The following is a 138,380-nucleotide window of genomic DNA, read 5'->3' as shown; positions in this document are numbered from 1 at the left end:
CAGCCCCCTGGTACCAGCCCTGGGCTCCCCACACCCAGCTCTGCCAGCACCCCTCAGTCCCGACCCGCAGCCCCCTGGTACCAGCCCTGAGCTCCCCACACCCAGCTCTGCCAGCGCCCCTCAGTCCCAGCCCGCAGCCCCCTACTGTTCCATCACAGCCCTCTTCCAGTGGCATGTCATCATTGTATGCCCCCCCCCCCAGGGCCAGCTCTGCCCATGGGACGATTCCATCTGGCCCCCCAAATGCACAAACAAAATGGCGTCATCCGCACAGCGTGACCTCACACACACTGTCTAGGCCAGGTCACACCACCTGGAGGACGCCCGTTTGTAGAAGACATTGGTGTCCTCCGCACAGGGCGACCTCGGACAGTCTGTGCGTGTGAGGGCACACTGTGTGGGGGACGCCGTTCTGCATACCCCTACCATCTTCGAAGCAGACCTTGCCTGTTGTGGTGTGCTAGATTGTACAAAGATTTAATGCGCGTCCCTTGGCTGCGCTGGGAGAGGCCTTCCCCGATGTATGCCCTGCTGGTTGGAGGCCAACCACCTTCCTTTCCTAGAAGGAGAAACATATGAAGAGCTGCAACTGGGTGTGATGTCAGCCCTGCCTCCTCGTCCAGCGGGACCTTGGGGTTCAACCACAGTTCGGGCGTGGGGGTCAGGAGCTGGGTTAGCTTCTCTTCCTGCCTCTGCCATGGAGTCACCGCATGGCTGTAGGCGATAGGGTGACCAGAAGACAGCAAGTGTGAAAAATCAGGACAGGGGGTGGGGGGTAATAGGAGCCTATATAAGAAAAAGACCCCAAAATCAGGACTGTCCCTATAAAATCGGGACATTTGGTCACCCTAGTAGGCGACCATGTCCCCTCCAAGTGCCTCAGTTGGGCCTAGGAAGTGAGGACGATGGTCCTTCAGGGGCTTGATCTGCTGTTTATTCGGTGCATTGAGAAGGCTCTGCAGGGATGGACCTGGGGAAATACAGGCGTGTTGATAACAGGCAACCGGGCTTTCTGCCCAGTGCCACGGCTCTGGGTTGGATCAGCCAAACAGCACCGAATCAATAGAGTGCAATGAAATGGTTCCTGGCACACACAGGCCAGGAGGCCTTTGCCTGTGGCTCTGTCCTAGAGCATGCAGGGGGGCGCCCACCAAGAGGGACAGCCCAAGCTGAATCAAAGCCAATGTCCATCCACTCTGAGCCCATGAGATTGAGGCCATCTGAAGAGCTAGGGGCCCAGCCCAGTGCTCTGGGACAGCCCCCCAGCAGCGGATAAGGGGAGCAGGGGGAGTGCTGCTGGGGAGCCCAGCCGGCCGCACACATGAGGACACCAGGCAGAGCAGTAGGTGGATCCCCAAGACCAAGTTGGAAAGCAGGGGGGAGAGGCCGAGGGGTCATCGCTGCGGGGGATGAGGATGGGTTGCCTTGTTAGTGTGTGTGATGTAGCCGGAGCAGGTGATCCATAGTGCTGAGCTCCTCTGGGAGGCCATGCAACCCAAACCCTACATCCTCCGCAGCTCTGTCACTGCTCCCGGGGGGGGAAGGGTACGCAAAGAGCCGTGTATGGCTGGCCCTGCTAGCTAGCGCCCCCGGCTCAGTGCACCCTGCTCCATTTGTCCAGAAGACTCAGGAGTTGCATTTCAGCCAGGATCTGCCACTGGGTTTACTGGCCTTTCACCCTGGCCACTGCTCCCACTGCCTGTTCTCATGCTAAGGGGCAAGGACGCATGTTGTCCGGCTGCATTAAACAGCTGGCGCTGAAGATTTAGAAGCCGAAGGCATTCAGCTGGGAATCCCAGCCGGGCCTGGCAACTTTAGTCTTCGCTACATTTCTGAGTTCTCTCCTCCATCGCCTGGTTTGCCTTTTTTGGCCAAAGATTCCTGGAGCTGATTAGGGCCCGTCCAGCCCTGCTGGTACCAAGATCTATGAACGGTCCGAGGCGTCCGCCCGCCTCTAACTACTCCGAACGGATCTCGCTGTCTCGTCTGGGGAGAGGGCCCTGCTTGTTGGCTTATCAGCTGCGTTTCCTGGCTGGTTGACCCACGGGGTGAAGGATCATGTCCTCTCCGGGAAGGAACTAGCCCTTTTCTGTCTCCTGGGGGGTTTGGGTACAGAGCTCTCGCTCACAGCTGTTGGTAGCTAGGCAGGCGGCTGATTCTTTGCTCTGAGCTCACAGGATCCCACGCGGCTTGCTCATCCTCAGGCCTCCCACATGGGAACTTGCAGGGGCGTGAGACTGAAGGCTGGTATCTGAGCCTCCCTTAAGTCCCGCTGTGGGTAGGGCTGCCAAGGAGTTGGAAGCATTGTTGTGGTACAGCGCCATCTGGTGCCCCCGCAGGAGAAGTGGCAAAGCTAAGGATGAAAGGCCAGCCCGAAAGATACTGTAATGAATCGGAGGCCACCCACGATTCCACAGCTGTTCTGGTGCACCCTAGGGCAGTAGCCGGGAAAGACTCCCAGCCTGCTGCTCCATCAACACAGGCGGTGGGAGGCTGTGGCGCCCGGTAGAAAGAGCACTGCCCGGAGACTCAGGAGACCTGGGCTCTGCAGCGGGGTGACTTCTGGCAAGTCACTACACTTCCCTGTGCCTTGGTTTCCCCATCTGTAAAATGAGGATACCAGTAGTGCCCACCTTTGTAAAGTGCTTTGAGTTCTACTGAGGAAAAGCTGGATAAGAGTTAGGGGGTATTATTATTACTATTTTTATTATTTGCAGTACTGGGGTTAGGATGTATAGTTGGGAGTTCTGGGCTCCTTCCAGCAGGGGGCAGTGGTGCGCACACACCCATATGACAATATTCTGGCCATTGCATCTAACTGCAAATTTACAAAGAGTAAAGCACTAAAAAAAAGGGGTGTCTTAGAATAAAGATGAATGCAACATAAAACCGGGACAGAGCGGGGCACAGAAAGCAGATCCAGTTAATATGGGCAAGAAGCTGGGGGTCTCAGCTCCCTTTTCAGACCCGTAGCCTGGGGCTGTTACACTCTGGGAATGTACAGACAGCTCTTTGTGGGTGACCATGGGCCAGCAGGGACTGTTACACCCATTCCTGTTGCTCCAAAAACGTGAGGTCAATTTGTCCCGATTTTTAAAAAGATCATCGCACTTTAGCGGGCGTTGGAAAGTTCCCGCTCTCTTGTGCATTCCACTGGATGCTCCAGGCTCATGCCCCTACCCTTCATTACCCACCCGGCCGCTTGCTAGGACAGATGAGCCGCTATCTCTGACAGACGCACCATCACAGCTCGCAGCTCTGGGGACAGGGAAGCAGGCGGTGGTGTTAGAATAACCCCTGGCTGGAGATTGCCACCTGGGAATTCTGCTCTCGGCATTGGTTCACACGTCCCCCTGCTTTCCATGAGATCACAGAGCCTGAACGAGGGACATATCCTGGACAGGATGAAAGGGAGATGCTGGGAGTGTAATCCCAGCCAGCTCCTGCGCTCCTCGGCCACACCAGAGTCCCCCGAAGAGGGAGACGGACTGTAAAAGGCTGGGCCCTGGTACTGTTTTTTTGGGTCATCACCTTTTTTCTGCCACAGGCCATTGACCCACAGAAAAAATCAATCGCGGGCCACTCACCCACCCGAGGGGCACAGAGGCTTGGGGCTGGATGAAATTAACCAACAGGCCTGATCCGGTCTGCAGGCCGTAGGTTCCCCACCCCTGGTGTAAAGGGATTCACCCACTGCAGGAGCACCGCCTTGTGGCCAGGCATGGCATAGCAGCTCTAGCCCCATATGGCGCCCCCTACCAACGGTTGTGCCATGGTCTCTTGTCCCACAATTTGGCCCTCAGGCCAGGTCACAGTTTAGTCCACCCCTTCCAGGGGAACAGAGCATCCCACACAGCTGTGGTCCAATGACCTACAGCAGGTCTTCCCGTTGTCTTTGGGCTTCATGGTCCTCACACCCGTTACCTCAGTGGGATTCATCCCACCTTCCTCGGTGCCTGGTAGAGGAACCCAGCCCTCCCTCTGCTCTGGGTTCCAGCCAGGGACCCTGTGTCTGGCAGTCAAGGTCTGCTCCCTCAGACGGCTTGCTGCCTCCCTGGACCGCTTCCTCCCTCTTCTATCGCCCAGAGAGTGACTGCTGTGTCTCTTGCTGCAGCCTCTTTCTGCTACAAACTCCCTGGTTTTATAATTACCATCCAGCCCCTCCCCGGCTGGGTTTCATTATCAGTGAAGCCTGGCTTCTTTCTCTTCGTCAGATGCTGCCAGGTATCTCAGGCCCACATGAACCCCTCCAGGGCCTGTGTGGGGTACACACCCCGTCACCCTCTGTCCTGCACTCACTTAGGCAAGTCACTTAACCTCTCAGTGACTCAGCCCCCCAATCTGTAAAGTGGGGATGATCCTTCCTTTGACTTGTCTATTTGGATGGTAAGCTCTGTGAAGCAGGGGCTTTCTCTTGCTTTGTGTCTGGGCAGCACCCAGCAAATGGGGCCCCTGGTCCCAAATTTGGCTCGGAGCCGCAGATACTACATAAAACTACTGATAAGGAGTGATAGAGACGTCGCTCCGAAATTTACGCTCTTTCTGGATTGGCTTTTGGACACCCCACTCTCTAGTCCTTCGTCACGACTAGCGCTGGTCGGGAACTTGCCGATGAAACTTTTTGTGGTGGAAAATGCTGAGTCATCAAAACCGAAACCGTTCAGGGAACAGGGTCAGGGTTGAGGCTTTTTTTTTTTTTGTTTGAAAAAGTTTTGAGAACAATAGTTTTGAAATGTTTTGTTTTGGCACCATTGGAACAAAAAAACTCCAGTTTGCCATTTCCAACCAGCTTTTTGTTTAGAAAGTTACGCTAATTATAGTAAAAAAAAGTCAGAAAATTAATCAATGGCCAGACTGAAAATAAAACGTTTTGTTTGACCTGAACTGATTTATTGTGATGATGATGATGATGATGATGATGGTTGTTGTTTTGCAAAAAAAATCTGAGATTTCAACTTTTTGTTCCAATTCGGGACGGGAAATTTTTTAGATATCTCAAAAAACATTGTGGGACTGGAAAACTGTTTCCCACCCTGCTCTAATCCTGAGTCCAAACAATTCGACTGCCCTCCCTGGACTTGCTCCAGCTTGTCTCACAAACAAGCTCTTTGCTTTTTTCCCTGGTTCTTCTAGTCCCACCTCTCTCTGGGCCCTTTCCCATTCACTGCAGCAGGGCAAAACTCCATCTCCACCCTGCATCCTGGTCCCTGGTGTTCATAGATTCATAGCATTTAAGGCCAGAAGGGGCCATTAGAGCATTTAGTCTGACCTTCTGTATAACGCCGACCATTACATTGCACCCACGTAGCCCTGTCTTGAGCCCAATAACGTGTGTTTGGCTAAAACGTCTTCCAGAAAGAGATGGAGACTCCACCACTTCCCTTGGAAGCTTGATCCAAATGTTAATCACCCTCACTGGTAAAAATTGGTGCCTTATTTCTAATTTGAATTTGTCTGGCTTCAGCTTCCAGACGTTGCTTCTTGTTGTGCCTTTCTCTGCTAGCTTAAAGAGCCCTCAGCTTCCTGGAGGTCTTCGTGCCTTGACCATCGTTGGTAAGAACGCTGTGGCTTGACTTGACCGGGTGGCACATGCCAAATAAATAAATAGTATCCAGTGTTTTCTCCCTGTGTACGCACTTCTATACTGTGATCAAGCCACCTCTCAATCTCCTTTTTGTAGACTAAACAGATTGAGTTCTCTACGTCTCTCATTGCATGGTATTTTCTCTGGCGTTGGAATAATTTTTGTGACTCTTTCCTGCACCCTCTAGTCACCATGTGGACATCAGAACCGGAGGCAGTATTCCAGTATCGATCTCACCCATGCCCTGAACAGAGGTAAACTCACCTCCCTGCTCACTACGCCCCTGTTTATACATCCACGGGTCACAGCTCCCCTGTTTTGCTACAGCGTCCCTCAGGTGCAAGAGAGCCTTCCGCGCAGCTGCTGGCATCTGGACCCGCCAGCCTCCGTGCCCAGCCTCATGGACTCTCCATCTCATCTCAGATCATGGTCCCTCAGCTGGGTGTTAGAGATTTCCCCTTTCCGTCTCCTGTGATTGGATACGAAGCTCCATACAGTGCTTGGAGGATGGAAAATGCTGTTCACATGACACTGGGCGGGGGGTGGGGGACGACGACATCGCCCTTCATTTATTTCCAGGGTTATTTTTCTACAAACACCCATAAAAATAAAAATCCCTGATCCCCAGCCAGCCTCTGTGTTTGCTCTGCTTCTGCCGGTAGCCGGCGAGCCTCCAGTGGGAGGCCAAGATCGGCCGGGCACCGCCTGTGGGAGAAGCCCAATATGGCTCGCTCTCCAAACCATCCTCTCCCAGCGCCGCCCCTCCCCACCAGGCTGGGATTAGGGTTGTGCTGGCGAGGTGGAGGGGACTGCCGTGGGCGGTCAGTGCCCCCTCGACGGGCAAGGAGCAGGAGGCAGCGGTGGCAGAGGAGCAGGACACTGGCCTATGATTCTCCCCCCAAAAAAATTTGGACCATGGGTGGGTCGCAAAAAGAGAGAAAGTGCAGTTGGTGGGTTGCCTTAGTAAAACGTTTGGAAACTATGATCATCTGACGTCGATACACTGTTGCAATTCATGTTCTAGTCTGCAGCTGCTGTCAGGCATGGACATGAATGGCTTATGTTTAGGGCTTCTGATTTTTTGTTTTAACCAATAAAACACCCATAGAACACTCCCTGACAGAGCCTTTTAAAAAAAATCCATTTATCCAATAAACACCAGAAATGGTTACTTGGACCTAAGGGCTTGTCTACATGGACAGTAGTGCAGACCACGGGGGTGTGATTTCTAAAGCGCACTAACATGTTGCGCGTAAATTGGTCCATGTAGACCCTGTTGGTGCGCACTAAAGGTTCCCTAGTGCACTTCAGCACGGCGCGGTTTGAAACAGTTTTACATTAAAAACACATGAGTGAAATTTACCAAGACATGACTCATCACGGTATATACTACTGCAATGAATAACGGACATAAATCGCAGTAATCTATACAAAGAGAAAGCCCCGAAGGACCCCGACTTTTGGACAACTACATAACACTCAAAAATTGCTAAAAAATAAACTCCAAAACCTGAAACAAAGAAACCCTGAAAAGCCAAAGCCCTAATTATGTTCCAGCTTTACAAAGATCGGGTTCTCTGTTGGGCAGATGTCTTACCTGGGGATCTCCAGACCCACACGGTATTTTGTAAATGGGGAAGGAGAGGTTTAGAGTTGGGAAAATCAGCTTACCCCTAACTACAGCATGGCTCCCATGGAACAAGGCTAGTAACAATGGGGTTGTGCCTGTGGTTGCCTTAACAGATGCTTAAACCCCCTTACGCTCCATGGCAGGCTTCCCTCTGTCTAATCTCCCGCCTCCACTTCCTGTGTTCATCTAATACAACCCTCTTCTTCGTCTCACTTTTGGTGCAAGAGTCTTCTCCTTTTGCAGCTCTGGAAATAACTTCTCCTATCATTCGCCCCATGTTGATGTCTCTAGCTTGTTTCAAATCTCAGCGGAAAATAGCACAGGAAACATACAGAGAGCTCATAAGACAGTTACATTTTCCGTAACTGGTGTTCTTCGAGATGTGTTGCTCATGTCCATTCCATATTAGGTGTGGTGCTTGCCACATGCACCGGTGCTGGAAGTTTTTCCCTCAGCAGTATCCGTAGGGGACCGGCTCTGGCGCCCTCTGGAGTGGCACCCGCATGGCACGGTATAAGGGACACCGCCGGCTCCCCCCACCCTCAGTCCCTTCATGCCGGAAACTCCGACCGTGGGGAAGGAGGGTGGGTCGTGGAATGAACATGAGCAACACATCTCAAAGAACACCAGTTACGGAACAGGTAACTGTCTTTTCTTCTTCGACTGCTTGCTCATGTCCTTTCCATATTAGGTGACTCCCAAGCAGTACCCCTGGAGGTGGGTACGAGTTCATGGACATGTAGATTGCAGCACAGCTCTGCTGAACCCAGCGTTGTCCCTGGCCTGCTGAATGATGGCATAATGAGCGGTAAACGTGTGGACGGAACCCCCGCCAGGTCGTAACAGGTCCTTATGCACGAGATGATCCAACTGGAAATCCTCTGCGAAGACACCGGAAGTCCCTTCATCCCATCTGCTGTAGCGATGAAGAGCTGAGTTGATGTAACAAAAGGCTTGGTACCTTCTAAGGGTACGTCTATACTTACCTCCGGGTTCGGCGGTAAGCAATCAATCTTCTGGGATCGATTTATCGCGTCTTGTCTAGACACGATAAATCGATCCCGGAAGTGCTCGCCGTCGACACCGGTACTCCTGCTCCGCAAGAGGAGTACGCGGAGTCGACGGGGGAGCCTACCTGCCGCGTGTGGACCCACGGTAAGTACCTTGTAGTTCGAACTAAGATACTTTGACTTCAGCTACGTTATTCACGTAGCTGAAGTTGCGTATCTTAGTTCGAACTGGGGGGTTAGTGTGGACCAGCCCTAAGTAGAAAGCCAAGGCCCTCCAGACGTCCAGGGTGTGAAGACACCTCTCTTCAGTGGTCTTGTGCGGTTTGGGACAGAACACCGGGAGGAAGATGTCCTGGTTCATATGGAAGGTGGAGACCACCTTCAGCAGGAAGGCCGGGTGGGGCCACAGCTGAACCTTGTCTTTGTAGAAGACCGTGTATGGTGGTTCTGAGGTCAAGGCTTTAATTTCCGAGACCCATCTCTCCGATGTCACCGCCATCAGGAACGCGACCTTCCATGACAGGTGGGAAAAGGAGCAGGAATCCAGCGGCTCAAAGGGCAGGCCGGTGAGCATAGAGAGGACCAAGTTAAAATCCCACTGCGGGACAGGAGCCCGTACCTGCGGGAAGAGTCTCTCGAGCCCTCTCAAGAATCCAACCATCATGTCATGTGAAAACACCGTCTGTCCTTGGATCAGCAGGTGAAAAGCGGAGATGGCGGCGAGACGCATTCTAATGGAAGAGTGTGCCAGGCCCTGGTTCCTCAAATGGAGCAGGTAGTCCAGCCTGTATGGAGGAATGCGAGGGAGAGGTGCCTGGGCCAAGCAATTCAGATGCCTCCTGACCAGCTTCCTGGCACTGCATTATCTCTGGCCACCCAGCGAGTATGAATGACATGTCCCCCTCCATCCCCCAACTCCCTCCAGATCAGGCGGTCCCAGGGAACTGGGCCTTTAAGGGGTTCAGGTGTCATTTCCCCATCGGCTCCCTTGATCACACGACAGAGCAGGTGACGGAGAGCCAGGCTGCTGGGGATATAAGAGGCAGCAGGATGTGCAGGAGCCAGCAAAGGGCCAGAGCCGAGGTGACCGGAGGCCCTGGGGAGCCAGAGGAGACACCTGCCCAGCAGCAGGCACTGTAGCGAGTGGCCTGGTGGAGCAGGGCGGGCTTGGGGTTAGGCAGGGCGGCTGCCCATGTTATGGAGCACCAGGGCTGGGGTCCACCGCAGAGAGAGGGCAGGGGTCCCTCCTATGATGCCATCTGCAGAGGGGATGGCTGCACCAGTGCAGGGAGCTGTGATGGGCATCTTAGCTTTTGTGGGACTCTCCTTTTGCCCCGGACTGGGGGGCCAATCACCAGCAAGTCCCAAATCCTCTGTCCAGCCAGAGGAGAAATGGAGGCAGCAGGTGCACCCTGCTGCCAGCCCAGGTACGCTGTTATTCTGTGCTCATGGGAGGCCAGGCATTTCCCCAGGGCTGCATTTCACCCCAGCTCCGGCCTCCTTGCCGTGCCAGTGCCGCGTGAGCAACCGGAGGGGAGGCAAGAGTTGCAAAGCAGGCACTGAATGTAACGTGCCCTCAGGCTACCTGTGCACCTTTTGTTTGCCTGAATCAGATAATTAACTTCATTAAGAAGGCTCAATTGACCCAGCGGAGTGTGAGCCGACAGAACAGATCCAGGGCATCCGGCCAGGAGGAAGGCCGATTTCGCTTTCCAAGGAGTTGAATGAGCTCCCAGCTTTCCCAGCAGTCAGGGATAGACGGTCCGGCCAGAAACATGGCCAGCAATGCGAGATACAGCGTGAGCGGCGTGCTAGCAGCGCCTGGCTGGCTGGATAGACAGAGTGGGAGAGGGAAGGGAGAACTCGGGTGGATCTAGCTATTCTCCGCTTTGCTAGTGACAAGGGGCTGGTTTGACTTCCTTCACTGGGATGTCCCTTCCCCTCCAAGCCAGCCGGACCCCGCCCCCATTCATCAGTATGGGAAGGACAAGGTGATGGCTGATGAATCTCAAACCCCTCTCCCCCCCCAGTTGAAAACATCTGGCCTAAGGACCTGGGAGCATGAGCTTTGCACAGTTCCAGGCTCAGTGACTCGACTCCAATCCGAGGGTGGCTTAATCTTCATCTCCATTCAGCCCACAGACCCTGGGCTAGATTCCCCACCAGTGGGGCCTCTTCCTGCTTATGGCTTTGACGTTAGGAATGCCGGTCTGTCCTGGAAAACTCTACAGGCACCTGGGGATCCAGCGGGTCTCTTACATCACAAGCACCAAGCAAAGGATTCTTAGCCCAGCTGGTTAAGAAAATGGCGTTAGCCCTTAGGTAACTCGAAGGGCCAATGTTCTGTTAGGAGAAAAGGCCTTTCTGTTAAAGACCCAACCATCTGGCTTTGATTGCTCCCAATGCCCACTTCAAAGAGGCTTCAGGAAATAGATAGGGAGGATGAGGCTTGATATGTGTAAACAAACACGCAGACCCTAATTTAGGAGGGGGGGAAGAAAGCTTTTAGGCCTCTTCTTTCAGAGAAAAGAAGCTCAGAGATTTGCAGGCAGGGTTGCCAGGCGTCCAGTTTTCGGCCGGAACGCCCAGTAGAAAAGGAACCCTGGTGGGGCTCTGGTCGGGACCGCCGAGGCTTGCTATGTGAAAGGGGTCACCAGTACAAAAGTTTGAGACCCACTGGTCTAGGAGCTGCAGGGACCTGGGAGCCGCCGTAAGCGCCACCAGGACCCTGCACCCCGAACCCGCTCCTGCATCTCAACCCCCTGCCCCAACCGAGTCCCCTCCCACACCCAAACTCTCTCACAGAGCCCATACCACTCACCCCCCAAGCCCCCTCCTGCACCCCAAACACCTCATCCCTGGCCCCACCCCAGAGCCCGCAACCCCAGCCAGAGCCCTCACACACCCCTCCCGCACCCCAACCCCCTACCCCAGCCCGGAGCCCTCTCCCGCACCCTGAACCCCTCATTTCTGGCCTCACCCAGAGCCTGCACCCCCAGCCCAGAGCCCATACCACTCCCGCATCCCAAACCCCTCATCCCCGGCCCCACCCCAGAGCCCACACCCCCAGCCGGAGCCCTCACCCCCCCCCGCACCTGAACCCCCTGCCCCAGTCGGGTGAAAGTGAGTGAGGGTGGGGGAGAGCGAGTGACGGAAGGAGGGGGGATGGAGCGAGCAGGGGGTGGGGCCTCAGAGAAGGGGCAGGGCAGAGGTGGGGCCTCAGGGAAGGGGCGGGGCAGGACTGGGGTGTTCGGTTTTGTGCGATGAGAAAGTTGGCAACCCTATTTGCAGGTCGCTGTGCCACCTGCCTTGCCGGCCCTCAACCCCTCGTCAGGGCGCAGAGCCACTGCCAGGTTTGGGCAGGAGCCGGCGCCCTGCTGGAATTGGCAGCTGGACGCATGTTAACCCTTTTGGCGCCTCGGGTACATTTCAAACCTCAACTCCCAGCCCTCGGCGGCCTCTCCCTCCCTCCACCGCTTCCTGTTTTGACTCTGCCGCCTTTGGTTTGCTTTCCGTGCCCAGCACTGGCTGCTCGGTGTAACAAGCTCACCAGCCAGCAATACCTGTCAGGAGCAGCTCCAAACCCCCAGCTCCCACTAACCAGTCACCCCCCACGTGTGGCCTCCAGGCGGGTCGCCTAACCCCAGCCCCATGCTTGGCACCCTGCCCTGGGCTTCTGAAGAAAGGAGGGCTCCTAACAGCTGGCCTGCGGGAAGGGTGTCGCCTCCCTGGCAGAAGTGTAAGGGCCAGCGTCTGATTGGGAGCAATTAGCAGGAGAGTAATTTACTGTCCGCTGGGATTCTTCAGAGCAGCTGCTGCGGAGCCCTCCCGCACCCACAGTTCCTGGACAGGCTGGGCCCTGGCCTGAGCGGATCCGGACACCAGTTGTACCAGCCAGTGCAGGGACACGCCCGCTCTTAGCATCTCCAAATCAGCCCATGTTTTATAAGGAAACTGGAGAGTAACATTTGCTGGCTGTGGGGAACGGGCCACGTGGGACGGAGGCATGGCTGGGGTGCAGGTGGGGGAGGCTTTGACCCACACATTAGCCAGCCTCTGAATCAGGGCTGGCCCTTCCCTTCTGGGAAGCAAAGCCTTCAGCCCCTGTAGTGCTAGGCTCCTTCCCGTGGCCATGGTCACCCCAGGGGGTGCCTAAGTCTGGCTGGGGAGCACAGACTGTGACCCACCCCCGGCTCTATCGTTGGGCTTTGGCCCTGCACCCACACATCTGTTAGAGGTGCTGTGTGAGCTGGGGCTACAGCGGGAAGCTGCTTCGCTCCACCAAACGCAGGGGGATCTTGGGCAGCAATGCGCTCACCCTTCCCCATTGGTCCCCAAGACCTTGCCCTGCACCCCTCCCTATGGGCTGGTCTGCTCTGGTTCATGTCCATCCCCAACCCTTCCATCTCTGTCCTCAGAATCCAGTTGTCCAGCATCTAAAGGCCAAGGGAATTCCCATTACACAGCAGTTAGCTCTGATCTCTGGCCCGCTGAGGCCCTGCCCAGCTCTCCAGAGCTTTTCTTAAAGGCTGTGTTTTCTCTAAGCAGCCCAGTCTGCCCTTTCAGTCGCGTCTCCCCCTGCACTGTTTGTGTGCTAAAGAGGAAGCCAAAACCAGTGGGCTTTGATCAAGGTGCCGCTCGTCATGGGTCCCTCTGATAGTATAAATAGACACTGTGGTGACAGGTGCTTCAGAAATGCAGCTAGAAGGCGAGATTAAAATCAAAGTATGACGCCAGGGAAGAGAGCAACGCTGGCAAATGAGCTGAAGGGACAGACCGGCCAGTGCTGGCCTGTTCGTCCATGCACTGGGGGATGTTCTACACTTCAGCCGTCTCTCTCCACCTCAGGGTCAAAGGCACTTGACAGCTGCGATGGGGCTGGTGACGCACCTGCCATCAGGGCCTTGCGGAGCTCGGCTGCTAGCCACCCACGGGCACAAACTATTCCTGCTCTTGCAGCCCCAGCGCCTTTGGCAGAAAGCGAAGGCTGCAGCACTCAGAGGCCCCACTCAGGAGGCCTTTGGTCGCGGGCAGCGTGGGGTAGCACTGAGCCAGCCTTTCGCAGCCATTGGTGCCCGTCGGGGGATCTACGCCCCCACCAAGCAACTTAAAACAATGCAGCAGCATCCCTCTAATTGGGGTGTGTGTGTGACAGATCAGTTATCAAAGCGTCTCTCACTTGCAGTCCTTGGTGAAGAACCAGCAGGCGGTCTCTCTCGGGTGGCTCGTACTACCCATGTCAAATGCATTCTGACTAGGGCTCAAGCGATTAAAAAAATTAATCGCGATTAATCGCACTGTTAAACAACGATAGAATATCATTTATTTAAATATTTTTGGATGTTTTCTACATTTTCAAATATATTGATTTCAATTAACACAGAATACAAAGTGTACAGTGCTCACTTTCTATTTATTTTTATTACAAATATTTGCACTGTAAAAAGCAAAAGAAATAGTATATTTCAATTCACCTTATACAAGTACTGTAGTGCAATCTCTTTATCATGAAAGTTGAACTTACAAATGTAGAATTATGTACCAAAAAAATGGCATGCGAAAATAAAACAATGTAAAACTTTAGAACCTACAAGTCCACTCAATCAGCCAGATGCTCCGACAAACAAGTTTGGTTACAATTTGCAGGAGATAATGCTGACCATGTCTTGTTTACAATGTCACCTGAAAGTGAGAACAGGTGCTCTCATGGCACTGTTGTAGCCGGCATCACAAGATATTTACGTGCCAGATGCGCTAAAGATTCATATGTCCCTTCATGCTTCAATCACCATTCCAGAGGACATGCGTCCATGCTAATGACGGGTTCTGCTCAATAACAATCCAAAGCAGAGCGGACCGACACATGTTCATTTTCATCATCTGAGTCAGATGACATCAGCAGAAGATTGATTTTCTTTTTTGGTGGTTCGGGTTCTGTAGTTTCCGCATCGAAGTGTTGCTCTTTTATGACATCTGAAAGCATTCTCCACACCTCGTCCCTCTCAGATTTTGGAAGGCACTTCAGATTCTTAAACCTTGGGTCAAGTGCTTTATCTATCCTTAGAACTCTCACATTGGTACTGTCTGCGTTTTGTCAAATCTGCTGTGAAAGTGTTCTTAAAACGAACATGTGCTGGGTCATCATCCGACACTGCTATAACATGAAATATATGGCAGAATGAGGGTAAAACAGAGCAGGAGACATACAATTCTCTCCCCCAAGGAGTTTAATCACAAATTTAATTAATGCGTTGTTTTTTTAACAAGCATCATCAGCATGGAAACATGTGCTCTGGAATGGTGGCCAAAGCATGAAGGGGCATAAGAATGTTTAGCATATCTGGCATGTAAATACCTTGCAACACCGGCTACAAAAGTGCCATGCGAACGTCTGTTCTCACTTTCAGGTGATATTGTAAATAAGAAGCAGACAGCAGTATTTCCCGTAAATGTAAACAAACTTGTTTGTTTTAGCAATTGGCTGAACAAGAAGTAGGACTGAGTGGACTTGTAGGCTCTAAAGTTTTGTTTTGTTTTTGAGTGCAGTTATGTAACAAAAAAAACCCCTACATTCGTAAGTTACACTTTAACGATAAAGAGATTGTACTACAGTACTTGTATGAGGTGAATTGAAAAATACTATTTCTTTTGTTTATCATTTTTATGGTGCAAATATTTGTAATAAAAAATAATAATATAAAGTGAGCACTGTGCATTTTGTATTCTGTGTTGTAATTGAAATCAATATATTTGAAAATGTAGAAAAACATCCAAAAATATTTAATAAATTTCAATTGGTATTCTATTGTTTAACAGTGTGGTTAATCACAATTAATTTTTTTAATCATAGTTAATTATTTTGAGTTAATCGCGTGAGTTAACTGTGATTAATCAACAGCCCTAATTCTGACCCGAGTCCATGTGGGTTGGAAGCAGGATGTGGTATTGTTGATTTAATCTATATTCTTGCCATCTCCAGAAAGACTTGTGAGCATCACCCTCCAGGATGTGTCACTTACTGGCCTAACAAGAATCTTTTATGATAATCCGCAGTTGAGAGGACATCCTGGCAGCTGGTCCAGTGACTGGAGAACCAGAGCTAAGAAAGGAGCGACCATCCCAGACTGAACGAGACTAGTCTGGGGGGGAAAGCATAGGACTGGATGTCAGGATCTTTGCTCTCTACCAATCACCACCACAGAAGTGCCACGTGATCAATTTCTCTTGCTGGAAAATGGGCCCGGCATGCGAACTGGTTGTGAGGCTCCGTCAGTTAACATTTCTCTAAGCTCCTGCCAGCTGTTCCCACCCCAGAGCGCCCGCCCGACTGCTACAATTGCTTGGATTCAGACCAAGGTGAGTCACATCTGCAACAGCAGATCCTGCCGGAGGCAAGAACGGGGACAAGACCAGCTGATCTGCTTGGATCTGGGCCAGCGTTCCACCCAGAGGTTCTGAAAGTGCCTGGCACATTTGTACCCAGGCCCTGAGCAGCTAAGATCTTGAGGGGAGACGCTGGTATACAAAGATGCCTAAAGATGCAGCTAGGGACCTAGTGGGGGTTATGAAAGCACCTAAACAGGTTATGCACATAGGTATTTAGGTGCCCAATGCCCATTGATTTCAAGGCACCTGAGGATCCAGATCACAACTCCTGTTGAGACAGTCTGGCTACAGTTCTCCATGCTGCGCCGGTCTCAGCGCCTGATTGGATTAGGAATGTGCTCGCGTTGCGGCTACACCCAAACCGCACTCAAACGCCAGGGGGTGCCAGATACAGCTGCTGGTGATCATTCCATCGCAGCGCACCTCACGCTGTGCTCTAGAGACCATGTGGCCTTTTCTTGGTGGATTACAGCACACTGGTATTTGACACACAAAACCCTGTCTGCTCTGAGGCTTGCAGAGGCTCGCCACCTCCCTCCCACACAGTTGAGCTCAAGCGTGAGCCTCATGCCTAGTTTGTATGGCTCAGGAAAGGGCCATTGGATCCTGCTTGCTGCCAGACCTCACATTGGATGTGCTGAAAGGCTCGGCTCTTGGCTGGGGGTTTTGCAGCTGGGTGAGAGGAGGAGTTTGGTTGGACACATTTTTTTTTTTTTTTTTTTTCTTTAAATATTTTTTTTTAAAAAAAACCCAACACCTTGCGGTAAGTGCCCCCCCAGAAGGCTCACTAGTGGGCACTGTTTACAGCAGAATACACAAATGGGGGTTTACCCTCACTGATCCTTGTTGTACAGAGTACCAGGAAAGAACGCGCTGTTGTGAGCTATTTTCCATCGTACCACAAGAGGGCAGCAGTAACACACACAGCACAAAAACAGCTGGCTTTCAGTCGGTGCAAGGACACTGGGTTAATTGTCATTTTAATGCCCAGCCCAGACCGAAGGCAGAAGCATCATGGCGTGTGCAATTAAACGAGAATGCATCAGAACATGGGGAGTGCCAACGCCTGCATTTTCCAGAGAAACCTGGCTCGCAGCCGGCAGGGCACTGCTGACCTTGCTGTAGGTGAGGGTGCAGCCATTCCACACTTGACTGGAAAGGGGTGAAGAAGATTCCAGGCTGAAGCCTTTTCGAGCTCTGAAAGGGGGTCCCTGGGTGATAATGTGATAGAGCCTCGCCCCCAGCCTGGCATGACGTCCGACTCTCGGACCAGGAGGAGTTTAAGACCAGGCTTGTGCTTAGTGGCCATTTACTGATGGACAGCCCTCCCCATCACATCAACCCTCCAGCCCGACTGGCCTGCTTGCGAGCAGTCGCCGACCGCTTTGATTCCAAAGCTGAAGAGCTTACATTGCTCCCGGAAGGCAGGGATCTAGCTTCTGTCCGACGCTAGCAAAGGACCCAGCATCAAAATTCCTAATGACGCCAGTGGGACCTTTCCCTTTAACATGGCCATGCCCAGCCTAAACCAGGAAGACAGTTTTGCAGTATGAGTTGAAGCTCAAACTCAGCCTTTAGCGGAGAGGGAGTCGGCTTCCCCGAGAAGTGCTGCCCCTGAAACGCGGGTAGGCTTGAGGTAGCGTGGTATGCAGAGGGCTTGGACCACCACCACCTGTTGGTAGCTAAAGCACAGGTTTCAGTCGTGGGGCTCACAACCTTCCCCTTCCTATGTTGCTAAGTAGGAGGGGTCCTGGCTAGATGGACAGGGGGAAGAGGATGAGAACCCCTGTGCTAGAAGCTTGGCTCCAGGGCTGTCAATGAAGCATCCTTCACCAGCATTACACTCCCCTAGAAACCGTGCCATGCACACCGGTGCAAGTTAATTACATTACTCCGGTACCCCGAGTCCCCAGCCGAGATTGGGGCCCCATTGTGTTGGGTGCCATCTACCTGCCTAGTCCCTGCCCCAAAGAGCTTCACCAGGGCACGGCGCAGTACAGTGGCATAATCACTGCCTCAGGCAGGCGACAGAGTCACCTTGGTTAAGATGGAGAAGCTGAAGGCCTTATACATCCTGGGCAAGCTACTCCTAGGCAATTGCACCATACAGTACGCTGTATTGGCGGCAGTGCAGGCTTAGAGGGCGCCATGCTTGGCCAGCAGCCCTGTGCCGCTGGAGCCTTGTCTAATCAGCCTCTATTTCACACCGAACGAAACGCACCTCAGTTACAGAGAAACGAAGTCAAACCGTCAGGCCTACCTCCCCACCTCCTTGTCTTGCTGCATTTCCTGCGTGGGCGTCACGGAAACCTCGACCACAGGGACAGCTCACATGCAAGCGCATGCTAGCACCTGATGCCAGTGGGACGCTATTTAAAAGCTGCCATCATAGCAACAGGTTGGAACAGGGGCAATTCTCCACGGAGGTAATCACACATAAAGACTGTTTCAATAGGAGCAAGCATAGGCTCAAGAGTGTGAAGACGAATATCCCAGGTATTACAGGCCCCGCAAACTGAGAGGCTTTTTTAAAAATCATGTGCATTCCTATTTGATTAATCTGAAAAATGCTCCCTGCTACTAGGTTGTAGCTTGTCTTGTTGACAAGAAGCTGCCTCTGCAGCGTGTCACTGGCTAACTCTGCCTGAACTCCCAGCTGGAGGCATAGTGGTAAACATCACAATATAGCTCCATGTAAACACTGAAGTGGGCTAAACCTGTTTACAAGGAGGACAGTTGTAAGCAGCAGCGTGCTGTAATTTTACCTGGGATACGCGGGGTATTTTCGGTTTGAAAATGGGAGGCCGTGCTATAAAGCTGGGTAATTTACATGCGACTTACCTAGAGCCTTCGGACTCTGCTGGCTTTGGGGCATGTGTGCCTGAACTCGGACCCTGCACCAGGCTGCGAGCCTGCTTGGCACAGGCTTTACATTTCATTGGTTAAAGTGACTCTCCTTCCAATTTGCAAACTGCTACCAAATGGAGATTCCCACCCCCAACCCTGCACATATCCCCACCTCTCCTCTCCCAATCCCCCACTGCATGATTCTCGGGGCTTGTCTACACGGTGATTTCGTGTACAGCAAGCCAAAGTGTGAATCTACAGCGCAGAAGCATGTGGGTCATGTGGACCCAACTATCGCACACTGGCAGTTTCATAGTGTGCTTTGACATACTAGTGTTTCAAACAGTCGTGGTCCCCTCCTAAGGGATGGCCTAGTTGGGGAATGCTGCTGGGAATGCCCTGCCCCATAGGTCCAGCAGGCTCCAACACATTTGGAGGAAGCTGCTGCTGGGGATAATGCACTTTCTTCTCCCAGATTAACAATTTCAGGAGCTGAAATGATGCATTTCTCTTATTCCCTATCATTTTCTTATGAATCAGTCCCCATTCACAGGATGGTTTGACCTCACAATCCTCCTAGTTAAGTTCATCAATATCCACTAATCATAAAACTGCCAGTGATATCTGAGAGCAGAAACTGAAGGCACAGGCTGTGCAAGATTTAAGATTACTAAGGGAATGAAGATGGCTAATGATAAGAAATGTAACAAGAGCTGTGAGTGAGTGTATGTATGTTTGGAAAAGCCCTTTGCAGCAGAACTGTGGGGCGGTAGATAGGCCCACACTGAGGAGGAAGGAAGGCCCCAGAGAGGCCCAGTGTGTGGGGCAAGCCCTGCCCCTGTCAATCATGGATGGTAGAGAGGAGGCCTTTAAAAAGAAGGAAATGGCCGCAGACAGCTGTGGGGAAGATCACCCTGAGTAGGAAATGGATGGAGTGATTCCTTAGGCCACAGGTGGAGCTCCCAGCCAGAAGCTCTCCACCCAGACTCTACAGGGAATGCAGCAGATTCCCAGGGTAAGCCCCACAGAGAGAGCCCCATTCAGCCACCCAGCCAGGACTCCTTGAAAACTGCTATACAGACAGCCCTGAAGTAAGAAAGTACGGTTGGCCTCTTTCCCTTTCAGTTGGCTCTGGGAAGTTATTCTTGGGTGTGCTGGGACATTTAACTTCCTTTTGATCCCCATCAGAAGAGACTTAAGAAGGCCCACAAAGGGCAGGGTCCCCCTTGCAAGAAATAAGAAAGTGAGGCCTGTGTATAAGCCACCTAGTGGAAGTAACTGGCTGTGGCCAGGGTCTCCTGTAGCCTGGGAGAAAAGCTTAAGGCCACTCTCTTACACGCCCCCATATACCATCAAAGCTGGGCGCACATTAGCACTTGATGTTAGCCACTGTCGCCCAAACAGAGCCCCCAGTACAGCACTGCAGTCTCTAGTAAACTCAAGAAAGTGGTCATAGCTAACGCCTCTCTTCCTGGAGTTTGTGGACATGGTGGACTATGTTAAGTGCTAGTCTATTCAGTACAACCCCCATTTTCCAGATGGTTTTGGACATACCCAATGGAGTTTGGATAAACTAACGTCTGTGCATTGCTGCCCAGGGAACTAGTAAGCTTAGGTTAACCACTGGTTGAATGAACAGGGACAATCCTGGAGTGGGGAATCGGAAGGAAGCCCTGGTCATCAGCTATAGTTTTCACCTTATTTGGAGGAAGCCTTGAGGAGCAAAGAGTCCAGCAAGAACTTAGTATGGCAGCGCTGACAAGACCTTTGTTCTGCTGCCGTTGGCTTGCTGACAATGGGCTTGCAAGCTGCAGTCTGTCACTGAGTCACATTTTTAAAATAAGGGGGGAAAAACACAGCTGAAAGTGTTTCCATTCTTTGGACGGTACGAATGTTTTAATTCAGAAATTTGCTTTAATTACATTATGTAATATCAGAATATTTTACAAGTTTAGGGTATGAGAATGTATAGACCACTACACAGAAATCCAGAGAAAGCATAAAAACTAACCATGGGAAAGGAAAAGGTTAACTTAATCCAAAACAAAGTGCTGAGAGAAGGTGCAAGTGGAAATGAGTGATTACGTACCAAGATCCAGAGAAGTACAAAGGATGAAACTAACATAATTTACAGTGTTGGTTCTGCACAACCATTTTTTGCCCATTTTTACAGAGTCTTTATTTCCCCCCATCACTGAGCTGATGGTTGCGTCTCTCAGGGTTGGGTTTGGTCGGAGGGGAAAACCAAATAACTGATGGGCAAACGTCACAACCCCCGGTGAGCTGGTCCCCAGGCTCACACCTACAGGAAGTGTCTTCCACTGGATAGGCAAGGGGTTCTGCACCAAGAACTGTACGGAGGAAAACTAAAAACAGCCCCCAAAAGCCCCCTTATCTCAAACGTAGAAAAGTCTCACTCTGGAAGTGCTTACAAGGAGGTCATCATCGAAGAACTTGGTTTCTATAATAACGTTACCACTGTGGAGGAAAATTAAAAGGAAAGGAAGGAGATATTAGACAAAAGCAATTACAGAATACTGCTGCAAACCGTGCTCTTGCTGGCTTGAGCTAACTCCCTGTCCCCACAATACCCGCTGCCTTTTATTTAAGAATATTTATTGTAAGAATGGAATAATGCAAAGGGAAGCCGCACTGTGACCCGATGACATCAGCAACGGACTAGAATGGAGGGCTGTTCTTTACAAAGTGCTATCAGCCTTATTTTCCCCAGACAATGAGAGACTTGCCCACTGCATTCCTACAGAGAGCTGCTCCCCCGTGTAAAGATGAACAGTTTCTGTTCACTGGGTGGAATGTCACACTGGCTGTGTCACAGGGCAGAGCAGGGGAGGGGATGTATACGATACCCATGAATGATTAACTTCTGCACGATGTTTTTGAAGTCATGGGTAAAGTAGTAGCGTGGCTGGTCACCTTGTGTTACTCATTCTCTACTGGCGGACATGAAAAGCAGCCCCACACATCCTACTCTATTATTCCTCTCCAGGTCCCCATATGCCCTCTAGCACTGGGGGGACCTACCTCAACCAAGGATGTCATTCTCCCAAGAAATGCTTAAAAGCGAGTGCCTGTCCATGAGTGTCTTGTCTGAACCGCAGTGGAAAGATCTAGTGTCCCACGTGGAACATAGATTTGGGGTCTGACTGCACACTGTGCTGGTCCGAGGTGGTTGTATGTGTTCTGTATACTAAAGCAGAGGCATAATATACTAATGCTGGGTGTGCTGTAGAGTGAGAGATGCTGCTACTCATCGGCGTACCCAATGCAGTGAGGCGGTGATGGTCGGCAGGAGCTGAGATGCAGCTGCTCTGCCAGCCCCACTGGCAGGAGGAGGGGATCGAGTCTACTCACCCAACCCCAGAGAGGGTTGGGTTGTTTTCAGACCTGACCCAACACTTGAAGTCGGGTCCAGCTGGGTTTGGCTCAGGTCAGGTTTCAAGGCTCTAATTTTAGGAGGCCTTTGGAAAGTGGAATGGAGAACTGAGAGGCCTAGTAAGATTGGTGAATTTGGAACCTACAGAGAACTGGGGGCTGGAAAATGCTCATGTACCCTTGCCACCCTCAATAGGGCTCAGTCCTGAAAACTTTCTGCTTCCTGGGGTGGGGAGACTTGTGTCTCATCAAATGAGCTTTTGTCTTTATTTTGCAGTCTGGCTTCCCCGGTGCTCACTGGGAGCTGGGGTTGCTTGCAGTGCCCACAAAAAGGGCTCCCAGGTAGCACTGCTCTAACCACTTCACTTACTGTTCCCTCTTCAGAAGCTTTCCTCTTTCTGAAAAGCGCTGTCAAAGACTTTTGTGACATCAAAGATGGTGGCTTCAACCACAGCTCCCTCACTGTATGTCTAGTTTCCATCAGGGCAGGGAGGGAGCAAGGGGAAGTTTGAGAAGAAGGATCTTCTAGGAGCACACCAATCTTGGTGTGACCAGCTTCCCGCTATCTGCCTAAACTTGGCAAGATGATTCCGACATCCTCCTGTCTCTGCTGGCGACAGACAGAGAGAAATGTTTTGCCAGCACATATCTAGCCTGGGGACAGCTCCTATAGGGATGGTGGCCTTTTTCAGGGATTATTGCTTGCCAGGGTCTGCCTCTAGGCTTCTCTTCCCATCAAACCTCCCATTCAAAGTGATGCCCTGGTACTCACTAGCCTGATCCAAGTCCATGAATTGCTGATCTCCTCGGACGCCAACGTGTAAGGAGTCAATTAGAGGGCTTTCATTTTGTTCACGTGCTATTTTGCATAACTAAGCTATTTTATATCCAAAAGAGGATAAAATATTTGAAGCTTGGCAAAAGTATACAGTGTTAAAACAAGCACCAGAAGCCAACTTCAGGTCACAGAGGTCCCCTGGGTGACACCACCTGAATAATGCCTGCAGGGATCTCAGAGCAAGAACCAATCAGTGACAGCTGGCTTTATGGGAATGCACTGAGTCGCTGCTTAGCCTGGATGTTGAGTGCATTAGAACAGAATTTTTAAAACTCCTTCACAGTCACCTTTAAAGGCAGCTCCAGTATTTAACATAGAATCAATTCCAGTTTCTCAAAAGTCTTAGCAGCTCTGTTAAAGCAAATTAGGCCTATGGGAAAGAGGAAAATGGGGAAGTCCCTCAAGAGCTGGCAGTATGAAACGTGACAAAGTCAGTATCAACTCCCCTCCTCTTTCACATTTTGAACAATCCTCCAATTTTACTCATCTGCACCCACGGAAATGCCAAGCACTGCTTCCCCCCCAGCGCGCTCAGATTCTCTAACCCCAAGCAACTCACGTTAAAACATTAGCTGGCATCATCTGTGATTCTGGCGCTGCCTCTATCAAGGACTGCCAAGTGTTTGTGGAGTTAGGGATCACAAAGCCGAATTCAAAGAACCATTCTGTGAAGTGAAAAAGAGATCCAAAAGCTTTTTAAGAAAACCACATTGGTCCTATTGCTCTTTACTGGACTGCACACCCAACTCCTAAAGCTGTTAGTAACTGACACACCTCATGCTCTGCCAGCAGTTTGTATGTAAATTCAGAGGGAAATGCTATGTAAAAACTAGGATTGTACAACTCAACCTGCACTAAACATCCTTCCTGCCTCCACTATGCCCTTGAGGAGCAGATCAGAAGAGCAACGGCACAGTCATGCCACTTTTCTTGTGATTAACTCAGCAGACATTGGGCCAAGTTAGATTTCTTTAGAGTGTTCTAAATCCTCCCCCTCTTCAAAAACTTTCCCATGTAAGGACAGCTCAAAGTAGGGGCATAATTAATAAAACAAGGCAGCGAGGTTCGGTACTCTTATACCCCCTAGATTAAGTGTAATATTACAACAAGGCATACTAGATCTTGCTGTTACAAGGTCACAGGTACAAGTCGTGCTTGCATAAGGGTTAATACGCTTATGAAATGGTCACTTTAATGCTCTGGCCCATTAGGTCTGACTAGCACTCCACCTCCACATTACTCTTAAAAATTAAAACAATGTTCAGCCCATCTCATTACCCTCAATCCCAGCCATTTTACAAAGTATCAGTTCACCACATTCTAGTACAGCTGTCCACAGAATGGAGCGATACCTTCTAGACACTGCCCTTTGAAATAAACTTTCTGTTCCAGTCGGAATTTTTCCATTTGTTCTGCTGAGGAGAAGTTTAGCTCCCGAGAGACGGCTTTGCATTTCAGGATTTTCTTAGGAACTCGAGCTGTGGAAGTAAATCAGACAACCATTACTCTGACAAATAATAAAACAAACCCTGCGCTATTATGCTACCCTCTGAAATGCTAACCCAATGCAGAGGCTCTGAGCACAGTTCAGGCCAAAAAGGCAACTAAAAATACGAGTCCCATTTTACAGACGTGGACACTAAGGCACAGATAGCTTTAACCTAATCCCTTGCCTGGAATCTCACAGCAAGACTGTGGCAGAGCCAGAAAAATACCCAGGTCTCTTGACTCCTCATTCCTGGTAATGTACTACTGAAGCCACGTTACCTCAGGCTAAAATGTGACCTGCAACATTACAAATTACTTTAGAAAATGTGCTAAACGTGGCAAGTAGGCAGAGGGCTACTCTGCACATTAAATAGTACCCTTTCCCCCTTCAGCTCTCCTTTTCAGGCTCTGTATCCTGATCAAACCCCAAACTGCCATTTCCCAACCCAGCAAGTGCTTTTCTGGAGATTTCACATGGACCCTGGGAGCCATTCTGTAAGTGCACAGGAAGTGTCTGGTTCCCAAAATACCTACCCCAGGACAATAAAACTGTACATTTTTAGAGACAAAATGGATCTGGCATGCCCATGTGGGTATGACACTGCCAGCAAATGGCAAACTGTAGCTGATTTTGTAAGATCTGTAGGGGAAGAAGAGGAAGTCTGGGAGCATCAGTTATTGTGCTGAAATGTCACAGTAACAAGGAAAAAGGGCATATTCAGTACACTGACATGCTACCAAGCCCTTCACTCTTAAGTGGTGTGATTATATATCCTTACAGTGTACTAGAAAGTGTTTTCATGCAAATTTCTATTTTATGAGCAGAACTGCTCCTAAACAGAAAGCCTATCAAAATGTCCACGAGCAGACGGCAAGCTGCTGTTTAATAACAGGAAAAGCCCATCAAACCCATCTAATGTACAATAGTTTAATGGCCTGGGACTTTGATACGATGCTGATCTAGAGAGCTACAGGGGATCATGATACAAGCTACCACTTTGTCCCAGGGAGGAGCACCGATCCCATGATTTAAAAAACAGAGCCACAATGGAGCTGCTTGAAGTTTTACCCCCCTAATCCACTAATAGTTTTAAGCTATTTTCATTGCCTAACACCAACATCCACCTCTGTTCCTCACAAGTCCACACTGCAGCCGATTGTGAATATGGCCTGCCCATTTGATGATATAGTACCTCATTAAACCATTGTGCATTGTATTTATTTGGGTCTTAAGACATATGGTGTTTTGCTGTTAATGACTGTAAATGTCTTAAAATTACTCAATCTGTATTTTGCACAACTGACCTTTGGAATCTTTTGCTATAGATCTGACTCTTTATGTTCACCAGGACCAGACTGTGACTTGCTATGACAAAACAACAGCTGTAATAATATTAGTACTACACACTTCTGACACAGGATAGTCTGAAAGACATTGGAGACACTGTTTTAATTAAGTCCCAGTTTACCTGTGAAGTAGGCAAATATTATCGTGGTTTTATACAACGGGGAAATCTAAGGTGCAGAGAGGCGATAGGACTTGCCCAAGTGACACAGCTGGGAATAGCACTCACGAGTCCCAACCTTCTCTTCTATCCACAAGAAAAAACACTCCACCCTGTAGTCTCCAGACCTACACAGAGCCAGGAAAGTGTAACAGTCTGTCTAGATACAGTGAAGGAAGAAGATTCAGAAGCTACCAGTGCCTCTGGGGAGAAGTTGTAAGAGGAAGTCAGAGAACAATGGGAACAAATGCCTCAGGATTTACATTTTCTGCTTCCTGCACCCATGTCTTACTCCTCCCTCGGCTGCTATTAGCTACTCTCGTCTCTTTCGTGCCCCTTTCTTGCCTTCACACAATATTACACAGTGGCAAAGCAGCACTACCCCATAGTTTAAGCAATGAAGCACCAGGCTGCAGAATTACCTTATTTTTTTTAAATCTGTGTCTCAATTATTTTACTACAGTTGTATTTAAAATTGCTGGAACCTTTCCCTTCACAGCAGACATCTGAATAAACCCTGTTCTACAGAGTTCTGATGTATTGTTAAATATTTCCTTGGTTTCAGAACCAGGCCCATGTGTTCAGTTGTGTTTGTAATGATGGCATTTCCAGTTTTTTGCTAGGTGTGCGATACTAGCAGAGTATGTCACTAGGTATGTTAACAGGACTGCAGCTATTTGCTGCTAAAAAGCACTGGAGTGAGACCAGGAGAGACTTGTCAGGCCCAAGTGGATGAGCTCAGAAGAGGCCAGATTAATGTTTTAACACAGTGCTTCTCTTATCTAACTCTGCATTTCAATTCAGACTCTCAACCTTCCCATTACAGCTTCAGGCCTCTCTTGAGCAGAGACTGTCATGCCCAACTGTGCACTGTTTGTGTGAAGTGGAAGAGTGTCCATGGGGGACCTGATTAGGAGTAGCAAGTCCATTTCATTTGTGACCCAATCTAGCTTTGAAACCAAATCTCTGTAGCTGAAAGACAAGAATTAACCCTGTGTCCTACCCAGTCCTGTACTGCATTAAACAGCTCCAATTTTCCATCCCCTCTACCCTGACAGCGTTACTACTTAAACAAAATCATTACAAAGGAATAATGTAAGAGTTGGATCCTGCTGCCACTCTCTGGTGCCACGTGCCTGCTGCCCTTGCATGATAGGAGATTTTATAATTCACAGGGAGATGAATGCCCTAGAATCACCAAGCAGGATTCAGCCCTTGTCATTTAAGCAAAAATTCATAAGTAACGCTGAAGTAAACGGATGACCAAGGTCACTCCACTCTTCATAGACCATTTGCATGGTGCTCACATTATCAGAAAAGCCTTGTGTGTGAATTCGCTGAGGCCATGCTGTTCTATACATAGCCAGTGTGACAAACAGTCTATATTGCGGTAAGCCTGCTTTCAATTACTATCCCTTTCCGACACGTTTCCACACTAGCATGGGATATTAGATATCAAAGCAGAGTAATGGACAATGGAATACTTTGCTAGGCCTCTAGGAACAGATACCAAAGGCAGAAAGGGAAGAGAAGCCACAGACAGAAGTGGAGAGCACAGAAGTGTCCCATTTCCACTTCAGCATTAAATTCTCCCAATGCTTTGGAGAAAGTAAGTAATGGTCAAGTTGACAGAGGGCCAACAGTATGCACGTTTCCCCATATAGCTCTCCCACTGTGCCTCAGCCATGATCAATATGACTACTAGCCCAGTCCTAGTCACACTGTGTGGTAAGCCTTATTTTTTTTTAATGGATGAAGAGGAAAAGTGTGACAATCAGGTGTGCAGAAGTAAATTAACCCATTGAGCTCCTTGTATTCAGTCTTAACATCTCTCCTTTGCCTGCAGCTGACCCACCTGCTCCTTGTGCTGTAGAATCAAAGTCCAAGCAAACGGTCTATCCTTCAAAAGCGGCGCCATGCTGACTGCAGTCAGGCCCCGTAGATACGGTATTACCCAACCCAACAGGGAGGCCATACCTTACCTTCATGCTCCACTCCAGGTACAGACAGATCTTCTGTTCCTTGCCAGAGGATTTTCCCCGTCTCTGCATCCCGAAGGTTCATCCAATTTCTGATTGGGAGGTGATTAAGGAAAACGAACTGTGCTTTTAGACTCTGTGCCCATCAGTCTTTGCCTAGCACTGAAATAGGCTACTCGGAATTAAGCAGGAGTTATACTAAAACCTTACTTTGACATGCCATGTATTTGGAGCTACGGCATCAAGGAGGGGTGACGTCCTTCTCATGGTTTAAAAACAAACCAACATTAGACCAGAGTCAACAAGCAAAGGGCATCCACTCCTTAAGTTTTTCCTTAAAACTGATGCTCTTTGGCCTGGTTGACTATATTCTACTTATGTCTATTGGATCAGGCAGACATCACCGTACTGCAGGGAAGCAAGCACCAGCATTAGCATCTATAGCAGATAATTCTATAATACAATTCCTCATCACCATTCCCCCACCTCTCAAGAGGAATGGGAAAAGGAGAAACATAAGAGAAACACACCCCACATGTCACTAGAGAAAGAATGTTGGATCAATTTTCCTGATCTGCAGAGTGGGGTAAAGAGCGTTGTTCTAACATTTTTGGCACAAGTAACTCTCATATTAACCGAAATTCTCTAAGAACCGCACAGCCCTGGTGGAGTTTCCCTGAAAAACAAGAGCTAAACACACCTAGTAAGAGTGAGTAGGCGGTAAGTTTGTAAGTGTTATGTACCAGACTTCTAATGGTATGGATTGATGTAATACTCATGAAAGTTATATAGGAGTGTGGAATACAGACACTTTCAAAGGCACAAATAGCAATTAACCTAAGTGTCATTTGTGCTGTTGAAAAGCTTTCCCATAGCGTATGCTGTGCACACACCCATGCTCTGGAATTGGGAATCTGCAAAGCCATTTTGGATAGTCAATATTGTATACCCTGATGAATAGGGTTATAGCCTTCAAAAAGGCTGAAGCAGACTTGCCATATTCCCAAAACCACAGTCCCTGCTGCCACAGCTGATCATAGGGGCACTTATGAAGTCACCAGCATTTACATGCTGAAGTACTGGCGCATAGCAGGACCTCTGCCCTTTATAAGATAGCTGCAGCGTGAACCTGTGGAAAAACAGGAGAAAATGCCATTATGACTTTTGCAGCATCCTCTCTAGGTACTGGTTAGTGTATGTCAGTGTCCATTATGCACTTGGCACTTTCCAGGCATCCCCTGCCATGCAAAGCTTGCGTTCTAAGACAGCGGTTTGGGGAAAGAATAATAATTAATCAGGTTATTTATACAAGTCAAAGCTATTCACTGGAGCAGCACAGCAGAGCTGGGTCTTTAGGAGCGAGCCAGAGGGGGCCTTGTGGATGAACTCAGAGGTTATGCTAAGTACAAAGGCCTGCCTGGAAGAAGGTGATTGTGCGAGGAGCTGACAAACTGGCAGATGAGGGTGGGAAAAATTGGAGGAGAGTTGGGCTGGGGGGGGCAACGTGAAGCTTGACAAGGGAGGATAAGTAGGGTCGGGCAGAGTTACATGCATGTATTTATTTCAGTTTCTAATGTATTTAATCTCTAGGCAGACTCACAAAACTCTTAATCTCTATATTGCTTAGTGCCAGTACTGAAAGTACTCAAGGTGTTTCTGGAGCCTGGGGGAGAAAACACATGCTTTAGCAGCTTTTATTTTACTTAGTGATGTTTGTTTGTTTGAAAATTGTGAATGTGGAGGAGGGATGAAATTGGGTTAACATTTCTAATAATTTTTAAATATAAAACTTCCAACAGACAACCGTAAACAGAGCTAGAGAAGAGAGATTTGCTTAGATAGTTGTGTGCAATCCAGACACCTATAAACCAGAGGATCACCATGAATGACACCATACTCCTCTATTTTAAGTTATTTCTATGACCCAATTACCACAGTATCTGAGCATCTCACAAGCTTTAACGTAGTTATCTTTACAACACACCTGTGAGGTAGGGGGGTGCAGATTTTTAAAGGTATTTAGGCTGTTGCTCCACTCAGCATTGCAAAGCCTATGTGACTTAGGAGCCTAATTTTATTTTCACAACAGAGTTACGCACTTGAAAGAAAATCCTGAGTGGAACAACTATAGCCTCATAACTCAATTACTGGCACGAACACAACAGATGGATGAATGTGACATTATTACTCTAAGCACAGGGTTATGGGGCTGTACTGACCTTCTATTTCTAGTCAGTAAAAATACACTGTAGGCATAAAGGACAGAGGTTGACAGTCTAAAAAAGATTTCTCTCTAGTTGAAATCCAAAGTAACTGGTCATGTAAATTATGCCTGCATATTGGACACTGCAATCTATTTTGACATTAAAGGTGTTAGACTTCCAGGCTGTGTCCTTGTCAAATTTTGTTCTATATTGATGTTCCAGTGTCATGGGAAAGCTGTGTGCGATTGTCTCCTCTGTGCTTTGTATTCCGTCAACTTAAAGATCAATTAGGAGTAAAAAGCTTAACACTAGATCCTGGCTGTCCTGAGTTTGTAGGTCAGCAATTCATGCAATAATTCCTAGCAGATACCTTGTATTTCAAAAATCTAGGCTTAAATTGCAGTACCAAATGAATGCGGCTAAAGAACTCCTAGCCATGATGGATTTATGTGTAAACTCGGCACAAGCTCTTGTAGACGTCTATGAATGAAAAAATAAATTTAAAAATCAACCTGGCCATAGTTACGAACGCAAAACAGGGTTTAAAAAAACCCCTAAACAAACGAATGGCACCAGCTACCCTTTATACACTCAAGCATATTTTAACAGACCATAATACACTAGCCATTTTACAATTTCCCCCCCCAAGAAGCTAAGCATTATTAAAAAGGAAAAATAATCTATCTTCACATACATACAAAAGATCATCTTGAACTGGACAAAGTCCCTCAAATTCAGATTTTTAATTAAAATTTTGTATTTTTCTTGAACAATCACCAGAGAAATGGGAAAATTGTTTCCTAACTCAAAATTTTAGTTCATTTACAGAGATGACTCTAATGGGCTAAAAGGCACTGGTTAGGGAATACCCAGCAAAGCAGCAGCTACACTGCTGACCTAGTTAGGAGCTTATCGTACTATTTCTGTCATCTTGCATGGAAAGCTTGGTACTAGGACATGCCCCATAGTGAAGAAAATGGAGGCCATGAACCAAACCCACATGTGCTGTTATCTCCTAATGTGTTTAATTGGTTTAAGATTCTTTCATCCCAGCAGGAGAGATATAGTTACTAAAAATAAAAACGCTCCATCTTCTGAACAGCAGTTGGGACTTGCAGGCAGGATCAGGAGGGCATTTGAAGTATCATTAAGTAGAAAAAGTACATTAATATGGGTTTAACACAATCATTCTTCTTGAAGAAAGCCTGTCTCAGAAGTTTGAGAAGGAAACTTGAAGGTGCAAGTTAAAGAGAAGATACAGCCCAGTGAATTATGGCCTCATGAAGCTTAGACAACAAGGAGTAACAATAGTGTATCTGTAATCTGGTTTCTACATGCAACATCAAAAAGCATAAGATCCCTTACCAACACTGAGTTTTCATGCTTCTGTTATTTCCTATGGGATTTAAGACTCAATATGTCAAAGCACCTTCAATCCTGGAGGCAGGGAACGATTAGGCAGAACAGCAGACGGGAGAACTGTTGATCTATTTATATTCCACCACCTACCAGGTCAGCAAAGTCTTATATAAAAGCTGGAATTTAACTTGCTTTATAGACACTTGACAAATTAGCTTCCTTACAGACATACTTTGCTCAACCTGATAAAGAGAAATAAGATGTGCATTTCCAAACGCAAGTTATGTTGTCTTGACCATCTCTGATCTATCAAGAGGAATGTTTCTTTTTATTTTTGTATCTGTCAAAGACACCATTTTTCTTCACAAAGTCAGGATGTACTGATTCCTATTTAGACCTGGCATGGCATCCTGCTAATTAAGGATGGCATTGAAGGAGGAAGAATTCAGGAGGAATGATTCATTTATAGTAGGATGTGGCGAAAGAAACCATGCCTCTATCTACCTTGCTATTGTTTGTACCCTATAATATTTTCCTCCAGTGCACCTTTAACTCTATTTTGACTACCTCAAAGGCTGTGGCAGCCAAATTGCTGTCATGTCTTCCATGAATGCCTAGGTCTTTTAGTTTCAGCCTGTGCCATCTTGACTGTTCTTGACCCTCTAGGAATTTTTGTACCCTTCATTATCTTTCATAATGAAAGAACCTAGTTTTTGTAACCACTTTTTGCAGGTAATCTTTCATCCTCTTCCCCAGCTTCTCATTATCAATACGATATAGCATTCAAAAGCTGTGCACAACACATCAGGTATGATCAGGGTGTCAACAAGTACACAGAAATAAGGAGTATCCTAGAGAATAGTTGACAAAATAGAGTGTGAAGCCAAAATGCTTCTACATTAGATTTGTGTAAGCAACCCCCTTCCCCAAAAACAAGCTTGTGTTCTAAACCACCTAACTCGATTTTATCATGTTGCCTACAGTAGAAAGTATAAACAACCAGATATTCATGGCATGGATCAGCATATTAGTTTAGAGGACAACAGTTCAGTTCCGTAGTAAATAGGAATGTTTAGTAGCCTATTTATATCAGATATAGATTTACCAGGTAGAACATTTTTATACTAGATTTTTCCTTTATAGCATTTGATTTTTAAGTAGGTAGCCCTTTGGGGCTTAGAAACACAGGAGATGGTCTGAAGGCTATTGGATTAAAGATTAGTGCACCCAAATGGCCTGAGGCTTTCCCTCCATTCCAGTCACTCACCCTGTAACCTCTCCAGTGCACCTGCTGTTACAGCCCCTAGGCCGCAGTTCAGCAAAGTACTTAAGGTACGTCCTACCCTGCAACAGGAGATGTGAGTGCAGCATGTCTAGATACACCCATGGTATTTTTGATCTAACTAGCCTGAATAACAATAGCAGTGAAGCCACAGCAGCATGGGTGTACAAGCCCGTCCAGGACCCTGGTTATGTACTCTAGTGGCTAGCCCACGCTGGCGCCTGTGCTGCCATGGCTTCACTGTTATTGCTGTTGGAGCTAGCTAAATTAAAGCTAATTCGGCCATCTCCACACACGCTGCAGTCACACCTCCAATTGCACTGCCGACATACCCTTAAGTTGTATCACGGCCATAAAGTCCACTCTGCTTGTACATAAAAGAACACTGATGTCTTGAAGGTTTTATAAGCAGTAGCTACAGGCTCTGGCAGTGTGTGTATGGAACAGGACCTTCTTCATAGTCAAAGACTAAAATTCAGTGTAAAACCATATTTGAAGGAACTGGAAGAACGTGAATTCTTTTGTCCATACAGTTTGTCTGGTAATAAGTGCTGCAACAGATACACAAACTGATAGCTATTGCTCACATGTTATCATAACCTTTGGGTATTTAAGGAATCCACAGAACACTGTCACCTCCACTTACTACCAGGCAACATCATGCTCTCTGGGCTTCAGATTAACAAAAAAGGATGTTTGTATATGCATTACAAGTGTACATAGCATTTTAAACTCCGCTGTTATAAAGCCAGTTTTTGTAAGGGGTGAAGGACAAGCAGTAAGTCTTTAAGACAACAATCACTGCACTCATCCAAGGTACTATAAACCATAGAGGTGATCTATTAAATCCCTAAATGGGAAGAAACCAATTAGGCCTTCACAGCACCTCTGACGTACTCTAGTATTAGCTGTGAAGGAAGCTGCTCTTAAGCTTCCTGTACAGAACAAATCAATTGTGCAACTGCAGTCAGAGAGACCCAAATATTAACATGAACCATAAGATAGGATACCGCAGAAATCCTCCCCCAACCAACAGTCATTTCACAGTAATTAGGTAATCAAGGGGATATATTTAACAGCTCGCGGCAACGAAACAAAATCCTAGAGTGCGTGTCACATTTTAACCAATACCAACTGCTTAGTATCGTTCCTACTATTTTTCTTGTCTTTGTTTTTACATATCCCCTTATATCATTACCAGTAGTTGCTAAGTATATGATCTCATGTTCGCCACAACATGCTTTCATCTTACGTCATACAATCCTCAATTCAGCTGGAGAGTTCTTGGACTGCACTTGGTAAAACACCAACTGATATTACTGAAATAATAAGTCAACACTACATAGGTTCAGTTTAATAGAATACTGTGTTAACAGTAACCACTTAAAAGTAATATAGAAGTTAATATAGCTGCTTTATCTCTACTGTAAAGCAAAATCCAGGTCAGATTTTACCACCCTACTATGCAGGAAGTCTGGTCTTGTGGTTAAAGCACAGGACTAGGACACAGGCGCAGTAAATTATATTCATGGCTCTGTCGCACATTTCCTGTGTGACCTCAGACAAGTCACTTACACCTTGTGTCAGATCACCATCTGTAGGGCCTCAATGAGTTACTTCCCTACCAAGGGAATGTTGCAAGGATAAATCCACTAATATTTTTGTGGTGCTTGGGTATTATGGAGACCATAGAAAACTATAATACCTAAAAGCCAACACAGGGTAACTTGTAATCAGTTCAGTTGCAAAGTGCCACACAAGCTGTAAAAAATACAGAAGCCATCTACTTGGCATATTTTGTTAATGCAGTAAAATCATGTCTAGCTTCTGCCAGTAAGGAATTAGAGTGCCAGGGCTTAACTGGTGTAACAGCTGTGTCCAACATACAACCTAGGATTCCAGCAAAGGATTCCAACTATCATTCACCATTTTTACAGCTAAAACGACAGAATCAGCAATCCTGTTGATGTCAACTAATGGAATTTGGGCATGGAGCCAACTTTTGGTTTTCCCTAATTTTCCTTCTAGTCAGTTCTACTGTCTGAAAAAATTCATAGTTAAATCTTTCCAAGCTACTGGGAAACAGTAAATATTTCATATTTGGTCAGAATTTGGGACACCTGCAATACCACATTTATACTGCAGACTAAGAACTCTTAAGCCATGAAAAGGGGATGGGCGTTTAAAGGTTGTGGGGGAGATCATTTTTAAGCCACTTCCAGGTACTGTATATTGTAAAATAGGCCAAGCTTCAGTTTCACTAGCTTTTTCTCTTCTCCATAAGCTGAATGGGGAACAAGTTTTGGAAGGATTGGGCTTTTGAGGCAAGAAGGATTGGGCTTTTGAGGCAAGAGTTACATACCAAATGAGGAGAAGCTAAAGGTCATCAAGTTATTGTGTTTATGGGGCACTAAGCAAACAAAATAAATTCCATGGGGCTCAGTATCACAGCTTGAAAAACTTAGTTAAAGGAGAAACAAGATGACATTGTTTTAATATATTTACTTACCTGTCTGAATGAAACTAAGTTGGCATCTCAGAGGCTAACCCTCTTGCATTATTATTTTGTGGAAAGTTTTAAACAAATTCCAGGCCTCAGCAATTTTAGTCACTACCAAGCAGTAGAAAATAATCTTGGCATCTGCAAACGGCCTTTGATTTCTTCAGACAAAAGCAACAATTTGTGACATCCCTTGGTAGTTCTTCTCTGCAGCTGATGAGAAGGCTTTCTTGTTATCAGTATGTACCAGCAAAAGTTCAGCCAACTAACAGTCCCAACAGAGCAAGAGGTGCTGTGCACTTCTGCTGTAAACACTTCTAAGCCCAATCTAAAAAGACTCCAGAGTTGAGCATTTGAATTGCCATGCAAGAAAAACGAAAATGAAAAATACAAAACACTTGTGGTTTATGGTTATAACTATTGTTTAAAGGGAGAATAAATTATCATACCAAACTCCCACAAAAATCTTTAGCTTACAGCAGGTGCTAGTGACAGATGGAGCCAGTTGCCTTGTATAGCAGCTCTGAGGAAATGGTTTGTTCGCTACTATTAGGAATTTGTTTTGTTCCCATGAGAAACAGACATAGTAAAAGTGGTTCATGGAACCAGACTACAGTGCCAGGGAATAAAAACAAGATGAAACAATACAGTCCTTTTATGTTGGCTTTCCGGTGCCTATGTTTGTTAGGTTTCTTTCTGTGGCTCTTGTGAACTGGTGTGCCAGAATTTTTTTGTGCCAGTCCCCCAGCAGGAAAAGTTGCAAGTGATCACATCCGGACATCACTGTATTCTAGCCAGTAAAACAATTATTAGTTTAGAAAAACCCAACGTTGTTTACAGGACCATTACAGAAGCATAAATTGCATGAACGAAATGACTTTCTCTTTTTAATTTGACAATATGCAATTCCTGCCCATCCTGCCTACATTTAAATTGATCTTTATAATTAGCATGCCAGAAAAGCTTCAACTCATGCTAAGAAACCTTTGAATATGACCATAATTAATGTAGTTAATAATGCTCTGAAGTTTGCAGAAACAGCAGGGGAGTCAATGGGAGTGATGTGTGCATCCAAGGGAAGAACTTGGCCTTTAAAATCCAGAGGACTTGATCAGAACATAATTTTAAAGTGTAAGAACAGCTATAGGAACAGAAGTGAATGCCGCTACAGAGCAAACTAATGGATAATAAGTATACACGAGTAATTGAAAAGCCAATTGAAGCACAAAACACTGGGATTGCCTCAAAATAAAAAGACAAATGGAAGATCTTCCTTCACATGAAAAAGATTCCAGAGACCCTCCCCATAGATTTAGTGGATGAGCTCTATCTATATATGCCAGAGTATTTTGAGAAACCATTCCCATTCCAACAGATATCATAGTGAAGGGCTTGATGTAAGAACCCCATCTGAAGAGAGAACCCCTGGCAAGTCAAATCACGTTCAGATGGAAAATTATTTTAAATAGACGTTTAAAAATCCCAAGAAGTTCTGAGACAAATTGTGTGTTAGATTCTGCACCGCTGCTCCTTCATTTAAGTACACCTATCTGTCTCCTGAAATCTAGCACACAGTTTGGTGCAGTAGCACAGATTGCTGCTATCATGCTACAGAGCTGGTGCCAGTGGCTTTCTTCACGTCATGTTTCTCTTGCTTTTGGTGGTTTCCATTCACTAATTTTTTTTTAAAGGAGGTGGGGGGTTGGATTTTTGATTCATTGCCAAGCATCACTAGAAAAAGAGTGGAGAGCACAAAGGGAAAGAAATAGGATGACTGGTTTCCAGAATGTGACATTATTGGATTAAAATATGACCATACAAATCATTATTGCTACCACTGTTATATAATTGCAACGAATCTTATACAAAGTGGTCAAGTAAGGGGTCAATAGAAAGGGTTAAGCAGCTTGCAGACTAATTGACCCAGATTCAACCTTTAGGGACATATTGATAGATAATGTTTGTGTTTGTTTACATATATATTGTTAGAGATTAACAATGTAAAGAAACGGTGCCTGTCTATGCTGTATTTTGTTAATTCAGAGTGTGATGTTATTGACATAAACTGTGACAGTATAGATCATTGTTGCAACCAAGGTGTGACATTATTGACATAAACTGTGATTGTCTAGATCATTGTTGCAACCAGGGTCCTATGGTTGCACCAGTTCTTATACAGAGGAGGCCAAGTGGGGTGTCTAAGGAAAGGTTGTAGTTTGCTGGTTATGATTATGCTGTCTGTATGTGTGTATCATTTTTGTATTTGAAGTTATGAATATTGGCTATGTACTTGTTTGATTCTAAGTAGCTTCAGTGAAGCATTTGGTCAGCTTCTTAAGAAAGGACTATTCTCAGTAAGTGTCCGATCAAGAAACACTTAAATGACAATGGACTTTGGGAGACGCCAATCCACATCTGAGCTTTCCTAGGAACGTTCAAACTAACATGTAAACAATGGCATCAGCCTGCAAAAAGCTGAATCATCCATACACATGTGACTTCCCCAGGTGCTACAGACTCCATCTTGTTGTTGTGATTTTGCACAGGAGAACAAATGGGTTTCCGCACACAAGAGAGAAAATATAAGAGGTCTTGGAAACGCCTCCATTTTGTCTTCAGCTGGCTCAAAAGATAGTCTCTCCACCCCAAAGAGATGCCTGAACTGGAACAAAAGACAGTAACTACGGGGGTGTGAGTGACTGCTGGACCCCGACTAAGAAGGAGTCTAGTCTGTGAAAGAAGCTTATTGGAGCATCTCTGAGGGTGAGATTTACCTGCATTTAGTCTCCTACTGTATTAGGCTTAGACTTGCATGTTTTTGTTTTATTTTGCTTGGTATTTTACTTTGTTCTGTCTGTTATTACTTGAAACCACTTAAATCCTACTTTTTATACTTAATACAATCACTTTTTGCTTATTACTTGACCCAGAGTAAGTAATTAATTCCTGGGGGAGCAAACAGCTGTGCATATCTCTCTATCAGTGTTATAAAGGGCGAACAATTTTATGAGTTTACCCTGTATACGCTTTATACAGAGTAAAACGGATTTATTTGGGGTTTGGAGCCCATTGGGAACTGGGTATCTGGGTGCTGGAGACAGGAGCACTTCTCAAGCTGTTTTCAGTTTAGCCTGCAACTTTGGGGGGACGTGGTTCAGACCTGGGTCTGTGTTTGCAGCAGGCTAGCGTGTCTGGCTCAACAAGACAGGGTACTGAAGTCCTAAGCTGCCAGGGAAAACGGGCTCAGAGGTAGTCTCAGCACATCAGGTAGCAGTCCCAAGGGGGATTCTGTGACCCAACCAGTCACACAGAGATCAAAAGGAAATATTAACATGTAAACAAACTGTAAACAGTGATATCACTGTATTCATCTCTTTGAAATGTATAGCAAATCACCTGCGAATGGTGGAAAACACCACCAATTGCCTTATGTTAATCCCTGTAGCTAATTACCGGTGATGCTTAGGAAATAGGTCTACTTCAAAGTCTCCATGATTGCCTATTGTTCGGACTCCGAGCTATCAAAAGAAGTCCTGGAACTGTATAAAAGCCCTTGGGTCCTGATCCTTTTTATCTCAGATCTGCTTGATGCTTCATGCAGGGGAAACCTAAGTCCTAAAAGTGGGATCTCCAGCCCTATCTGGATCACCCTGAATATGAACATTGGACTATAACCTAGGGACTAATTCTGAAAGAACTCTTTGCAACTACAAAGCTCACCATCTCTACTATGAATCTGATCTCAGAACTGCATTCACGTCTGTATGTATACTGATCTTTTAACCAATACCCTGTCTCTTCTTTTTTAATAGATTTTAGTTTAGTTGTTAAGAATTGGCTGCGAGCGTGTATTTGAGTAAGATCTGGAATATCCATTAACCTGGGAGGGAATGTGTCCGATCCTTTGGGATTGGTAGAACTTTCTTATATGATGAATAAGATTTTCAGTAATCCTCATCATATTTGACTTGGGTGTCTGGGCGGAGGCCTAAGGCTGGGTTGCTTTAAGGGAACTGTGTTGTTGGCTTCTGGGTAACCAGTAAGGTATTATAGAAGCTTTTTTGTGCTGGTTTGGTAAATCTAAGTATTGGAATATCCACCGGCTTTGGAGATTGTCTGCCCCACTCTTTGCTGTTCACCCTAATTGAGTAACTACAGCCTGGCTCCCTGGGACTCCAGTCACACAGAATAAGAATTATTTTTCACTTGGTCTAAAGTGGCACATAAGCAGAACAAAATGTGACTTGTCAGCGCCAACAGTAGCAAAATGTTTCTAACTAGAAAAGTGAGCAAACCCTACCAAGCACATCCATAACCTAGTATTCTTGTATTCACACAGCCCTTACCTAAAAAGTCATACAAAAACATGACATTGTTTGTTCCTCAACTCAGTTTGTTAATCAAAACGGAGTTGTCATACTAAAGTGTTTAGTTTCTCTTTTAGGAGTTTTTCTTTTAAAGTTTATGACATACAAACATTTTACGAAACCTAGATTTAGTCAGACTCTTCAACAAAATCTATAAGTTGGCCATGTTTCACATCATTTTTAGAGGTTTTTGTTTATTTGTAACAAGTGTCCGCAGGCAAATGGAAATAGGTTTCCCCAGCCTAAGAACAAAAGGAGATGCCCTTGGAGCTCAGCTATCAATATATAAATTTTAAAAACACACAATGGCTTCCTTCCACATAAGGCATACATCATAAGTGGTAAAAGGGAATGCATTCTGAACGAGTGAGGTCACAACACCTGTCCAAATATACTCCTTAGACTAGCTGCCCTCAACACTGTCAGCTCCAGGAACAGTAGTACTAGCTTTGCCAAATGTGGTTAGCTGTTAGTCTTTCTCCTTCTAAATTTAGGGTAGATAACTATGACAGATCACTTACTGAATGACCATTCAGGGCCTCTTGCAGAGACCCACCCAGAGTCCATTCAGTACAGAATAACTGAAGCCCATTTTAGAGATTAAATTTCTAAAAGGGACTCTTAAGAGCTGAACCAACATAAATATCATCCATATAAATATGTCCAAATAGTCTCATATTATCTTCACTTCCTCAGCACTTGCAAACATAAGAATCTTTCAGCTCTGGGAATCCAGATTTATACCACCATCTTGACACTAAACACCAGTGCTGCAGCACTATTAGTCTAGGATAGTATATGCCAACTCCTGAATGTATTTGGTTAAAATACTAAAAATAGTTCATTTCTTCTAACCACGATTATGTTTCCAAGATGAATGCCAAATGACCAAAACAAGGACTTCACAAATGGAGCTGTAACCCAGCAACATTCCATTACAGAATTAACACTTCAGGAGTAGGTGCTTCCACATCAAGTTGATTCAGGAAATCCTGACTTCTGGGATCAGTGTTAATAGGCAGAGAGCAAGAAGAACTTGGAGAGAAACCAGGCTCCATTTCCTTTTTACTGCTGTCATCCAAGTTTATGTCTTGCCCCTTATTTCATTGATCTGTACTCTACAGTCAGAACCTATTGATATCAGTCTAGAACAGACAAATGCTCTGATTTAAACTGCTTTGGGACACTGCTGAAGAAAGAGGAAGTAGTCCCTCTAGCAAACAGTTTCTGTGAGGGGGTTACATCTGCTAAGAATTACTGGACATATAGTTGTAGGAAGTTACAAAGGTTTAGAAGAGAATACAAAGTGACTGACAGAAACATAACACCATCTAACTCTAGAAACCCTTGCAGTAAAAACCTGCCATTCCTTTTTCCTGCCGTGCCTAAAGAACAAACAAAACAGATCAAGGAAAGCTAGTTTATATCCAGAGCATTTTAATGTAACCAATGTAGACCTCTTGGCTTCCACCAATAACTTGTTCTATTTAATTTCCCAGTTTTATAGTCTCAATGGGACCTCTTTAATGAAGAAACCAGGTCTCCATGTTAACCACCCAACCACACACACACACACACCTTTAAAGTCTAATTCTAAATCCAAGTCTCCTGGCAGAAGAATTCCAATGATGTACAATTAAGACCTCTATTCTAATAAGAAATTTAACTGAATTAATAATTTAAACCCTCCCCTGATATTACTCTTGTAATACCTACACACAACAGGATAATGAACAAACTTTGTTTCTTTCCTTAAAAACAAAACAACAAACAAAAACCTTGATTTCCTTAGGATATTTTATGTTAGACCATGCACAGGAGCATGTACACCACAGAAGGGCTCTTTGCCTTAGTGAACAGTTTTTGTAGATTTCAATGAATATTGCCCTCTGACAGAATGATGAAATTGACACATAAGTAATCCAGAGTTTGGTCTATTTTTAAACATACTGTTACCAGATTTGATGGTATCTCTGTAAAAAATACATTGATAAAGTCTGAGAAATAGGATGACAAGAATACATTTGATGTCAGTAACCTCTCACTTTCATATTTGTGGGGGTTTAAAAACATTTGAGAAGTATAGTCCTGCCATGAGTGCAGGGGACTGGACTAGAGGACCTCTTGAGGTCCCTTGATTCTGTAGTGGGTACAAAGGGGAAAGCTTACTTCTGGCCAACAATCCTGCAGGCTCAGTTTCCACACTGCAGAGCAACTTTATGAAGCAGTTATAAACCAATTTTTTTAAATAGAAAAAACAACACTCAAGTAGAATTGTATGACTGAAATGCTGTGACAGATTCCAGACAGAACCAGAACAACCCTATGTTTATTACTATGCTTTAATTGCTTATTTTCTACCAATTCCCGCTATAGGGCAAACAAGGACGCCACAGAGGATGCAACTCCCCTGATAATGCCATCAGAACATGACCATGCAATGACAACAATACTTTAAATAATGGCTTCCTTTAGGTTTGATTTATAAATCCAAAAGGGCCATAATCTCCACAAGTACTATTTTAGTATGCTGCCATACTCGGGGCAAGAACTCTTCTGGATTCTCTGCATTTGTATTCAAAACTTCTAAGCAATCATCATACCTTTAGAGGAAGGCTAGTCATTCTACTCCCAGGAGAAAAAAAAAACAGCAATATGGTGCCATCTCAGAATGCCTATTGGCTCAACAGTATTAGGTTCTTCATACTACCCTTTCTTTGGATTGTCCCCCATGCCAAAGATAAGCTCAAAGCAGATCACATATATCAGATACAAGTACTATACAGACATCCACGTTTATGAAGCACCATGTAGATTTGTGGTGGTTTATAAATAATTAACATTAAAGAAGTTATTAGAGTAGAAAACAGTCCAACCACCCAGGTTACCACTTTCAACTGGATATTGAATGTTTAATAATGTTACTGTACCCCATCAGTTAGCAAAAGACTACACATTCTAATCCTTGGCACAGAGACACATATTCCCTCTTTCAGCAGTGCCACAGAGTGGTCTTTTTATTATATATCTGGCAAAATATCATAGCAACCGTCAGCAATGTGAGGCAGTTGCCAAAAAGGCTAATAGTGTCTGGGGTGTTCTAACTGGAGCGGTGTGTGTTAGACACAGGAGGTAACTGTCTTACTCTGCTCAGCACTGGTGAGGCCTCAGCTGAAGTACTGTGTTCAATTCTGGGCACCGCACTTGAGGAAAGATGTGGACAAATTGGAGAGAGTCCAGAGGGCAGCTACAGACACTGCTGATAAAAGGTGTAGAAAGCCTGACCTATGAGGAAAGGTTAAAAAAACCTGGGCATGGTTAGTCCTGAGAAAAGAAGGAGGAAACCTGATAAGTCGTCAAATATGTTAAGGGCTGTTATAAAGGGGATGGGGGATCAACTGTTCTCCCTATTCACTGAAGGTAGGACAAGACATAATGGGTCTAATCTGAGATCTAGATTAGATATTAGGAAAAACTAACTCTAAGGGGAGTTAAGCGCTGCAATAGATTTCCAGGGGAGGTTGTGGAATTCCCATCGTTGGAGGTTTTTAAGAACAGGTTGGATAAATACCTGTCATGGATGGTCTAGGTTTACTTGGTCCTGCCTCAGTACAGGGGCTGGATTTGATGACCTCTCAATCGCCCTTCCAACCTGACATTTCTATGATTCTGTAACCTACATGCACCATAAAAAGCATGAAGAGGCACATACAAGGAGACTTTCTAGAAGGCTGCAGTGTAAGCCCCTTAAATATCCCTCAGAGAGACGCTGTTAAGCAAGATTCCCTCCATGACAATGCTCTCATAGCAATGTGTATACTGAGGGACTAGAGAAGAGGAAGGGAAATGGTTACTCACTATAGCAACAGTCTCTTTTCCCTTGGTGAAAATTCCCCCTAGCGACACACAATACGTAGAGGAAGATATTACTTTGTCAGTGAGACAGTGGAAATCCAGGCAAGAAGATCAGTAGTTCTCTGCAGATGCTTGGCCCCAATATTGTTCACTACTGAACAAAACAAGTTTCTTGGCCATCCAGATTCTAAACCTTTAAATGTCAGCTTCAAAACCTACTCTTTGCAATCCTGCTTTAGTGCAACGATAAAATCGGGTTGCAAGTGTGACAAATGAGATGAATTCATGCTCCTTCACTCCACTTTTTGCTATTACTTACACACTGAACATGTTCTAAGGGGGCTGATCTTGAAACTAGTCCATTTCTTTTTTATCCTAGCTGATCTTAATATTACTAAGATTAATTTCCTCTTAATTTCCAGGGTTCTTGTCATCCTATGTTACCTATACGTTTTTGATGAAGAATCTTATACCTAACCTTTACCTGAGAAATCAGTCTGATAGTCTGAAACCTCCAGAAGGGGAAATTAATATGGTAATGTGATTCATCTACTTAAACAAGTAAATGATTCTACATGTGAGGCATTGATCAAAGTGCTAAAGCCTTAACACATAGCAGTGCTTCCATCAGAGGATATTTTGATTATTAATTATTATTATTATTACTAAAACAGTCTAAAAGTTTTCCTCTGGGTTTCCAACTGCAAGTTCTCCATAGTTCCTTAACACAGAAACAGATGATGGAATGTTCAATAGTTTGTATGGAAAGCTTGTTCATTACAGTGGTTGGACCTGGACTACAATGAAAGCACCTGTACTGATCTACAAGAAATGTTAGCTTGTATGTGCCTATGTACAAACTCATATTCTTGGTTTTATTTTCTGAAGTACGCCAACCTCTATAGCTTAGTTTGTAGACTAATGTCCACAACTTGCCTTCTACTTTCATGTTATGTATAGGACTCCATTAAAAAGAGAGGTTACTTGTTCAAGAGTCACCTCTGTGTCTACCACAAGTGTGAAGATGGCATCCCTGGCTGAGCAGCAGAACTGCTTTGAAAAGCCGTGTCTGTTGGGGTGTGCATGAGAAATCTTGTGCAAAGGTGACATCATTGTGCAATGGAGTTCACCCTGCCCCCAACCACCTCAGCTCCTTCTCCCTAAGGAAAGTCCTGATGTTACACAGAACTCGGAGGAAGAGGGGAAGGTGGGTGGGTGAATGTGACTGCACAGAAGCAACTCTTGAAGAACAACAATTACTGGAAAGTAACCTCTCCTTCGAGGGCCTCTGTGCATTCCCACTTGTGAGAGATTGGCAAGCAGCACTCCATCAGGAGGATGGTGGGTGCACATTTCTTAGCTAAATCTGGACTGTCGCATGGCTCTCTCAAACTGGGCAACAGAGCATGATGTTAAATCCAGAGAGTAGCGACTGGTGAAAGTGTGCACCGAACTCCAAGATGCTGCTTTGCATGGCTCCACCAGGGGAACCTGCCTAAAGCATGCCACTGATGCTGTGGTGGCTGTTGTGGAATGGGCCTTTAAAACCAGAAGATACTAGTTTCCTAGACAGGATGTACAAATGTTCTATATATCTCATAAGCCAGTGAGATTCTATTTGGTAATAGATTTACCTTGGCATCTCTCCCCATACGCTATAAGTAACCTATTTTTTTTTTTCTAAAGGGCTTGATCTTTTCCAGGTAAAACACACTCTCTTTACATATCGGGTATGGAGAAGAGTTTTCCCTAGGTGGGAATGGGGTCTGGGGAAGAACACAGGGAGGGAAGTTCAGTGAGACAGGTAAAAATATGAGACCACTTTAGGCATGAAGCTGGAATGATATCTCATAGTGACCTTCTCCTTATGGACCACAGTATAGGGTGGAATGGCCATCAATAACTTAAGCTCACTCACCTTCCTAGCAGATACAAGTGCTATGAAGAAAGTTGTTTTGATCAATAAAGTCATGAGAGGCTTGTGTCAGAAGCTCATATGGATAAGATTTAGGTCCCTAAGGCTCCCTGAGGGGGGTCAGAGGAACATATTTTCCATGCCTTTAAGGAATATGGAGACAATTTTCTTGCCTCCACTCATAAGAACTGGGAAAATGTTTCTCCCAGCTTGTTGACGTAGTTCATGGCCATGGTATGGCCATAAGCCCCGTAGTACATGAGGCTGCAAGGATGGGTAAAAGGTCTTGAGGGCTCACTGCACTGCCCTGAGATCCAGCATGCTGATATGGTGTCTGGACTCCCAGGTGTTCCATAGGCCATGTACTTGGAGGTCTAGACAATGCGCATCCCAGGTCTAGACTGGCAGAACAGGTGGCAACTGTGATGGGAAGGGAGAGCACAGGGTACCACCTAGAGGACATTGTCTCAAATCCTCCCACAAAGCCCTGGCTGGGATGATTTAGTTGGTGTTGGTCCTGCTTTGAGCAGGGGATTGGACTAGATGACCTCCTGAGGTCCCTTCCAACCCTGAGATTCTATGATTCTACCAGCAAAACTAGTGGAGCAGTCAAGGAGGGATGGTCAGTCTCCTTCGAAGGTTGTGTACATTAAAAAGCAAGATGATCCATGCAACCTCTAAAGATGGCATTAAAAAGAAATTTACAGGTATTAAACATGATGGTTTGGATTATTAAGGACTGTTCAACACTTGGAGAAAAATTGGGAGGCAATGTGGTAGTTTTACTTAAAGGAAAATCCTTATAAAAAGACTAACAAGTGCCAACGGAACAGCATTAGTCTTTCCTACCACTCTCACCCCCCATCTTCCTCGCTCTACACACCTGAAGGAGATGTCATTAAGTTAAGCAGTCTAGCAGTGATTGCCATTAGATTAGAATATCTAATCCTGGCAGTTTTATGCAGAACCAAGAAATGCCTTTATGTCATACTTAGTCATAACCTACACTGGATGGGTTCCTTGCAACATATACAATGAATGAGATACTTAATGTGAATAGTCTAGCAAACATCAAAGGCTAAACTAACTGAAGGCTCGAAAGTATTGTGCACTGGTCAGATGGTCGACTCTTTTTTCAGTATTTACAGTTGCACTTGATTGCAGTTCCATGAGACTCTTGTATATTCATACACCTCACCTGCCTTGATAAGCCTATTTTTTGTGAAATGGCAGACCGAGAGATAAGCATCTCCTTAAGATAAATTACTTCCTGTCTAATAGGAATGTGTCTGAGGTATGTCACCTCTTGGTGACCTGCTTAACTCCCAGATCTTGAGAACATACTGTTTAGTATAAATACATAATTCCTTATATATTATCTTTTACTGACCCTTGCTCAGGACCTGTCCCACAGGGTCCTAACCTGCTCCCCTTAGATCCTCCTACCAGGCTTCTTGCCTGTTTAAGCCCTATCCCAGGGCTCTCCATGGAGGATCTGCTCCCTATAGGTTTCTCTTCTTATCCCCTCTGCACTCTCTTCCCTACTGAGTTCCCTCCAGTTCTGTATAAGACCTATGTGTCTAATGATGCTTACCTAGCTCTGTCCCCTCTGGCCAGGAGGCAATCAGTCACAGGTGCACTAATTGGCACTTACTCCCATCACCTGTTGGACAAAGAGTTAAGCCCCATCACATAGCTGTTCTGAGGCCTTTCATGTCCCATTGAATATATGCTACTGAACAGGAGTTACCTGTTTACCATGTGAGTCATACAACACTGAAGTTGTTTTGTAAAAGATCAGCCATTATACCAATTTTTCTGTGTAAAAAGAGCCTGACATGGAACAAGGTTTTTGAAATCAAGAAAACTGGCCATATTGCAATATAACCTGTGGCTTAAGATACTTCTTGGGTCTTGTGTCCATAACCGTGGCACAGAGGCTGTTCTCAGGACCCTAAATGGGCCTGCTGGAGTATCAGGCTGTAGGCACTGAGAGGCCAGATGAGACTAGAACCTCAAGGGTATCTCCCTTCTAGTACAAGGAGTAAAGGTGCAGCAAATTGCACACCTGGTTACGTCCTGGGTCTCGCTCAAACACAGGAAGTACTGGATGTGGGCACCAGTCTCAAATATGATTGCTAGGCAGGAGGCACACTTATTGAAGCAATTGCAGGACTTAAGGCACAACATGGTTCTGGTGAGGGTCCAAAGACTCCAGGATCAGGGCAGCAATGTACGTTTAATTATCCTACCCTACTCTACGCAAATTATAATAAAATAATAATAAGCTAAACTAAGGGAAGATCTAGCTTGAGGACACAAGGCAAGTTCCATTCACTGCACCCCAAACAGCAAAGATACTGGAGGGACAGGGTGGGGAGGGGGGGCACACTCTCTTACACAGAGTAGGGCAATTGACATCCTCCTCCAAAGGACATGGCAGCTCTGTAGTTCAATACCAGTGGCACCAAGTCCCACAAGTATGAATACACAGATGCCCTCAAAAAAGAAGAAAATGATTTGTGGAAAGTAATACAGTGACTCAGATGGATTTTCACTTGGCTATGGAACCTTCCAATCCAGACCAGGTCAGTAATAATATAAAATCACTGCTATCTGAAGACCACTGGCTTGAAAGAAATGAGTTGCCAAGTCTTAATCCAGTTCTTAGTAGACAGGTGTTCACATCACAGAAGCCACCTCTAAAATTGGCATTAACTGCAATCTTTGTTATCAGTCTCAGCAGAGAGAGAAAGGAATGAAAGATCAAAGCCTGAACTCCTCTTGCATACCCTGATACAATAACATGGTCTATACTCTCCCTGTTCTGTGGATTGAGGACTTCAGTCTCCCAGAAATTCTTATCAGCACTGCATTCACTTTTAAGAACATTTCCCCCCCAATAACTGAATTAAGTAAGGGCTTAGCTTCATTAGGGATTTTTGCACTGGTGTAGTTACTGGTTGTTTGAACTTTGGATAAAATGCACCAATGCAAGCCCCACTTTACATTAGTGCAGAACATCTACATTGGAACTCTGCAGCAGTATGGCTATATCTGTGCAAAAATCCCTAGTGTAGACAAGCCCCATGCCTCCGACTCCAGTTTTCTAACCTGGCATGAAGACAGGGAATACACCCCAATGGCAGGATTACAATTCTACATGCTAGTTGGGAAAGTATGCCAAATGATCAGAGCCACATTGTTTCCAGGAGTGTGTGTTTTCTACAGTAAGTAATATGAACAAGTTACAGATTGAAATGAAATGCTGAAGAATACTCTAAGAACTCAGGATCTCTGTTGCTTTCACAGCAAATGCCAGTTGCATCCTTCAAGGAAAGGGCGTTGCTGCATACAATTGTTAATTAGTCCATAAGGACATTTGTTTATAACAGGAGTGAATCTAACTACTCTATGAGAAATCATATTGGCTAAGGAAAGCTCTACTGTCTTTTTCAAGACTACAGCAATGGTTAAATATCTATTCTAATATATTTGTAATCAATGGTTACCATGCCAGCAGATATTTGGTTTTGTTAAGAACAGTTTACTACAGGACTTCTAGCTTCCTTGAATTTATGCACATTTGTTTGCCCACCCATTCACCTTGAACTTCACCACACCCAGCATGTCCCCCACTGTTTCAATCAGATATGTTATTCTGTAAATAGGAACAAGACTAGAGAATGCAGGAGGTTTTGGAGAATGGGACTCAGTATCCTTGAAATATAATTAAAGAGTCACAAGTGCATTTAATCTTATTGAGATTTTACAGTAAAAGTACTTAGCCCTGGCAGTAACATTGTGCATCTAATAAACAAAATAAAAATTCAAATCAACCAGAGAAACTGCTAAGGAAAGCACTTTTATAAAGTCTACATTGACCAACAGTCCTATGCTTGCTGATACAGCACAGCAGAAAAATAAACCACCCTTTTTTGGCATTATGAATTATTCCTCTGATGTATTATCCATACGGACAGTATTGGCCTGATTTTCACTGCAGCAGTGGATGCTCAGCATCTCTAAAAGTTAGGCCAGGTGTATAGGAGGGAGAAGTGTACTTCAGACATACAGAGGACAACCATAAGAACCCTTGTGACTAAACATGTAGGCCAACAGCATCTTCATTTCAACTACCATGTTTACTACTCATAAGCCTATTCTTCATGAAGAGTGCTACCGCCAACCTAGAGTCCTTCTGACTCAGGATACAACAACGTATGCTACAGCTGGAGGACCCCTTAACTCAAAGGGCCACCCTCCAATTTAGAGTTTGAGAATGTTCGGCTCCAGATTTGAACTTCTTTCAAAAAAAGAACGCCCTAAAAGCACTATTACTTTTGTGGGATCTACAAAAAACATGACATTTTCTTATGCTTCCTCTGCTGACATAGCACAATTAGTTAATTCTCAAAGTTATGAGCAATTCTGCTGGCATTATATGATGATGCTTTTCCAGCATCATTTTTCTCATGCTGGAAAATGAGAGACAGATAAGTTATTTAACATTAAAGCAATAGGGTAGCCTAATGAAAGGACTCCACACTACAATATAAACGACTGATTCAATTCTCAATCTCTCACTGGCCAGTTTGACAAGCCTTAGAGCATCAAGGAAAGCCAGGACACCATTCTGCCTGTGGTGGGGAGGTGAAGAAGAGTCCAGGGGCCTGGTCTACACTTAAGTCTTAGGTTGACATAGCTATGGGACTCAACGGTGTGATAAAATGCATACCCTGGAGCACCATAGCTATGCTGACCTAACCCCTGGTGTAGACACAGCTACGTCGATGGAAGAATGTGTCAATTGACCTAGCTACCAAGCAGGAGGTGGAGTTCTTACAGCTACAGAAAAAACCCTTCCATCGCCACAGCTATGCCGCTATAGTGCCTGTAGTGTAAACATGGCCTTGCTGTATGAGGTCTACGAGGGAATAAAGGCAGATTTGGCAATATACTAGGGAGGGATATGACTGGCAATTGCATGAAGAAACTAACAATGCACATGGGAAGGGGACAACCAGAGAGTTCAAAGGACAAGAGGTCCATTTTACATTTATTGTACTTTTAGGATTAAAGTGATAAAGTACACAAAAGAAACACCTACATTTGCAGCTTTGTATTAGTAACTTTACAAGTTTATCACAATAAGATTTTACTGAGTCTATTATAGATGGGGAAGGTGGTTGTAGAAGAGAGTAAGTAGTTAGGGAAACAGCTTCAGCAAAACATTGAAATTGTGAGTAAATCTAATTTTCAGGTTGACTATTTTAGAGTGTGGCAACAAGGATTTACATTTGGTTCCTGCCTGATGTTATATATTAACATCTGAGGCCCCAATCCCACAATGAGCTCTGTACAGGTGGACCCATGCACCTATATGAAGCCCTGTTGACTTTAATAAGGATCTGCCTGTGATGAGGTCATTGCAGGATCAGGGCCCAAATGAATACCACCTATTGGGAATTCACACTCAAAAATTTAGCCTTAGGAGCCACTAGCTTCCAAGCCAAAATAAGTAAGCCAGGGGCACTGAAAAGCTGAAATGCAAAAGAGGCATTCAAAAGTTTATTTACAAGCAGTAATTACAGCTTTCCCTGTTAAAGAAATCTGCAGTTAAGATTGTATTAATGTTTACATTGTAGCTCCTTTCTTTCACATGCCTGTAACCTGTAAAATTCTCTTATCTGGCTGAAGTTCTACATGCTAGATAGTAATCTAGTATGGCTAGATAGTAATCTAGCATGCAGTATGAAATTCCAACTATAGTGAATTAAAATACTATTTGAGACAACAAAACAATAAAAATACTTTTAAACAGTTGATGTTAGGACATTATGGTTGTAAAGTCAAGCACTCAAAAGTTAGGAAATATCAGAATGAAGGTTGCCCATACAAACAATTCAGCCTCCTTTTGCATATGAATTATGGTACTCCTTAATTATGGGATCACATACTATTTTTTCTATAGGATGCCTGACTCATTCAATGTATTACTTGTATCAGAGGGCAAAATTGGGTCCTGTGTGTGCAATAATGTTGTCAAGTAATGGTTAGCAGGAGTGTGATGGGATGTGCATAGCCCACATTGCATCAGGGAAATCAGAGGTAATTGCCTGCAAGGGAAGCCAGACAGTTACTTTCCATTTAGGAGGAAGAATCACCTGGCCACAGGCAGGCAGGTATTTCAAAGAGGAAGAGGAAGTTGATAAGAGCTCTCTTAGACAGAAATGAGATTAGAATGTGGCTGGGAGTCTGCCAGGAGAACCTGAAGGAGGACTGGACTAACTTGCCTGCCAGAGGACTGCATCTAGGCCTGCAGATAAGACTACTTAATTCCTTGGTTTTGCTTTGTTTATGGTAAAGACTGAAAGGACCCTGATAGGGGACTTGCTGCAATAATGGGGGTGCTTGAACCTCTTCCCTGAGAAATGGGCCAGAGCCTTAAAGAGATGGGGCTTCAGTTTTCCTCTTGAGTTTTTTGTTTTATTTTGGGTACTAATACTACAGCCACAGGCCTAGCTTGCACAATGAGACTCTTGCATTTCCTTACTTGAATGTTTCAAAACTAGTGTTGGAGCTAGTGCATCATATGGGTAGACTGATATACACTCAATAATTGTGAGCTAGTTCCTTTTTCACGTCTGAGAAAACCAATCCAGGTTCAGTGTTTCTTCTACAAAGCTCAGTTTAAAGTCATTATAATAATGCAATAGAGCTCAATGCAAAAGTGTTTAATGAATTAGAAAAAGTCTGTATGGAAGAAGGAAAGCAGATAAAATCATTCCTTTCTGGAGATGTTGAATGACTATTTCCTCCCTTGAATTAGCAGTGTAAGTAACACTTCGCATGTGTCCAATGAGAATAGTACACTGTAGGTAGGGGTGCTTTCGTACAGTTAGCATAAACTAGAGACCGGGACTGTCCTTTTTTGAAAAAGGAAATCTGCCCCTCTTCTAGAATGAAGGAAACTCATTCTTCAAAAGGCCACAGACAACTTGTAGATAGTAAAAAAGGCTAAAAATATAGGAACGCTACGAGAGAGAGTTGTGGGAGAACCAGGTCTTTCGCTCTCAGAGTTCACCAGTGCCTGCTGCTAATTCCCCCACATGGTGTCAGACTCCTGTTTATGACATCACAACTGATTGCTGTGCCCACAGAGGATTATAATTTCATGTGGGAAATAAGCAACAGATGAGCACTTAAATATTTCTTTGAGACCTTGGTAGCTATGAAAAACCACATGACCACCAGTTTAGAGATTTAATAGTAGCACGCTGAGCTGCCATACAGGGAACCCCAGTTCTCCTTGTCCAGGAGGAAAGGAACACACTTGACCAGAACTGCAGAGGCAAACAAACTCATTTCTGGGAGGAGAGAACTTAAGGTGACCAGACAGCAAGTGTAAAAGATCAGGACAGGGGGTGGGAGGTAAAAGGTGCCTATATAAGAAAAAGCCCTATAAAATCGGGACATCTGGTCATCCTAAGAGAACTCCTCCAGGGGAGCCACCAGTACTGTTATTAGGTTCCAGAAGAAGCTGCATATCCCATGATGGTTAAGAACGTCAGCCTGACATGAGATGTGTCAAGAAGAAAACTAGGGCAATCTAGGATCATCTGCAATAAAAAGTAACATCCAGAAGTGCTTTCGAATTTCATTTTTAAAATGCTGATCTTTCCCTACACTGTATGTTCAGTGAAAACAATATGAATTGCAATGGAAGAGTTCCCTAAGTGTCACAAGGAAAATAACTACCTTACTGTCTTGGCTTGCAAACTATTCAGTTTGCTCCTGTACCTGTTTACACAAATGCCTTTCCACTTTGATTAGATGTATTTTGGAAAGTGTGTGGGCATTCCTGAGTCCCATGCTTATGAGGAACTATCAACAGTCCATGCAAATGCGTTAATAGAAACATTCCTCTCAGGCTAGGTCTACACTACCCGCCTGAATCGGCAGGTAGAAATCGACCTCTCGGGGATCGATTTATCGCGTCCCGTTGGGACGCGACAATCGATCCCCGAATCGACGCTCTTACTCCACCAGCAAAGGTGGGAGTAAGCGCCGTCGACGGGAAGCCGCAGAGGTCGATTTTGCCGCCGTCCCTACAGCGGGGTAAGTCGGCTGCGATATGTCGAATTCAGCTACGCTATTCGCGTAGCTGAATTTGCGTATCTTAAATCGAGCCCCCCCCGTAGTGAAGACGTAGCCTTAAAGGGAAGTAACTAACTTGACATGATTTTCCACCCACAGAATAAATCTTTGAGTCTCTCTCTCTCATGAAGTTCTTGACTGTTGTCCAACCTAGTATTTTTTTTTTAAACTTCAATGATTCATCCAAAAGAAGTATCTGAAGCTGACTGTCCATTCAATAGTTTGTCTTTAACTAGAAATTTCTGACACTGATGTGGGATGGGTTTCTTAAATCCATGCACATTTATCCTTAAGTCAGACAAGGCTTAAATCAAGTTTTCTGAAATGAAGAAGGAAGAAGAGGCAATCTATTTGAGCCTTGTACACATTAATTTGTGATTAAGGTGTAAGGACCCCCTGCAGTCTTGCACACAGAAAAATTCACAGTACTAGATACTCCGAGCCTGAATGAACGAAGATCCACACTATCATAAATTAGGTGGGTTTCATGCAGAACACCATTCACAGAGGCTGCCAGTGTTGCCCTCAGATGGGTGAGGCAAAAGGGGCAGTTTGCCCAGGCCCCACCCTGTTTGAGAGGGCCCCCAAACCAAGTGATGTTGCAACACCATTTATTGAAATTTGGCCAGGTAGCTGCTCTGTCATGACAGAGAGGCACCAGGCCAAATATTTGTGACTTCATGCGAAATTAAAGTGAGTCAGTTGTGCATACTTTATGAAAACTGTCTGGGGTACCCCTGAAAGCTGTCCTATTTACTACTACTACTACAGCTATGGAACCAACAATGTAAGTGTCTTATCCACTGCATCATCATGATCTTTAATGGGTGACGCTGTCTTGCTCAAAGTTATCTTTGCTATCATTCAATACATGGGTGTCACAAAATCGCATGCTTGAATAACTCAATAGCTTTGCATTATCCCATGTAACATTTTTCTAACAGCTTTCAGGTCAAATAAAATTAAGCAAAATTCCACTTATTCTTGCTCATTACTCTATCCTGCCCCCCCTCCTGGCATAATCATCCCTTCTGATGTCTTAGGCCTGGTCCACACTACCCCCCCACTTCGGACTAAGGTACGCAAATTCAGCTACGTTAATAACGTAGCTGAATTCGAAGTACCTTAGTCCGAACTTACCGCGGGTCCAGACGCGGCAGGAAGGCTCCCCCGTCGATGCCGCGTACTCCTCTCGCCGAGCTGGAGTACCGGCGTCGACGGCGAGCACTTCCGGGATCGATTTATCGCGTCTAAACCAGACACGATAAATCGATCCCAGAACATCGATTGCCTGCCGTCGGACCCTCCGGTAAGTGTAGACGTACCCTTAAAATCATGCATGTAGTCAACTCCTATGTTCCCCTAAGGCTGAATTAATCTGATGCTATCAATGAATTGTTTCTACATCTCCATATTCAGCCACAGCACAAAACACTTTTATTAGAGCTTTCCTACACTGAATTCTACCACTGTCATAGTGAAAACCCTTGTCTGTCAATCAAGGTTTTAAAAGTCCTGCAGTTGGAACGTTCAGCTTTGGCTCCCGCTGTCATTCTAGAGAACCTCAGTTGCTGTACATCATTTCCAAGTGAAACTGGGCATAATGTAGCCTGCCTTAAGACCATAACAAATGGTTGAGGATATTATTTACTTAACTTACAGAGGTTCCTTGAATCATTTGAGAGAACTGATTTCTGTTTTATTCCTAACAGGTACCTATTTATGGAAAAGCTACAGTGAAGCAGATGTTTGTGGTCATCACAAAGAATATAAAAGGTATTTAATTTGTGTGAAGTGATTGTATTCAATGTCAAGCATTGTAGGTGCACATGCATCACAAATGTAAACACAAGCTGCTATTTTAGTAGGATCAGTATTTAAATGTTTCAACGTGATTTTAAGTGTTTGAACAACTGACACGTGGGGAGGATTTGAGGAATCAATTCTGCTCTCAAACAACTAATTTTTTTTATACCAACCTTAGATGGAGGAAAGTGCAGAAAACTACAAAGTTCGGTATTAAAAAAACTAAGTACCAATCTTCAAGTTCTCCTTTTTTGCCTCCATATAGGAGCCCAGAAATAAGTCTTTCTATGCTAGATGTGTGTGTACGTCCATTTATACAAGGTTTTTCCAAGGTGTCTTGGCGCATCTAGGTTCAAACATTTCGCGCTTTTCTATCTCCTTCTATTGGAGGATCTTCACTCTTTACGAATATGAACTAAGCTGCAACTCCCATAAAGATATTCTCCTCACTTTCCAGGGGGAGGGGGAGAAGGGAGGAAGAAGTTAAATGACATTTCCAAAATTCACACACCGTTAAAGGAAGAGCAGATAACAGAATGCAAATCTCCTGACTTCATCATCTTTTACATGGCTAACTTGAGAAGTCAGTTTTCAGAAACAGGTAACATTCTTCATGAAACAATTCCCATTCAGAGATGTCCACATATCAAGATGCTATAAACAAGCACCACTGCAGTTAATACCTGGACATTCAATTATTCACGTAGAATAACTAGAGTGGCCAAAAACACCTGGCCTAGATCACCAGGTTATCCAGGCATTTACTGCATAAATTAGTCTTGTAAGAAGGACTTACTCAAACTTCCTAAAGCCTTTCTCTACACTTACTTACACATACTACAGGTATTTAATAAGACAGTTTTGCTACACCATCTGGGGTACTAAAAACATAGGATAAGATGAAGTTTAATCATTTACTCATTCAGTCAGACAAGTAACTTGTATGCCACTATGAAACGTTACAGGTTTTTGTTTTTGTTACAAGTTTGCAGCATCAGGGATTATCCTCTTTATAGAAGATCTCAGCTCTGCTGGATGTGACTCACTCTATCAATACAGAGGTGTACGTACACTGAAATAAAGCTGCTAGAACTAGATTCCCTAAAGTAGAAATAGTAATTATTCTTCAAACATGTACCTCCTAAGAAAACAAAACAGCAGTTCATTAAAACAATAAGCAAAACTTCAGCCTTCTCTTAAAACAAGTGTGGACTGCTAATTCAAACATTGTTACAAGTGGCAGTCTCTCCACAGTTAAGGATGCAACCAGGTTCCTTTATTTTACTATTGTATTACCATAGTACCTAGGAGCCCTACTCATGGACCAGGGCTCCACTATGCTAAGCGCTATACAAAAACAGGACAAAAAGATGGTCCCTACCATAAATCCCTCATCTAGTTCTCTAATTTTTTGGCTTTGAAAGTTTATTTAATCTGAAATCTTGAATTTAACTTGAAATCCAGGCTTTTGCAAAGTCTGAAGAAAATTCACTCTTAGCTTTTAAGTTACAGGTCACTAACTTGACATTTTAACTAACTCCTCCCATATCCCTCTAGCTCTGAAACCGCTTGTTACTAACCCTTTGTTTCCCATGCAGTTAAGTGTTCTTGATCTCATGCATCAGCTATGTGAAGAAAACAGGTTGTAGTTAAAGTTATGAGCTACTCTTGTCTTGGGCACTTCAGTGGGGGAAGAAACCACGGGGGGGTATTACGTAGGCTGAGTGCATCTTAAACAATTTCTATAAGAGGCAGATAACAGAGCTCTCTTGCAGATGGAAGAATTAGGGTTTCCTGTCATATGTTTCCTATTATGGAAGGGTAGTAGCCATTATAGTTATGGTTGCAACCAATTGCTTGTAATGCTCTCCCCACCCACTATCTCAAAACCCCTTCAAGTTCCAGTGTCTAGGATTAGTGCCATTAACTAGATCTTTTCTGAACACCTTAAACAGAGTACTTTGACTGCTTAAATTTCAAAAGGAAACTTTACTGTCCATCAAATGAAACTGCATCATCAAATTTGAAATAGACCACAACTGGCCCATTCAAGAGGCCATTTCCAAGGGGCAGAATGGTAAAAGTTAATGAAATTGCTATTAGATGGACACTAAACAACATTATGACAACTTTGGGGGGGGGGCACTGTTTCCTCTGAGCTAGCCAGGGCTAACTTTCAAAAGTGAAAGGAAACCCCTAGAATCTAGTAAAATTGCTGTTCCTGCATTCCTCATCAATATGCCTCTTGACCTATAATTGTGCAAAATGTGGACAGGTCTGTTTTCTGCGTGAGCTAGTAACAGATTATTGACAAACATTGCACAAGAAACTTTATATGAGTCTTCTAGTTCCAGCTCTGCCTAAAGTGGTAGATTTTGTACCTTAGTCAATTTATACAAGCTCTATGATGGATAAAGTTTCTGGGTCAAATCCTGGCCTCTTTGAAATCTATAGGAGTTTTGCCATTGACTCAAATGAAGCAGAATTTGGTCCTCTGCATTTAGTTAGGTACTGTGGCCTGGTGGGTCAGGCATCCGTGGTGGAACCATGATACCTGCTACTCGAGAGGCACACACACTACTTTGCTATGGGTTTTAGCACTTTTTTAAATCAATGTATGTAGTAAAGTGAGTGGTGTGTGCAGCACAGCTTTAGCTATTTATAGAATGTGCTTATCTTGTTGGGATTCATTTAATGGGGCAGAGCACCACAGAAGCCATAATTAGCTTGGCCAGCACCCCACTCTTTCCTTTAACTAGTGACCCATCTCTTTAAACTTTAGAAACTGTCTTCACTTATCTACTCAAGGTGTTTTTTACACCACTGGGAAATTCCAAACCACAATCTACTTTCAAAACTCAGTTAAGGTTGAACTGTCACTTATCACCTCCACTTACAAAGCGCAAGCAAGCGCTTAAAGGCAAGCAAACATAGTTAAAGACTTATGAGCCGTTGTCACACACCTAAACATAGAAATGCCAGCTAATTGAGTGTAACAACTTTTGAATACTGCATGAGATTAATTCTAAAACTTCAGGAAATGTTCTAGGCATCAGGGGACAAATGCCTATTAACTTTGGTGAAAATCTGAAAACCAGAAGGGGGAAATGGAGGTCTGTAATTGTCTACAGATCAAAGAAGCCATTAACACCTTTTAGCATAACCCCTCCACCTTAGCTCTGCCCATCCTCCCAATACAGTTGAACATGCTGACACCCTGAATGACTCTTTTTTTCCCCCCAAAAAAGAAATAATGATGAGAAGCATAGGGTCTCTCTGTCTCCACTTCCCCTGACATGGGGTGAGAATAGGGAACAATGATATAGGGGGAGAATACAGTCCCTGGCATGGGGGGAGGAGAGAATGGGCAGGCCCTGATATTGGGCATGGAGGCACACAAAACCCAGGGCATGGGGAAAAATGGGGACCCAGGAATAGGGAGAAGGGGGACACATGAGGGACAGAGCCCCCAAGCATGTGGTGGAGGGAAGAATGGGGAGAGGGGGAATGCAAAGCCCTTGCATGAGGGAGGGGTTACAGGGAGTCCCTGAAATCAAATCAAATAGAACAAGCACTGGTTCCATAAGTCTTGTGGAGTGCCTGCATGCTAACATATGGAACAGCCTCGAATGCAAACCCACATACATAACTTTACCCTACCCTGATAACTGTTTGTATAACACTTAGCACATGTAAATTTTTTAAAAGTAGTGCTATATGTGGAGTACCTTTGGCACTATTTGCTTGCTATTAAGGGTCTTGGGAAGTTACATTTAGGAACCTTAACTACGCTATGAAACAAAGGTAGGGTTTTTACTGTTTTGGATTAAGACATTAAGAGCAGTTTCCTACGAGCTGAACTGTGGTCCCTTAAGACAGTGGTTACCAAACTCCTTACTAAGGCAACACACCAACTGCATTTTGTCTCTTTGTGCAGCGGAGACTGTGATGGGGTGCCTGCCCCACACTGTGCTCTAAGGGGTTAATAGAACCCTTGGGAGGCTGTACAGGAGACAGCCAATCAGGGCTGGGCTGGCCCATATAAGAAGGGCTGCAGAGCAGCTTCAGTCACTCCCTGGAGCTTGAGGAGGACTAGCTGCCCTGCAGGCTGAAGACAGCAAGCACCCTGGACAGAGCGGTGCTGCAGACAGAGACCTGGGGAGCTAAAGGCAGCTCCTGGTGGGTTGCAAGGATCTGCAGGCTGAGGCTCTGAGGCAAGGGCAAAGAGGGTGCTAGGGTCATGAGGAAGTGGCCTGGGGTGACCTACAGAGGAATTGGAGGGGATGCAGCAAGTGGTGGCCATCTACAGGGTCCCTGGGCTGTGACCCGGAGTAATGGGTGGGCCCACATGCCACCCACCCCCACTTGCTCCTGAGGAAGTGGCTGGACCAAGAGACTGCGACATTCCCCTGGAAGGGGGGACAATAGAGTGCGGCACAGCCGGAGGGCTGTCACTGAAGAGGATGCTATGGTCCTGGGAGTGATGTGGGTCCCAGAGCAGAGGTGACGGCAGAGAGGCACCACCAGAAGAGGGTGCACTGGCGAGAAGAGCTAATTCCCATGACAGCCGGCAGAAGGCGCCAGAGTGGTGAGTTCCACCCCATCACAGGGACCTACCACTACCTCATCTTCCCCCACCCCAATGCCTTGCTTACCAGCCCTGCCCCCTCCTATAGTCCTAGCTGCCCCCTCCTCTCCAGGGTCAGGCCACAATCTCTACCAGGTTGCTGACTGCTCTCTGGCTCCAGCCACTTCCTCTGTGTTGCTACTGGTGCTGCCTCTCTTTCCCTGGGCAGCAGGGAGTGGCAAGGGAGCAGGATCTGGACAGCAGCAGCAATGCAAAGGAAGAAGCAGCCTGTCCCCATCCCACACATGCCCCAGAAGCACTTCCTCTGCTGCTGTTGCCTGGATCCTGCACACTGCTGCCCAGGGGAAGTGAGAGCATAGGCAGGAGGTAGGTAGCTCATCTGGGGAATGTGGGACCCATTAGTGGGCTGGAATCCACCATTTGAGAAATGCTGCCTTAAGAGTCAAACATATATCAACCACTACAACCTATGACCAAACACATCTGATTAACAATACTGATGCTGCCACTAAATGGAAGGGTAAACAAAAATAGGTCTACTGGACTTAAACAGAATTTATTTATATATATATATATATATATATAATAGCTAAATTCTCTCTCTCTCATAGAACTGGAAGGGACCCCGAAAGGTCATAGAGTCCAGCCCCCTGCCTTCACTAGCAGGACTAAGTACTGATTTTGGCCCAGAACCCTAACTGGCCCCCTTAAGGATTGAACTCACAACCCTGGGTTTTAGCAGGCCAATGCTCAAACCACTGAGCTATCCCTCCCCCTATAATCAACCTGTTCTTAGTTTTCCCAAGTAATTCTTTTACTTGGGTATTTTACATTCTACAGAAGAGATGTAGAGGGAACCCAATAAAGAGATTACAAATTACCAAGGGCGTTGATGAAAGCCAATTTAGAGAAACTGTTCAATCACCAGGACATACGTCACAGAAAACTGAGTCTTCCTTCAGCTCTCTACTCTTGTATGGGAAAGGTTGCTAAATAAATACATTGAAATTAAGGGTATAAACTAGTTCCAAAGATAAGATGGCAGAACAAATATTGAAGGCTATTCTGTGACAAAGGTAAATGAGGTTCAGATAACCAGTAAGGAGGCACTCAAGTTGGCCCATAAGGCTCTTTCCTCTCCAGAAATCCTAGTACCTTCAGAATCTGTTCTGTATCTTGATAAAATATTAGGCACTGATCCTGCAAATACTTAAGCACAGTCTTAACTTTATGCATGTGAGTCACCAAAACTACTTGTGGATACACACTTGCAGAACTAGGGTCTTGGCTAGTATTGCCAAAGAAATGTATCCTCCGTTACCCATAGAACTAACGTCCTGTTTAGCGTGAGGCAACTAAACTGCTTTCCAAAGCAAGGACTAGCTTGTAGATACGCTTTATAAGTGTAACAGGATTGCTGCCTACAGCAAAGTGCCATCAAAGAATTTATAAACAGACTAAGCTGTTAAGCGGTCTAGTTTAATTTACAAGAGACAACAAGCTATCAAATTGCTTGCTGGTTATAGGTTTTCCATCTGTTCCTAGGTACCAAACCCACAAGTTATACAAGACATACCCAGATAATGTGGATGGGTGCCATATAAATACTTAAGACACAAAGGTGAGATTACCCATGTCTATCCTCCATTTACCTGAAAGCCTTAAATACTCAATGGTTTAAAAAAAAAAAAAAAAAAAGGAAACAGAATGGCAAATATAGGCCTGCAAGAGCCTGGAGCAGATGCTTCTGGCTTGAGTTTTTATGGACTCTACCCACAGCATGTTTCTGTGCTACCGTCATACAGGAAGGAAATCATGCCTCAGCCATGCGAGTCAGGGTAGATTTCTACAATTTAACTTCCACAGAATCCTATTCTAATCAGTTGGGAAAACTTGCATTTGGCTTTTCTCAAGAACCATAGGTAAACCGTATCTGAGGAAAACTAACTATCCAGGGTGAACTAGACTTGTCGTTAACATGTCTGTTCTATGTTGCAGTAAGCAATTTAACAAGCCTGCTTTACCAATGAAATTTTCTACTCTATCAACTCATCTCATGACATAAGGAAACTGGCATGAGGAGGCCTAAGACAAGAATATTCTAGTTATCTTCAAGCTAGACTTGCTGTTGGCATGTGAAACAAGTTCTTTACGGTTCCATTAAGTTGAAGGAAGTGATCACTTTCCATGTGATACTTGCTTTTTGTCTATTCATCCATCAGGGCTGAACTTCTATAATGCTCCGAGACCCGGTCACTTCCAGGGAGCAAATAACAAAAAATTAAATTTGTGTTGCTCCCACATGACCATGCTGAGCACCATCATTAGGCTACTTGGCTGGGCCATAATCTATGTTAAAATTAATTACTTTAGTCTATACTGTCGGAGACAATTTAATTTTACATTTGCATAGGCAGTGGTGGTGTAGCCGTGTCAGTCCCAGGAAATTACAGAGAAGGTAGATGGAGTAGTATCTTTTATTGGACCAACTTCTGGTGGTGAGAGAGAAGTTGGTCCACTAAAAGATATTACTTCGCCCACCTTGTCTCTTACATTTGCATGGCATCTTCCCTTCCTAAAACTGAAAAAAGCTTGTTACTATTTTAATCAACTCTATGCAGAGATTATTTCATACATCACTGAAATACAGCTGCTTAAGTTTCCTAGCCTGCATAGCCTGCAGAAGCTGGAGGTCCAAATAAAAACCGGAGGCTAGAGTTATGCCCTGGGCACTTCTTAGGTCTCCAGCTAGTGGGAAATAACCAAGAGTCTAAACTTTTGACAAGTTCAGGCTAATAAATTAATCTTCTCTAATAGCCTGAACTTCTCAGCCTTCTGTTAACAATCTTCTTGACAACTGAAACATCACAGCTGCACATATAAGGAAGAATTTCCAATGCTGCTACTCTGGAAAGAATTTTTTAAAAAGCCTGACTGGGCATAGGGAATCACTACTTAGAAGAGGGAAAAAAATACCATAGTTCCCCAGGGAGAAACATCTGCTTGCACTCTGATGGTAGCTATTTGACTAAATCCCACATATAGCAGCTCAGATCATCATGCCACAGCTGTTAGAGATTATACACAAATTGATGCAGCAAAAGTCTCAAAAAGCAAAGTAATACAAAAATACTACAGTATCATATAAGATGCTTCTTCCACTTTTGCGCTCTTGAATTTGAGCAGTAACTAAGGTTTCCCCTAGTGCCCAAAGGTGGGGTAAGACCAGCCCACTTCCACTTTACATTAATTATACGGAAAAATGAAAGGTTGGAGTTTTTTAAATAAACTTTTCAAACACATGCACCCCCCTTTTGATGGAATCTGTCCACCCTTTTACTAAAATGCTGGGTAGGTGAGGCATCCAGGATCTCATTTCTCCTTCTTGCCCAGGTTTACTCAACAATGTGTTCATAGTTAGATAACGCAAAAAGTCCAATTTAAGATGAGCTGCAGTGAGTGCCATAGAAGGGCAACATATACCAAATTACTAATTACACACAACTTGCCCCTTAGAAATAGCAAGACATACCATATCCCACTACCAGTTAGGCAAGAGAAAATAAGGGAGCTTTTTGGTCAATAAAAGGAACAAGGTACTTATCTAAACTGCTTGGGGACTTTGGCATTAGGTGTTTCCTTTCCAAGCAGACATGGGTCCTTAAGTTGCAGCAGCTCTTTAGAACTTAAGGCTGGGAAAGAAGGGATAGGACAGAGTGACATGACGGTTAAGAGGCAGCGATCACCGTATTCTCAAGACTCTGCCCACATGAACACACCAGCCCACGCTTCGTTTCCTCTCCCACGGTCTGCTTTCACAGCAAGAGCCAAACATAAAATCACAACGCTGGAGCGTTGCCCCTGCTCCCTTTCAGCTGCCCTAACTGCTGTCCAGCAGCAGCCCCCCCTTGGACAGCTCCCTACAGCGACTCAACTCGCCAGGGACATTCGGGGCAGGGGGGAGCGTGACAAGGGCACCTGCTATCACACACCGCTTGGCGCTCTGGCCCTCCAGTGCACCATCAAAGGCATAACCCAGCGAAGCTCGCTGGCCAAGGCGGGGCAGAGCCCAGGATGGGGGGCGCACACCCCGGAGCCCTGCAATGGCGCTGAGGGGCTCCCCCCACCCCACAGCTGGCCGGGGCCGTACAAGGCTCCCGGGGGGGGTGACCGGGCAGCAGGATCCGCCACCAGCTCCTGGGTCCTTCCCGGGCGCTGCAGCGCGGGGCGGGCCCGGTGCCAGCCCGGGCGAGGGGCGCTCAGCGCGCGGTGACAGCACCCGCCCCCCCCCCACACGCGCGCGAGGGGCTCCCGGAACCGGACCCCCCCCCAGCCCGGCCGGGCCGCCCCCCCGCCCAGGCCCGTCCCCGGCGGATACAGCTTGAATCCCCTCAGAATCTCCTTGGCCCGCTCGTCCTTGGCCGACATGGTCCCGCTGCCGCTCCGCTCCGCGCCCCGGAGCCGGGGGTGGGGGAGGGGCTGGGCTCGCTCACGGGGCTCGCCGGGACAGCGACCGCGGAGGAGGAGGAGGAGACAGCGGCGCTCCAGACGCTGCACCCGCCACTGTCCGGCACAACCAACCCGAGCGGACGGGAGCCGCCCCGCCCGTGGGAGCGCCGGCCAATCGCCGCGCCCCGCGCCACCTCCGACCCGCCTCCTCTCTCCCGAGCGACAGCATCTCCAGCCAATCAGGCAGCGCTCTCGATAGCACCCAGCAAGGGAGGCTGCGCGACGGTCGCTAAGGTGTACGCCCTAGCCAACTGACGTCGCCGAGGGACTGGGAGGCCGGGCCGGGAGCGGAGCTGCAGCTGCGGGCCTCGGCCACGAGGGGCGCTGCCGGGCAACTCCCCATGCGCCGCTGAGGGTGCTTCACTGCGCCCCCTGTCGGCTGCAGCATTGGCCGCAGCACCAGTGGCGGGGGGGTGACCCCTCTCCACCCTGGCAACCCCCCCCCCACAGCCTTGGGGGTAACATATCTGGCTGTGACCCCCCCCAGCACCCCGCTCCCCTAACCCTGCCCCCCCTGCTGCAATGGCCCAGCGCCTCCCACCTAGGCATGCTCCAGCCAAGGGCTGGCCATCCCCCACCCCGACAGGAGTCTATCCTGGAGAGCCTGCACCCCGTAATGTTCCCCACAAGGGTGGTGGCAGCCCCCTGCACAGTCAGGCCCTGTGCCCGGCCGGGGCTGAACATGCCTCTGACTGCTCCCTTGCTGCTACACTACATGGGAATGGCCAGACTGCATCCGCTAGTCCAGGAGCCTGTCACCAATAGTGGCCAGTATCAGATAATAACGGCAAAGGAAGGTGGCAGAATCCAGCAGTGGGTAGCTTGGCGTAACCTGCCTCCATGGAAAGGTTTGTCCTAACCACCCCGAGCTGGGAGCCTGAGGGTTTATAGTCCTCCCAAACCTGTATCAGCTCAGGAAAAGGACTTGGGCGTCGTTTGCAGATCAGCGAGGACCACTGCTCGATATGCAGCTGGGGTCAGAAAAACAAACAAGATGTTAGGATGAAAAAGGAATGGGATGGAGAATAATGGGAAAATATGCAGCAGCCGGTATATAGATCGGTGGGGCAGCCTCAGCTGGTCACTGTGTCCAGTACAGGTCACCCCATCTCCAAAAACATTTTGGAGGATCAGAAGGGTTCAGAGAAGGAAAGTGAAAATGATCAAGGGCCTGGGAAAATTCTCATCTGAAGAGAGGTTGAAAAATCTGGGATTGTTTACCATAAGAGGGATTCATAAGAGATAGTGGATTGGGAGCAAATTCCAAACAAAATAATACTTCTCCATTCAATGTATAATTAGACTGCGGAATTCACTGCTACATGATGTTGTTGAAGCTTAGTAAGATTCAAAGAGGGACTGGATGCTTACATGGATAACAATAATTGCCAGAGTTATAATTGCTATTGCAAACAAAGAATTTTGGAATGGCTAAAAACTTCATTTTTCAGGGCCTAAACCAATCTCTAGTAGAGATTAGGGTGAAACTTTCCTGAGGTCAGACTCTCCCACATCTGCCTGCTGTGCGGTTCTTGCAATCTTCCTCTGAGGCATCTAGTACTGGCCACTGTCAGAGACAAGCTAGAGGACTAGATGGACCATGGGTCTGATCCAGTCAGGCAGTTTTTAATTTATTTTTTTTGCGCATTTACTGTTATAACATTGGATATTCTTGTTATCTATATACATGTCTAATCCTGTTTTGAATCCTAATAAGCATTTGTCCTAAATAATATCTTGTGACAATGAGTTCCACTGGCTAGTTGTACATTGTGTGGAAAATGTATTTCCTTTTATCAGTTTTGAATTTGCCACCTTTCCATTTTTCCAATGATTATCCCCTTATTCATGTATTTGAGAGAGGATTAATAGAAAAAGGTCATGATGTAGAGTCCCACATCTCCTATGTAGCCCATGTGAGTGCTCAGATGTGATATGCTGGAACACTGGTCCCTCATTGCCCAGTTCCCTACTGGGAGACTTTCCCAGCTGCTCTGACTCCACTCACATCCACTGAGGTCTGTTATCATTTCTTCTGATAACATGTGCGGCCCTTAGGCCAAATTCATCTCTTGGATAGCTGGGATTGAACTCAAGTGATGAATTTGGTCTTTGGTGTTGTGGGACTATCTTGCTTTATGCAAGGGGTGGCCCTAGCTGGTTTAGTTTGTGCATGCAGGTGAACTTCTGTGCTGCATGTACCCTGGCTAGGCTTGAAAGGGCCAGCAGGGCAGGAAAAGTTTTAAATTAACAATTCATTTTCTCTGGAACAAAAGCAGCCTGGTCTGCACTAGAGAAATTTGGCCTCTGTGTTTGTGTCATAAAGTAGATTCTGGTGAAAAGTCTCTGTGTAATTTGCACATTCCATGAGCCAGACTGGTTTTTAAGTACAACAATTCACTCTTTTCATTAACACCCTCGACATAACTAATACAAATCATTAATAAATCACAAGAAAAAGAAATCCATCAGAGGACGGAAAGCAGAATGCAGCCCTTGTCAAAGTGCATCATAACAGCAATGGTTAGTAATCACTGACCCATCCACAGCTCTGCTCTCCATAAAATAATTCCTCATCCAAATGAAAAGAATGGGATAATCAATAAAGGTCATATTTAATACATAAGGACAAGCCCACCATCAGCACAACCTAGGGTGACCAGATGTCCCAATTTTATAGGGACAGTCTCGATATTTGGGCCTTTGTCTTATATAGGCACCTATTACCCTCCACCCCCATCCCGATTTTTCACACTTGCTGTCTGGTCACCTTAGCACAACCCATAAACTTAGGTTAGATATTAAGAAAAAATGTCTAACTATTAGGGTAGTTAAGCTCTGGAATAGGCTTCCAAGGACGTTGTGGAGTCCCCATCTCTGGATGCTTTTAAGAACAAGTTGGACAAACACCTATCAGGGATAGTCTAGGTTTACTTGGTCCTGCCACAGCCCAGGGGGCTGGACTGGATGACTTCTCAAGGTCCCTTCCAGCCCTACATTTCTATGATTCTATGATAGGCAATCTTAATATATAATCTTTAATAATAAAAACATATAACATTTATTTCACTAATATGTATGATCCATGCCCAATTCTACACCATGGGTTTGAAAGTGTGTGAACAGACCATTTGGAATCTGGGCAGCAAGCCAAGTGCAGGCTGTGCTAATGTACATATTTTTGCTGCGCTTTTATTAAATTTTAGGGAGCATACAATTACACAATCAATCCAAGGAAGAGGGGATGCAGCTTGCCAGAAGGAAAGAACTGATAGTGAGAAAAGAGGAGAAGGAAAGAAAGGCAAAAGTGAAGGAGATGAATGGTCCAGCCCATGTGTGTTCAGTGAATGAAGATCATGTCAAGTGGAAGAGCGATACAGAGGTTTACAGTGTACAAAGATGAATTATAAATGTCAAGGGCTAAGACCACGGCCTTGATTCTTGGCTGCATCCAGGCTCCTGTGTGATAGAGTGACCATAAAACAGCTGGATCCCCAGAGCTGGGAATTCCTCTAGGGTAGGAGAGGTTCCCCACGCTTTATAAGGTTGGCAGAGTGACTCTACGCTTCCCTCCCTTACAGCCCTGGCATAGGGATGTGCTGGGGGGAGGCCTAGGGGAAAGAAGGGGCATGTCGGGAGCAGGAGGGGTATGACCAGAGCTCAGAATTGCGGCCCATATATTTTCCAACCAAATCCCAAAGTTCACAAGTCGAGTCCCTTATGTGCAGGGATGCTGAGGTTGTCCTAGCCTTTTAGCCACAATGGAAGCACAAAAGAGTCGTTTTCCTTGATAGTGAAGTCTAGAGACCTTGTGATCACTTCTGGCATAAAAAGCTGTGGCGTGCATGGGGCCATCACTTGGAGAATGAGAGATATCCTACGGCACCTCTCCTCTCAAAATCCCTTGGATGCACTAGCATAAATAACAGCCTTGTCTGTCCAGCTGCATATAGGTTGTTGCAAGCCCCACAGTCTTCTCAATCTACTTTGCATTGAAAGACTTCATCTTTGCTTTTGTGTATATTAAGCAAAATACAGCAGGCACGCATTATTGCTACACAGTCACCGAACTGTCATGGCAGGTCAGCAGAGGGCTCCAGCTTCCTTTCAGTCTCCCAAAAGCATACTCTACCACGATCCTGCACCTCTTGAGGGTATAGCTGAATTGGTGTTTCTCCAGGTTTGTGTAATCAGGGAATGGTTACATGAGTCATGGGAAAAGTGGGTGTGCAGGGGGTCACCCAGCAATGCAGTGGAGATGGAAACACCATTAATGGCCATTTTGTTTGGTGGGAAAAGAGTCCCCCCAATGACTGCTCTTGGAAAGTCCAGAGTTCTGGTAAATACTTGGCTGGGGCACTCTATATGGATATCTAGGGACTTGCATCACTACTGAGTAATACATCTTTCTGTGAATGAATTGCTGGGCTTACCGGAGTGTGAACAGAGAATGGGCACATGAGTTCCATTGAAACCTGCTGGAATCTCAATTGTCTAATACCTCAATTATCTCTGGCACATGAGTATTGGTTGGAGTAAAAACACCCCTGAATCCTCCACAACATCAACATCCACCATGTGCTTCCCAACCGCAGACTGGCACCCAACTGACCAGAAATTACTTGGGGTAGCCAGCTTCCACTGGGGAATTGCTATTATCTGTTCTATGGTGATCGGAGCTCTTATGATTTTGGTTTAGTGCTGCCAGTGTTGGGGCTAGCCTGCCACAACAAAAAAGCCTCTTTCCTCATTCCGAAGCAATAGTCACTGCTGCTCATCCCAACCGCGGAGAGCAACTCAGTCCCACTAGTGTCTGGTTATTGTCTTCACCCAAAAGTGCTGTACCATGGGTAGAAAATGATCTGCAAATACTACATGGATCTGGCTACTCCAGGATGGGTCGATGGATGACCACTGTTGCAATAACTGTGAGCCCCTAGTCAGGGTCTCTGGATCTTCCTGAGTAATGCTGGAGCACCCTCAAGTGCCTCACCACATCTGCCTCAGCCTCCTCTTGACTACTCTTTGAAAGCGCCATCAGAAACCTTTCTTTCCACACAAGAAGCGAGAGCTGCGTGTCCCACCTGGCCACCATTTTTTGAAAAAGGATTGGAATTGGGTTTCATCCCTGGGAAATTATGGAAGCTCCCCAAGAAATTTTGGGAGTCTGACCTCATTCTCCACAATGCTCTGAGGCTTCCAGAGGGCCATTAAAAATCTTCCATAAGGCACTGTGTCAGGGAGGCATGCTGGGAACTGTGGGATAAGTACCCTGAAAGGAGAGCCCTGCAGTGGGACTAGGATCCTGCGGGTCCTACAGGACCCACTGCCATAAAAGCAGGAACAGGTAAAATGTACTTTTTTGTAGCGGGAGGGATTGGGTGGGCAAAAAAAACAAACTGTGGGAAAACACTAAGTCTCTCATCTGTTTGTCATGAGGAGAATTTCAACAATGTAAAGCAAGTTTGTCTTTTTTTTTAAAATAAAGGTTTTAATACTTAAATTTAAGTGCGGGATAGAAAGAGATTTCATGTCTATTTTAACAGGAGTTAAAGTATTTGTACATGGTTTAAGCAAGAATTGTTTTATTCTTTTTGTGGTAAAAATTGTGTCTGAATTCTATTTATGTAGATAATATATTAACCAACTGTTTTTGTGGTGGGAGGGGTTAGAAGCATGGGGGAATCTGTCTCTCGCGGGATTTATGGGATCTACGGTTTTTGCAGGTGGGAGCGGGATACAAATGCAAGAAACAATGCAGGAGTGGGAGTGGGTATTGCGGGGCAGGATGAGAGCAGGATTAAAAAAAATAGTCCCACTCAGGGCTCTACCTCAGAGCAGCACAAGTGTGGACGTAGAACAAAACTGCAACCAAAACAGCATCATTAGTGTGGCCACAATGCACTGTTAGTACTTACACTGATGCTATCTGCTTGGTTCAATTACCAACCATTCAGTTCTTTAGAGCAGACACAGTCCAAGGCCCCAACTACACTACAGAAATAACCATGCTGAAACAATTGAAAAAACAGTTGGCCCCAACGTGTCACAACCATTTTTTTTTCTTGCCTTTATGGACTGCAAAAACCTGTTACAGCCATGTTAGGGAATCACGTTTTCACCCTCGTGGATTTACCAAGCCTAAAACATGATTCCATATGATATTATTTATTATTTGGATGATCGTAGCGGCCCACTATGTTCTAGGCACTTTCCACACATTTAATACGTCACAGTTCCTGCCCCAAGAGCTCTCAGTCTAAGAAGTTGAGCAACTTACAAAAGGTGGAGGAGAGGGTTACAACACACAAAAATATCCATTTTCCCCACAGGCCATTACTCATTGGCAATGTCTTGTAGGCATCATAGTAGAAATAGGCCTTAAGGAGGAAAAGGGACCAGTTCAATAAGTGTGTTCCATCTATAAAGGGGAAGCAGGGAATAAGAGGCAAAGATGATGGCAGGAGAAGCATACAAATGAGGGGCTGAAGCTGGCTTCATTGGCCTAGCAGATGGGATGCGGGCACGACACAACCAGAGACAAGGACAGATGAGCAGCGAAAGGCAGTGTGGTGAAGATCCTTGAAGGTGAGGCCTAGAAGCTTGAACTTGATGCAGTGGAAACTGGGAAGCCAGTGGAGAGGTTCAAAGATAAGGGTTTCTTGTCATTGATTTCAATGGGCTTTGGATCAGGCCCTCACACAGCTTGGTGTGATGGCTCCATGACCTGGCTAACGGACTCCTGACTGAGCGACTGTCCAACTGCCATACACGTTCTAGAACTTTCACCCCAGGTCTCTGTGGCCCCACGGCCCAACTGACTGGTGGCGTTACTACAGATTTACAAACAGGCTCTTTGCCAGGCACTGATGGGAAACAAGGTGAATTATCCACTGTCTAAAGAGGACCCTGGCTGCAGCGCTGCGAGGGGAGGAGATGATGTGAGTTAAAGGATAATGCCGACATTAAAAGATAAAATGGATTAAAAGAGTAAACCCGTGATTTGCTGGATGCAGACAGCAGCGTGGGCGGAGGCAAAGGGCTGTAATAGCAGAGTCGGTTTAAAAGGGGAAAGAGACAGCTGGACATTTTCGTATATTTTTTTAAAATTGGAGCTTTGCTGAGCTATTTCTCCACATTCAGCATCATCCAGCCACGTTGGTGTGCAGCTGAGGCAGGAGATGTCAGGACTCAAGTCCAGTCAAGAGGCCATCCGGACTGATCTGTATAGGGTCAGCTTGGGAGGAAGTGATGCTATCCTATTCAGCCTTTGTCCTCAGGCTCCAGTAGGTGCCATGTGTTTGCAAAAATAATCCATGGCAAATAACTAGAAATTAATATTACCATGTATATTTCCAGCATTAGGTTTCAGAATCAACACTGTCCTGCCAGGGCAAGACTGGTCAATTGTTGATGGTCCTGTTTCAGTTTCTCAGACATTGTTTTCTGCCATAAAACAGAAAAGACAAGGTGGGTGAAGTAATATTTTTTATTGAACCAAGATATTACCTCACCCCCTTCTCTCTAAGGTCCTGGGACCACACAGCTACAAGACTGCAAACATCAAATGGAAGATTCAGTCTACACAGAAAATTATAGTTAGACATAGAGTCCATAATATTAAATGGAATTCATATATTACACAGACAGGTTCCCTAAACTTTCACACCACTGTATTATAGATTCATAGATTCTAGGACTGGAAGGGACCTCGAGAGGTCATTGAGTCCAGTCCCCTGCCCGCATGGCAGGACCAAATACTGTCTAGACCATCCCTGATAGACATTTATCTAACCTACTCTTAAATATCTCCAGAGATGGAGATTCCACAACCTCCCTAGGCAATTTATTCCAGTGTTTAACCACCCTGACAGTTAGGAACTTTTTCCTAATGTCCAACCTAGACCTCCCTTGCTGCAGTTTAAGCCCATTGCTTCTTGTTCTATCCTTAGAGGCTAAGGTGAACAAGTTTTCTCCCTCCTCCTTATGACACCCTTTTAGATACCTGAAAACAAGGATTAGGGAACAAACAAAACAAAGCTAGGGAACAAACAAAACATAGCTAGGTCCCTTTAAAATTGAATCCCTTGATAAAGTTTGTTTTGCAGTGCAGAGACCCTGAGACGGTGCCACGCTCTTTCACATTCACAAGGTTTTCTTTGCAACTACAAGGGTAAGAAACATCATTTGTTTTTAATGAGACCTTACATTCTGTGGTGTGCTGTGGCCTCAGAGGATTGCTGGTCTGAGGTACCACTACATCCTGCCTCCGTCCTGCTTAGTTTATAAGAACACAGCAGGTAGATCTTTCTATGTATTATATGCAACTCTGTACTGTAAATTCTCATCTGGGGTTTGTTGACTCCCCACTTGATTAGTCAGTTTGTTTCATTAGTCCTGCCTTCCCACCATCCACCCCCCATCTCCTCCTACTCCCATCCTGGGACTGGAGCATAAACTAAACTTGTCAGTGTCCAGTTGTCTTCAAAAAAGGGATTGAGAACAAAAGAGCTGCATCAGTTGCGAAGAGGAAAGGGTCAGGGGAAGGACAATTGGCTAAAAGCATGATCTTGAAATTCAGTTGCTGTCTGGTTCTTGGAAATGTATTCCCATCCCTCAAGCAGACCAGTGAAATTAAGCAGGCTGGTATCACACTTTTTCCTCTTTACTATCACCTAGCTGCACACATTCATCATTGATCCCACTGCTATAACCCTTGTCCACACTTTGGTGATCTGCCATCTTAATTATTATAACCTTCTCTTTTCTTGCTTCAATATCTTTAGTCTGTCCAAAACACTGCTGCTAAAGAACACTCAAATAAGAGGGTGTTTGGGGTCATATAAGCACCAAGACAGAATTTCACTCATCGGAGATATTCCAAGGCTAAGATATATTAAGTCCTTTGCCTCCCCTAGAGCATCTTTCATCTGAGGATCTCAAAGTGTGTTGCAAACATGAATTAGTTAAGCTTTGTAATACCTTTAGGGGCCTTATTTTCCCACCAGAGGGTATGAGTAATTCCCACTGACTTCAGTGAAAGTTATTCATTTCCTGAGGTAGGAGACCCAGATTTCTGTGAAGTATGAAATTGTTACTATCTCCATTTTACAGATCAGGAGACAAGCATGGAGAAGTGAAATGACTCTCCCATTGTCACACACTGAGTCTTTGACAGACTAGGAAAACAAACCTAGGAGTTCAGATTCCCCATCTCTTATTCAGACCATTGTTGTTCCTGCCTCTCCTCCACCATCAACTACTGCCGTTACTTTAGGAAAAAATAACAATTTTCAGAAGTTTTCATTAGTTCTGTGTGCCTCAGTTTCTGGGTACCCAACTTGAGATACCTTGGCTTAAAGGTATTAAGGCACCTAATTCCCATTTAATTAGGCCCTTGTGTCTGATGTTCATAGGTTCTCAGGATTTCAGTAGGAGTTATGAGTCCTGAACATCCCTGAACATTCGGCACAATATGCCTCAGGTCTGCCATACAGAAACTGAGGCACACAAAATTAGTGAAAACTGAATATTTAATTTCCCATCTCTGTCATGCCATGATGCAGGAGATGGACTGGATGACTGTCAGTTCTCTTCTAGTATTAGTGATTTGATGAATTAAGGGATGGTGCTAAGTCTGGTAGCCTAAAAACAGTCCTGTACCAAAATTTTGATTTGACAAGTGCTTTTTCTTTGTACCATGATTTGGCTCTGCCTGTCTGCTCAACCCTGGACAAGGTTATTGAAAAATACAAGAATCCTACTCTGGGAGAGTGACAGAGAATATTTCAATGCCCTGTCATAAATGCAGAGACAGGCTAGTGTAATATGCTGTCATATGCCAGCAAAGATATGCAGCAACTTGAATTTTCATTGGCAGGCTGTCCAGCAGAGTAGCTGCTATTTTATCCAGCCCACATTTTGGTTAACTGAGAGATTATCTGAGATCAGAACAGGACAAGTTTTATAATTTTTAGGGCCCCAAGCTACCAGAGGAGGGATTGGGCTATGAGTTAACTTCCCCCTGCAGTCTCACAGTGCGGAAACTAAACTGGCCCATGCCCTGCCAGATCAGTACTTGCCCCAAACATAGGTTCCCAAGTGATTACATGCCTACATTACTGTGCAAGAAGAAGGTCAGGGAAAGTGTGGGACCCTTACTGAATGAGGGAGGCAACATAGTGACAGATGATGTGGAAAAAGCTGAAGTACTCAATGCTTCTTTTGCCTCGGTCTTCACAGACAAGGTCAGCTCCCAGACTGCCACAAGTACTCCTGTTCTTTTTACAGTATGGGGAGGAGAGGAACAGCCCTCAGTAGTGAAAGAACAGGTTAAGGCAGGAGTTCTCAAAGTAGGGTTCGGGACCCCTCAGGGGGTCGCAAGGTTCTTACATGGGGGGGGGTCACGAGCTGCCAGCCTCCACCCCAAACCCTGCTTTGCCTCCAGCATTTCTAATGGTGTTAAATATATAAAAAGGCATTTTTAATTGATGGGGGTGGGTCTCACTCAGAGGCTTGCTATGTGAAAGGGGTCACTAATAAAAAAGTTTGAGAATCACTGGGTTAAGGACTATTTAGAAAAGCTGGATGTGCACAAGTCCATGGGTCCAGATCTAATGCATCCAAGGGTGCGGAGGGAGTTGGCTGATGTGATTGCAGAGCCATTGGCCATTATCTTTGAAAATTCGTGGCGATCGGGGGAGGTCCTGGATGACTGGAAAAAGGCAAATATAGTGCCCATATTTTAAAGGGAAGAAAGAGAACCCAGGGAACTACAGACCGGTCAGCCTCACTTCAGTACTCAGCAAAATTATGGAGCAGGTCCTCAAGGAATCCATTTTGAAGCACTTGGAGGAGAGGAAGGTGATCAGGAACAGTCAACATGGATTCACCAAGGGCAAGTCATGCCTGACCAACCTGATTGCCTTCTATGATGAGATAACTGGCTCTGTGGATATGGGGAAAGCGGTGGATGTGATATATCTTGACTTTAGCAAAGCTTTTGATACAGTCTCCCACACTATTCTTGCCAGCAAGTTAAAAAAGTATGCATTGGATGAATGGACTATAAGGTGGCTAGAAAGCTGGCTAGATTGTCGGGCTCAACGGGTAGTGATCAATGGCTTGATATCTAGTTGGCAGCCGGTATCAAGCGGAGTGCCTCAGGGGTGAGTCCTGGGGCTGGTTTTGTTCAACATCTTTATTAATGATCTGGATGATGGGATTAATTGCACCCTCAGCAAGTTCGCAGATGACACTAAGCTGGGGGGAGAGGTAGATATGCTGGAGGGTAGGGATAGGGTCCAGAGTGACCTAGACAAATTGGAGGATTGGGCCAAAAGAAATCTGGTGGTGAGGTTCAACAAGGACAAGTGCAGAGTCCTGCACTTAGGAAGAAAGAATCCCAGGAACCGCTACAGTAAGGGTTCTCAAACTGGGGGTCGGGACCCCTCAGGGGGTCACAAGGTCATTACATGGGGGGTCGCGAGCTGTCAGTCTCCACCCCAAACCCCGCTTACCTCCAGCATTTATAATGGTGTTAAATATATAAAAAAGTGTTTTTAATTTATAAGGGGGGGGTTGCACTCAGAGGTTTGTGATGTGAAAGGGGTCGCCAGTAAAAAAGTTTGAGACCCACTGCGCTACAGGCTGGGGACCAACTGGCTAAGCAGCAGTTCTGCAGAAAAGGACCTGGGGATTACAGTCGACGAGAAGCTGAATATGAGTCAGCAGTGTGCCCTCGTTGCCAAGAAGGCCAACGGCATATTGGGCTGTATTGGCAGGAGCATTGCCAGCAGGTGGAGGGAAGAGATTATTCTCCTCTATTCGACACTGGTGAGGCCACACCTGGAGTATTGCGTCCAGTTTTGGTCCCCCCACTACAGAAGGGATGTGGACAAATTGGAGAGAGTCCAGCGGAGGGCAACGAAAATGATTAGGGGGCTGGGGCACGTGACTTACGAGGAGAGGCTGAGGGAACTGGGGTTATTTAGTCTGCAGAAGAGAAGAGTGGGGAGGGATTTGATAGCAGCCTTCAACTACCTGAAGGGGGGTTCCAAAGAGGATGGAGCTCGGCTGTTCTCAGTGGTGGCAGATGACAGAACAAGGAGCAATGGTCTCAAGTTGCAGTGGGGGAGGTCTAGGTTGCATATTAGGAAACACTATTTCACTAGGAGGGTGGTGAAGCACTGGAATGGGTTACCTAGGGAGGTGGTGGAATCTGCATCCTTAGAGGTTTTTAAGGCCCGTCTTGACAAATCCCTGGCTGGGATGATTTAGTTGGGGATTGGCCCTGCTTTGAGCAGGGGCTTGGACTAGATGACCTCCTGAGGTCCCTTCCAACCCTGATATTCTATGATTCTAAGAACACTCAGATGTCTTACCCCGACCTTGTCCCCTGCCTGACCTCTGACCCTGTCCCGTCTGACCTCTGACCTACACAGACCATAGCCAAGAACACTCAGATGTCTTACCCTGACCCTAATCTGACCTCTGACCCTGTCCCCTGTCTGACCTCTGACCTACACAGACCATGGCCAAGAACACTCAGATGTCTTACCCTGACCCTAATCTAACCTCTGACCCTGTCCCCAGCCTGACCTCTGACCTACATAGACCATGGCCAAGAACACTCAGATGTCTTACCCTGACCCTAAAATGACCTCTGACCCTGTATGACCTCTGACCCTGTCCCCAGCCTGACCTCTGACCTACACAGACAAGGGCCAATAACGCTCAGATGTCAGCTCCCTTGACCCTGTCCCAGGCTGAGCAGCGGGCAGCGCGCCCATTGCCCCGCCCCTGGGCCCGGCCGGCGGGCGGAACGCGGTGCGCAAACGGCGGGAGCCGGGGGAAGGAGCTGAGCGCAGGACGCCGCTGTCATGGCGGCCTGAGGAGCAGCGGGGGAGGCGCCGGGAGCCGGACGGAGGCGGCCGGAGCAGGCAGGTGAGGCCCCCCCTCCGCTCCCACAGCCCCTAGGGTGGCTCGAGGGGTCTCCCCGCCCCCGCTTCTATTCACCGCTCCCCGGCGTCCGCGCCCCTGAGCACCCCCATGGCTACCGGCCCCCGCCGCTGCCGGGGTCTCCCGGCTCCAGGCCCCCGATGCTCTCTAAGGGGACGAGGCCTCCCCATCGACCCCTCCCCCGCAGCTCCCCTTGTCTGGGCTCCCATCGCCCCCTCACAGCTATCGGGGGTCTCCCTGGCTGCCCCCCCCCATGAACCCTCCCTTCTCTGAGCTACCCCTGGGGGGGGGATCTCCCTTTGGGCCCCCATGGACCCGCTCTTCTCTAATTTAACCCGGGGGAGGGATTTCCTGACTGGGCTCCCCTGGACCTCTCTCTTCTCTAACATACCCCAGGCCAGGGGGTCTCCCTGACTGGGCTCCCCCCGAACTCCTCTGAGCTACCCTGGGAGAGGGGTTTCCCTGACTGGGCCCCCCATGGGTCTCTGGGATCTTCATTGTCCCCTTCCTTTCCATCTACATGAGGGGTGGAGAGAGGGTCTCTTTCTTGCCCACCTACACTTTCACTCTCTACTGCTTTGGTGGAGAAGACGGGGTTAATGTGCTCTGGTGTAAACTAGCAGTTTTCTTGTTGCCTTCGGTGAAAGGTGCATTCCCAGCGCTTGGTGTGAATTGGTAGCTTTGTCTGCCTGTAGGTGTGAGCTATGTAACTTGAGTCTGCCTTTAATATTTATGTGTCCTGTGCAATGAGAGGTTTCTGTCTCCAGGACTCTTTATTTTCCTTCCAGCCCTTTGCCAGTTTGAATTAGTTTCTGATTATGGTCTAAACACGTGGGCATTTGCAGAGACCTCTGTTATGCTCCTCCTGTTGGAGGCAAATAGTTCTACACAGAGGATGCACAGTACATTCAGCTTTAACCCTTTTTGTTCTGAGTGGTTTGCCTGCTACATCCAGGAAACCCCTTGCTTTCTCCCTTGCACTCACACTGACCTCCAAGCCCTAGCTGCTCTGATCTTTGGATAGTATGTCGCTGTGGGAAATCTGTATGTTCTTTTCCCTTTCACTCCTGAGGGTCAGTTTGACTTGACCCTGCCTTAGGACTTGTGGAAGGAAGAAATCCAGGCAATGAGTACTGCACCTGTGTCTCTGGAGCTTTCAGGCAGCAAACATGCACGGTTTTGTATTGGAAAGATAAAAATGTACCTGAAATGTGAAGTTTGACAAATAGGGTGGAAAAATCCTGTTGTGCACCAGCCTAGACAACCAAAAACACTGTATGAACAAGTGAAATGTGACTATGAGACAAGTACGACTGTGCAATTGAAAATACTGGGTGTATGGCTTGCCAGGCTCATTTGAACTGAAAACAAAACCTACCTACCTCCTCAGTTCTTAGCAAACTGAAGAAGAAATAATGAATGATTTTCCCACTGGGCCACTCATGCCAGGCTTGCCATTTGCTTCTGTGCTACCAACATGCTCCTGGGGATGGCATTTCCAGAAAAGTGTGTACACAACTGGCTGTGTGGAAAAGTGCAATCTGGAGTGTGGACAGCAGAACAGATCCAAAGAAAGAATCCAGCAAAATTGGTAAATGATCAATTTCTTTCAGGAAGGTAGCCCTGACCCATTGTCTAGGGTCTGGAAATGAGTCAGAAGATCTGGGTTCTGTATCCATCTCTCACCGACTCGCTATCTTCTTGAGCAAACTATTTCACCTTCGAGTCTGTTTACTCATCTGTAAAATGCGGATAGTAATACTTACCTAGTCTTGGAAAGCACTTTGAGAGCTACTGATGAAAGTACATAAATGCAAAGTTATGCTGTTTCATAGGTCACACAAAAAATAAGCTGGAGGAAGGGAATGTTTCCTATAGGGCAGCCATAATTTCATGTTGCATTTGTGATGCTGATTGTCCTTTGATAAATTACCTTAAAATATTTCTTTCATCTACATAGCAATCGCTTTTCATCAGGCTTAAAAAATCTATTTAGTCTTAATCTGGTAGCCTCAAATGATACCCGGAAACCAGAAAGTAACACTATGGTGCCTCTGTCACTTGTGATTTTAAAAATAAAAGAGGTGGAGACTTTGCACAACTTTCACAAGAGGATCAGGAAAACCTACTCTGTCACAATCTTGTACAACACATTCAGCACTTGTAGTGCCTTGGAGGATAGTCTTGTGCTTAAGGCAAATGCCTGGGAGCCATGAAATCCTCATTCATTCACAGTTCTATCACATTCCCTGTGTGACCGTGAGTTAGTCACTTGACCGCTTTGTGCCTAAGTTGCCTTTTCTGTGAAAGCAGATGATAAAACTGATTTACCCCTTAGATGTATTTGGAGACACAGGGTAACTATACTGCCAACACAGAGTGTGATGGCAGCTCAAGTAGACCTACGTGAGCTAACTTTAATCTAACTAGCTTGGATAGTGGAGTAGTAAAGCTGCAGCAGCCTGTGCTTCAGTGTAGGCAGTACAAGCCCACCCAGAACCCTGGGTATTTACTAATGGGACTAATGCGGACAGAAAGGTTAACAACAAGATCTTAAAATTGTCACCAGAATATGTCCTTTGTAACTAGAACATGAAAAAATCATGTCCAATAGTGATTCAGGGCTTAGGAGATCAAGTTCACTGTAGCTTGCACGTGACTTGTAATTTACCACATTTATTTATTTTCTGAACTTGTCAGCTGGTAACTGGATTTGACATTTCAGAACCCAAATTATAATGCTCAGAGTGAAGAAACAGGTCAGATGTATTGGACCAGAATTGAAGACAAAGATTTACCTTTATAAAGAAAGGTTTTTTTTTTTTTTTTTTTTTTTTTTTTTTTTTTATCATTCAAGCCTTGTAATTAACACAAATCAATTTAACTCTGCCCTGTTGGCAAAAATGCACAGTAACCAAGTAAACTAGTGACGGAGCTTTTTCATTTTCCCCTCTGGCTCTGAAAGCAGTTGGAGTTCTGTGTTCCTGCCTTGTTAACTGACAGGTATTCCGATACTATTGGGAAAGATGCACTATACAAGCCTATGTAAGTGGATTATTTTTTACGTATATATAAAGGGTTAAATCAGTTGTTGTTCGTTTGCTGTGTAATGAGTTGTGAGGTGGAAGGAGTCTCAGCCAGTTCCTAGTAAACATCACAAAACCCACCACCAATGTTGTCACCACTTGGTAGTCTCAAAAGAATTGAAAGCCTGAATTGGCCATGGAATCTGAACCCCCCCCCCCTTCCTAGTCCTAAAGGAGCCCTTCCAGGGCATAGGTGAGGCACGTTGGCAGGACAGTGTGCAGGAAGCTTTTAAAGCTAGTGCCTGAGCTGTTGCTGCTCTATGGATAAATAGGACTTTGGCCTCCAGGGCTTAGTCCTGCACTCATCACTAGCACTGAATTATCATGAAAAACGAGGCAAAGCTAAGTGTGGAATGTTACCATCCTGGACATGCTTCCAAGCAGTGCTTTGCACAAAGATGGAGGAAAGAGTCATTAAAACCATTTCTTTTTTGGCAGATTGAAAAATCTAGAATGGCAGGAGAACAGAAACCATCCTGCAATCTTCTTGAGCAGTTTATTTTATTAGCCAAAGGCACCAACGGATCAGCTCTGACTGCTTTGATAAACCAAGTGCTAGAGGCTCCTGGGGTTTATGTCTTTGGCGAGCTGTTGGAGTTAACAAACGTGCAAGAGGTAAGAGTTAAGTTTCTATCTCTTTTCTCCCCCTCTCACCCCCCCCCACTCCTGGTTTAAGGGATCTCCTAGGAATTTCCATGCACATAGTAGACTAGGATGGCAAAATCTCCATCTTGGGGAAAGCCTGACACAATTTACCACAGTTTTCCAATGCTTCTATCATGCCCTGAGTCAAAATGACAGATTTACAGAGAATTGTGAGGACCTGGTATACATGAGGGGATCCCTTTTGTCATATGTATTTATTTGGATTTAAATAATAAAATGATGCCTATGCAAGGCTCCAGGCATCCTAACTTGTGACTGTTAATACAATAAAATTTCAGCAACACTAAAATAATCATTTAAACTACTATTTCAGCCAGCCAGCCACCAGCAAAAAAGCTCCTTTATATTCCGCCATTTTTCTGGGAAGCATACCGTTAGCCTTCTCTAAAACTCCTGTCACAGATGTATTTTGCAGCATGCCCAGAAGATCACCACGTTTGGGCTGTGTCAGAGCAAAATGGGGAGCAAGTTCCAGAATCCCAGAGCCCTCCTGCTCACAGAGTGTTCTCTAGCTCCCTGTCTCTTACAATGAGTGAGATCTAGCTCCAGCACCTCTGCTGATTGCTGTTATGGCAGTATGGCACACAGGAAGCTCAGCTTTCCAAACAGGCTTTTGTGCATGGCCAAAAATGCCGTCAACAGTTTTTAGCATCAATTTATATTTTTGGTTTCCTCCCAGTTTTTTCATGCAGCAAATCATGTAGATTAGGAGAACTGAAATACCAACCCAGGCTAGTGTAACAGCTGTTGTTCCAGTGCAATATTTGCTTGTCAGAGGAAGTACAGAACTTTGAGGCAGACAACTTAAAATGCTCTAACCTGCTTTGCTTTTAGATTGTTTGTGGTTTTGCAGGTTAACTGTTTCAGTTTCCCAGTGGCCAGTAAGGATTCTTAACCAACCAGCCCCATAATCTGCTCATCTGTCATGTGATAAGAATACACAGCTGAATTGAAGGGGACACGTTCTTCATTTTCTCTCTTAAGATGCTGCATGAAGCAGCTGACTGTATAAACTAAACTCAAGTTCTAATACATGGAATTGGCTGTATCATCCTGATTCTAAACTACTGAAATGTTGTGCTGATTACATGACTTTGGAAAGGGTCCAGCCCTCTGACAACTGAAAATAGCCCTTCTTTTATGTATTTTTAAAAAGATACATATTCTGTGTGGAATTAAAGCCAACACTGTGGAGAAGCTGTATACCAATATCCTATTGGCTTACGTAAGATTTCTTTTGCTTTCCTCCTCTCCAGCTTGCTGAAGGGCCTAATGCTGCTTATTTCCAGTTGCTGAACCTGTTTGCTTACGGAACGTATCCAGATTACGTAGGTAAGAGATTGCACTTCACGAATGCTCTTAGAACCTGGTGAAGATTGAATGGGCTGTGAGTGGGGGTAGTGCAGTCTCTTCAGAACTAGCTTGTGCAGCTTCTCATTTTTCCAGCCAGGAAGCTCAAGGTAGCTGACTTACCCAAGTGTGTGATGTCTCCATGAATGTGGCAGGTTGAAAGGATCTAAGGGTAGAATTCTGTCTGTCAGAGGCTTTCTGGATGAGTGGGGGCTACCCAGTTTATTGCACCCAATGCAGCATGTATGATTACCTGCCCTATGTGTGTATTCAGTGCAAGGAGCTCCTGGCCCTCAGAGACCGTGTACGGGCTTTGGAGACCAGGGTGGTTGAGCTGGTTTAAGGGAGACAGAGAGGTACATAGATGAGACTTTCTGGGACACAGTAGAATGGTCTGACAGCCTCTGTGCTGTTGAGGAGGGTGAAAGTCTCAGGGAAGGAGAGCATCGAACTGGAGCAGAGGGAAACGATCCCATAGTTGGGACCCTCCTTCCAGATGATGATGTGGTATCCTCTCACACTGAGGATACCTCTCCGGGGGAGAGAACTCCAGTTATTAGGAAGAGGCAGATATTAGTAACGGGTGATTCAATCATTAGAAACATAGATATCTGGGTTTATGATGACCGGGAGAACTGCATGGTGACTTGCCTCCTGGTGCGAAGGTAGCGGATCTCTCGGGGCATATAGATAGACTTATGTGTAGTGCTGGGGAGGAGCTGGTGGTCATGGTATATGTAGGTACCAAGGACATGGGGAAGGATAGGAGAGGGGTCCTGGAGGCCAAATTTAGGCTGCTAGGTAAGAGATTGAAGTCCAGGAGCTCCATGGCAGCATTCTCTTAAATGCTTCCAGTTCCACGCGCACGGCCAGTTAGACAGACAGACAACTGCAGGGTCTCAATGCGTGGACGAGATGATGGTGTAGGGAGGAGAGGTTTAGATTTATTAGGAACTGGGGAAACTTTTGGGAAAGGGGGAACCTATATAGGAAGTATGAGCTCCACCTAAACCAAAATGGAACCAGATTGCTGGCATTTAAAATTAAAAAGATTTTAGAACAGTTTTTAGACTAAGGGCTGGGGGAAAGCCGACATGTGCGGAGAGCACATGGTTCGGACAGAGACATCCCTTAGGGGAGGATCTACTAATAGAGATTCTCTATGTCCTAGTAAGGAGGAGAGTATGGAAAATAAAATACAGGTAGGATCTGATGAGAAACAGTCAAATGAAAAAAAAGTCTCATTCAATTGCATCATTCAGTTGTAATGGGAGACAGCTAAAAAGTGACAAGTTTTTAAAGTGCTTATATTCCAATGCTAGAAGTCTAAATAATAAGATGGGTGAACTAGAGTGCCCCATATTAAATGAGAATGTTGATATAATAGGCATCACAGAAACTTGGTGGAATGAGGATAATCAATGGGACACAGTAATACCAGGGTACAAAATATATCGGAAGGACAGAATAGGTCGTGCTGGTGGGGGATTGGCACTCTATGTAAAAGAAAGTGTAGAATCAAATGAAGTAAAAATCTTAAATGAACCCCAAACTGTACCATAGAATCTCTATGGATAGTAATTCCTTGCTCGAATAATAAGAATATATCGGTAGGGATATATTACTGACCACCTGACCAGGATGGTGATAGTGACTGTGAAATGCTCAGGGAGATTAGAGAGGCTATTAAAACAAAAAACTCAATAATAATGGGGGAATTCAACTATCCCCATATTGACTGGGTACATGTCACCTCAGGACGGGCTGCAGAGATAAAGTTTCTTGACACTTTAAATGACTGCTTCTTGGAGCAGCTAGTCCTGGAACCCACCAGAGGAGAGGCAATTCTTGATTTAGTCCTAAGTGGAGCACAGGATCAGGTCCAAGAGGTGAATACAGCTGGACCGCTTGGTAATAGTGACCATAATATAATTAAATTTAACATCCCTGTGGCGGGGAAAACACCATAGAGGCTCAGCACTGTAGCATTTAATTTCAGAAAGGGGGACTACATAAAAATGAGGCGGTTAGTTAAACAGAAATTAAAAGGCACAGCACCAAAAGTTACATCTCTGCAAGCTGCATGGAAACTTTTTAAAGACACCACAATACAGGCTCAACTTAAATGTATCTCCCAAATTAAAAAACATAATAAGAGAACCAAAAAAGAGCCACCGTGGCTAAACAACAAAGTAAAAGAAGCAGTGAGAGGCAAAAAGGCATCCTTGAAAAAGTGGAAGTTAAATCTTAGTGAGGAAAATAGAAAGGAGCATAAACTCTGGCAAATGAAGTGTAAAAATATAATTCGGAAGGCCAAAAAAGAATTTGAAGTACAGCTAGCCAAAGACTCAAAAAGTTTTAGCAAATTTTTTTTAAATACATCAGAAGCAGGAAGCCTGCTAAACAACCAGTGGGGCCACCGGACAATTGAGATGCTAAAGGAGCACTCAAGGACGATAAGGCCATTGTGGAGAAACTAATTGAATTCTTTGCATCGGTCTTCACGGTTGAGGATTTGAGGGAGATTTCCAAACCTGAGCCATTCTTTTTAGGTGACAAATCTGAGGAACTGTCCCAGATTCAGGTGTCATTAGAGGAGGTTTTGGAACAAATTGATAAATGAAACAGTAATAAGTCACCAGGACCAGATGGTATTCACCCAAGAGTTCTGAAGGAACTTAAATGTGAAATTGCAGGACTACTAACTGTAGTCAAATGACTGGAGGATAGCTAATGTGACGCCAATTTTTAAAAAGGGCTTGTAGTGAGGCAGCTGCCCCATTCTGGTGTGGAAGGGGTTAGAGAAAGCCAAAGAGGCTGCGCAGAGCCCCAGCCAATCATGGAAGGGCTTAATGGGAGCCAATCAAGTGGAGGCTTGAAAGCAGCCAATCAGGGCCAGGCTGGGCCCTATAAGAAGGCTGCAGGGCAGAGAGGAAGGCAGTCTGTTCCTGGAGGGCAAAGGGAGAAGAACTGGCTCTTAGAGAGAGAGAGAAGAACCTAAGACAGAGCAGGGCTGGGCAGGGTCAGCAGGGGCTGGGAGAGCTCTAGGCTGATGACTGCCAGATTGGGGCCCTGACACAAAGGGGCAGAGAAGGTGCTGGGGCTATGGGGAAGTGGCCCAAGAAAGTAGGCCCTGAAGGGGCTATACTAGAGACTGCAGTTGGCCACTGAAACAAGTAGAAGGACTGAGGACCGTCTGTCCCCCGAAAGCGGGGAGAGGGGGCACAGCTGAAAGGAAGTGTCCCGAAGAGGACGCCACAGTCCGGGAGCGACACGGGTCCAGATGGTGGAGACGGTGGAGGAAGTGGAAGTAACAGTGAGTGAGACACTGCTAGTAAAAGGTGCCCTGGTGGGCCAAGAGAGCTAATTCCCAGCAGGACCAGCAGGAGGCGCCCTGGCGGTGGGTCTGCACCGTTACGTGGCTCCAGAGGTGACCCCGGCAATTACAGGCCGGTAAGCCTGACTTCAGTACCGGTCAAACTAGTTGAAACTATAGTAAAGAACAAAATTGTCAGACACATAGATGAACATAATTTGTTGGGGAATAATCAATATGGTTTTTATAAAGGAAAATCATGCCTCACCAATCTAGTAGAATTCTTTGAGGGGGTCAACAAGCATGTGGACAAGGGGGATCCAGTGGATATAGTGTATTTAGATTTTCAGAAAGCCTTTGACAAGGTCCCTCACCAAAGGCTCTTAAGCAAAGTAAGCAGTCATAGGATAAGAGGGAAGGTTCTCTCATGGATTGGTAACTGGTTAAAAGATAGGAAACAAAGTAGGAATAAAAGGTCAGTTTTCAGAATGGAGAGCGGTAAATAGTGGTGTCCCCCAGGGGTCTGTACTGGGCCCAGTCCTATTTAACATATTGAGAAATGATCTGTAAAAAGGGGTAAACAGTGTGGTGGCAACATTTGCAGATGATACAAAACTACTCAAGATAGTTAAGTCCGAGGCACTGTGAAGAGCTACAAAAGGATCTCTCAAAACTGGGTGACTGGGCAACAAAATGGCAGATGAAATTCATTGTTGATAAATGCAAAGTAATACATATTGGAAAACATAATCTTAACTATACATACAAAATGAAGGGGTCTAAATTAGCTGTTAGCACTCAAGAAAGAGATCTTGGCGTCACTATGGATAGTTCTCTGAAAAACATCCCCTCCGTTTGCAATGGCAGTCAAAAAAGCTAACAATGTTAGGAACCATTTGGAAAGGGATATACAGTAAGACACAAAATATCATATTGCCTCTATATAAATCCATGGTATGCCCACATCTTGAATACTACGTGCAGATGTAGTTGCCCCATCTCAAAAAAGATACATTGGAATTGGAAAAGATTCAGAAAACGGCAACAAAAATGATTTGGGGTATGGAATGGCTGCCATATGAGGAGAAATTAATAAGACTGGGACTTTTCAACTTGGAAAAGAGACGACTAAGGGGGGATATGATAGAGGTCTATAAAATCATGAGTGGTATAGAGAAAGTAAATAAGGAAGTGTTATTTACTCCTTCTCATAACACAAGAACGAGGGGCACCAAATGAAATTAATAGGCAGCAGGTTTAAAACAAACAAAAGGAAGTATTTTTTTCACACAATGCACAGACAACCTGTGGAACTCCTTGGCAGAGGATGTTGTGAAGGCCAAGACTATAACAGGGTTCAAAAAAGAACTAGATAAATTCATGGAGGATAGGTCCATCAATGGCTATTAGCCAAGATGGGCAGGGATGGTGTTCCTCGCCTCTATTTGCCAGAAGCTGAGAATGGGCGACGGGATGGATCACTTGATGATTACCTGTCCTGTTCATTCCCTCTGGGGCACCTGGCATTGGCCACTGTTGGAAGACAGGATACTGGGCTAGATGGACCTTTGGTCTGATTCAGTATGGCCATTCTTATGTAAATCTTTTTTTCATCTGACTATGGAAGAACAGCAATAGCCAGACTGTTACGTGCTGGTCTAGACGTTTAGAGTGGGCATTTTACTAGCCTCTCTTGGGCTGAATCACTGTGACATGAATTGACTTGCACCGGTATTCACGCTCTCTTCCTAAGATTCAAAACACACTCATTCTGCAGAGGACAAACTCTCCATCTCTTTTGAAATTAGAGTGGTACCGATTAGAGAATCTCCCCTTCCAGGGGTTTGTAACCTATTCTTGAAAATCCATTCTGAATTGAAACTTGGTAAACAAGGTTTGTATCATGTTTTGTGTAGTGAATGTGTGTGTGAACAAATACAGTATTTGTGTATGCGCATAGGCTGTTAGACAAATAGTCCATTTTTATGTGCAAAAGTTCAGTTTGAATTTATTTGTTGTGATAATTTTGCATGCAGATTAGGCACACAGTTGCATGTGCTTTTCACACACAATTGCACATGTCTGTCTTTGGAAACTGGCCCCTCGCTATCTGTTTAAATAAAAGCACTGCATCTACTAGTGAGTTCTTAGAAGTGTAATTATCAATGTCACAATTTGACTGGGTTGAGTTGCTTGTCTCCACTTGAATGTCTTAAACATCTTTGTTTGGGAGATACTTGGCAGGAACTAAACCTGTGCTGTAGTCTAGGCTTTGCTGTGTTTTTGGAATACTGAGAAACTAGCTACAAAGGGAAGAATCTCAGAAAGGAACAGCTTTTCTAGTCAGCCTTAAAACAGGCCAGAGAGCCTTCTTGCTTGGAAACCATTGGCTGTACTCAAGGGTGTCATACAAAAGCCCTATCTTGCTCCTAGGCTTCTATAACCTCTTCATGTGGCAAAGCAAAATAAAGACATGTCCACCAGGATGCCACCTTGGAAATAGCCACTTGTATATAATTTCAAAGGCACCAAATCTGAATCAGGATAGCATGTCTATCTGAAGGTGCATTCTAACCTTGCTATGCCTTTGTGCTTGCACTTCAATTCTGATGCAGTGCAGTACTTAATATTTGTGAGCAGCAGCCTGAATCCAGAGTATCACAATGCTTTACAAATAAGTCTGCCCAGAATGTCATTGATGCCCATCACAGTAGTATCTGAGCACTTGAGTTGTAAAATCTGGAGAACAGCTTTAGTAGATGTATTGGGGTGAAAGCTCCGGTAGATATGGAGCCAGCACAAGCTTCATGAATTCTTTGCAGTCTGTGGGTCTCTAGGATGTGACCAGTTAGAGGACCAGTCTGCTCTGCATGAGTGTTAGATCCCAGGGCATGGCTTGTAAGAGTAGGGATGTTCACTAATATCCTGGACTTCAGCTTCCCCTTCCCATGTAAGTAAGATAGTAAGGGAGAGAGTAATCACCGCCTTCCAAATAAAAATGGGTACGGGACAGAGGAGGCCAAAATGGAAAGAATTGGGTGAGATGAGTAAGATAACCTTAGTGTCACGGAAATACTAACTCTTTCATTAACACATGTATTCCAAAGAGCGCCTTTGCTTTTGAAAGCAGCCAGCCTCCCTTCTGTTTGTGAATACACTAGAGGCATGTGGATACTGCGGTGATAGGATGGCCATAGAAGAATCTAGATTAATAATTTCTCTTCTCTCCATGAACCTGATGTTTGACACTTTCATGCATAATTCCCAAGCACTTCAAAGTAGTAAGTATCATCCACATTTTACAGTTGGTGAAACCAAAGTCCAAGGTTTTGTTAGCATGAGCTTACTGAAAGAGGACAAATAGTTTGGTCTTGGAAACAAAATATTAACCATATGTCTTGGCAGGATTTCACCTGTAGACATGTGAATTATGTTCTGTATTTTTGTGGTTCTGGTTTTGGAATTAGAACAGTTAATAACTGACTTTCTTTTTAATTCTGCCTCTGTTTCTCCTTGGGTATGGTCCAGCTGTTACCTATGGCAGCACTGCCTTCTCAGTAGCACCCCTTCGTAGCAGCAGGAGTACTTAGTGCTACTGACTTCTAGGGTGTAACTCAGTCGAAGACTTTAATCTGAAGGTTTTGTTTAATTCTTGAAGGAAAATCCGTAACTTTGTTCTCAATTTTTTTTTTACATTGAACAGCAAACAAGGATAACCTGCCAGAGTTAACGGGGGCCCAGAAGAACAAGCTGAAACACTTAACTATTGTAAGCTTGGCTGCCAGAATGAAGGTAAAATATAGAAATCTTGGCTAAGTAATGCCAGCCATTTCTGCAAGTGGCATCCAAGTATTGTACTCGGGTTTGCATTAGGCTGCATGTGTGCTCTGGAAAACCTGTGACTGGAAAATTACCTGCAATGTACAGTGCTCCCCTGTATTCATGGGACTCAGTAACTTATGAAGGACTTCCAAGGAGTGAGAGCTTGGAATGGCTGAACAGTTCTATAAAGAGCGAGAAATGGGCATTCTGGGAGGAGAAATCAGATTGGCTAATGGAGGCGGGACCCAATCGCCCATCTACCTCTTGAAAATCTTGTCAATTCTGGGTGGGGAAGGGAATTGGCTATTTTACCTTCCACAGTGCTGCCGCCCCAACCCACTCTCCAGAACTTACTGTAATAAAAGCTTACAGGAATGTCTTATGTGTGGCGTAACCTAATAGTATCTGCTTCCTTTGATACTATTTGATACTTTCCCACTCGCTGTTTACCTGCAGGATGTGTACAATAAATGTTTGTTTGATTGCAAGCTTCTACAAACCCTACTTCCAGACTATGCTCAACTTTCCATTCTGGACCCACAAGTGACTGTTTGTACTTGGATTTCTTGTTTCTAGTGCATTCCTTACTCTGTGCTGCTCAAAGACCTGGACATGAGGAATCTGAGGGAGCTGGAAGATCTAATCATTGAAGCTGTGTATACAGACATTATTCAGGGGAAACTGGATCAGCGCAACCAGGTGCTGGAGGTGGATTTCTGTATCGGCAGAGACATTCAGAAGAAGGACATCAGTAATATTGTTAAAACACTCCAAGAATGGTGAGGCAGGAGGCTCCTCCACCTTGTCTGATTTGCCTTTTAGGAATGTCTCAAAGGAAATAGCTTGCCCTGGTTTTTTCTGAGTCCTGTAAGAATCAAATGTTAGCTTAGTTTCAGCATATTCCATTCATTAGCACTCTTACACCATGAAAAGTCACTTCGCAAAGGGTCCCTCCTGGACAAAAACCCTGATACCCTCTCCAGTATTTCTTACAGACGCTGTCATAGTAATACATCCAGTTGTACTACTGGTTTCAGATTCTGAAGTTACCTCAGTTCTTACCTTAGTTACCTCGGCTTTTTGCTTTAGGGCCTCTCCTACAGTCATGCCAAATTGACATCATGGCCTCAACCTAGAGACAGACATCTTGTAGAATGACACCTTCCTCCTCCTATCATATTAATTTTTCTAATGAGCAAAGACAGATTTGTCCACTAATCCTCTGGTGATGAGAATTACTCAGGCAATTCTTAACAAACTGTATCTCAGAGTCACAGTACTTTAAACTTCACCTCTGAAGTGTTTCAGATATCTCTGTAGGCCTCCCTTCATTGCTGGAGATGAAGCAGACCTCATGCTTTTGGCTGAGACCATCTTGTTCTGGTTACTCTCGTGTATTTTTTATCAAGTTTCCAGTAATCTGCCTTTCAGTCCTGTAGGATTCGTTCATTACCCAAAGGAGTTGCCACTTTTCTAGGCCACAGGGACTGTGACTGATTCCCAGTTGACTACATAATACAGTCACTGCCTAGCCGTTATGGGTACATTAGAAATAACAAAGATTAAGTAGCTGTGGAAGTGTGGTAACCTGGGTCACTTGGTTTTTCTCTTTTCCCTTCTCCACTCCTGCTTCCCCCTCACTACAAGGAAGGAGTGCAGCAGCTTCTTGGATCTTTCTACATTGCTTGGTGTGCAACTCTGAACCCACTTCAGATCCCTTTCCATTCCTTCCCACTGTGAATGGGAGCTGAAGCGGTCATTGAGTGGAGGAGTGTTCTTGTCACCCTGCTTGTTTATTTCTTAGGGGGACCTTGTCAGTGTGACTTTTATTTTCTGAGTAATCTAAAAAAAATCAGTTTCTGATATATCCCCCTTTAAGTAGCAATTCCTGACTTTTTAAAAAGGTTTGAACATGTTTTTTGGCTTCTCTGTGGTGGATCTAATAGAGCAACTCCACCAGACATGCTGGGACCAGCCCCTGCTTCCTCTCTGTTCACACACCTCTCTACTGCCTCTTTTGTTTGGCTTTGCTACTGCTGGCAAATATCTTCTTACAGGGCGCAAGGAAGTGTATACATGTGAGCTCCTTCTAGACTGGCCATCGACAAAGCAGCAAAACTGAGTAGATACATGTTCAAACCTTTTTACACAAAGTAAACACTGAAACAATAGAATAAAACATCTTTTTCCACTCAGTTCTTTCAACTCTAATCATCTTTGCTGCTAATGTTAAATATAAGCCCCCAAACTTTCAGACAGAACTGTTTTGTTTTGTTTTTTTCAAACTGAGTGTCCCTTTCAAACTGTCCAGCATTGAACACACGAGTGTTGTTACATTTTCAGGTGCGATGGGTGTGAAGCGGTTCTGTTAGGAATCGAACAGCAAGTGCTTAGAGCCAACCAGTACAAAGAGAACCACAACCGAACTCAGCAGCAGGTAGAGACAGAGGTAGGTGTAGAATCACTCCTGTCTGCTCTGGTGATGAGCGTGTCAGATACACCTTCAAGTTTCTCTTTGGTGAATTTCTGTGCTCATTAAAGTGAGAAACTAAGGGGCCTGGCTAACACATAGTGTGAGCAGGAGTCTTGTAACCGTCCTTTGCACTGCACTGCCGATGTCCCTCAATTCTTACCTTGCAGCACTCCCTGCTATTCAGTCCAGGGCTTCTGCTAGGTGGAGACTGACAATCATGCCACACAGGTGTGCTAATCTTGTGGTGCACCCTCTAGGAAAGAACTTGGATTCCTCCTCTTCACAACCATATTAACTTCACTGATGGGCTAAGCCAGATTTGACCACTGACCTTCTGATGTGTGGGTTTCTGAGTCCTCCTTTATAAACTTGCTGGGACCTCCTTGCGTTGATTTGTTAGGAAACCAATTTTTTAACACACAAAACACGACGGAAATCTGATGTTTCTACAACTTTAGATTTCACTGTGAATAATGAAAATCCAGAAGGAATAAGAAAAAATAGTTAATTTATTGTAAACCTAGGAATGTCGTTAAAAATCTCTCCATAGCCATTCCTAGACATCCCTCTGAATTCCATCTGAAGTGGTGAAAGTGTGGTAAATTCTTTCCTTAGAAACCCTAAATTGTAGCTGCAAAAAGTGTGTTTGAAAACTGCTTCCATCACTGAGAGTGCCTCATTTGTTAACCCTGCAAACCTGGACAGCCCTCTGCCATCCCAAGGGACTACATTTTCAAAACTGTCTAGTGATTTTGGATACCCAACATAAACTCCCTTAATAGAGGTTTGTCATTCACTGGATGAGTCCTCAACAATTTCTGAAAGTCTGGTCGATTTAACGTGTCCACTTGAGTACCCCCAAAATGACACCCAAAATCCTGAAATCGCTTTTTGAAAATTTGAGCCAAAATGTTTTTCCCCTATTCCTGTAATATTCAGAGATGGCCAACAGAGGGCAGCATAAGCACATGGTTTTAGTCTCTGCTGATTGTATTGCTTGTGAAAACAAAACTACAACTGCAAAAGTGAGAGCAGTCCTCCTGAGACTGTAGCTCGAGGTTTGTTTCTTGCAATCCTGCATCCCAGTAGGTTCATGCTGGTCTTTTGAAGCTGTTTATATGCAGTGATTTGACTGGTACCCAGGACACATTTGAGGAGTCCGGTGGCACGTTAAAGACTAACCGATTTATTGGGGCATAAGTTTTCGTGGGTAAAAAACCCACTTCTCCGTGCATCTGAAGTGGGTTTTTTACCCATGAACGCTTAAGCCCAAATAAATCCGTTAGTCTTTAAGGTACCATCGGACTCCTCGTTGTTTTTGTGGATACAGACTAACACGGCTACCCCCTGATACTTAGGACACATTTGGTTTGCCGGGTGTTTCTAGCCCTGGGGAGTCTGGACTCCTGACTTCTATGCTCATTTCAGGCTGCATTTGTTTTTGTCAGTTCACTAATTCTTTTCGTGGCACCCCCCTGAGGTCCGGTGTTTGGAGGGTGAGGTGCCATGCAGATGGCACTTCCCACTGTTTCCTGGTGCATGGGGAGCATACCACTGTGTGCTTGCTCGTCGAACACACCCCAGGTCTTGAGGGTAGCCTCCATTCCTACCTTGGAGGAGAATTGTGGATCAGCTGGCTGATTGGTCCGAATGGTTTTCCCTTCCCTTCGCTCTGCAGAGCTGTTCTAGGTGTGGGGTATTTTCCTCCCCACGTATCCCAGGCTCTCCCTGACACTTGAGATCTGTGGACCGGTGAGCTGGCTGCCTCCTGCAATCAGGCAGTGGAAAGTCTTTCTTGCTTGTCACTGTGCTACTCCTGGTGTCTAGTAACCGGTATCTGCAGCCCCCAGTTGCCTCCAAGCCAGGTCTAACATGGAGTATTATCAGGTCAGGTCATCTAATACCAACACCTAATAAAATCAGATTGAGAGAATGTGTGTGCATGGGGAGATTTGTATCCAGTGATGAGTTACTCTTCGAACTCAAGGGCATTTCCATCCTGTGCTTAGGAAGGGGCTTCCTCTCTGCAGTGGGGGTGAAAGAAGCAAATGCTCATTCGCTTTCTCTTTTCGCCCAGGTCACAAACATAAAGAAAACATTAAAAGCCACGGCCTCATCATCAGCACAAGAGATGGAACAGCAGCTGGCAGAGCGGGAGTGCCCTCCCCACGCAGAGCAAAGGCAGCCCACAAAAAAGATGTCCAAAGTCAAAGGGCTGGTCTCCAGCCGCCACTAGAACCTGCCACGTAGCCATCATTCAGCCAGGAGTGACGACAGAAGGAGCGACAAAGGCCCCGTGTCTCCTTTTCGGTGGGTTCTGGGCCAGGCCTCTCCAAGCTGGCAAATATAAAAGCCCTGTTTGAATACAGCCCCAAACCGGCCGTGCCTGGCTAAGCTACACTGTGCAAATCTCATTCACATCCAAGATGCCACCTGTTCTCCTAGGCCTTTAAAGAGGGACTTTCAGCCAGAGAGAATTCCCACAAGGGGCAGAAAACCTGCGACACCAGGGGAACGGAATCTCTGTGGAAGGTTTTGCTCCCTCCCAGCCAGCCTTCCCATGCTCCCTCTTGTGAGGAGTTTGCCATGCTGATTTAGAGTTCAAGATAACGTCTACCATGGCAACTGGCTGAATCCCAAGATTGGGACTTGGCTATTGAAGCTCCAGGCTGGGAGAGAGGAAGCTACCAACACAGACTTCTCCAATCCCAAAGGGAAGGCAAAACATTACTAGGCCAGAAGCAGCGCTACATTGAAATCTTCAGCCTTCCCCAGATCCCTCTGTATTTTAATTCACACTCTACCTCTCTCTGTGAAGGTGAGATCCAGTGCTGGGCTGTGTTTACTAATCTCTTTACTGCCCTATTAATCTGCCACTGATTTAAAGAACTAGGCTACGGCTGTGAGGCTTCAGCACAGCAAGGAGGAAGCAAGCTGCTCTCTCTCGAGCTCTCCGTATTACAGCTGGCTGGGGACCTATTGGAAGTCACGTTCCTTCTCAGTGTGTCTGCATCCCTCCCAGGGCTGCTTGTGAATTGTTCCCTTCCTGAAATCTTTAAAGCATAATACCGTAAATCTTCCTTGGAGACGACGTTTGGTGTGGAAGAGGAGCCGCTGTGGCTTGGTGGCAGGCCAGTGGCCCAGAACCCGCTGACAGGCGTGGCAGTGACATCCCCTTGCTGAAGCGATGGACTTTACTAGCCTTTCTGAACTTGAACAGTTTCAGGTTGTATTTTACTCACAAGCAGCCCTGGGAGTTTTGTACATTGTTGTGACTCTAAAACATTTGACCCTTTTTTGTGTTTGATATTTGTTACAGGCTAACTTCAGGGGACTTGCACCTCGTGGGGGAGGTTGGTGGCTGTTTGTGTTTTGTTTTTTTTTTTAAAGGGGAGGGCAGGGTTGAGATCTAAACTGCAATTCACATGAAAAAGTGCATTTTGGAACCAATTAAATGCTGATTTAATGTAGGAGTGGAGTCTTGGCTTTGGAGCAGCCGTGGGCAAGCCCTGGCTAGGCTAGCTGGGTACTGACATGGCCCTCGTGGCTGGGTTATCGGAGTACCTCGCTGACACCTGACTCCATCCTCACGCGCACCTGGCAGGCAGGGAGGTGTCCTTCCCATTGTACAGATAGGAGCTGAGATGCAGCGAGATGTGACTTGCCCAAGTTCATGTAAGTGGTCTGTGTCAGAGCCAGGACCTGCACCCAGGTCTCCTGAGTCTTAACCCCTTACGCACAGGACCAGCAGGAATGAGACTGTCATACTTTGCTATCGCAGTCTGCACAAAGCGAGGCACTCCCGGGGAGGGACAGTCAGCTTGTCTGAGCACTATTTCACAGCCTGGCCCATCTTCCTTTCAGTTTATCCACCCACTCTGCAGTGAGAAGCAACTTCTGTGCTGGGAAAGGCCGGCTGTATAAGCAGAAGCTCATGTCTGCTATGGGAACCAAAGGATCCTTCGGTACAAAGAGCAGCATTTCTGAGGCTTTTCTAGGGGAACACGGGGCCAGGACCTTGCTATAATTCAACCACCAACAGCTTCAGCTCGCCTTACATAGGTGTGTCCCATGCTAGGCACACACCCACCCTCCTCTTATTGGTAGCTTGAATTCTTTGCTCTCTGCACATTCCCATTCTTTACCCTAGAGCATGTTCTAGGGTTTGGCATGAGTCTGCAGAAGTAAATGACTCTTCTCACCTATGCACAGACACAACCACCACTAATAGTGGAGACAGGTGGACTATCTAAAATACCTTTAACCTGACATGTGAGGAACAAGGCTGTCTCTGGATTAGCTCCCTTGATTCCTGACTGTTTTCCTCTTCTGTGCCCCCACCCCCTCCCCCCCAAGCTCGCAAACTAACTAAAAAGCCCAAGTGCTGGTGACAGATGCTGTATTGACAAGCCTAGAGCATGAAGTTGTCTTTGTAGTCTTTGAACATATCCCTTCCCTAGGCAGCAGCTGTGCTAGCTTTTCCACGCTGCCTGGCTAAAGGTGCCTCTACTCTGCCGGGCGGGAAGAAGCGTGTGAGCTTCCTGCATGCTCACTCCTTGGCCTCTGGGGGGCTACGTTGGATTTTTGTGATGTGGGCCCCCAGACTGAGCCCCACTGGGGAATTCAGGGTACAGTGCTGCACGGCCACTGCCCACAGGGGGAGGGATAGCTCAGTGGTTTGAGCATTGGCCTGCTAAACCCAGGGTTGTGAGTTCAATCCTTGAGGGGGCCACTGAGGGACCTGGGACAAAATCAGTACTTGGTCCTGCTAGTGAAGGCAGGGGGCTGGACTCGATGACCTTTCGAGGTCCCTTCCAGTTCTAGGAGATAGGATATCTCCATATATTATAAAAACTGTTGTCAGTCATTGTGCAAACCCCCACCCCCAAAAAGACTGGCTGTGAACTGGTGCCCTAGAGGTGAAAGGGCTCCGCGGCCACATTCTCAATCTCCTGAGCCTCCATCCTCACCTGTTCTACTGCTAGCTCATGTCCAACACCTGCCTTTTTGTGAGGAGGCAGGTTCAAGTTGACTGTCTTGAAAGAAGCTGAGGTCTTCAGTAACCAGTGGCCTGCAGGGATCAGATGGGTGAATTGGCCTAGTTCGTGTTCTTTGCCCGTCTCACCCACTGTGCTGTGCTGAAGGGGCGCAGCCTCAGTCTGCCGAAGCCGCCTCACCCTCAAGTTTTTACACTGTCATGAGCTCTATGCAAAAATCTGAAAACCCCGTTGATGCTCAGGCCTTATTTTCACGGCTGTGTGCAGTGCCTTCGTTTAGTAGAGAAACAAGGGAAAGCTGCGCCGTGCCTTGAGTAAAGAATGAATTCTTACTTCTGTGCACTGTGGTGAGAGAGCTGGGGGTGGAGCGCAGAGGAAAACAAGCTACTTTGCCCTAATCACTTACATGTTTGAGTGCGGACCATGTGCTGTACAGAGAGAGAGCGAATCCCTGCTCTGAGGGCTGGGTCTGAGACAAACCTTGCTAAATGAAATCCAGTGCATGGGGGAGATGCACAGCCCTGCTGCAGCTTGGGAATTGAGCTTTGAGGGAAGGCTTGGAAGTCATTCCAGGAGCAACGGGACAGCGTGGCCACAGACAGCATGGGAAGGCGTGGGAACGCCCAGTGACTGCAATGGACGCTGCTGCCTGGAGTTGAGCCGTGTAGGAGTTTGGACAACCAGCTTAATGTGGTAATGGACGTTGAATGACAGAATGAAGGGCTTTAGATGACCGGTGGGGAAGGGGGTGGAGCCTCTAGCGCCTCTCGAAACGCCACAAGAGGGACGTGGAAGTGGAGAGGTGGATCTGTGCTGCGCAATAAGTGATGTGAAAGCCGATCAGTTGGGCTCGCCTGCTCCGTGCCAGCCTATGCTAGCTGCTTCTGCTAACATGCAACGTGCCCCAGTCGTGCCTCCCAGGTGTTGGGGATAGCTTCATGCCAGACTCCATTTTACGGTCGCAGCAGGCTGGTGATCATGCTGCTCCCGATAACGCCCATTTGCCTCCTGCAGCTGCGAGGTGCCAAGATCCTTTGCCTCAGCTGGAGAGACAAAGCAGAGGGAGCAGTCGCCCCTCCCCTCCCTTCTTCAGCGCTTTACTGTCTTGCTTCGTATTCTGCACTTCCCCTTTCATTGGTGCTTGTTCACTATGGAGCTGAGCACGGAGCCGGAGAATGGCAGCAAGGGACGCAGCCTACTGTTGCACTAATAGGCTGCCGTATCTCTGAGCTGTGCCTCCTCCCAACTCATGTCTATTGGCACCCCTGCCATGGCTCACAGCATGCCAGATAACGTCAGGCATTTCTGGGACAGGGCAGAGCAACAGGGGATGCTGATTATTAATTTGTCTTCTGACTGCTTGAAACCTGTTCCTCTTCCCTTTCCTCTACCTGTCGGAAAGACAGATCCAACAATATCCAGTCTTCTGTCAAGCACAGTAAGAATAACACTCCGCTACACTGATAGGTCCTTCTGCATTTAGACCTGGGCTCCGATCCTACACCTGCCTCTGCGTTGACTGAAATGCAGGGGTCTGCCCCTTTGAAGCCAGTTGCAAGATTGGGGGCTTGCTCCTCAAGCTGATACCCCAGTGACAGTACTGGGTTGCTTGGGATCTTCAGCTACCTATCCGATACTCTCAACAGGAGTTGGGGGGAGGCTGTGGTGGTTCAGAATGCCAGTGGGAAAGAGTTCTCCCCATGAAGGAGAGCTGCAGCAAGATACAGCCCCGGTACTTTACGCTTCCATCTGCCCTGCACGGTGAATTCTAGTGAATAACATTCGGTTCCTGTTGGGAGAAGAAAATACACAAACCCAGTGTCTTTAAAATTCCACCTATCCTATGGGAAAGATGTGTGGAGTGTTTGAAACAAACGGGGAGCCAGTTTTATTCACTGCAGTGCTGCCAGAAATGTAAATGTAACTATCCTCGTAGTTAGGTTAGATATTAGGAAAACCTTTCTAACTCTCTCTCTTGCTGCAGATTAAGGCCATTACTTCTTGTCCTAGCTTCAGTGGGCATGGAGAACAGTTGATCATAGTCCCCTTTATAGCAGCCCTTCCCATATTTGAAGAGTCTTATCAGGTCCCCACTCAGTCGTCTTTTCTGAAGACTAAATATGCCCAGTTTTTTTTAACCTTTCCTCACATGCCAGGTTTTCTAAATCTTTGATCATTTTTGTTGCCCTCCTCTGGCCTCTCTCCAATTTGTCCACATCTTTCGTAAAAGTGTGGTGCCCCAAACTAGACACAGCACTCCAGCTGATGCCTCACCAGTGCCAGGTGGAGTGTAACAATTACCTCCTGTATCTTACATACAACACTCTCTTGTTAATACTCCCCAGTATGGTATTCGCCTTTTTCACAACAGCATCATATTGTTGGCTCATATTCAATTTGTGATCCACTCTTAACTCCCAGATCTTTTCCAGCGGCCCTACTGCCTAGCCAGTTATTGCACAAGTACAAAATGGGAATTTGATTTTTCATCGCTAAGTGGAGTACTTTGCACTTGTCTTTATTGAATTTCATCTTGTTAATTTCAGATCAGTTCTCCAGTTTGTCAAGGTCATTTTGAATTCTAATCCTGCCCTCCAAAGTGCAGCTTCACACAACGCATAGTCAACCTGTGGAACTCGTTGCCATGGGATGTTGTGAAGGCAAAACGTATAACTGGGTTCAGAAAAGAATTAGATAAGTTCATGGAGGATAGCTCCATTAATGGCTATTAGCCAAGATGGTCAGGGATGCAACCTCATGCTCTGGCTGTCCCTAAACTGCCTGCAAGGAGATGGGACTGGATGACTGGGGATGGATCACCCAATAATTGCCCTGTTCTGTTCATTCCCTCTGAAGCATCTGGCATTGGCCACTGTTGGAAGGCAGGGTACTGGACTAGATGGACCATTGGTCTGACCCAGTCTGGCTGTTCTTATGTTCTTGCAACCCCTCCCAACTTGGTATCATCTGCAGATTTTATAAGCATACTCTCCACTAATCCAAGTTGTTAATGAAAATGTTGAATGGTACCTGACCCAGAACAGACCTCTCTGGGACCCACTAAATATGTTCTTCCAGTTGGACAGTGAGCCATTGATGACCACTCATTGAGTATGGTTTTTCAACCCAGTTGTGTACCCAGTAAATCTGTTAAAGAAATAAATTAGGTTGGTTTGGCATGATTTTTTCTTGACAAATCACCCTATTATTCTCCAGGTGGGTACAAATTGATTAGTACATAAATTTATTCCAGTATCTCTCCAGGCATTGAAGTTCGGATGGCTGGGCTAGAATTCCTTGGGTCCTCTGTTCCCCTTTTTAAAGATAGGTCCCATGTTTGCCCTTCTCCGGTCCTCTGGGCCCTCACCTGTCCTCCATTAAAAAGATCACTAATGCTTTTGAGATTGCTTCAGTAAGTTCCTTAAGTATCCATGGTGAATTTCATCAGCCTCTGCCGACTTGAATACATCCAACTTATCTAAACTTTCTTTTAACATGTTATTTCCCTATTCTGACTTGTGTTTCTTCCCCCTTGTTGTTCATAGTCATTATGTTAAGCATCTGGTTATAATTTAACCTTTTTCGTGAAGACTGAACCAAAATAGGCATTAAACATCTCAGCCTTCTTGGTGTCATCCATTATTAGTTCTCTTTCCTCTGTAAATAGTGGACCTACACTTTCCTTTGTCTTTCTCTTGCTCCTAATCTATTTCTAGAACCTCTTCTTATTGCCTTTTATGTCCCTGGTTAGGCTAACTCATAAAATGAGTTAAACCTTTCTGATTTTCTCCCTTCCTGCTTGTGCTATTCTTTTGTGCTCATCCTTAGCAATTTGTCCTTGATCCCACTTTTTGTAGGATTCCTTTTTGATACTCCGATCTTAAAGAGCTCCTGCTGCAGTCATATTGACCTCTTCCTATTCTTCCCGTCTTTCCTTTGCATCAGGATAGATTGCTGTTGTGCCTTTAATATTGTCTCTGAGAAACTACCAGCTCTCCTGAACTACCTTAGATAGTTATATAAAAAGATGTGGTGAAGGGATGCTGTGAAGTTAAACTTACCGTAAAAATTAGGTTCTGTAAAAATCAGTTTGGATAAAAACTGAGTTGTATAGAGTTTTCCTCCCAGAGGAAACTTTGTCTTTTAAAAGACAAAGGGAGGCATTCCGACATCCTTGCAATGTAGAGAAATGTTACCCTATTTATTTTGTAGATGGGGAGACTGAGGCAGAGAGGTTAAGTGCTTGCCCGTGGTCACACAGCAAGTCAGTGGCAGAATCAGGAAGCCAGACCTCCTGAGTCCCAGTCCCGTATGAAGCCTCCCCTACAGCGTTTCTACCCAAACCCTGTGCAGCATTCTGCTAATGTGTGAGAACCAGAGAGTGAAAGTGACTAGCTTATTTTTGTCCCGTTTGATAGAAAGTACTCAACAGCTTCATGAAAGCTACATTGGATTTTTAAATGATCTCACTTCTTATTTGTAACCTTGGCTGGGTGCCCTGTATTTTTAAAATATGATTTTTAACCTGACAACTTGGCTGGCTTTTTCAGCCGAGTTTTTAGAAATACCTGTCACTGTTTTGCTCTTTCAGCTCAATGGCTGGAGTCGGTCTCTCTCTCAGGGACAGTTGACATTTTGCTGATATTTCAGCAGACTTGGACCGACCATGGGGAATATAATTAAAGTGAGAAAGAAAGAAAGGTATTTGAAAGAGAGGATTTTGCCCTCCAATCTGATTGGTTATACCTGGCATGGTGACAGTGCCCTCATTTCTGACTGGTGAACCAGCCAATCTCCCATGTAACTAACTGATGAACCGATTTCCCAGGTAAGTCATCAGTCACTATTCGAGCAACTAGTTCCTCCACTCCAAACTTGCAGGCAAACACCCTTTGTTGCTTCACAACGTGTAGAATGAGGAAGCTGCTCTGATGCATTTGCTGTGGACTGCAGCTGCCATGAGAGAGGGAGAACGAGGCCCCCACCTTTCCCAGGTCAGGAAGAAAGACAGACACCCCCCAGGCAGCACTGCAGCGGAATGAATGTGTTCCTCAGAAGTGCTGCTTAGTAAGGAGATGCCATAAGAGCTTTTGACAGGTCTCAAAGGTATCGCTCAAGGCAAAGCTCAGAAGAGTCTGCTGATCATGCTGTACCAGCTCAATCCATCCAGGGATCTCCTAGAGTATGGTGGGAGGTCTGATTAATTAAAGCCAGTTCTCCGTGTGCTCGACCCCCCCCAGCGGCTCCTAGCGTGACACCTGTTGACTGTTCAGAACAGCTGACTTCTTTTGGAAATCTGGTCCTTTCATGCCTGTGAGCGTTGGGAGCTCCTCCAAAGTCCTGCTAGAAAATGAACCTTGGATAAGCGCATCCCCATCCCACACATGCTCCTTTTCCCTATGAGTAGGGGCTGCGACGTCAGTTCTGATTTCCAGCAGGGTGATGGGGCGACTGATAGGCTCAGCTCACAGGCGCGGTGATTTACAGTCTCAGGGTCCCTCAATGCCATTTTAGCAGCCGCTGGAGTAAGCCTGTTCCCAGAGGGGCAGCTGCCAGCGGCAATGCTGTACTTAATATCCCGATCAGTGGGGTTACACGCCCATCCCTTTGCCAGCAGACCAAGGCTAAGCCACACCACATGGGCAGAGCATCTTCCTGGAAGCTGGTCCACGCGGGGTGGGGGGGAGGGGAAGGGAAATCACCCGGTGTAAAGGACTGGAAATCAAGAAGCTTGAATTTATCCTGTGGGGAAAACAGAGCTGGAGTTTCAAGTGGGAATTGTCCAGCTCGCTACAGGAAGAAGGAGGGTCTGGTGGCTGGACGTTCCCAGCTCTGCTACAAACCTGCTGTGTGATGGTGGGGCAAGTCACTTATCGTTTCTGTGCCTCAACTTCCCCAGTTAACATCATCCGCAGAGGGGGATTATGAGGCACTGATGTTTGTAAAGCGCTTTGATCTACGTGCAGGCAAGTTTCCATAGAGGGATGAAGGTTTGTCATTAATGTAATTGGTGAGGATGTGTTAGATTTTTTTTTTTCTTACAGCTTTTAAGCTTTTTCCAGGCGGTGCCTTCCTCCCATAGGTCATCTCCTCCTCCTCCACCGATGCGAGTGACAAGTGGTCTGTTGTGGGAATGTAGGCCTGGAGCATTATGGGTAATATACTGGGTTAATTGTTGTGGGGGCAGAAAAAAGGCGATATCAAAGGGATGCCACCTGATGATTTTCCTATTATCTCTGTCCCTAGACCGCAAGAGCCACGGCAGAGGTGTCATTAGCCAAGGCAGCTTGCAACTCATTAGCCTGGATTTTCAGTTCTTCTCCAGGGAACGTGGGCTTTCGCCGCAAGCCCTAACCTCAATTGCCTCATGCTGCCATCTATCTGGCCAGTTGAGGCACTGACTGACAGGCCCTGGATTCAATCCCCTGTTATTTGCCACTCGTGTTTATGTCGAGAGAGGGATCCCTCTGAAAACCTCTCCACGGTCCATTCCCTTCACCTTGCCCGCTTCCCCCTGGAGAAACTGGAGGGGGCTGATGTGCGGCTGCCCCCAGGAGCTCCTCCTGCTGTTGATGCATAGGGTGTGAGGGTCTTTGTGCTTTTCCAAGTGGCAAATTCTCTCCTTGCTGCTCTGGGTTTTTCTTTCTCTCTGCTGGTGTCACCTGATCTGGGCTTTGTCAATGTACAGCCGTGAGCAACCTGGGGAAGTGGCTGGGAACGGCAGGGAACAGAAAGTACCTGGGAGAGGGCCTGGAGCAGAGAATCGATTGGCTGAGGGGAGAGGAAGGATGGAGTGGGATGCCCAAACCTTTCCTCCCCTTGTGCTAGGGTTGGGGCAGCTACTCATTGGGCCCCTGAGGGCCGCAGCAAATGTGCATTTGCAGTCGTCCTCTAATGAGGCTCGAGGAGGATCTAGCTCCCACGTGCTCCATTTTCACCTGGGCAGCCTGACTGCTCAGACTGAGATGGAGCGGCGGGGCTCGCTGGGCACTGCCCCATGTGTTAAAGAAAAGGGCAGCTGCAGGTCCCGCTGTGGGATGCTGGGTCCGCGTGGGCCTACCCGGGGCAGGGAGAGCCCTTGCATACCCACTGCCCGTCATTCCTTGGACTCGGCATTTGTAAAGGTGGTTGTGCTCTAGCGGCAGGGGGCATTCATTGGCCTTGCTCACCCAAGGCCAATTTACTTTCTCTGTGGAGGCCCTTGGCTCGTCTCAGGCTGGGAGCAGACCCCTGAAGGGGTGGTCTCCCTGCCCCATGCTGTAAGCATGTTCTCCCACCTGAGACCAGCTCCATCTGGCTCCTACAGGTAAAATCATGGGGTTGCTCCTTTCCAGCATCCCTGACAAAGTTCTGGCTGCAGATCATGAGGGCACCAGTGACAACAGGGTAACCTGCTGGCTGGCCACTCAACGTGGTTGGTTGCCCAGGATGCTGCTAACTACAGTTTGTGGGCAGGGACACTGGGGGGACCCTTTAATACTATCCCCTCACTCCCCCCTCCAGACACACCTCCCCTAGCTCTGCCTGGCACCACCCTTCCCTGAGCCCACTTTTGACCAGTCTGTCTCCACTCCCTGGGCCATTCTGGGCAGGAGTCCCAGCCTCTCACCTCCTTTTGCTTGTCCCTGGGACACCCCTGCGTGAGGGGGAAGGGGAGCCAGAAGCAAGCCCCGGATGAGCCGGGAGCCTGGAGATCAGGAATTGTGATTGCCCTGCCATAGCCAAATCCAATGTGGTTCAGAGGTGACGGGGGAGCGAAGGTCTCAGCGGTGCTGTGCTGTAACCCCACGGCAGAGCAGGCAGCCGGGCAGATCGGCCTCTTTCTCGTCATTCCCTTAATTGGATGCATCATGTGTCTCGCTGCATTTCCTCCCACCGAGCCCCTGTCAGGGAGACCTAATTGGGGCCTTCTCCGATGCTCGCTGTGCGCTAATGAGCCATCTATGCTTCAGAGACTGACCACTCGGTGTTGCCTGCTGCCTGCCAGGCAAGGGAAAGTGAGTTAGGAGAAGGAGCCCGGGCGACCTCCCTGAAATCAGCCTTCTTTCTTCCCCCACCATCCGTTGGACCCACCTCACTGGTCATGCAGCAGACGGTGCTACGAGCAGGTTAGGTATCTCTCTGAGGTACTTATCTGGCCCCCAGCACCGTGATGTCCGAGTGCCTCACAGACATTGGTGTATTTATCCTCACAGCACCCTTGGGAGGCAGGGCAGTGCTGTTATCCCCATTGTACAGATGGGGAAGCTGAGGCCCATCTCCTCAAAGGTATTCGGTACCTAAGCCCATTTGAAGGTCAGGGCCTCAGTAGGGTGACCAGATAGAAAGTGTGAAAAATCAGGGGTAATAGGTGCTAATATAAGAAAAAGTCCTGAATATCAGGACTGTCCCTATAAAATCGGGACATCTGGTCACCCTAGGCCTCAGTTCCACAGGAAGTCTGGCAGAGCCAGGGTGTCCCAAGTCTTAGGCTCCTGCCCTAACCACTGGGCCATCCTTCCCCTCTGCCCAGCTAACAGAGGGACGTCTGTGTCAGTGTCCCCTCAGCTCTATTCAGTTAACGAGGCCTGGCTCCCCAATCTCAGGTCTGATCAGTTCTAGTGAATTAGGGGCAGGAGCTGGCCTAAAGCCCTGGCAGCCTCTGTCCTCACAGAACACACATGGCCTGGGCAGCAACGGGTGTACCACACCTCCAGGAGGGCACGCTTCATGCCCCATTCTGAAGGAGCCACGTCTTTGGGGGAGAGGGGACTCCAGTCTCCAAGGTGCACTCAGCCCTGGGCCTCTCTGCTGAGGCTGCAAACAGCAGGGCCCGTGAGTTCCAGCTGGGGTAATGGATTTTGTGCTGCGAACCTCCTGTCCGCTGGGACATTGGCTAAGGTCCACCATTGCATGGAAGGCCACCCAACAGGTATCAGATGGTGCCATTTTAGTCCCTGGATTTGAAGCAATAACCTGACGGTGCAAGGGAACCGTATCCCATTCCCAGCCAGGGCCATGCTATTGGACAGTCTCTATTTTAGCTTCATACACAGTAAGCCTGTTCCTGGGATGGAGGAGTACCACCATCCATCACTGGTCTATCACCTTGTCTTTCCCTGGTACTCTGGGTGGGGCTTCATTCTATTACCAGGTTCCTTCCTTGCTTTCCCTGGGGTTTGCTGTCTTGGTGTGAGGAGTTTGGTTTAATATAACCTCCTCTAACAGGGAGTCTCTTAGGGCATTGGTGCAGGTCCCCTCTTTCCTGGAAGGCAGCAGGGGCTGCAGAGTGTACATTGGGAACTGCAGTGCCTGGCTGTAGTCTACAAAGGCAGAGATGCAGTTAACATAGCAGCAAATTTGTGATTACGTAGAAAACTCTATGGCGAGGTTGCTATGCGGTTGTGATAGTTCCCAATTCGCAAGGTCTTAGAAGGGCTTTCAGACACAGACCTTCCCCTTCCAGCCAGACTCTGTCTTAGGACAGATGCCGACTGTCTTCTTGATGGGGACGTGGTTGCTGTTTGCTCTTACAAAGTCAGACGTGTCCCCGTGGATCACGGACATCCTGCTGACTGAACTGTCACATGTACAGGCAAAATCCTCCAAGCTTAGCAGATCAACAAGCCAGCTGTTTTCTACTGCGAGGGGGTCTGGGTGTAGGTTTCCATAATTCTCTGACTGTTGGCAAGGAAAGGCATCACCCTGGCTGTGGGTCGCTGTGACCTCCCGGTCAAACTATGGCTGAGGAGAGGGATCGCTCTGCCGGTAGGTCTCCAAAGCTCTGAGCTTGCTGACTTTCTTTTTGCCCATGGGCCATTGCTACGTGGGTCAGAGCAGTGCTGTCATTCATCACTGGGCCTAACTGAAACCCCTGGCTGTGAGCCTGCTGCTCCTCTCTAAGCTTGAAAATTGAGGCCAAGGAGCTTCCCTGCAGGACCTATGCTTGGGGGGAGAGGGGGGGTTGTCCTCTCTTTATGTTTTCTTTAAAGCTCCGAGTCATTCTAATGATCTAGTATTTCATGCACTTTACAGAGCAAGAAGCTGTAGCAACAGCTGTGTCATGAATCCTTAGGCTACCCTCCGTGTACTAGACTGTCTTCTGCTTGTCGTCTTAAGCACAGTGAAACAAATCTGCTTGAGGAAGGGGCTTGTAGCTTAGTATAGAATGGGAATATCAACAAGCCACTTCATCAGCAACTCGCTCTTAGAATAACAGTGATCATCCAGGGTCTCTTTCCCACTAACGCTAATGGGCCTGACCCAAAGCCCATTTCAGGCTTTCCATCAGTTTCAGTGGGTGTTGGGTCCTGCTCTGTACTCAGTGATTATCTACCTATGGAATATGTCAAATTATTTAATGAACTACAGGCTTAGTCCTACAGATCATACGAAGGCAAAATCCCTATTTAAATCAATAGGCCAGAGTCTGCTCTGCTACCCAGTGTAAAGCCAGAGTAAACTGATTGAAAGTGATGGACTTACTCCAGATTAACATTGATCAGGATCTGACCCACTGGGTAAATTGCCTGAGGCTCCAGTTCTGCAAAAAACCCCTCATGGGTGGACCCTGCCCAAATTCAGAGGTTAATGCAACTTCGCCTAGGCAGGGCCATGCTCCTGCGGGGTTCACAACAGGATTGGGCCCTGATTAAATGATTTCAGGATTGGAGCGATAATTATTTCCTCACTGAGCACCCTGCATGAGAGGGCAAAGGCTAAAATGCAAATCGCTTTCTCTCTTTCTCCTCTGATCAAGAATATATTGCTTCCCTGCTGTTAAAATGAATTAATCTGGCACTTTAAAAAATGTGACTCAATCCAATAAATGAAGACAGGTTACAAGATGCCACATGGAATGATAATTTTTTTTTTTTTTTTTTTTTTTACATTTTTCAACTATTTAGGACAAAAAAAAGTTACACTGCTCGACTCGGTTCATTTAGTTACATAAATAAAATTTTTATAAATATCTCTTTATAAACAATATATAAATAGCTTTACAACATAAATACATTTATGCATGACATGGATTTTCAAACAGCAATGTTATACAGCTGGCTTCATCAGTCTTTTGGAAAAGCACTGTCCTTTGTCCTGGTGAGTGTTGGTATAGAATAAGATAGAGAGAACTTTTTAATCTTAAAAAAATAAGAAAACCCAAACAGCTGGTGCCATGACTCCTCGTACCGAAAAGAAAAACACAACCACGTCGTCTGTCCCATTTCCGGTGTTCTCTGCTCCTCTAGGTGTCGGCTGGGGAGTGGCCAGACATGGCCATAGGGGGGAAAATGTATTCAAAGCCCTGAAACAAACAAGAACAGGAAAATACCCATTAGTATTTCCTTTGTGGACAGCTTCCCATCAACACAGAGTGTGTCGTCCCCCCCCCTCCCCCCCGCCCGGAACAGTCCCAAGGGATGTTGGCATTGGGAAGTCAACGGGAGTAGAGGCCGCCCTACTGGCGGGATCAGGCCCCAAGCGTGCCATCTGCTTGCCCTAGCACTGCCCGCCAGCTTCCCTGCTGGTAGCACTTAAAAGCTGAATCCTGAGTTGCTGCCTGCAGCTGTCCTGACTCCAGTTGGAGTTTTGCTTCATTAAAAGCCATCTAAGGCCCTGCAGATTGGAGCTGTCAGTTATCTATACAGCCCCATTGCTGTGTGCCTGGTGTTGAGCTAGTCCTTTCCACCTGCAACGAGCTTTGCATCTTGCCCCAAGGGGCTGCATCTTGCAGCTAGATCAGCGTGCACGGGAGGGCCTCAGCGCAGGGCTCCGACCGCCACTCAGAGCTGGTGGCCGAGATCTGGCCCGTGGCAGAGATCAAACGGCATGCTGCTGTGTCTTGTTGCCACTGGGGTAGCAGAGCAGGCCCCTTGATGTGCAGCTATAAAAGAAGTTTCTTTCTGGGGAGAATTTAGTACATTTCTGAGCTTCAGGTGAGGGGGTTTCTTTCCAAAGTCCTGAGCTGGGCTGCTCCCTGCCTGGATAGTCCTTTTAGATCATTCTCTGAGCAACAGCAGGCGGTGGGACGACAAGAGCCGAGACCCTGTTGCTGTTTCTTATGTGCAGACCCACTAGCAAGCATAAAAGTCATTTGTGTCTGACGTTTAGGCACACGCACCTGGCCTCTCAAATACACCGACTGCAAAATGCCCGTTTGAAATGAACAGTGTCTCTGATCTCTCGTGTTAGGGCTGAATCTCTGTATTCTTCCATTTGCCTTGTTTTGCAAACGTCCATAGCACATGGGGCAGATCCTTAGCAGATACAAATAGGCCACGCTTCATTGATTTCAATAGATCTATGCCAATTTGGACCAGAGGAGGATCTGTGCCCAACTAGATTATTGCAGGAACTTAGCATATTGTGCTTGTGTGTAAAGTGCTCGACACACCTGTGGCCCTGCAGAAAGAAATAACTCGTGGCTTGGATTGCAAACAAGAGTGACCCTAAATGCTTAGTGTATCTGCATGTTGCCTGCTTAAAGAATCAGAGCCCTCGGACACTGCTTAGGGAACATAGAGTATACCCACACAGTCGGCCAGCAGTCAGGAAACCGCTAGTATCCCAAGGGCTGCCCTGTTATTGCTGATTAATGTGGTCATCGCTTGAAAGTGAAAATTCTGTTTCACATCGGACCTGGGACATACAACTCTGCCTGGAGACTTTTCACAGTCTAATACCTGACCAGATACAAAGGATGGGCTGGCAAAGGGATCTCTCAGGAGCTGTGTAAATGAACTGGAGAAGGCTCATGAATGTAAAACTAATGTTTCAAAATAAATGAATGGCAATATGGCTTAGAGCAAACCCTTCAGCCATGGCAGGCATTTGCTATGCATCCTTCACTCTCCTAAGCTACAGAAAATATCTCGCTACACTTCCGAGCCCCCCCTAGGCCTTCATTTGGAGCACACGGTAGGTGAGTAACGTCCTTTATTGGATCAGCGTCTGCTGGTGAAAGAGATGAACTTTGGCACTTACACAGAGCTCATGGAGCACATGGCATTTATGCAAGACACCCGTGACTGCGCAACTATACTTAAAAGTGGACTCTGTTAGCTTCCGTGGACTTCTCAGGGGTCAAGTTTAAACAGGAAAGAAGCTTGGTGAAATCGCTATTTAACCTGTCTAGGAGGCATTTATCAGTGGCAGGGGTTTGATACAATTCCATTGATGTGGTTAAGAGCTCATACAGTGAGGTTGCTGGGGGGGGGAGGGGATTTACAGTGGGGGAGTATACGGTGTAGTTTTCTAGGATTGTAAAGCATCAATACCATCTTCTAAAACAACAAGGAGTCTGGTGGCACCTTAAAGACTAACAGATTTATTTGGGCATAAGCTTTCGTGGGTAAAAACCTCACTTCTTCGGATGCATAGCTATGCCCAAATAAATCTGTTAGTCTTTAAGGTGCCACCAGACTCCTTGTTGTTTTTGTAGATACAGACTAACACGGCTACCCCCTGATACTTAATACCATCTTCTAATTTTCTGCTCTTACTAGAAGAGGGCATGGCATATAAACGAACACCAACCATAGGACTTAATCCGTACAGCTCACAGACTAATTAACTGTCCAATTAGTAAAAGTCCTGCCAGGCACCACCCCCTCCTTGGGAATCTATGTCTATACAGTGCACGGTCACCCCGGTGCCTGCTGTGATCACCCTGACAAAGCTACACTAACGAATCCCACAGCAGTGGCCCCAACCGTGGCAGTAACGCTGATAGACACTGCCATGGCTGGACCATCCCTGTAGTATTTTGGTTGTTAAATCAGGGCAGGTGCAGTGATTCCAAGCAATAGACATTGTTGCTATGTACTGTACATACAGTAGATAAGCAGGCATGTATGTGTGTGTATATATAATCTTCCAAGTTTGTGCCAAATCTTTAGAACAGTAGCAGTGCTAATTATAATTACCCATCGCCTCCAATTTAGGAGTAAACAGGTGCAAGCCAAATCTGGGGCAGGTTGCATGGAAAAGTGGCCAGTCCCGTAGATTTAGGACCCGGTGTCCTTTCAAATCTGAGGACTTTATCACTATATATTACAGTCCCACGCACCCCAAAATAAAGGATTGACAAGCACACCTTAGCTACATGGCCAAGTACATGGATGTCTGCTCTCCACTATGCCGGAGTTATTCCACTGAAGCCAGTGGAGTTACACCAGAGGGAGCGCAGAATCAGAAGCCTGGGATAGCACAAATGTCACTTCATGCTTTCAGACTGCCTCCCTCTTGGACACACAAAGAGACAGACTCTTGTGTAAAATCCATGTTCTGCTGTCTGGGCTCACCCCAGGGCAGATTAAATCAACAGCCCCACCACAAGAGGGATCACCCTTTGGTCACCTCCACGGAGGGCTGGCATTGGAAAGGCTTGTCCTAACCATGGTATGACTCTGCAATCATTACGACAGCACCCAGCCCCATAGCACCCCCAACCACCCAGTGGCAGTGATGGTAAGTGAATGCCCAGGAGCGTTTTGCTGGAGATAGGCAACACACCTAAAAGAAGAACAAGAAATTGGGCAGACTGGGCAATACCCTTCCTTAAAATACAGCTGCACGCTGCAGCCCCAGCCCCAAGCACTACTGTCATGCGACTGTAGGCGAACCTGGTCTCCCTGACACGCACGTATTTCCAAGTGTCTAGATGCCACCATAATGGGCGCTAAGAAACGCACTAGAACAGGCAAAGAAGTGAACTCGTACAGTTGAACAGTCACATCTTGACTCATACTAAGGTGGCAAAGATGCAGGACTTCAACTAAGCTGCCCTTTGAGCAGCCTGATTTTCAATCCGGGACTTTGATACCTGGCACGGTTTTTGGGGGTGGGGGCGTTCTGTACAAATTGAAAAAAGTGTTTTTTACCCCCTCAGATATTTTCTAGTTTGTCTTCTCAGCTCTTATTTTTTTGCTTCTCTGCCAAGACCAGTAGTTTGGGTGAACCCAACTGAATTCTCCAACGTGCCCCGCAGCCGTGCTTGGCCCTTAGAAAGAGGGGGATGCCTGCAGAGATGAGCACGGATGCTATGGGGATGGGCGTCTGGCAAACACCTTTGATCGTTCCAAGCAGGTGAGGCTGTAGCTTGATCCTAGTGGCCTTGCCAGGATCAAAACCAGGCGTCACACACTGGAATCTGGAGTTTCCCTAGGCTGCTCCTCCCTATTAAATATAAGAGTGACTGCAATCCGCTGTGTCCCCCCTGGGCCTTTCACCCTGCCCCACTGTGCATCCTGCTGGTTCCCACCACCCCGCCCCAGAGGTGGCTGCATTTCTGCCATGGGAGAGACACTCCCTGTATTGATACAGAGGCCAGGCCTGAAGCCCTTCCTGGAGGATTCAGTGCTCTGGGGTGTCCCTACACCTCTGAGTGCCCGAAGCTGGGACTGATCTATACAGTCTCTCTGAAGCATCTGGCCCCTGTCAGAGCCAGGTCACTGGGCTGGCTGGACCCTGGGTCTGAGCCAGGCTGGCCCGGGGCAGGGCAGCCAGTCAGGGGGGTCGGTTCTGCCCACAGGCTGGGGCATTCAGAGTCGCGGTGCAGGGGGGGCAGCTAGACCCAGAGGGCCAAGGCAGGTGCACGGGGACGCGGCTGCAGGGGGCACTCACCGCCGCCAGGGGTCGCCGCTCTAGCAGCCCAGGCCGCTCATGGAGCCGATCCGGTCCAGCTTGAGGCCGAAGCAGCCCTTGGACAGGCCCTTCTTGCTGACGCCCTTGTGCCGCCGCGTGCCGGGGTAGTCGCGCAGCAGCCGGGCCCAGGCGGCCCGGGACTTGGTGTCCACGCGCAGCTCCCGCAGCAGCCGCGAGCCCGAGCCCCGGCCGCCGCCCGCCGTCTCCCCTCGCTCGGGGCCCGCGGCCAGGCTCTCCGCCAGCTCGTGTCCCGGCGCGCTCCGGGGGGGCTGCAGGGCAGAGCGCAGGGGCACGATGCCGTGAAAGCAGCACAGACCCCCGGCCCCGGTTCCACCCCCCCCCCCCCGTCCCGAGCCCCACGGCCCCGATTCCAGCCCCCCGGCCCCGGTTCCAACCCCCCCCAGCTCGTCCCGAGCCCCAGGGCCCCAATTCCAGCCCCCCGGCCCCGGTTCCGACCCCCGAGCCCGTCCCAAGCCCGACCCCGATTCCAGCCCCCCCGGTCCTGAGCCCAACCTGCACCCCGGTACCGAGCCCCACGGCCCCGATTCCAGCCCCCCCCCCACCGGCCCAGTTCCAACCCCCCCAGCTCGTCCCGAGCCCCACGGCCCCAATTCCAGCCCCCCGGCCCCGGTTCCAACCCCCCCAGCTCGTCCCGAGCCCCACGGCCCCGATTCCAACCCCCCGAGCCCGGTCCCGAGCCCCACGGCCCCAAGCCCGGTCCCGAGCCCAACCCCTCCCGGCCCCGATTCCAGCCCCAGGGACCCCCCACTCCCAGTTCCCAGAGCCGGGAAACGCGGCGCTAGGGGACTCCCCGGGAGCCCGTTTTTCTCGGGCATCTCCCCGCCCGCCCGCAGGTTGGTGCAGCTGGACCCGGTGCCCCCTCCCGCGGCTTTTCCCGTGAGCCCGACCCCGCCTGGCCCCTTCGGGTCCCAGCCCCCTGCCGGCTGCTGCCGCCTCCCGCAATCTGCACCTCGGGCCGCGTTATGCACCTGCCGCCCGCCCCTGCCGCCCCCGGCCCGCGAGGCTGGACAGTGGCACCCCGCAGGTCGGGGGTGAAAACGGGGGCCTCGCGGCTCCGCTCCCCGCTGAGGTCCCAGAGGCTGGGGCGCCTTGCCCGGGGGGCGCGCAGGGAGCTCCTGAGATCCGGGGGGGGGGGCGGGCTGGGGATGCGGGGCTGGGATGGGGGGGATCTGCCCCCTCGTTATCCAGAAGCACCAAGCAGGGCTAAGGGGGCAGAGGCCATTGTCAAAGTTCCCCTAACTCCTCGCCTCTCCCTCCGGGGGATCCCCCCTTAGCGCGGTGGGGAGCCGGGGGTCCTGTCCCGTCCCTGCACGGAGCAGCCCCCCGGTTACCTTCTGCTGGGGCTGCGCCGCCGGTCTCGCCTCCAGCCGGATGGACAGGAGAGCCAGGGAAAGTCCACAAGCCAGAAGGTGTGAGATCCGCATCCTGGGGGGCAGGGCCCGGGGGGGGCTCGGAGGTCGCTGCGGCCCCGCTGGGAGAGGGACAGAGGGAGTCGCGGTTCCGCGCGGCGAGTCGGTCCCGGCTGCCTGCTTGGGAGTGCGGAGCGGGGCTTCTCCTTCATTCCTTTATAAGCCAACCTGCCCGGTGATGTCATGGGCGGGCCAGGTCCAACCCAGCCCCCTGCTTAACAATAGCCGGGATCTCGCCCGGGGCTCACTTCGCCAGGGGCACCTCAGAGGCACTCGCTGGGTTTCGGGCAGAAGTTGCTGTTCAGAAAGCGAACCAGCCCCCCCCCCGCCCCTTTTCACTGGGATGCTGGGGGCTCGGGTCCCTGCGGGAGGCAGCGGGGGGTGGCATGTGGGGCCGGGGTACTGCACGGGGCGCTTGGGGGATCTGAGCTGAGAACAGGGGCACTCCCCACGGGGGAGCCCGAAGTCAGCCCCGGCCCCCGGCCCGCTCCTGGGTGTGCTGCGGCGCAGGGGAGGCGAGCAATCTGCTTCTCACTTGGCGCTTTTCATTCAAACAAGGCGGACATCTGGGGGCTCCAGACAATGCCCAGTCTTTTTTTCACATGGGGGGGGGGAAGCTCCCGGTTTGCTCCCCCCCCGCCTCATCGGCTGCCTGCCCCGCTTTGGGGGCTTTCCCCTTGCTCACCTGCCAGGAAGTTGCACTTTGAGGCTGGGGGGGTTCGAGAGAACAGGGCGGGGGCCGCGGACCCCTGGTGTCGCCCGCCCCCCACACCCCCCAGCTGATCCCTTTGCTACAGCGTATGCACGGCCAGGGAGTGGGGGCTGCCGGGGCTGAGCTGGCAGCGGGGTTTGCGCCTCCCAGCTTGGACCGAGCCTTGGGCTTGTGACAAAGCAAATCTGGCCTATGGTGCGATGGGGGGGTGGGGGGAGGAAACCCCCCGGTACCGGGCAGTGTCTGCCCTGCCTGGGCTTCTTCGCCGAGCTCCTGCTTGCTAGGGGTCGCTTTGGTGCCGCTTTCCCTGCGCTGCCGGTTCCGCTCCAGAGCTCGCAGCGAGCTCCCTGGCATCCCGGGGGTTCCCTCCCCAGCCAGCCAGCGAGCGGGGCAGGAGCCCCGAGGCTCGACCCGCCCCCGGCTGCCCCCAGGGGCATCGGCTCGGTCCCACTCGATGGCAGGGCGAGGGCGGCTGCCCCGGCTCCCGGGCGCTAGCTCCGGGTGCGGCTGGGGGCCCGCGCGGTGCAGGGACGGGGCCCGGGGCGCTAGGCTCGGACACCGCCACTGAGCACTAGCATCCCGGGGCATTGCCAGGGGGAGCCACCCTGCTGCCCCCAGAAGCCGTGTCCCCGCCGCACAGCCAGGAGGCAGGCGGGGCTGGGGCAGGACAGGTGCTAGGAGCTCCCTGCGCCCTGGCTCTTACAGACCCGCCAGGCAGAGCCGGTCCCTTGCCCCCGGGAGAAGCTAGTTGGGGGGCGCTGATTACTCAGCGGGGATCCATCGCGGTCAGGCCCGCGCCCCCCACCCGGCTGAGTGCAGTGAGACACTGCCCATCCCACCCCCTGGGCTGCTGGGCACAAACGGGCTTGAGCCATGTGAACAAGGAACTGGAAAGCGAGGATCTCGGGTCCTTTTTCCGTCGTCGTTGCCAGGCTGGGATAGTCTGAGCTGCTTTCAGCTCAAGGGTTTGTTCCCGGGGAGTTTTGTGTGGGTGGCAGATAAAGGAGACTGGCGGGTGGTGCCATGGTGATGATAGGCACTCCAGGGCATCCGTTCAGGAAGGCTGTAACCGAGAGCAGAATTTAGCCCCATAGCTTATTTTCTGGCTAGAACTTATTTTTCTTTCCAAAAGAGCCTGTACAAAGGATCTAGCCGGGAATCTGAAATGCAGCCACCTCTGGGGGTGGAAGGAGGCAGCTTTTAACAGCTCACCGCAACACTAGGTAGTTTAGGAGAGGAAGGGAAGAAAGGCAGGCAGAATTCAAGTGGGAGACCAGAGTCAACTCCCCACCAGTGGCTGCATTTCAGTGATCTCTGGAAACCCCCTTTGGGATCGACTGCCCCAACGTGTCAGTATTAAGGGTCATGCTTATGCTCCAGGTTGGGAAGGGGCACTTGGCTGTGTCTAACCAAGGCGCGGTGCACTGATCTAGTCTGAAATGGCGTTCCTAGTCCCTCCCAGGCAGAATGCATCAGTGAGGACATGAGGGCCCAGCTCAGAGGGGGTAATGGGAGAATCTGTGGGTGCCACTTGCTAAGGTGCCCGCTGCCAGGTTACGCAGGGCTGCAGGGATAGCCGCGGGGCTGCATCATGTCCTGGCTGAGGCCTTACAGCTTTGCCCCATGTGCAGCCCTGGAGGCTCAACCAGTGAGGCTCAACCAGTGCCTTTTGGGGGCTGGAGGCTGGCCGTGCTTTCCCCAGCCAGGTGCCTGGGGCTCAGGGTGCTTTACCAACCCAGCCAGAGTTGTTATTCCAAGGACCCCGCTTGTCCACGGGCTGTAAAGACGTGTGGCAGGCTGTAGCCCACACCAGGCAAAGGTGGTTTCCTTTTCTGAAACCAGATCGAGCGTCCAGCCAGCTCCTTGGACGTGGGGATTGGGAAGCCCAGCGGTGGGAAGGGGCAGGCAGGGTTAATAGTGAGAAGGCCGTCCCTTTCCCTGCTGGGGCTTGGAAACCTTTTAGAGGCTGTGTCTGTGCTCGGATCTGACCCTGCAAGCCCTTACTCCGGTGAGGAATCCCATTGATTTCCAGAGAGCCAACTACCTGAGGTTCAAGCCTGCATGTGTAACCCATCCACCACTATGCCCTGTAGATGATCTAGGTGTCAGGCAAAGGGAAGAGCAGCGTGTGGGAGAATCCCAGGAGGACGTGATTACCCAATATCCATCGCTCTGAAAAATGCCACCGTTGTAAGGGTTAAACTGAAGGTTCCCGCCTAAGCCACAGGTGATTGCAGTGATGCGTTTTGCGGCTTGGGTTGGGGTTAACTGGAAAAGGAAGGAAGTGCAAATGCTCACATCCATATCTGGCAACGAATTGTTTTGAGTCAAACCTCCTAAGGGCCCCAAATCTCCGAGGTTTGTACTGTGTCTGCAGCCGGACTGATTGTGGCAGGTTCTTCGGCAGTGTCTGGGAGGGGGTAGAAGCGTTCCTCTAGGCCCCTTTTTAGACAGGGCCGGAGCACAGGTCCACAGAAAGGCTGGTAGCCAGGGGAGCTGTTGCCAAAGGGTGTGGATTCAAGGGTGGTGAGTTGTATGGGGCTGTGGTGCCTGGGCTCCAGCAAATTCAGGGCCTGGGGGGCCCGGCTCCACCAATGTTCGGGGCCGGGTCTCTCCCCCGCCTGCTGCCCCTGAGTGTCTCTGCCTGCTCTGGGCACCAGGGAACAGTACCGGGGGGGAAGGCTGAGGTGGCTGCTGCACCTGCAGAGGGAGGAGGTGCATGGCAGCCCCCCCCATCCCTCCTGGCAGGTGACTCTGAGTTAACTCTGGGGGGGCTTATCCTGACTGGACCTCCTGAGCAGCAGCCTGGGGGGGGGGGCTTGGGTGAGTGTTGTGCTGGGGGGCTGGGGAGGGGCCCTCCCGCGGAGCTGGCTGCTGCTGGTGGGGAAAGGGCTGGGGGGAGTCCTCCTCTCTGGCACCCCAGCCCCAGGACAGCCTGCCTGTTGCACCCCAAACTCCTCATCCCTGGCCCAGCCCCACGCCCCGCACCCCAACCCTCAGTCCCAGCCCAAAGCCCACATCCAGCACCCAAACCCCGTCCTAGAGCCTGCACCCAGCACCCAAACCCCCTCCCACACCCAGCACCCCAAACCCCCTCCCGCACCCCCTCCTGTACCCCAACCCCCGTCTCAACTCAGAGTCCGCACCCAAACTCTCTCCCAGAGCCTGCACCCTGCACCCCCTCCTGCACCCCAATCCCCTGCCCCAGCCCAGAGCCCACACCCAGCACCCAAACTCCCTCCCAGAGCCCACATCCCTCCTGCACCCAAACTCCCTCCCAGAGCCTGCACCCCAAATCCCCTCCTGCACCCCCTCCTGTACCCCAACCCCCATCCCAACTCAGAGCCCGCACCCAAACTTCCTCCCAGAGCCTGCACCCCAAACTCCCTCCTGCACCCAAACTCTCTCCCAGAGCCTGCACCCCCTCCTGCACCCTTCACCCCCTGTCCCAGCCCAGAGCCTGCACCCAACTCTCTCCCAGAGCCTGCACCCAACTCTCTCCCAGAGCCTGCACCCCACACTCCTGTCTGCACCCTAACCCCCTGCCCCAGCCCAGAGCCCACACCCAGCACCCAAACTCCCTCCCAGAGCCCACACCCCTCCAGCACCCAAACTCTCTCCCAGAGCCTGCACCCCTGCTGCACCCTGCCCCAGCCCAGAGCCCACACCCAGCACCCAAACTTCCTCCCAGAGCCTTAGGCGGGAGTGGGAGGGGGGAGAGGCGGGACTTGGACCCATTCTGGGCACCACCAAAAATTATACAAACCTGCTGCCCCTGTTCTGACCTATTGCAGGTCTTGCTGGACATCACCACAAACTCACTAGGGTCCAAGGCCTTGTCCCTCCATCTCAGACTAGTGTTTGGGAACCTCCTGGCTGGTCAGTGACGTTCCATGAGCAACAAGAGCAGTGGCCCTCTCCCTGGAACAGAGCTTTGAAGAGGAAAAGGACTTCGCAGCTTCCTGGTTAACGTTTTGATTGAAATACTGAGCCATAAAGCTGCGGTGAACTGGTCCGAAAGCCAAGTGGGAAAAGTCTGACGCTGGGCTCAACACATCCAGAGATGTTATGACACTGGAACAACTACATTGGATCTGGATTAATGGCGACTGCTTGGCAAAGGACTTCATCTGAGGTGCTGGGAAAGCAATAATGGTGCGTGCATAAATGAATTAATCAGAGATGTGGCCGTGCTGCCAGCATGATGGAGGGTGAGCTGCCGACCCTCGCCTAGTGCATGTGATGATAGTCTCCGTCCATCCACACAGAGGACTCAAACCTCTTTTGCTGAGGTTGTTTAAAACGCAGTTTCAAACCGGTACAGCTTCAAACATTTTAAACACCGTTTTGGCTCTAGGTCCAAAGTAGATCCCAAGCTTTCAACCCACGTTCTAACCTCAGCTGATTTGACATCATGCCAGCAAAGGTGAGATCCAGCCCCAGGGGGACTGACCCAAAGAAGTGGCAAACAAGCAACTGTCCTTGTCCCTCTCATTTTTTCTTCATTTAGGGGATAATTTTCTGTATTGGCTTCTTGCCTGGGCTCATGGTTGCCCTGACTAATGCCTCATCTAATTCCCTCAGCTCCACTGGAGATACGCAGGCCATAAGCCAAGGCCTGGCATGGGCCATCCTGATGTGAAGGGAGAACACAGGTAATAGGGTTCCTAGCTGAAACCCCGTGCAGGGGAAGTTTGCTTATTAGACCCTTGATTTCAATGGAAGTTAGACACCCAAATATCTTCGAGGATCAGGGCCCGTGTCAATATCAGTCAGAAAATAACAGGCCAATGGGTAGCCGGATCGCAAGCAAGAGGTTCAAGCCGCCCATAAAGTCAGCTGACCTCTGACCTTGGATGCAGCCCCAGCATGGCGCCAGTGCCCCAGGGAGTTCCCATTCAGGCTGATTTGAGGCCAACCCAAAAACCGGTGAAAGACTCCCCTTGACTTCAGAGGGCTTTGGATCAGGGCCCGTGGTGCACCGCGTACCTGGCCTGAGCAGTGGCGGCGAAGGGGTTAATCTCAAACCTTTGCAGCAGCTGTTCCATGGGAAGGAATTTCCAGGCCACTCTCTTGATAACGGGGCTGCTCGGCTCATTGACGTAATCACTGTCTCCTGAAACACCTGCCTCCCGGTGTTCCGGCCGCTGGTGCTATGCTTCCCGTCTGGCACTGTCTTGGGAACAAGCAGATGAAGCCCCCGCCAGCCCCCTCCCCTTACCCCTCTGGGCCCTGGGGATGACACTACACCCCTGCAATGCCTTCACCATCCACAGCACCGTCAGAGCTTTAATAATAAGAGGGGGGCAGGTGCTAGTGGGCCTGATCCTCATCTCACTGACTCTGCTTCTACCCCAGGGGTAACTCCACTGGCTTCCAGGGAGTCGCTCCTGATCGACACCGGCACGGCCGCAGAATCAGGCCCAGTTAGTGTGACCTCATTGCTGCTGCTTTGAAAGCACCGGCAACAGAAATCTCGCCTGTGCCCGTGATCAGAGAAGCAGCAGCTCCCACTCACGTGCAGAGACAGCACCAGGCCTGGCCTTGGGGAACGTGTCGGGGTATCTGCTTCAAGAACATCCCCGGCAGTGAATCTGTGGCCATCTTCCTTCAAAGCCATCTAGCATCGGGCACATGTAGTATCACTGCGTGTGAAGGGGGTATGGGAAGAAGAGGTGTCTGTGTCCCCACAGCAGCTGTCTGGCTCTGAACCCCACTGGGGTGGGGGTGGGCAGGAAGGAAAGCCGCTGGGATTTTGTTGGGATAAGAGAACCCAGTGAGGTTTGGGGCCTCAGAAATCCTGCTGCCCTTTATGGTAAAGTTCAAGGATTTTAGGCTCCAAATGAAGGATTTGTACTTATTAAACGGGGGCGTTACAAAATGGGCTGTGAAGAGATGGTTTGAATAGGGTCGGTGAGGAGAGGGGATTTCAGTCTGAAAGGCCAAACACTCCAGCACAGGCTCGGGCAGGAGATGCACAAAGTGAAACTGCCCCGACTGGTTTCGCTGGCCTGGCTGGCGCGCAACAGGTCGCCCGGATGGCGAAAAGGCAATTCGATTTTTTTAAACCCTTCCCAGTTTCCATCCTCTCAGCTGTCGTTTGCAGTAACCTGGGCCAGCATTTTCAACCCTAGCTTCTCAAAGTCGGTCATTGGAATCCAAAGGGAGCCGTGAATGGGAGGGTCCTGGTTTTCAGAGGTGCCGCAGCTCTCACTGAGGTTGATGGGAGGACAAGGGTTCCACACATGTGAAAACTGAGTTACAAGGGCCCAGACCCTCCAAGGTGTCCAGGCACCTCAACTCCCATTGATTTTGAGGATCTAGGCTGAGATCTGGATTTAGGTGCCTTGCTTTAGGCACCTCTGTTTGAAAACGTTGGCCACAGTTTCTGACATGCCTGGGCACATCTGAGCTTAATCTGGCCAGTTTCCACTGAACAAGACCTTGCTGCACAGGGTTTGGAATTCAAGAACCCAGGAAATTCTGATTGGTTCTAGATTCCCCCAACCCCTTTCCAGGGAGCTGGTCTTTCCTTTGGGTCCGTAACAGGGCACTGGTCCCTGGGCACATGCATGACCAGTGCAGCTGTCCTAAGGCTGGCCCTTAGGGGAATTGGGCTCACCTGTGCCTGATGTAGCCAGTCAGGTGACATGATGTAAGGTAAGCCTGTCAGCTGGCTTAGCAGTAAGTCTAGCCAGCCTGCTGGTGGGTTGGTAGAAAAAGGTCTACAGGGAGCAGAAGTCTGCTGGGAGAAGCTGTCAGTGACAGTCCTAGCTGCAAAGGATACAATGGACGGTTAAGTGTAGCCTTGAAGGCGGGCTGTGGGAAAATCTGCACCAGGAGTGGAAGGATTACTTGACCTGGGGGACAAGAACCATGGGACTGTGAGGTGCAAACCCTAAAGGAGGGTGGCACGGAAGCTGCACCAGGTGGTGGGACCCAGGGGCGGTGATACTTGTTTTTCCAGGAACTGCCGCTTTGTTAGTAAGCCCCAGGAAGGCTGGTGTTATTGGGGGAACCACCAGCGCTGCGTGTGTGTGTGGGAGGATGTTCGTCTGACTGACTCAGGAGGTAACCGGAAGCAGTGGATGTGTCTGGCACTAGAGGGGTGAGTCCTTGCTGCAGAGCCGTTGATCAAATCAGATGTGGGGTTGGGGGAGCAGAGAGAGGCCCCTGTCTTGCGTTGCTCCCGCCCTTGTAGGCACTATCTGCTTTTGGGGCAGAGATATGATGCTGCTGCATCCTTCTTCCCTGACAACCAGCAGGAATCGGGCCCCGTATGTCTGCTATCTGCCCAACCAATCGTCTCCCCACCCCTCTCCCACTCCCCCAGTACATTTGCTACTTAATAAATATTAGTGACCGCATTATAGGCAAAGGGCAATAAGGTTCACCCCGGCGGGTGTGCAGTAGAACTGGAGGCCATCTTTCTGCTGCTGAAGAAGCTAATGCCTACAGCACAAGGTAGGAATGACTCCCTAGTGAGCTCGTATAAGAATTTGTCACTTATGCTGTTTACAGTGGGCTTTGTCCTTGGTGGCTGTAGGTTGGCATGGCTCATTAACTTCAGTGGAGCTGTGCTAACTGAAACCACCTGCGCATTCGGTCCATGTATTATTTCAGACCCTCTTTTGTCTATGCTGCTCAAGGTTCCCTTCCCAGCACCCTGAGCCTCTGCAATTTGGCCTCTGCTTGTCCCCACAGGGCTATCTTTGTGCCAATGCTGCAGTGTACAGGAATCTTAGGGTGACCGGAAGTCCTGATATTAGGAGCCTTTGTCTTATATATGCAACTACCGCCCTCCCCCCGCAAAAAAAATAAGTGTCCTGATTTTTCACACTTGCTATCTGGTCACCATAGGAATCTTCTGTCATTTTGTTCTGTATGATCTGGGTGCCCTAGTCTCTTTGCTGCTTCCTTGTGTGTTCCCTTTTGTCTGTTTCTTCACCTTGGGGCCAAATCCAGGGCTGTCTCAGTGAGCTGACTGCGGGAAATGTAGTCCTTAGTTGAACAGGATAAAAATGATGCTATTTCACTTTTTGTGGGGACAAGGTTGTGTTCTTTTTCCTTCCACTCCCCGTGCCATGGTGATGGTATGCGCCATTCTTCCTCCTGCATCTCAGTTGGCATTTGTGAGGAGTGAGGGTCTGGTGTAATTACCCCCTAACATTAATAATTATTAGTATCATGGTAATGCTCTAGAGGCTGCAGTGGAGATCAGGGTCACACTGTGCTAGATGCTGCACAAATGTAGTCAGGAGTCCCTGCCCAAAGACTGGACAGTCTGAAGAGAAGGTGGGTGAGATATCTTGTATTGGACCAAGTTCTGTTGGTGGAAGAGACTGAGACAAGCGTTTGAGGTCCACAGAGCGCGTCAGTTTGGGAAAGGTAATCAGCGCGTCCCGGCTAAATACAAGGTGGAGCAGGTTGTTAGGGCTTGTCGACATTGGAAATGCTAAAGAGTAGATGTTCTGGCCTGGCCTACACTAAAAAGTTCAGTGAACACAGCTTCGTCCCTGAGGGGTGTGAAAAATCCACACCCCTCGGCACTGCAGGTCAGCCGACCTAACCCCGGTGTAGCAGCCAGCGGTAGGTCAATGGAAGAATTCATCCAAGCGGCTGCCTCTCGGGGAGGTGGATTAGCTACGCTGACAGGAGAACCCCTTCCGTCTGTGGAGGTAGTGTCTACACTGAAGCGCGACAGTGGTGCAGCCACTTGTAGTGCTTCAAGTGTACACAAGCCCCTACCTACGCACGCCAACGGGAGGGGGGGGGTCTCCTGTCACTGTAGTTAATGCACCTCCCTGAGAGGCTGTAGCAAGGTTGACAGAAGAATTTTTCTGTCCATTTAGCGCTGTCTGCACCAGGGGTTAAGTTGATTTAACTACATTGCCCAGGGGTGTGAAAAATTGTGAGAGACATAGCTGTGCGAATGTCAGTTCCCAGTGTAGACCAGCCCTTAAGCATAGGAGTTAAGACCTGTTGCAAGGGACCATTCAGAATGAAGTGGGCCATTAACATAAGACAGAAGAGGGTTATTGGGTTATAGAGGCCTGGTCTATGCTAGGAAATTAGGTCTGTATAACTACATTGCTCAAGGGTGTGAAAAATCCACCCAGATGAGCGATGCATTTAAACTGACCTAACCCCAGTGTAGACAGTGCTAGGAGAATCCTCCCGTTGGCCTAGCCACTGCCTCTTGGGGAGGTGGATTACCTGTGTCCACAGGAGAACCCCTCCAATCGGTGTAGGTGGCGTCTTCACTGAAACAGTGCAGCATTTTAAGTGTAGGCAAGCCCAGAGTGTTGTAAAGAGATGCAAAACCAGTCTCTCTATTGAGTCCTTGATTTTGAGGAATGGTCGACGCTGGAAACTTACACCGGTGTAGCTCTGTGTCTCTGGGGTGTGAAAAATCCCCACGTAGCTAAGCTGACCTAACCCCCAGTGTAGACGGTGCTAGGTTGACAGAAGAATTCTTCTGTTGACCCAGCTACCACCCCTCGGAGAGGTGGATTTACTACAGAACCCCTCCTGTCAGTGTAGGTAGGGTCTATGCTGAAGCCATCCAGCTGCACCACTGTGGTGTTAAGTGTAGACAAGTCCTTAGTGTCTAGCAAAATAATGAATTTAAGCTCCCAGGCTTGTCTGTTGAAGCTGTTGTACAGGCTTCCTTTGAGAGCTGAGAGGTCCGATATGGAGTGTCCCTACGTGCTCGAATGCGTTGGCCTGCTAAACTCAGAGTTGTGAGTTCAATCCTTGAGGGGGCCATTTAGGGATCTGGGGCAAAAATCTGTCTGGGGATTGGTCCTGCTTTGAGCAGGGGGTTGGACTAGATGACCTCCTGAGGTCCCTTCCAACCCTGATAGTCTGTAAAAAAAAAAAAAACACCCTCTGACTCGCGGGCAAACGCTTTTCACAAAATGTCTGGTTTCACTCACACAGCGGCTGTTGCAGCGTTTGATGCGCTACACCACATGTTGGGATAGTCATGTGTGAGACTAAGGGATCTCTTCCACCAACAGAAGTTGGCCCAGTGAAATACATTATCTCACCCACCTGTCTCTCTCATATCCTGGTACCCACCCAGCTACAACAACGCTGCCAAGGACAGACCCAGGACGGATTAGAGAGTAGGTGACTTGCCCACAAGAGGAAGCTGAGAACTGAACCTAAATTTCCCAAGTCCCAGTCCAGCATCTTAACCACAACACCATCCTTCCTCTGAGTCTGAGCATGACAGGCCCCTCCTGTTGTGCACCAAGCTGTAACGAGGTGCCCCCGGGGGCAAAGCTGCAATGAGCTACGTGCACGGCTGGGACGGGCGAGCAGGCCTTCACTAGTTGTGTACTAGCGCTGTGTATCGGATGACGATGCGTGTCCCGTCTTGGCAGTAGGCTGGATAAAGCTGTCTTTGCTGATGGGAACTGATCTGATTTCTCTTCTCCACGAGCCTTCTGGCTAGTCCTGTAACTTCCCTTTCCTGTCTTTGCTGACTTTCGACATACCCGTGTGTCAGGGAGCCTGGGGAAGGGTGGGTTGGTGGTGCCGGCAATGGCAATGAAACGAATGGGATCCTTTGAGCGGAGGAGGCTCTTCAGGCCCATGGCCCAGGAAGAAGAGAGAGGGCCACAAGTCCTGCTAGCGTATGTTCAGGACATAGTGAGGATGTTAGAGGGCAAGAGAGAAGCCCCTGCTAAGTTCATGCTTTGCCTTCTATAGTTCCAGAAACCAAATCCACGCGTGTCTCGGATCGCACACCAGTGCCTGAGGCCTCGGACTCCTCCCAGAGCACGTCCTGGTCACAGCTTATACTAATGTTGACCTTCTTCAGAAGCTAACAGCTGGGATTGTTTGTCTTGTTTTCTGTTCTTCTGAGGGAGGGGTGTTTGTCTGGGATCCCCGCCCGCCCCGTCCACCTCTACTCACAAGCTTTGTATCAGGTTGACAAGGCTGGATCTGCTACTACTGCCCCCACCCCTTTGGCCCCCCTGGGATCAGCTTGTGTTACAGAAATAACTTACCTGGGAAAGTAGCTGCCGTGGGAATGTCCCATAGTCATGCGGGAGAGGGTGGGGGGGAGAGAGAGGCCGGGCAGTGAGGAATGGGAGAGGAAGCCTTCAAGAGACCATCTCTGTTCCCATACAGCTCAGTCTTTGAAACATGTGTGGTTCCCCGGCTAAGCTCCCGTGGTGTTTGGGCTGGTGACTGTGGCGAGACTGGGCCGTGGCAGGGACGAGCACATGTGAGAGAATGGGAGGTGGTGGGCGCGGGCTGGTACGGGGGGTCTCAGGCGGGTACGACCGGAGCAGTAGCTCTCCAAGGCTGCGCTATAGTCACTCAGGGGTGAGGGAAAGGTGAGGGAGGGAACCAGGATGACCCCGTCGTGAACCGCGACCTGAGCAGATTTATGCGCCGTGGATGATGCAGGCGGAGGCTGTCGCGCAGCTTTGCAGTCCAGATAACGGCGTGTTGTTTTGGCTCTGGACGTGCCTGGGAAACGAAGCGGGTGATGTTGCTATTCCTGCGGAGAGCCATTTATTCTGGGGACGGTGGGGTGGGGTGCGGGTCCGGCTGCCACACGAAAGTTCAGGGCCTGTGTGGACGTGCTGTGCTCCACAGAGCTAACCTTTTGCAACCAGACAGAATAACAATGCGAACCAGCTAGGATGTGGTGCCCAGTGTTTGCTTGAGATACAAAGGCACAGGGCTTTCACATGAGGTAATACTGATAAGTTATGCTTGCATTCACTCCTCAGCCTGCCAGAAAGCAGCGTGGCCAGCCTGTCAGCTGCTTGCGGGCGAGGCTTGGGCAGCCAGATTGGAGCTAGCGTGCAGGGAGTGCTGAATCGGCAGGACGAGGGCTGCCGTGGCCGCTGGCCGCAGGGTCTCTGACTGAGGGTGACACGATGCTCCCCTCCCCCGCTTCGCCGCTCTCGGCCGCCCTAAGGGCAGAAGCATGAGCATTTTCTGTCCCAACCCGCTGCTGTTCTAACCCTTTCTGTGTGTGTAAGGTGGTGGTTTCAAAGCAGAAGTGGGCGTGTGTGATGAGTTTTGGGGGGTTCGTTTAGGCCTGGCATTTCCCCATACGGCTTGGGCTCCGGGATACACAGAGTACATGGCACAGGCTGGAGGAGAGTGGCTAATTAGCCCCTGGCTCACTCTGGTGCTTTGCCTACACAGATATGTCCAGGGCCCCCAATACCACCGTCCCTCCCAGTCACCCCCCTGATGTTGAACACCCCCGGGAGGCAGGGCAGTGCTCTCATCTCCACTTTACAGATGGGGAACTGAGATACAGAGACTTGGGGGCAGGTTTTTAAAGGCATTAGGGCCTAGCTTCATTTTTAGGCATCTAAATACCTTTAAAAATCTGGCCTTAAATGTCTCGTCCACAGTCACAAAGGAATTCAACTGAGGTCACTGTCTCATGCCCTAACCACTGGACCATCCTTCCTCCACCTAGATTCCTGTCTCCTCAGTCCCTTTACAGCTCCTTTGCTATCACCGTTCGGCAGTTTGACGTTTTCCCTTCCTTTTGCTCTGCCCTCTGCTACCACCGCAGTAAGGGCTACAGAAAGAGGGATACATTTCTCCCTGGCCCGTCCCATTCTCCTCAAACGTTTATACTGCAGCTTTCAGAGCCGTCGCATGCTGCGAGGCATTTGTCATGGGCTAGCACTGGGCCGACGGGGCGCTTTGCAGAGGGATCTAGGCAAGGCCATTGCTCCAGTGAGTCTGCAAGCTAATTTAGACTTAAACGAAGCCATTTACGAGTGAGGGTAGACTTCCACTCTAAAGTAGGCAGGGACAACTTCATTCACGTCAGTAGAGGGATCTGGTTCTGAGGTGAGCCCTTCAGGTCTGACATAAACATTGTACTTCTTAGGCAGGCAATCATACCCTCCAGGGTATCCCGTTTGAGTTGGAGAGAACCGTGCTAGGATTTCTCCCTATGGCACATTTTCTATCTTGGCACCTGGTTGCAGGATGAGGTGGGTCTCTTTCTTCTTTCTCCTTCCTGGAACTGATCCTCCACAGCCTTGGCATGTGGTCACTTACAGGTGGCCAAAGCATGACCAGATCAGAAGTCTCCCATTTTGCATCCACGTTGACCAGTGTAAGTAATGGCACAAAATACAAGGCGGAGATTCAGATTCTTTGATCTTTCTCCTGCTGAATTCACCACCCCAAAAGATCTGGTGCCTATTCTTAATCAGCTGGGCTGAGTAGAGGGGCCCAGTCAATAATTACATAATTACAAAAAGATTAGCTACAATTTTATACAAAAATATGTCTATTATAGACGGTATATACAGTATTGTTTTCCTCTCCCCCAGTCTTTGTAAGTGATTTGTCATCCTAGATCATGAGCTCTTTGGAGTAGGGATCATGTCTCCCTCTCTGTGCTGCCTAGCCCAGGGACCCTGACCTGATCTGGGCCTCCGGGTGCTACCATCATATAAATATTTAATAATAGTCCATAGTACCTCATGTCTTGCCGGGAGACTATTCTGACATCACAAAGAGGACTCAGTTGCCAGGTGGGATTTCAGAAACGTATGGACTCTTAAGAGAAACTGATCTGTTCTCAAGGCAAATACCTTTAGGACTTGATCCTGGTCTTGCTTACTCTGTCTTCACAACTCCATTAGCTTCACTGGAGTCACTCCTGAGTCACCCTCATGTAAATGAAGTCAGGATCAGGTAAAGAAGAAAGCTCTAGAGAAGCCCCAACTGTTTGTAAAGGGGGAGCTTTATTTCAAAGATTTCCAGGAAGTGTTGGCTGCTCTGTCAGGCATTGTAACATGTACTGCAGCGTTCTCTCATTTATTTCTTCATCGACCTCTTGCACCAGCCATCAGGTACCGCCGGAGGGAATGATGGTGAGATAATCACACACTGGGGGAATGCAAGCCAATGTGCCAAGCTGGGCGTGCTGTTGCAAAACACCTTGTGAATGAGAGAACTATCCTAGAACCTCACCCTTGAGTTGCCACCCTTGGGGGCGGGGTGGATGGGAATGACCCAGTGGCTGTTGTTGGGATTCCTTGTACCTGAATTGCCATTGAAGGGTGCTGGAAATTGTGGTGTATTGAAAACTCTTAAAACAGTAGGCTGTTGCTTTTAACTTCAGAGGGTTTCCCTGGTCCTGCTGGCAGGCGAGGGGGCTCTGAAGGGAAGGGTGTAATCTGGGCCCAGCAGCAGGGAGTCTGCAGCCAGCCAGTCTAGAGTAAGGTGAGGGGAGTTGTGCCTCTTGTTATAGGGACCGTTCTGAATTCTCAGAAATAAGGTGGTGTTACGTCGCAGCCTTCCCGCAAGAGCGTTTACTTTTTTTATCGAACTTCTTTCTGGAGGGTGTGAACGTAACGGAAATCTTCCAACTGGAATGTGAACAACCGTTTCTTTCCCCTCTAAAACCATAAACCTAAGTCGGTGAGATGGAGAGGAGGAAAAAACTCCAACTCACCTCTTCCCTACTGGGCTCTTCTCTGATCTGGTGTGGTGAGACCCCGAATAGGAGATTATATTATTAGTAGTAGCACTTATTACATTAAGTGCCTGCAATGAGTGTGATTGTGTATGAGACAGGAAAACACAAGCCCTGCCCCAGAGAACTCAGTCTAAAAGTTTACAGTCTATGGACTATAGGCACAGCTTAGTGACCAGGGGAGGGGGAGGGGTGCTGCCTAGCAAGGAAAACAAAATCACAAAGGCAAAAGCCACTATCACCCCACTTCCTGCGATCAGCCCCCCTGGAGTCGGTGGCCTATCGGGGCGCAATGGCCTCTGCTGCTGCCGCCTTCGGGGAGCTGTCCAGTGGACGAACCCCATCCAGAAGCGCAGCATGAGGTCACAGCTACAGACCAGCCCTGGGCAGGCGACGGCAACGCTCACAAATGCCCCCACTGCCTGGGGCCCCTTCGTCCATTTCCTTCTGCGAAATGCACGAGCACTCCAGTCGAGCCAGCAGGAACAAAAGTGCTTGCAGCTGGTGGCACCATCTGGTGCTCGTCTGATTCCTGCCAAAGAACCGTCGTCCCCTTCCCCGACAGTTGCGAGAGAATCGAAGAGTGACAAGGGGTGGAAAGTGCGGGCAGAGACTCAAATGACTGAGCATGGTTACAGAGGGTTATTGGTGGTGGTGATGCCAGTGTCCATGCACAGGCATGACCCTGCCTCCCCCAGATGTCTTCCACTTTCTCTGCAACAACTGAGGGTCGAGGACCTCAAATATCTGTTTAGCAAACGCATCCAAAATCAAACGTGTGCACCAGCTCTGCACAGCTGTAGCTGTGCCACAGCTGATCCCTCTTAACCCCGCGCCACATGCCAATTGCTTTACTTAGGCGAGGCTGGGAGAGAAGGGGGGAGACCCTTTGCAAAGAGAGCAGTTCCACGCAAATATGCTCCTTATGGGAGCCTGTGGCATACAGCACCAAGGGACCTGAGAGACAGATGACACATGCCCTCAGGCTGCAGTCAGATCTACATGGAGTGGTAGGTGCCCACTTTGTTGGGACCCGGTAGCTGATGCTCACAGGGTTAAGGAAACTTCTCTTTCTCACTGCCTTGCTTTCTTGTCCTGAAGATGCTACGTCACTGACAGCTGCTGGCAGAGCTCCTTCCCCTGACAGCACTAGACCTGACAGGCTTTCGCTGCCAAAGAGCGGAACCAGCTGTGCTGAAGACAAAGGTGAGGTGCTCGCTGAGTTAACCCCTCATTCACTAGCTCCCCTTTTATAAGTGTTGCCAAAGCTGCTGACCTCTGCACCTCCCTTTTGTGGCTGCTCAAACCATCAGTTATGTGTGCAAATGGACACTTGCATACGCAAGTCGCGGAACTGCATGCCTAATCCGCTGAATTTGTGCAGGCAAATGATTGCAGGTGCATGCAACATAGCTTCTTTGACAACCTGTCTCTCCCTCTCTCACACTCACACTCTCACACACACACACACACACACACACGTGTACGTACACGTACGTTGTCCTTTCAAGTGCAGGTCTCCATCTTCCTCTCCTATCTGTTCCCCCAACAGCATCGCTCGGTGGTAGGGGTGGGAGTGGTGCGGCAGTTCAGGCTTCTTGAACAGATCCCAGTGTTGGAACCTGTGATGAGTTTGCACCCCTTGGACACCTGGAAGCTCCTCTCTCTGCTCTGTCTTCCCGACTCAACATAGCCAGTAGATGAAGTCATGCAAATTTCAGTGTCTCATCAGAAAGCAGGGAGGAGTGACCCCCAGTTGTTCTGTGAATCTATTCTGGAATTCCCTGCACTCTGGCTAGCTGAAAGTGAGCTTTGCCTTTAAGGTTGGGGAGTGTAGGGAAGGTGTCCTGCCTGAGATGTTCACTGGAGGCTACGGATGCTGTTTCTGGAGGTCCCATATCAAGTAGTCTGTTCCAGAATGTGAGTTCCATCTCTCCATGCTGGTGCTCAGAGAGCATGGTGATGAGCATGATATAAATGCCTAGAGAGATGTAAGACAGAATTAGAACAAACACTGCATGCGGCTTCTTTTGTTCTTCTTTAACCTGTATGTGAATTCTAGTACTGGCGAAAGATGGCAGGCTGGAGACTGAAATCACTCCCGGGATAGATACAGCGAGCGCTGGATACACCCTGCTTCCCCTAGAGTGCTCTGCAAAAGTGCCTGCGCTCAGTCTCCATGGCCAACTTTCCGCTTTGGCCTCCCCACCGAGACCTCGGCACACATTATATGGATTAACTGATCACTCAAATTGTAATTGTAAATGGGGAATCATCATAGAATGGGTGTGTTTCAACTTGGGTCCTGCAAGGATTGGTTTTTGGCCCTCAGCTGTTAACATTTTTATGAATGACTTGGAAGAAATAATAAAATCATCAGCGATAAGGTTTGCAGATGACGCAAACTGGGGGGAGTGGTAAATATACTCAACTGCTTCTGCCTAGGGAGGTCGTGGAAGCTCCTTCACTGGAGGGTTTCAAAAGGAGGCTGGAGCCATCTGTCTTGGATGGTTTAGACACAACAAATCTGACATCTTGGCAAGGGGTTAGAGTAGATGACCCTTGCGCTCACTTCTAACCCTATGGTTCTATGCTTCTAAAATGAGTCTCTCGCAGTCCTGCCATTTGACAATACGGGAGCTCAGGTACAGAAAAGCTAAGTGCAGAGATGTTATAATTGGTAACTTTTCCAGGGTAAGGCAGTCTCTTGCTAACCATTTGTAATGTGCCCAGCACAATGGGCCCCGGATCTCAGTTGGGGCTGGTAGGCACCACCCTGTATAATAGTACTGTAGAAATAAGTGGTCACACAGGGAGCCTGTGGTGAAGTTGGGACTAAAACTTACATCTCCTGATCCTGTCCCATGCTTTAACCACCCAACCATGCTGTCCCTCTGCTAGTAAGGTCTGACTTAAGCTGATAGTTGCCAGTCAAGGATGTAACTCTGTCCTTCACTCCCCATGCCACATTGGAGTCATGTAGCACATCTGGTCTGTCAAATTTCACCTGCAGCTTGGAGCTCCTTGGTACCCAGCCATGGCAGGGTGCAGTCCAGCCTTAGCTCTGACCTGTAATGTTCTTTTGAATGTAGTTCACCACCCTACTGGGGCTTCTGCTGAAACTCTCTGTGTATCCTCCTATTTCTCCCCTCACTCGACATCACCTTCCCCTGTAAAGCTCTGTCTTGCTGTCATTTTCCTTCTGAATAAGATGCTCGTCAGAGTTCAAAATTATTACTACGAGTATTACCATAGCCCCTAGGAGCCCCAGTCATGGACCGGGACCCCAGTGTGCTAGGGGCTGTACAAACAACACAAAAAGATGGTCCGTGCCCCACAGAGCTAACAATCTACAGCAGTTGAGGGGGCCTGACCCCACTGCCACTGCAGTCAATGCAAAGCTCTCACTGACCTGAATTTGAAGAGGACGGGGTCCTAATAGTCCAGGGCCTCCCGAGTGGTGCAATCACCCTCTCTCCATAAGGTTTGCATGTTCTCTTTCTGTAACACTGGTAGAATCTAATGGCCCAGGAAATCAGAGTCTGGGATCTGAATTCTTTCCTCTATTACACCACTGTAAGTGCTGGGTAGCTTCATCAAAAGCTTCCCTGCACTACGTCTGCAGTGTGTCAGGATGGACCATCCAACGCTTGGTGGTTTCTGACAGGGATCCTTCAAATTTAGATGATTGGCATCCCTGATGTATATTCGAATTAGAATGAAAATGTAGCCAAAATGAGGCTTTTCGCTTCTGATTGTAAAGATAAACATTGGGCTGTAAGTGGATGCCGTGCTTTCTGCAGCCAGCGAGACTGAAATAAGATCAAAGGCTCAGATCCTCCAAGGTGCTTAGGTCTGTAGTGTGAACTTGGCCTATGTCGGTATAACTACGTTGCTGAGGGGTGTGAAAAATCCACCCCCCTGAATGATGTAGTTATACTGACCTAGCCCTATGAGTAGACAGTGCTATGGCGATGGGAGGACTTCTCCTGACACCACAGCTACTGCCTCTCGGGGAAGTGGATCAATTACGCCGACACTCTCTCAACGGCGTAGTAGTGTCCTCACTAAGCACTACAGCTGTAGCGCTGTATGTGAAGACAAGCCCTTAGGCACTTACCTCCCATTGATTTCAGGATCCAGGCAAGAGAGGTGTGAATTGCTCCATTCCTTTGGCCCTCAGTGTAAGAATTTCCTCTTCGCTCCACTTTGGACCCTAGCACATTGGAGGGAAACCTAGATTTTGTTCTGGTTTCAATGCGTTCAGTTGGTCAGCCAGCCTTCTGCTGTCTGTCCTTGCCTTCAACCTCCGTAGTCCATCCCTCCCTAGGGACACACCATATAGTATAGAGGAGTTGTGTAGTGTCACTTTAAATAGTTTGGGAACTGCTTAGTGGGTCTTCTTATCTTCTGTTGCAGAGGCCGTCAGAACCTACCAGAGCAGCAGTATATATATGCAGCTAAGCCTTGTCTTTTTGTGTATAGTTAGTAAACATAGCATCATGGGACTGGAAGGGACCTCAAGAGGTCATGTAGTCCAATCTCCTGCACTCATGGCAGGACTAAGTATTATCTAGACCAGGGGTCGGCAACCTTTCAGAAGTGGAGTGCCAAGTCTCCATTTATTCACTCTAGTTTAATGTTTTGCGTGCCAGTCATACATTTGAACCTTTTTAGAAGGTCTCTTTCTATAAGTCTATATATAACTAAACTATTGTTGTATGTAAAGTAAATAAGGTTTCAAAATGTTTAAGAAGCTTAATTTAAAATTAAATTAAAATGCAGAGCCCCCCGGACCGGTGGCCAGGACCCGGCAGTGTGAGTGCCACTAAAAATCAGCTCATGTGCCGCCTTCGGCACGCGTGCCATAGGTTGCCTACCCCGATCTAGACCATCCCTGACAGGTGTTTGTCCAACCTACTCTTAAAAATCCCCAATGATGGAGATTCCATAACCTCCCTTGTCAATTTATTCCAGTACTTAACCACTCTGACTGTTAGGAAGTTTTTCCTAATGTCCAACCTAAATCTCCCTTGCTGCAATTTAAGCCCAATGCTTCTTTGTCCTGTCCTCAGTGGTTAAGAAGAGCAATTTTTCTCCCTCCTCCTTATAATAACCTTTTATGTACTTGAAAACTGTTATCATGTTCCTTCTCAGTCTTTTTTCTGGACTAAACAAACCCAATTTTTTTCAATCTTCCCTCATAGGTCATGTTTTCTAGACCTTTAATAATTTTTGTTGCTCTTCTCTGGACTTTCTCCAAGTTGTTCACATCTTTTCTGAAATGTGGCACCCAGAACCGGACACAATACTCCAGTTGAGGCCTAATCAGTGCTGAGTAAAGCGGAAGAATTACTTCCTGTGTCTTGCTTACAACACTCCTGCTAATACATCCCAGAATGATGTTCGCTATTTTTGCAACAGTGTTACACTGTTGACTCATATTTAGCTTGTGGTCCACTATGAAGCCCAGATTCCTTTCTGCAGTACTCCTACCTAGGCAGTCATTTCCCATTTTGTACGTGTGCAACTGATTGTTCCTTCCTAAGTGGAGTACTTTGCATTTGTCCTTATTGGATTTCATTCTATTTACTTCAGACCAGTTCTCCAGATCATTTTGAATTATATAATCCTATCCTCCAAAGCACTTGCAACCCCTCCCAACTGGGTATTGTCTGCAAACTTTATAAGTGTATGCCAATATCTAAATCATTGATGAAGATATTGAACAGAACTGATTCCTGCTGGACCCCACTCATTATGCCCTTCCAGCATGACTGTGAACCATAACATGGTTATTTGGAACCCAGTTGTCCATGTTGTAAGAGCAAGGACACAACACACCCTTAACCCAATGCCTCTCCTTTACCCTAGGAAAGCCTCCAACATGCTCCCTAAACCTGATCTCCCAGAACCAGCCCTCCAACCTCACACCTTCAGGATGAGCCTGCCCCTTATTTATCCCTACATCCCTGGCGACCTTCCTTGGAGGGCCCTTTGGAGCCTATCTTGGCTGCCTAACTTGCTTCAGAGCAACATGACGTGAGGCTTCCACCTCCCTGGGGTTGGCACCCTCTGCAGCATTCTGAGTCCTTTGGAGGCTGGGGAGTAAGGGACCAGGGCTGGCCTTCTAATCTGTACCTCTCATGTGGCAAGGGAGTGCACTAGCCATAGCCCACTGGGCCTGCCCTTAGTCTCTTGATTATTGAAATAATTGAGACGTTGATCCTTCAGAATGGAATGAGGATAGGCTGAGGGGGTGGCTCACCACGGGGAGGTGGTGGAAGAGATGGATGAGTTTTGTAGAACTCTTTGCCAAGCAGCAGCGTTTTGCTGTTGTTCATGATTTGTGTTGTGGTGGTGCCAAGGCACCTCGCTCACAGACCAGCAGCCTGTTGTGCTAGGTGTTGTACAAACACAGAACCGAAGGATGGGCCTTGCCCAAAAGAGCTTCCTTTAGCGGGATTTCTGAATAACTCTCTCGCGTCTGATAGCTGGTAGCAAGAGACAGCGGCAAGGCCAAGCAGAGTGAAAACCAACTGTTGGATCTCTGCAGCTCACGGGCTGGGAATGCCCATGCTGTGGTTTAGGGCGGGAGCAGGAAAGTGGCCCAGTGAAATTCCACTGAAAAGATTCCCTGCCAAGAGCCTGCAGCCTGAGGAGAGTGTGTGTGGAGGTGGGGGGAAGTGTGTGGAGATGGGGCTGGGCGTAGGGAAGGGGGGAGTGTGTGTGGAAGTGGGGAGGGGAAGTGTGGGGGATGGGGCTGGGTGTGGGGAGGGGGGGAGTGTGTGTGGAAGGGGGGAGGGGAAGTGTGGCCGTGGGGCTGGGCATGGGGAGGGCGGAGTGTGTGGGGAAGAGGGTGGGGAGTGTGGGGCGATGGGGCTGGGTGTGGGGAGGGTGGAGTGTGTGGGGAAGGGGGGAGGGGAAATGTGGGGTGATGGGGCTGGGCGTGGGGAGGCGGGAGTGTGTGGGGAAGCAGGGGGGGAGATGGGGCTGGGTGTGCGGAGAAGGGTGGGGGGAACCTCACTAACCCCCCTGCAAGCTGGGTGACTGTGGCTCCCCCACTGAAACCCCCCAGCTTTGGGGGGGTAAGGATCCCTTCCCCACACTTGGGAGGGGTGAGGGCCCCAATGAGCTCTTGGGCGACTCCTACAGGTAGAGGATAAGCATGAACCCCATTCATAAGGGTGGGAGGGGCTGCAGGGAGCCGAGTGGCTCCTCCCCCCACCCAAGAGGCTGGGGTGAGCTTCGCGCGCGAGGCTTTCTGGTCCCTGCTGCGGCCCGTAGGCGACCTCTGCCCCGGAAGGAGAGAGGGAGGCGCTCAGCTCAGCTGGGACATTTAAACGGCACGGAGCGGCGCGGCGCGGCAGGGGAGCGGCCCGGCCGGTGAGTGACGGGGCCGGCGGGACCCCACCGCCCCTGTGGGGGCTCCCCCGCCGCTGCTGGCCCCGGGCCGCTGAAGCTCTGGCGTTGCGCGGGGCGCTCTGGGCTCCAGGCCCCGGCGTCTGGCTCCGAGCGGGGCCGCCTCTTCCCTGCTGCTCCGAGCGGGGGCTGGGACGGGCCCGCTCGCTGGCTCGGCCCCTGTCTGGTCTCCTCGCCCCAGCCCCAGTCCCAGCCCCGCTGCCCCGGCCTGGCCGGCGGGGCTGAGACCATTTGGTAGCCGGGGAACGTGTCTCTCGCCACCCCAGTAACCCCTGGCCAAGGCGGAGCTCTTCAGCGCCCCGTTAGCGGCTTTGAACGGTCCCCCGGCTGGCGCGGTGCAGTGGGCGCGGGCTGTCACCGAACGTGGGATTCCCACAGACTCGGGCTGTTCCACTGCTTGGCCGGCGACGCGTGTTGCTCCAACGTGCTCTCGTGGGTGGATATCGTGTGTCATTGTTCGCATAGGCAAATGCAGTGAGTTGCCTGTTGCCGAGATGAACTTTGATCAAGAGACTCTCTTGCTGGGTTCCCTTTAACTCACCGCTACTTGAAGCATTATTAGTTTTTTCTATTGCCTTCCAACTTGGGATCTCCAAGCACTTTCCACTCAATGCTGCCCCACATAAGGTGGTAGTATCCCTACTTTACTGTCAAGACATAGAAGATAAGGGATTGGTCCACAGCCACTTAGCCCAGTCATGAAATATAGAGATGAAGTTACAGAGCTTTAATTTTTATGCCCAGTATTTTGTTGTAATTAGTGTGTTGCATTGCTGAAAATATGCAATGCACATTTTTAACCCTTTACTGATGCTATTGTAAGAATCTTGTATTCATAACTTGGTGCAATAATGTTGGAGGCCAGTAGTGGTACACCCCCCATTATTTTTAAAATAACCTATGCAACTTTCATTTTGAATTAAGTTTGGAACTTCCTTCCCTGGCTGCTGGGAGAAGTGGAGGAAGCTTCCCACCTGCCTTCTGCAAAATGTTTCTTTTTTTCCTTCTCCCTCCTGGCTGCTGGAACTGGGGATGCTCTTGACCCCTCTTGCCCACCTCTAACTGCATCTCAAGCAGGGGAGTTCTGAGTCTCTGCTGCTACTCATAGGCAAGGGCAGGAGAAAACTGCACCGATGAGGAATTGTAACATCTTAAGGAACTTGTAAGATTTTCCACTAATTCTTGCAGTATAGACCAGTGCTTCTCAAAATTTTGTACTGGTGATCCCTTTCAAACAGCAAGCCTCTGAGTGCGACCCCCCCTTATAAATTAAAAACACCTTTTTTTAATATTTAGCACTATTATAGATGCTGGAGGTGAAGCGGGGTTTGGGGTGGAGGCTGACAGCTCGTGACCCCCCCATGTAATAACCTCGTGACCCCCTGAGGGATCCTGACCCCCAGTATAAGAACCACTGGTGTAGACCTACCTTTTTGAGGGTTTTTATAATTCTGGTGGTAAAATAATCTTGCAGTCGAATAGAAAAGCCTACCTATGCCAGGGTAAATGGAAAATTTTTGGAAGAGATGCAAAACCGCACAGGGAATTTTTCCAGTTTATGCGGGGATTTATTTTCACTTTGTATTGCATTGTGAAGACTATTCACATACTTGCTCAATTTCTTAATTAAACCAAGTTGCAATGTGTACTGTTACTCTGAAAGGGCATAAGTAAGCACACTATGGAGAAACCTAGTTCCACAAACCTTAGTCTCTGTTGGGCACCCTGTGCCTAAGCAGTACTGTATGTGCTAGCAGCTTGCAGAAAGAAGAAAAAGCCAACATGCCTATCCTCATTGTAACTACTATGGGGGGGAAGAGGATGGGCAA

The 138,380-nt window shown here is 47.7% G+C and overlaps 4 protein-coding genes across 6 annotated transcripts in view; 2 read left to right on the top strand and 2 right to left on the bottom strand.

The window, feature by feature from the left end:
• Nucleotides 1–20,334: 20,334 nt before the first annotated feature.
• PDE6D (phosphodiesterase 6D) lies at nt 20,335–64,250 on the bottom strand. Its single transcript, XM_024201715.3, has 5 exons — nt 64,075–64,250; nt 27,664–27,752; nt 24,041–24,166; nt 23,248–23,353; nt 20,335–20,935 (listed from the first exon to the last, which is right to left on the bottom strand). Exons 1-5 carry the CDS (start codon nt 64,122–64,124, stop codon nt 20,854–20,856), a joined length of 453 nt encoding a protein of 150 aa, XP_024057483.1. The 5' UTR covers nt 64,125–64,250; the 3' UTR covers nt 20,335–20,853.
• Nucleotides 64,251–77,075: 12,825 nt separating this feature from the next.
• On the top strand, nt 77,076–94,209 carry COPS7B (COP9 signalosome subunit 7B). Its single transcript, XM_024201714.3, has 7 exons — nt 77,076–77,150; nt 80,690–80,866; nt 82,174–82,249; nt 89,287–89,375; nt 89,982–90,184; nt 91,749–91,854; nt 93,956–94,209. Exons 2-7 carry the CDS (start codon nt 80,705–80,707, stop codon nt 94,112–94,114), a joined length of 795 nt encoding a protein of 264 aa, XP_024057482.1. The 5' UTR covers nt 77,076–77,150; nt 80,690–80,704; the 3' UTR covers nt 94,115–94,209.
• A 13,561-nt stretch (nt 94,210–107,770) lies between these two features.
• Nucleotides 107,771–114,036, bottom strand: NPPC (natriuretic peptide C). The gene is made up of 3 exons (XM_026649875.1): nt 113,852–114,036; nt 112,479–112,768; nt 107,771–108,159 (listed from the first exon to the last, which is right to left on the bottom strand). Exons 1-2 carry the CDS (start codon nt 113,942–113,944, stop codon nt 112,499–112,501), a joined length of 363 nt encoding a protein of 120 aa, XP_026505660.1. The 5' UTR covers nt 113,945–114,036; the 3' UTR covers nt 107,771–108,159; nt 112,479–112,498.
• Nucleotides 114,037–136,431: 22,395 nt separating this feature from the next.
• Nucleotides 136,432–138,380, top strand: part of DIS3L2 (DIS3 like 3'-5' exoribonuclease 2) — a 256,668-nt gene continuing 254,719 nt past the window's right edge. The window contains exon 1 of one of the 3 annotated variants that reach the window (XM_026650106.1): nt 136,432–136,515. The gene's annotated coding sequence lies outside the window, so the exon portion shown is untranslated. The remainder of the gene's footprint in view (nt 136,516–138,380) is intronic. The other 2 variants (XM_026650109.1, XM_026650108.1) reach the window with 2 other exon arrangements.

Source organism: Terrapene carolina, unplaced genomic scaffold (assembly GCF_002925995.2).
Source record: "Terrapene carolina triunguis isolate 2854851 unplaced genomic scaffold, T_m_triunguis-2.0 Scaffold88, whole genome shotgun sequence".
Lineage (NCBI taxonomy): Eukaryota > Metazoa > Chordata > Testudines > Emydidae > Terrapene > Terrapene triunguis.
Note: the sequence above shows the minus strand (reverse complement) of the source record. Positions and strands in the feature narration are given on the sequence as shown.

What these genes read in the sequence shown, in the direction of transcription:
- NPPC (XM_026649875.1), bottom strand. Translation starts at nt 113,944, where the DNA reads ATGCGGATCTCACACCTTCTGGCTTGTGGACTTTCCCTGGCTCTCCTG. An exon ending in CGGCGCAGCCCCAGCAGAAG is followed by an intron (nt 112,769 to 113,851) that starts GTAACCGGGGGG and finishes TCTGCCCTGCAG; the next exon opens with CCCCCCCGGAGCGCGCCGGG.
- PDE6D (XM_024201715.3), bottom strand. Translation starts at nt 64,124, where the DNA reads ATGTCGGCCAAGGACGAGCGGGCCAAGGAGATTCTGAGGGGATTCAAG. An exon ending in ACCTGGAGTGGAGCATGAAG is followed by an intron (nt 24,167 to 27,663) that starts GTAAGGTATGGC and finishes TTACTTCCACAG; the next exon opens with CTCGAGTTCCTAAGAAAATC. An exon ending in ATGCCAGCTAATGTTTTAAC is followed by an intron (nt 20,936 to 23,247) that starts GTGAGTTGCTTG and finishes TTTCCTCCACAG; the next exon opens with TGGTAACGTTATTATAGAAA.
- COPS7B (XM_024201714.3), top strand. Translation starts at nt 80,705, where the DNA reads ATGGCAGGAGAACAGAAACCATCCTGCAATCTTCTTGAGCAGTTTATT. An exon ending in GCTTGGCTGCCAGAATGAAG is followed by an intron (nt 89,376 to 89,981) that starts GTAAAATATAGA and finishes TCTTGTTTCTAG; the next exon opens with TGCATTCCTTACTCTGTGCT. An exon ending in AGCAGCAGGTAGAGACAGAG is followed by an intron (nt 91,855 to 93,955) that starts GTAGGTGTAGAA and finishes CTTTTCGCCCAG; the next exon opens with GTCACAAACATAAAGAAAAC.